This window comes from Schistocerca serialis, chromosome 2 (assembly GCF_023864345.2).
Source record: "Schistocerca serialis cubense isolate TAMUIC-IGC-003099 chromosome 2, iqSchSeri2.2, whole genome shotgun sequence".
Taxonomy (NCBI): Eukaryota; Metazoa; Arthropoda; class Insecta; order Orthoptera; family Acrididae; genus Schistocerca; species Schistocerca serialis.
The window spans coordinates 694,870,292-695,014,470 of record NC_064639.1 but is presented as its reverse complement, the minus strand read 5'-3'; the positions used below and the strand labels follow the sequence as shown (position 1 = coordinate 695,014,470).

The window sequence follows — 144,179 nt, the reverse complement described above, 5'->3', positions numbered from 1 at the left end:
AGAAATATCGTAGATCCCAGATATTGACAAGAGAAAGAATGTTCTTTGAATTATTAATTTACAAAAAAATTGAATAAATAACTAAAATTTTGCATAAACAAGACTTAGAAACTGAAATGAAGTTCATATGACTTGGACAATGCCTACAGTGTGTGGGTAGAATGCACAACTGTGGTATCAGTTATACTGGATGACTCGGACACAGTAGGCTTATATGTTATACCATACCACTCTCCCACATTATCCCCTCCTGGGCTCAATATTGTTTCTGCGGGGGTAAATAGCATGAATATGTAAAATGTGAGCTCTAGACATAGTTGAATGTTAAGGTTACATAGGACCATAGAGTGATAGTAATGTGTGAACACAGACGGCTACCATCAGTGTGAACAGAGGTATTGGCAAGTAGACAGAAATATTGGAGCGTAGAGGGGAGACTAGGGAGAGGGTAGGAGAACACTAATAAAATACTGTGCAGAACTCATAGTGGAAAAAGGATAAAGGGCAAAGGGATGTTCAAACTAAAGCTTAAAATATAAATACAGTAAATGATTTAGATAACTATGGCACTATAATGGAGACAGAGGAAAATTGTATGGTAGAAAGGGCAGAATTGAGGGTCTGAGAATAGGGCACAGATAGAGTGAGATATGGACTAGTCAAATCAAGAGCAGGATGGCCGGTGGGATAAATTGGATGTTGAAGAATATCTTTCTTGAGTGAAATTCAGGGAGCATCTGGACATCTTACTTTGTGAAGAGATTGTTGGAGTTTAACACTTCATGCTGAGTAATATTGCTCTACCACTAGTTAATTAAGATTTTCATTTTCTACAGACTGACAGTGTCTGTTAAAATAAATGAGCACATGGTGTCTTGTCATGTCCAAATATAAGAGGTAACAGGAAAGTTGGTGCACAAGGTGACTGCTTGAGATGGTGTACTCAACTTCAATGGAACTGCATTTTCCAGTGAGAAAAAAAAATAATGTTCTAATAGATCTTGTACCTGGGCATGTCAAATGCAAATAGCTCAATGAGCATATAAATGAGAACAGACAAAGATATTTGTAACTTGGAGGGGAAGTGGAATAATAACAGAGCTATTCTATTTTGATTTCAAGGCATAGTATTCAATAGTCTGGAACAGGGTATGATCAACTGCTCAAGTGCAGGGTAGTACTGTGTAATAGAGGATAATCAGGGGATTTGGCATTGGATACTCAGTAAAGATATAACTGCGCTTTTTTTTTCTTTAGGTTCCTCATAATCTTGATTGAGAATATACCTGTGTATGACAAAAAATCAATGTCCTATCTCTTTTTTGGATTGGTATTTCACTTCTCATTGTTGTTCATGCACGTTTAATGTTGATTTTATAGTATCCATTTCTGCAAAATGTTTCTTTCAGATTGCACTGCTCAGCCAAATGGTTGTCATGTATGGACTGAGATCAGTGAAGGAACACAGCAATGTGGCATTGCACTATGATAAATGATTTCATCTCAATATGTATAAGTATTTGTGTTATCCATCTGTTTTCTGTGTGGAATACTGTGTGACATGTCATTGTAAAAGAGGGCACCAGAATCTGTGTCAATCAGATTAATGAACTGTGATGGGAGCCAGTTTTTAAGTTTTGCATGGATCTGGTAACGAAAGTAATGTGTTGTGAGTGTACTGCATAGGGAGAAACTCTGTGTACATTATGACCTTATGGGTCATTCCACAAAGGACTCTGTATCCATCAACTAGTGCTGTGACTAGAGGCATCGTTTGGGCAGAGGAGTAAGTTTTCTCCAAGATTTAAAAGTAATGGAATTATGTCAAATTCAGCAGAAGTTGTGTACAGTGACTTAGATTTATAGCAACATTATGATACTCTGCTTGATTTATTAGAAATATTCAGTATTTTTATCTTCATTAATGAGACAGACGTATTACTAACTTCTCTCATCCTATCTAATTCATTGCACTTCCTGCTACATGAGAAGATACCATAAGAGTTAACAATGGACTTACAGAAATCAGTTAATGTTGTAATTGTAATTTTATTTATCCTGTAGATCATACATTGTGTGCAGAGAAGCACATGATGATATAGGACAAGTCAAAAATGAAGACGAGATGATACATGGTTAAAATGATTATGATAGTGATCTTATAGTGATACAAATGTTCATATAATACATCTGTAATGCCAATAAACAGAGAAGTGTATAGGTGCATATCTTGAAAAAACACTATTTCTAAATAAGTTCTAATTATTAAGGGAAAGAAACATATAAGAAAATAACATGAAAATTAAAAAGTACCATACACATTTAAAAAGCTATTACTAAAGTAAAACAGTAAAGGTGAGACATTTCTGTATTAAGGTGTTTGGGTTTACATACAAAGTACAGAACATGGACAGAACTAATTTTTATGTTTCAAGATATTCATCTATACTATAACAACACTTTTGCAATATATATTTATGAACAGCAGTTTTAAATTTTGAAGTGTCTTTCATTGCTTTAATATTATTAGGTAGCTTATGGTAAGTCTGTTTCCTGTTTGTAGTGGTCCATTCTGTTTTAGCATTTTGTATGCATGTTGAACATGTATATCCTTCTTTCTCCTTGAGTTATACAGATGGATACTCTGGTTAGTTGATACAAGACTGTTGCTATTTTCTAAGATTTTCCTAACAACCATTATTAATTGTAAGATAGTAGACATGGTAGTGGAAGGATGTGAAGTTTCTTAAATAAGGGCTTGCATGAGCTTGACTCTTACAATTCTCTTTTGGCATATAAAACAACTTTTGCTGGCAGATTCATTTCCCCAAAAGATTATGCCATATTGCAGAAAGATTCTGCCTGGGCAAAGTATTCATTTTTTAGTCTCTCTTCCAATGTGCAACCAGCAAGAATTTTGATAGTATAAAAAATGATATTCAATTTATTTGCAATGTATTTTGCATGTTGGGTCCATCTTAGATCTTATTGGATCCATATTCCAAGAAAGTTTGTAGGGCTTACATTTCAAGGGTTCTGGTAAACAACTCTATGTCTGGTGTTAGTGGGCATTTATTTTGCACTGTGTGTAAGTGCACTGTAACTGTTTTTCTGTGTTAAATACTAAACTGTTTCCAGAAAACCAGTCTATAATGTGTGTCGTACACTTTTTAATCTCATGCACTAATTCTTCTCTGGTCCATCCTTCTATTATAACATTTGTGTCATCTGAAAATTTTATATAATTATGGTGTGGACTGATTGGTTCCAAGTTATTTACAAAGAGTAGAAACAGAATTTATCCTAGAATGGAGGGTTATGGTACACCATACTTAATGCTCTGCTTTTCTAAGCAGTAGGACCTTATCTTGTTCCCTTCTTGGATAGCAAGCTCAACTACTTGCCCTTTATTTTGTAGATATGATTTGATCCATTCATAGGCTGGGCCCCTAATACCTACAGATTCAAGTTTCTTAAGAAATATGTTGTGACTGATGACATCAAATGCTTTAGAGAGATCTAGAAATATGGCTGAGATATACGCTTTGTTGTCTATTGCATTTAAGGCTTCATTTAAAAATGAAAAAATAGCAGTCTCAGTTGATTTACATTTTCAGAATCCGTGTTGTGTATTTGAGAAGTAATTATTTTTTTCTATGAAACTGATTAGTCTTTTATAATAGAGTTTTTCAATTACTTTGGAAAAAACAAGATAGTAGTGAAACAGTCCTGTAGTTTGATACTTCTGTTTTTATCCCTTTCTTGAACAGAGGTTTTACTTTTGCTGTCTTCAATTTTTCTGGGAACACCCCTTCTGATACAGAACAGTTATAGATGTCAAAAAGAGGCCTCAGTTACAGATGTCGGAAGGTGGCCTGGCTATGAGGGAAGCACATTTCTTCAATATGTAGCCAAGGATATTGTCAGTACCAACAGAGAATTTGGACTTCAGTTCTTTGATTATAGCAAGTATTTCCTTTTTATTGGTGGAGTATAAAAAAAAAAGATTTTTATTTATATCTGGATTGATTGCTGGGAGTACACTGTAAATTTTTATTTATATCTTGTTCAGCTATCAGTGTAAAGTAGGAATTAAATTTATTTGCAATTTTTGTAGGTGCAATTATCATGGCGGACTTCTCCATTAGGCAGTTAATATTATGGAAATTGTCTGTTCTGCTGCAGTTTCCCTCCTTACAATATTCCATATGGCTTTTATTGGTGGATTTTTTGTGTATGTATGATTTGACATTATCTTTGCTTGTTTGACAACATTTTTGAAGATCTTTCTATAGGTTTTGTAATAAGTATCAAATTCTGGTGACGTGAACTGTTTGGACAATCTGTGTAGTAATCTTTTTTTGTTTGGGGATACCAGAATCCTGGAAGTAATCCATTTATTTTTTGTATATTTTCCTCTGTTTTGGAGGGAAGCACAACTCAAAATAATAGGAAAAATTACTGTAGGAATTATTGTATTTTCCATCTGTGTGTTTGTAGTTATAAATCTCTTTCCAGTTTTCTTTGCTCAAGTAATGGAGAAAGTAATTTATATTTTCATTACAGTATTTTCTACTAGTGGTAGGTAGGCAGTGTTTAAGCTTCAGCTCGGTTAGTGTACTCAAGAGTTTTTGAGCTGTGTGATCCCCAATACCCGTGCTTAATGTTTCTGTTTTATAGTTCAGTTCTAAATTTACAAATATCTGATCAATGGTGGTAGATGAAGTCTTCATGATACAAGTTGCTGTTTCTAAAGTAGATTTCATGTTAAATGTTTGCAAGACATTCAGTAATTCATTTTTTTCTTTGGTGTCCTTTTCAAAGTCAATATTTAAATTACCACATAGAATAACTCTTCTGTTTCTTTCTCTTAGCCTGTTAAGTGAATGTTCCAAAATTAGAAAAGTATTTGTGTCACCAGTTGGAGCTCTGTATAAACAAATAATGGCTAGTTTAGTGTCCACTATCTCAACTGCTGATAGTGCTACATCTTTTTCTTCATTATTTCAACAGGAAATTTTATATTTACAAAGTGTATGTCATTTCTACAAATACACAACTTCCACCACGTTTAAGAATTTTTCTACAGAAATAACCACCTATCACATAGTTTGGCAGGGACACAATATGTAACTTGTCATCAAGCCAATGTTCTGTGAGACACAATAATGAGGTAGTTTTTAATTCACTTTCTAAGAGGATTTGGATTTCATTATTTTACTAGTTATTGACTGCACATTTTGATGAAAAAGAACCAAGTTCATATTTTTCTGTTCTACCTGTGAGTTTAGAAATAAGATGTTACTGTGACTTATCTGTGAGTTGGCAGGCAGATTTTTCGCATTTTAATTTTTTTCCTGGCTTGAAACTATAAAAAACTGTCATTGAGTGAGACAGATATATTTTGACTTTGGCTTCTCCTTAAGCTGTGCTGCTCCAATTGTTGTTGGTTCTGCTGCTGCTACTATTGTTGTTGTTGTTGCTTCTGATGATGGTGTTGCTGGTGTTTCACTTATTGCTGGTGTTTGCTCTTCCACAACTACTGTGTTGTTCTGCCAAATTTGTTCATTCAGCATATACAATTTGGTACCTCATGATGAATCCTCTGACACTCAACATGAAGATGCATATTGAGAAAGATCACACTATAAACTACTTGCAAATGATTCATCTCATATTATTTGGTAATTATTTACTTCTATATACAGGGTGTCTCACCTAACTCTGCCACCTCAAATATCTCTGGAACAACAACAGATATTCAAAAACGGTTTTCACCAGTATGAACGTACGGCAGGGGCTTAGGAAACCAAATACCATATGAAATGTTAAAACGTAAATGAATACTATTTTCAACACAAACTTGTGTTTTAAATGGACACCCCCTATTATTTCATATGCAATCAATATCATGAAAAATCATAAAAATAATGGCATTGGTTGCATGGCAATACGTCAATTACATCCCAAGAAACTGCAAAGTGAAGTTGATGCTTGAAATAAATGAAGTGCACAGTTAGTGCAGGTCCTGAGTCTCAAGCGTGCACCTCACACTTCCTGTGTCAGGGGCTCACACAATGGGAAGGTATGCACAATCCACAGAAATAAACAAGTAACACATCCAACACAAAGTTACATTTTCCAAATTGTAAATGTATGTCTGTTCTAGCGAAATAACAACTAGGGATAACACACTTGAATTCACTTTGCTAAACACATTTACTAGTGCCCTGTCACCCACAAAAACTGTATTGTTGTGCATTACATCCAGCATAGAAAATACACCCACATCTTGACCAATGAAATTGTGTCACGTCAACATATGTTCGAAGTACCCTCCTTTTGCATGAGTACGTGTTTGCAGATGGGTAATAAGAGAGTGTTGCACAGATTGTAGAGTTTCTACAGACACTGCCGCACACGTCACAGTAATATGATGTTGAATATCCTCTACTGTCATTGGGGCTTGTTGATACACTTTGTCTCTCACTGTGCTCCAGAGAAAGAAGTCTAATGACGTCAGGTCGGAGGACTGTGCTGGCCATCGCACAATACCTCGCCGCCCCTCCACCTATTTGGAAATGTCGTATCTAGAACGTCTCTGGCAACTTTTGCATTCTGTGTGGAACATCCATCATGTTGAAACCACATTGATAGACGAGTTTCCAATCCTAGATCCTCCATGAGGAGCGCTAGTGTGTGTTGAAGAAATGATGCATATCGCTGTCCATTCAATGTTCCATGGTAAAAATAGGGATCTTCAATACAGTTTGCAATGATACCACACCGAACATTGACACTCCAGTGTCATTGATGAGCAACTTGGCGAATCCAGTGGGGATTTTGCATGGACTAGTAGTGAATATTCCGCAGATTCACATTACCATGATTTGTAAATGAAACCTCGTCTGTAAACAATGTGTTGCTTAGAAATACTGGATTACCTTGCAACTGCTGAAGTGCAAAATGACAGAATGCAATGCGGGATTCAAAGTCATTCCCGTGCAGGTCTTGTTGCAGTGAGGTATGGAACATATGAACCTGATGCTGATGCAAGATTCTGCACACACTACTGTGGCTTATTCCTACACCTCGTGCTATTTCTTGTACACCCACCTGAGGACTGTGTGCTACAGCAGCCAGATCAGCAATTTCGTTTCCATTGCCAGTCGCTGGCGCTGAACATTGACATTTTGTGTGAGCCCAGCTTCCTGTTTCCGTGGATGTCTTGCAGATGTTGCCAATGGTTTGATGTGACGGACACTGCCGATCTGAGTAGCGTTCAGCATAAAGTGTCACAGCTGTGGTTGCATTTCTGTGACATTTGCCATAAATTAAAATAATATCTAGTTTTTCTTCATTACCGAAGGCCCGCATATCAACTAGATGATGACAAATGTAACAAGCCACAAGAAAATGGGTTTTAATGTGGCAACATATGTGAATTTTGTTACAGTATGAGAGCAGTTCAGCAGACCAGATTAGGAGACTTGTATACTGAAGGTAGAGCGTGCCATGGTGATATTGGTATATTTACGGCAGGATACAGTTACCACTGCAGGCAATCCCTGCTCTGAGCACAGTACAACATACAATGCATTATGTCATAAACTGTGACGCCATTGCTATCCTTTACAAGCCACATATTGCAGAGCATATGAGGTTTAGAAACGTTAAACCAAATGTCTTACCACTAATTGTACCTCTAGTTGTCGTTTCACAACAATAAACATTATGTGCAGGACATCCATCATTCTGATACCACATTATTTGACACATTATAAGAGGTGGACCGGTTCAAGTAAGGTACAGCTCAAGAAGGGGCCAAACTATACCCCATTAGGAACAAAATATGGGCCTGTGATGTGTTGTCATACAATACCACACCATACATTAAATTCCACTGACACAGCACGTCAATCACATCACAATTACCGGCAGCGTGAGGTGCGTGCTTGAGTCTCAGGATGTGCACTAGCTGTGCGCTTCATTTATTTCAAGCGTCAACTTTGCTTCGCGATTTCTCAGGATGTAATTGACATATTGCAATGCAACCAACGCCATTAGTTTTGTGGCTTTTCATGATATTGATTGCATACGAAATAATAGGGGGTATCAGTTTAAAGATACACGAGTTTGTGTTGAAAATACTATTTGTTTAAGTTTTAAAATTTTGCTTAGTATTTGGTTTCCTAAGCCCCTGCCGTACATTCATGCTGGTGAAAACCATTTTTGAATATCTATTGTTGTTCCAGAGATATTTGAGGTGGCAAAGTTAGGTGAGACACCCTATATATGAAGTTTATATAGTAGTACACTGCACCACTGGAATTTATACCTGTAGGCTACCGTCTGGGACCCATGATATGAGAAAATGTATCAATATCTACAGTCAACAAAATAATAATACAAGAACAAAATTACTGGATGTACTACATCTGGAGTATGTGAGTAATAATTGTAATAAAAACCGAAATGACCTGAGTGATAAACTTAAATATCTTTTTCCAAAGTTAACTGTGCATGAAGCAGCTGGTGAGGGCATGGTGAAATTTATCCTGTTTTGCAATCAGGATCCAAATACTTCATAGTTTAGTTCAGTCAAAAACTAAACAAAACATACACCAAAGATAAATGTGTACTTACTGTGCTAATGATCTTTTAGTAACATAGAAAAAAAACTGTGGTTAAACTAAGTTGTACACTTTTTTGCATTGTCTTATTAGCTAATTTTTTGGAATTATCAGTTGAAAAAGGAAATATCTCAGTCATGTTAGTCTAAATTCTAAATAGTCTGGTAAAGTAGAGCATACCACCATTTTGAAGCTTACTGACCTATTTTGATGCCTCATAATCCTCACAGATTGTCTTTTACTGCTGGCATTGTGACGGTTATTATGTGCTCTAAACACTTGTTAAATGATTCAAAACAACACAGTCTTGTTTACTTTTAATTTCATTCACCTTTATTGACATCAAACATAATTACAATGCTCAGCTTGCAGGTAATGACTCTGACAGATATTACAACACAATCAGCAGCTCACAAATGCCCTAATTAGCCTACCAAAATAAGATGTATTCATCATAATAAACAAGTGACTGAATAACATACTTCTGATAGTAATGGTCACTGTAACTAAAGAAATTGACTAGAGAGCTTGAACTATGGTAACTGACATAATAATGAATATTTCAATACTGCAGCTCAACTGAGGCTGACAGAGATGTACCCCATGTAATGAATGATGGGTGACAACTGTCTGAACCTTTATTTGCAAGACCTATTTAACGAGACGCATAAGACTGTTTTTACAATATGGTAAAATACACAGTAATTACATACCTATTCAGTTATAACACAAAACAGTGGAACACTCATATCACCATACACAAATCTGCATAAGACATGGAAAACAATTCTAAGGTACCAGGAACTGACCCATGCTGAAATACCCATATCAGTACACAATGTACCCTCCACAGGTGGCAACACAGATGTTGACTCTGGCATCCAGACAACTATACAGATGGCATATACAGTTGTTATGCTGCACCTGCTGGACCTGTTCATGCAGTTCTATAAGATTTGCTGGTTGATGTGTCACACGAGTCATTTCTCATCCCATGATATCCCATATTGGAGACTGGCCAGTGAAGTTCATGCACATCTTGCAGGGCATGTTGAGTTTCATGAGCAGTGTGTGGGCAAACATCATCATGTTGGAACAACACATCACCTTCCTGTTGCAAGAACAGCAAAAGATAGGTCTAACAACATTCTTCATGTACCAAGCACTGGTTAGCATCCCCTCCAGAAACACCAAAAGTGAGTGAGAGTTATTGCTTATTGCACCCCAGACAATAAGGCTGCAGTTGGGCCAGGCGTCTTCAACAAATGCACTCTGCAAGATAGAGCTCACCAGGTCTATGTTGTACTTGCAAATAACCATCACATGTGTACATGCAGAATGTGCTTTCACCACTGAAGATCATGGTGCACCATTTCATCTTCCAAGTGATTCTCTGATGGCACAATGCGAACCATGTGAGTGAAAGATGGGCTAGAGTTGTGTGGGCCCATAGTCCCACTGGTTTGCAACAGTTTGTGTTGACATGTATGGGCTCACAAGTCCTCTTATCTGTGCTGTGATAGCTATACAATCTGCCATTGTTGCCCTTATAATACAATGGTCCTGGTGGGTGGGTGTGCTGCATGGATAGCCAGAATGTCATCTAAAAGTGTGAGAATGTTCACATGACCACTGACACCAGCATCATTGCACTACTGATAGAGCATGTCCAACCTGCGTGTCAATTCTCTGGAAGTACCATGCTGCCACTCAGAAGGCCACAATTTGACCCCTTTCAGACTCGCTTAGTTGGCTGTAGGAAGTACAAGTGCATCTCTGTGGCATGGTTACCTGCTTGCTTCACACATTTCCCTCACAATGAGCTTTATGGCTACGAGTATTCCCTATTAAAGAGTAGACACAGATGATGCTCTGGCAGCTACATGTTGGTGGACAATGTTGAAAGCATTATTAGTACGCCTACTATCACCCTGGTGCCATATTCCATTATTGGATCAAACGGACGACACCTTTCCAGGTGAACTATTTATTTTTTATTTTTTATTTTTTTTTTGCAGTAGTGTATTACTTAAATGAGCTATATATTAGTGTCATTCAATTCAGCAACACTGTAAAATGAAAACCACTGAAACAATGGTGATGGCATTGCCTATGGCAGAAGTTGTGGTCTCTATAAGGGTGCTGACACGCTGTTAGAAGAACACAGGTGCACATGCACATCATGACAGAGAGAGCTCATCTATGCATCGAGCATCCACCGTGCTCAGTAGTGCTGAAAACGGAGAACGGAAGCTTCAAAAGAAGAGCAAATGGGTGTAGTGGGTTTCTTTACAGTAGAAGGAGTGTGCAGAATGGAAAATTGTCAAAGGGTGGGAGAGGGTATGAATTGCACTGCATGTTTGTTGCAACGGTCAAGGTGTGACATAGGCGATTCAAGGAAGGCCATAGGCAATGCCATCACCATTGTTTCAGTGGTTTTCATTTTACAGTGTTGCACGATCTGGAATGCCACATTGCATTGCTGATATCATTGTTCGGCAGGTGGATGCCCTCATTGTTGAAGAATGATGAGTTACAGTGGCCACCACTGCCCCAGAAATCAGACTGGGCATCAGAATTGTAACGGATATTCAGTTCTCCATTACACTTTTGACATTGTACAATAAACTTCAATTACCCACACTCCATCCACTGGCAAAAAACGCACTACAGCCTTTAGTCTTCTTTTGAAGCTACTGTTTCTCTATTCTCATTACCACTAAGTGCTGTGGATGGGCAAAGTGTTCACAATCTCATGCTGTCATCATGTAGGTGTACACCTATGTCTCTCCAGCAGTGAGTTTTGGGCCTCAGTGCTCTTATAGTGCTGTTTCCGTAAGAAATGGCATTACAATCCCATCAGCTGTTTTCACTTTACACCCATAAGTCTGTTTCTTTTCCAGTAACTCTAACAGACAAAACTATACAGATAAGGGTACTGCACATGCAGCCAAAACAAGGGAGTATCTGTAAAGAGGCCAGACTAATTTGTGGCTCCTGAAGAGGGTAGCAACCTTTTGAGGAGTTTCAGGGGTAACTCTAAATGATTGACTGATCTGGCCTTGTAACATTAGCCACAGTGGCCTTACTGTCTGGCACTGCAAATGGCTAAAGTAAGGGGAAAGTGCAACAATGATTTTTTTCCGAAGGTATGCTGCTGTTCTGTATGGTTAAATGGTGATGGTATCCTCTCAAGTAAAACAGTCATGAGATAAAATAGCACCCCTTTCTGATCTCTAGATGGGGACTACTCTCCATCTACATCTATACATCTACTCTGCAAATCACACTTTTGCTTGGCAGAGTGTCATCCAATGACTTTTAAGGTATTTTACTACCATTCCACTCTCAAACAGTGTGTGGGCAAAATAAACACTTAAATTTTCCGATGCAAGCTCTGATTTATTTTATTACAATAATCATTTCTCCAAATGTACATTGGTGCCAACAAAATATTTTCGCATTTGGAGGAGAAAGTTGCTGTTTGAAATTTCATGAAAAGAAAAATGGCTTTTTATTAACAATTGCCACCCCAACTCACGTAACATGTCTGTAAAACTCTCTCCCGTGTTTCACGATAATAGAGAACGATCACTCTTCTTTGTACTTTGTAGATGTCCAATGTCAAACCTGTCTGATGCGGATCCCATACCATGCAGCAGTACGCTACACAAGTGTAGTGTCAGCAGTTTCACTAGTAGACCTGTTGCACCTTGTGTTCTGCCATCGCCTGGAGCATGTTATGTTCAGCAGAAACAAAACTGGCATTCTACAGATCAGAGCATAGGATGTTACATCTCTTAATTGGATTCCCAGATTGGGAGAACTTAGAAAGGGAAATGGGTAGTTTGAAGTTACATTTAATAATAAGATTAGAATAAATAATGAGGGATTGGTACAAGGCTAACCCAAAGAACATCCAAACTGGAAGGCCCAAAGACAACATAAGTTTAAACTAGCTAGGATTTGCATGTGACCTTGCTCTCTTGTCAAATAGTAGGCTATTTAGGAAACCAAACAATAAGTTATCTCACTACAGGAAATAGCACAGAAAATTGTAATATCCTTTGAAAAAAACAGTCCTCATGTTAACTGACCCACCACTTATAAACAAAATTGCATAGGAAACCAAGAAATCAAAATTGTGGATAAATTTAAATTTCTGGGAGAAATCATAACATATAACCTCAATGAAAAGCCAACATGGGCCACACAATAAACAAACTGACTGGAGCACAATATATCACCCAGAACACCTACAACAAAAAGAGCCTGTCAAAAGCAATAAAATTAAAATAGCAAAAAACAGTCACTCAACCAGGAATAACATATGCAAGGGAAATTATCTTTAAAACAACTAACACTGCACAAATAGACAAAATACTCAAAATAGAGAGAAGAATCATAAGAAACTGCATCAACAAGTCATACCAGAAAGACAGACACTGGAGAGTAGCTACAAACGAAACAGTCTACAAGGAAATAGAACCGGTATCGGGAATAAACGCATTTCATTTTTCAGACGTATAATCAGAACATCAGAGAACAGGATCATCAGGAGAATAATAGATGCTTCAAATAGCTCTAAGCCTTACAGGACTTAACATCTGAGGTCATCAGTCCCCTAGACTTAGAACCTAAGTAATCTAAGGACATCACACACATATCCATGCCCCAGACCGGATTCAAACCTGCGACCGTTCCAGACTGAAGCGCCTAGAACCGCTCGGCCACAGCGGCCAACAGAATAATAGAAAATTTTGGAATAGTAAGCACAACATTAAGTGGATTACAGAAATCAAGGAAGATATGGATGAGCTTCAGATTACATTGGAAGACCTAAGAAACAAAACTGAAAAAACTCAGGAAACTCGCAGACAAACAAATCAGACTGCAAATGGGAATCAACAAACAGTCAATAGGAAGGGTGATTTCTGATGACGAAAGGATGAGATCCAAGACAATGAAGAAATACTGGGCTGACAGGAAACTGAAAAGTTCTTTGTATAAAACTGGCTAGAGTGGTCCAATGAAGGCCATAAAATGTAAATAATAATAATAAGGTTCAATGTTTTTCACGCATATTGACAACAGTTTGAAAGATTCCTACCTCATTCTGGAATCAAAGAGAGGGTCAAGAAATCTAGCCTGGTATTTTATTCGGATTTTATGAGCGGATGATTTTACATTGCTCAAACAGCCTGGTGTAATTCGTTTTGTTGACAGAACAATATCATCTGCATATGCATAGTTAGGAGATTTTTATGGGAGAAGTGATAATTGTCTCCAGCTCGTTAGTACACAGTGCAAAGAGTATGGGATTGAACATAAATCCATGTGGGAGATTTGTTGTAAGAAGACGTGGTCTACAAACTTTATTCCAGAATCGAATCCATATGCACCTTCTGAAGCCATACAGGTACGTGAACATTATCATACACTTCAAGAACATGAAGAAAGACAGCAGAAAATTCTCTGTTCTTGCGCCTGCGTCGTAGATGAGAGGTCAAGGTAAGGGAAGGGTGGGACTAGAGACCAGGGCGAGCATACTTGCCACTGGCTGTATTTCACCTTAGATTGCTGTCACCAAGCGGCAAACTCCTCAACTTCTCCACTATCCATTAGTGCTATGTTGAAGTTAGAAGGTATTCTGGTTCATTGTCTGGAAGTTATCCTGCTGATGTGAGGTAAGCGCACTATATTAACTGTTACAACTAAATATAAACTTCTAGTAAATACGATTGGTAGTCACTGCCGAAATCTACGTAATTTAAGCTTTAACAGCATTTTTCAAAGTAAGATCTAGTGTTAATTGTCAGATCTGTAGAACTGCATGGCGTCAAAGTGGGCAAGGAGGCCATGACTGGCTACTTTGCTTCACACTAAACTCGCTGTACTTTTTATGCAAATTATTTTCATGAGACTAAGACCAAGCTCATTTTGTCCATTTACATACTTTTACAATTATAAAAACTTGATATTAAGGCCTATCTTACCATAGTTACCTAGTTTCATCTTTGCTGAACGAAGATAGCATTTCTCTTTGAACTGCTTACATTTCACGTTTGTTCCGACGCAGTTATGGTGTCCAAATAACCAGAAGAAGAGCCTGGGACTCCAAGGTGAACCAACGAGCTATTAATGCTGTAAAAGAAAAGAGATGGTATGCGGTGGAAAGCAGCTGCTAAAACCTTTAACGTACCCAGGAACATCCTAAAAACGTCGTGTTCTTAAAAAATCAACACGCTACTAAAAACAAAAAATGTCTAGGACACTACCGTGCTGTTTTTTTATGAAGAACAAGAACAGCAGCTTGTACAACGTCTTTTGGATATAAATGTTCGTTTTTATAGAATTACAGTAGCTGACCTGCATAATCTCGCTTACGAACAGAATGGAATAATTTCTTTAATAACTTCAACCATGACTTCAGAAAGCAAGATTCGGAAATTGTTTTGAGAAAGCCAGAGGCGACTTCTACAGCGAAAGACCAAGAATTCAGCAAAATAATTGTTACTAAATTCTTTAATATTTTAGAGGATTCCCGGAAAAGTCACTTATTTTTTGCACTAAAAGGTAGACTGCCAGTTGCTTCGGCAGGTGGAACTTTTATTCCTCCTTTCGACATATTTCCCACACAGCGCTTGAAAGTAAAGCTCCAAGATGGTTCTCCACCTGAGACAGCTTTTGCTTGTCACCCGTTAGGGTTGATGCAAAGTGAGATATTTACACCGTTATTTGATCATTTTTTTTAAGTATGCTAAACCAACAAAAGACGACCCTAATACTTGATTGACGTGCTATGTGCACCAGGAACCTTGATTTCATTGAAAAGGTTAGGAATAACTAAACAATTTTAATACGCATCCCCTCACATTGCAGCCACAAGCTACAGCTGGTGGATGTATCTTTAATGGCGCCTTTCAACACTTTTTATATTCAAGCTATCAAGAGATTCTTGCGAAATAACTCTGGTAGGCAAGTGATTCAGTGTCAGGTGTCTCATCACTTGGGGAGGCTTTTGTAAGTGCAGCAGCTCCTGTTGCCGTAAATGGATTTCGAAGATGTGGCAGTCAAAAAGGACTTCTTTACTGAAGCAGGCTTAGCTGCAGCTACAACCACAGACGTTCACAATCCATCTGCCTCTGCTACATGCCTACCAGCTGAATACAGTCAGGACTCAAAGATCCTAGGACTAGAAAAACTCGTCCTGCTGAGACATAACAGGTCTGCAGATCCTCAACCCAACACTGCACGTCTTGCACTTCGTCGAGAGAGCAGTGCACCATTTACTGTAAGTTCTGGAGACGCCAATACTGGATTTGTTCTCATCTTTCGATACTCATCACATCCTGGCACCTCATCTGCAGTTAATCCACCCATGAAGACCAGTACTTCTGCTGCAAGCCCACTGTCCACGTCCAGTAAGCCAACTTCATTTGCTGTAAGCCCTCATGCTATTGTTCCAGTCCCAATAGTAAAAATTAACCAACGACAAAATAAGCGAGAAAAGGTTCAGAAGTAGTTTTAACTTCAACGCCTTACAAGGCTTTTCTTGTAACAGCAAAGGCAGAAAACGAAGAAAGAGAAAGACTGAAGCAAATTTAAATACAATCTGAAAAGGAAGAGAAGGTTAAAAATAAAAAGTTAATAAAGAAGAAAGAACTTAAAGGAAAAAAGAAATCGAAAGTGGCAAAACGAGCTTAGTTTCAAGATTCTGATAGAGGCATCAGAGACGTTGACTGTCTGTTTTGTGAGGACTTATTTTCAAAATATAGAGAAAATGAGGCGTATATCACTAGGGGTAAGATAGATACTGCCTACAGGAAAATTAAAGAGACCTTTGGAGAAAAGGGAACCACTTGTATGAATATCAAGAGCTCAGATGGAAACCCACTTCTAAGCAAAGCAGGGAAAGCAGAAAGGTGGAAAGAGTATATAGAGGGTCTATACAAGGGTGATGTTATTGAGGACAATATTATGGAAATGGAAGCAGACGTAGATGAAGATGAAATGAGAGATATGATAGTGCGTGAAGAGTTTGAGATAGCACTGAAAGATCTAAGTCGAAACAAGGCCACGGGAGTAGACAACATTCCATTAGAACTACTGACAGCCTTGGGAGAGCCAGCCCTGACAAAACTCTAGCATCTGGTGAGCAAGATGTTTCAGACAGGCGAAATACCCTCAGACTTCAAAAACAATATCATAATTCCAATCCCAAAGAAAGCAGGTGTTGACAGGTGTCAAAAATTAGCAAACTATCAGTTTAATAAGATATGGCTGCAAAATACTAACACAACAAACAGACAAATGGAAAAACTGGTAGAAGCCGACATAAGGGAAGATCAGTTTGAATTCTGTAAAAATGTTGGAACATGCGAGGCAATACTGACCTTACGACTTATCTTAGAAGATAGTTTAAGGAAAGGCAAACCTACGTTTCTAGCATTTGTAGACTTGGAGAAAGCTTTTGACAATGTTGATTGGAATACTCTCTTTCAAATTCTGAAGGTGGAAGGGGTAAAATACAGGGAGCGAAAAGCTATTTACAATTTGTACAGAAACCAGATGGCAATTATAAGAGTCGTGGGGCATGAAAGGGAAGCAGTGGTTGGGAAGGGAGTGAGACAGGGTTGCAGCCTATCCCCGATGTTATTCAATCTGTATATTGATCAAGGAGTAAAGGAAACAAACGAAAAATTCGGAGTAGGTATTAAAATCGATGGAGAAGAAATAAAAACTTTGAGATTCGCCGGTGACATTGTAATTCTGTCAGAGACAGCAACGGACCTGGACGAGCAGCTGATCGGAATGGACAGAGTCTTGAAAGGAGGATATAAGATGAACATCAACAAAAACAAAACGAGGACAATGGAATGTAGTCGAATTAAATCGGTTGATGCAGAGGGAATTAGATTAGGAAATGAGACGCTTAAAGTAGTAAATGCGTTTTGCTATTTGGGGAGCAAAATAACTGATGATGGTCGAAGTATAGGATATAAAATGTAGACTGGCAATGGCAAGGAAAGTGTTTCTGAAGAAGAGAAATTTGTTAACGTCGAGTATAGATTTAAGTGTCAGGAAGTCTTTTGCTGAAAGTATGTGTATGGAGTGTAGTCATGTATGGAAGTGAAACATGGACGATAAATAGTTCAGATAAAAAGAGAATAGAAGCTTTCGAAATGTGGTGCTACAGAAGAATATTGAAGATTAGATGGGTAGATCACATAACTAATGAGGAGGTATTAACTAGAATTGGGGAGAAGAGAAATTTGTGGCACAACATGACTAGAAGAAGGGATCGGTTTGTAGGACATGTTCTGAGGCATCAAGGGATCACTAATTTAGTACTGGAGGGCAGTGCGGAGGGTAAAAATCGTAGAGAGAGACCAAGAGATGAACACACGGAAACAGATTCAGAAGGATGTAGGCTGCAGTAGGTACTGGGAGATGAAGGAGCTTGCACAAGACAGAGTAGCATGGAGAGCTGCATCATACCAGTCTCTGGATTGAAGATCACAACAACAAATAACAACAGAGAAAATGAAAATGTATCAGGTGTGCAGACTGCCTAAACTGCAGTGACGTAGCGTGGTTGTAAAGGTTGGGGAGACTCTGCAGTTGTGATAGGCGGACAAAATAGTACAAGAAACAATAATTTAAACAAATGAAACAAAATGCATCAAATAAAACAACAACTACTACCCTACTACTATTACCGCCACTAATAATAATAATAATAACTAACTTGTTCAAGAAACGATGACAAATTTGTAGAACTCCAGCAGCAAGAGAAGAAGCACTTATATTTCCTTGTACACAAGTGCAATGCACGTGACTTTTCTTTCCACGAATAAGTCTATAACTCGATCTACAAAGATCTGATCACCGCATAGCTCTCCAAGTAGTGTCTTTTCTATTGCTAAAGTGCTCAAACACGAGAGCCGGATGTTGGACATTGAATTCCTTAAATAGTTCTTCACTCGTTTAAGAGAACTCATGCTTCGTTCACTGCTTGCTGTTGTTGCGGGTAGGATCAAATCCAAACGCAGGAACTTCGTTGTTTCTTCATAAACGGAGGCTAAATGACTGACAATGTACTTTAAGAGGATTCTTGGAGGTAAGTGTTTTTTCTCATCAACGTATATGTTACACAGTTCATTTTCAAGTTGTTCTTGCTTGAAAAAAGGATACTGTTCTAATAATTGAAGCAGTTTCAACTTTGGAAATTCTTTTTGGTAGTTTGGGAAACACTTTTCGTTCAAAAGTTCAAGAAACTGAATTAGGGGAAAGTCTTGAAACCTTCTTTCCATCTGAAGAATTTGCAAATCCAGTATCTCGTAAGTTAGTGCCCTGAGAGATGTCTTTTGACTGTCACAAAATGATAAGTTGCCATTAAAACAGAAGGAGCATTTAATGCATTCGTCAACGAATGTTTCCTTTGTTAATTGTCGTAAGTTTCTCAAAACAGTTCTTATTTCATCGTGGCAAGCATTTATACTGACAGATATTGACTGAAGAACATTAAAGAGATGATCAACATAAACAAAGCACCCTCGGTAGAAGCAAAGCAAGTAGACAAACGTAGGATCATCCATCCGTCGTTTCATTCCCACAGCACAGCTCAAAGATTCTGGGCCCCACTGAGAGTCCGTATCATCAAATATATAATTAAACAACTATATAGCCCTAAGAAATGACTAGATGTTGTTGAAACTGTCCTGGAACGAAAGTTCCAGCGAGTGTTGCTAGCATGTGGCAGTTTAAATCCTTTCTCAGTTAGCAATACAGTTCGTTTTGATGATTTGCTGAAAAACGAATGGAATGCAGTACTCATTCGTACTTGTCGTATGATTTTGGAGGCTTGTAACAGTACCAAATTCAGTTGGGTGTGCGTAACAATGAATAATCAGCGCATAGGGACAGAACTGTTTCACCAATTGTTGTAGTCCTCTTTCTCTGCCCGCCATCATATGTTTGAATAACCACTTCTCCTACCACTTTCCATTCTTTCAATACTGCATGAATAATGTTTGACAAACCTTCAGCAGTTTTATTTCCAGAAACATCGTAAAATATTTCCTCAATTTTGTCTGCAATACAATACCTGAATGTTATACTCATCTGACTCTTGCATGACACGTCTAATGTTTCATCAGCCCGAAACGAAATGAAATTGCAGTTCTGAATTTCAGATTTTATTATCTTATTAACTTCCAGAGTTATCATTTCTATTATATCATTCAGTATATCTGGAGAAGTTCCTTTAAAGGTTGAAGATGATGACAGATGGTCTCGGATTAACTGCTCTCCTTGAGCTAGTAAATCCAACAATTCCAGATAGTTACCTTTGTTCCTGGAGAATTCGTCTTCTCGATGGCCGCGAAAGGCTAGTTCTTGTTTACAAAGAAATTCAATTGCCTGAATAAGACGAGCCAATACTCTCCTGCTGGATGCAACTTGTTTGTTGTATTTTATTGCGAGCTGCTTCAGAAAGGGCGTGCTCATTCTACTTTTGCCAATACCTGAAATCATTCTTTGTACTGCAGGTGACGTTTTGATATTTGATGCTTTTGTGCTTTCCTGTCAAAGTTTTTTATTGTACAAATGCCCTCATTGCATCATTCCTTTTCACCACCAAACAGAAGACATATATAACAATATAATTTGTTATTAACTGCATTCGCAGTCAGCCAAGCATACTTTTCGTATCAGGCTGTCTGAAAAGTGCGTTTTTGTTTGGCTTCACTTAAAACTACACTGAGTATAAGAGTAGGTCGATGTTCTTCAATTCGCACTTTTTCTCGTACGACAATGTAGAAAAAGGCGTTTTTAATAAGAATTCTATAAGGTGGCTCACTCATGTTGGCGACACAACGAAAATATGCACTAAAATCACACAAGAATGACTACGAACACAAACGGCGCGACTGTTCACTTCCGTGTTAAAAGCCAGCATAGAAGCGGCAGAGACTAGTCTCGATACCTGCTACTGTTAGCTAGTGCAGCGCACCGGCCTTCGTGGCGGAGGGGAAATGGAGGGGAGCCGAGAATGCCACTACAGCGCAGGCGCACACAGAGTCGTGTGAAGTTAGCACTCCTTTTTCAAGAAATATACATTTTTTTCACAGTTCTTGATAGATGTAGCATAGTTCTAGAGTTCTTTGTACAAAATTTCAATAGTTCTGCAGAATTTAGCGACGGAAACAACAATACTCGAAAAAATTTTCGTATCGAAAACGTTCTTTGGCAATTTCCGCAAAATGTAAATAAGTACAAGAGTTCTGAGCACAGTTCTGAACAGAGCTCCAAGAGTTCTTTCGAAAATCCAAGTAACATTTTTTTGTGCAGCTAATAGTTTACGAGACAATTGCATTTTAATGAGAAAATCTTTTCACTTACTGTGAAGTTGGCACCCTTTTTTTCCAGAAATATGTAATTTTTTCAGATTTCTTGATAGATATGGCATAGTTCTAGAGTTCTTTGTACAAAATTTCAATAGTTCTGCAGAATTTAGCGAAGAAAACAACAATATTCGAAAAAAATTTCGTGTCGAAAACATTTTTGTCAATTTTCGCAAAAATTAAACTTGTACAACAGTTTTGAGGACAGTTCTGAACAGAACCCCAAGAGCTCTATCGAAGATCCCAATAACATTTTTCTATGGCGATAATGGTTTGAGATAAATTGATTTAATATGGGACACACTTTCTCTACAGAAAATACAAATATATTCGTACAACAGTTCTGATGACAGTTCTGGACACCACGTCAAGAGTAATAGTTTAAGAGGTAATTGCAACTTAATTAAGAATTCCATAAGAGATCCTACTGTGAAGCTGGCACCCTTTTTTTCAGAAATATATTTTTTTTCAGAGTTATTGATAGATAAGTCATAGTTCTAGAGTTCTCTGTACAAAATTTCAATAGTTCTGCAGAATTTAGCGAAGAAAACAACAATACTCGAAAAATTTTCCTATCGAATACATTCTTTGTCAATTTTCGCAAAAAGAAATTCGTACAACAGTTCTGAACAGAACACCAAGAGCTCTATCGAAAATCCTAATAATATCTTTTTGTGGCGATGATAGTTTATACGGTAACTGCTTTGATGTTAGACCCACTTTCTCCACAGAAAAAGTAAATTCGTTCAACAGTTTTGATGAACAGTTCTGGTTAACACCTCAAGACTTCTATCGATAATCATAATAAAATTTTTTGTGGTTATAATAGTTTGTATGGTAATTGATTAATTGTGGGGCACACTTACTCAAAAAAAAAAATTATGTCTGTTCATATGCTCTGATGCCAGCTCTGGATAGCATTGTAAGAGTTCTATCGAAAATACTAGTAACATATTCTGTGCAGGTAATTGTTTACGTAGTACCTGCCTTTATTAAGGAATGCTTACGAGCATTTCCCGTGAAGTTTGAACCCCTTTTACGATAAACATAATTTTTTTTCATAGTTCTTGATATATATGCAATAGTTCTAGATTTCCCTGCTCAAAACACGAATAGTTCTGCAGAATTTCGGGAAGAAAACAATAAGTCGGCAAAATTTTGGTATGGTAAAAAATGATTTGTCAGTTTGGAAAAAATAAATTTGTATAACAGTTATGTTGGCAGTTCTGGATAGCACCGGAAGAGTTGCATTGAAAATGATAAGAACATTTTTGTGGCGATAATAGTTTATACAATAATTGTTTTAATCTGATACTCACTTTATCTAATATAACAAAATTCGTCGAATAGTTCTGATGACGGTTCTGAACATCACCCACAGAGTTCTACCAAAAACTATAATAACATTATTTGTGACGATGACATTATATGAGATAATTAATGTGGGACTCACTTTTGTCATGTAAAAGTAATAAATTCGTACAAAAGGTCTGATGGCATTTCTTAATACGACCCTAAGAGTTCTACCGACAACTGTAATAACATTTTTTGTGGGGATAACAGTTAATGAGATAATAGCATTTTCGAGAGACCCACTTGGTCTACATTATAATATATTGGCACAACCCTTTTGCTGACAGTTCTGGATAGCACCGAAAGAGTTCTTTTAAAAACCCCCATAGCATTTTTATGGTGCCAGTAGATTATGAAATAGATTGTGTGTTAACTCTGCAGTGGGTGTGCGCCGATGTGAAAATGGCAGATAAAAACTGTGTGCCGGACCGGGTCTCTAACCCCAGGCTGTGACGAAGGAATATCTTCACAATATCCTTTCGTCCAGGAGTGCTTCTTCTGCAATATTCGTAGGACAACGTCTACAAAATTGGGAACGCAGGAGATGAAGTACTGCTGGAAGTACAGCTATGAGGACGATCGTAAATTCTCACTTTTATTTTGGAAAACCGAAAATCGAAAACCCGGATGTATATTCTACTAAATGCAAAAAGTCTAAATGTTCAGCACTATACAAATGCCAGTACACCTTCTTAAGGCTGACTGTAGTAACTGTAGGTGGAAGCGTGGGATGTGCACGCTTAGATGATTCAAGGAGAGAAGGCTCCTCAGTGCAAAACAAACAGATGGCTGAGAGGGCAGATACATTCACACGCGCCACTAACCAGATGGTGTCACACCTGTCGAGAAGCGCACCAGAGGTACAATGAGCTGTGGTGGAGTGCTGTTGGCGTGGTTACTATGCAACTTACTTGATGGGCATCAATGCACCGTTATATTAATGTACAATACTTGAGAAACAATGTCATTCACACACTCCGAGTTCCTTATCACTCAGTACTAGACTAAGTTACCGGTCTAGTGATAAGTGGCCTATGTACCTCACCCACTACACATCTTCGTGTTATAAGAAAAAAAGAGAAAAATACCAAGGGACGCAAAATATGAATCCGGATAAACCGGAAATCCGGATTACTGAGGACCAAATAAACGAGGTTCTTATTTACAAATTTCGAACTTCTTATTAACTTTAATACTGTATCCCCTCAACATTATAACACCTCTATCAGTCATGTATTGAATTAGGATTTAAACATACTACTTAGTTCGTTTGTACGATATATTCAGTAAATATACTAACATTTCTACGCTCCTGGAAATTGAAATAAGAACACCGTGAATTCATTGTCCCAGGAAGGGGAAACTTTATTGACACATTCCTGGGGTCAGATACATCACATGATCACACTGACAGAACCACAGGCACATAGACACAGGCAACAGAGCATGCACAATGTCGGCACTAGTACAGTGTATATCCACCTTTCGCAGCAATGCAGGCTGCTATTCTCCCATGGAGACGATCGTAGAGATGCTGGATGTAGTCCTGTGGAACGGCTTGCCATGCCATTTCCACCTGGCGCCTCAGTTGGACCAGCGTTCATGCTGGACGTGCAGACCGCGTGAGACGACGCTTCATCCAGTCCCAAACATGCTCAATGGGGGACAGATCCGGAGATCTTGCTGGCCAGGGTAGTTGACTTACACCTTCTAGAGCACGTTGGGTGGCACGGGATACATGCGGACGTGCATTGTCCTGTTGGAACAGCAAGTTCCCTTGCCGGTCTAGGAATGGTAGAACGATGGGTTCGATGACGGTTTGGATGTACCGTGCACTATTCAGTGTCCCCTCGACGATCACCAGTGGTGTACGTCCAGTGTAGGAGATCGCTCCCCACACCATGATGCCGGGTGTTGGCCCTGTGTGCCTCGGTCGTATGCAGTCCTGATTGTGGCGCTCACCTGCATGGCGCCAAACACGCATACGACCATCATTGGCACCAAGGCAGAAGCGACTCTCATCGCTGAAGACGACACGTCTCCATTCGTCCCTCCATTCACGCCTGTCGCGACACCACTGGAGGCGGGCTGCACGATGTTGGGCGTGAGCGGAAGACGGCCTAACGGTGTGCGGGACTGTAGCCCAGCTTCATGGAGACGGTTGCGAATGGTCCTCGCAGATACCCCAGGAGCAACAGTGTCCCTAATTTGCTGGGAAGTGGCGGTGCGGTCCCCTACGGCACTGCGTAGGATCCTACGGTCTTGGCGTGCATCCATGCGTCGCTGCGGTCCGGTCCCAGGTCGACGGGCACGTGCACCTTCCGCCGACCACTGGCGACAACATCGATGTACTGTGGAGACCTCACGCCCCACGTGTTGAGCAATTCGGCGGTACGTCCACCCGGCCTCCCGCATGCCCACTATATGCCCTCGCTCAAAGTCCGTCAACTGCACATACGCTTCACGTCCACGCTGTCGCGGCATGCTACCAGTGTTAAAGACTGCGATGGAGCTCCGTATGCCACGGCAAACTGGCTGACACTGACGGCGGCGGTGCACAAATGCTGCGCAGCTAGCGCCATTCGACGGCCAACACCGCGGTTCCTGGTGTGTCCGCTGTGCCGTGCGTGTGATCATTGCTTGTACAGCCCTCTCGCAGTGTCCGGAGCAAGTATGGTGGGTCTGACACACCGGTGTCAATGTGTTCTTTTTTCCATTTCCAGGAGTGTATACATTGTAAAGACTTTTAACTCTCCCTGTAGTGTAACTCACCAAACTTCCACACTTCCTTTCTAACTAGAACAAATGTTTGCAACAATATTAACGACAGGAATTTCAAATTTATTCGTTACACACAGCACATGTTTTTATGTATCCTAGCGTCTGGCGATGTTGCCACATAATTTTCATCCATGAGGGTCCTGGGCATATTTTTAGCTGTTAGTGGGTCCTGGATGTCATGAGAGCTCAAAACAATTACTGTTTTACGTAATAAAATTCATCTGGTTCTTCCTGATTGTAAAAATATACACTTCATGTATGCCTTTCATTGTATGATTCAGTATCGACGCTAATGCTCTCTTGATGAGATATGAGCCGATTGCTCGTTTTTATCCACTGTGCCCTTTCGTATTTCATTTCAGCGATTAATTTATTTGTTTATCAACGTAGTAAGTAGTACAAAACTAATCCAGAATGTAAACTGCACTTAAATTCTGTTTGAACTGTTTAATCGTCAGTGTCCGCTGTCTGAATGTCAAATTTCAGATTAATACACTGCGCCTGGTTGCGTTATTTTATAGGAATTTTATTATTGTAAGTGGGTAGTACTAGATACTGTTGAAGAAATCCAAAGCATATTGTTCGAAGAGCATAATATTATTCGAAATTTACCTGTACCAACAGGTGCAGCCAAAGCAGCATTTGTGATGCAGTAACTACCTCATAGATAACGATATTTGTCTATTGTAGTTTTGTATTCCAATCAGAATTTTGAGAGCATCAAAGCCTCATTTCAGCGTGAGAGAGGGGTAAAATCAATAGATGATATTGAATTGAAAGCCTTCATCAGTCTCTTGTGTTTAATTGTTGTTAACAAAAGTAACAGATAAAGCCTGGAAGATCTGTGTGGAACTGATGGTGATGGCATTGAAAAATTTCACCTCGCAAATGAACATAAAACGTTTCAAATTTATTCTGGAGAGCCTTAGATTTTACAGTCGCGCTATTCGTGATGAAAGGAGACAATTAGACAAGCTAACAGCTATTCGGGAAATATTTACTGTGTTTGTATGCAACTACCACAAATCTTACACCCTTGGAGAAAATGTTACAGTAGACAAGAAGCTGGAAGGATTCTGTGGAAGGTACAGTTTTCGCCAATATGTATCAATCAAAACAAACGAGTATGGATTCTTAAGTGTGGATTCTTAAGTATTTTACCTGTACAATTTGGAAATATACGCTGTGTTGCAACCAGAAGAATTTACCAACTCAGCAATAAACATTTTGATGTTGTTCTGTGACTGTGTAAACCTATATATCAGTCAGGTCGAAATGTGAAAGCGGACAACTGGTTTTGTAGTACTGGAATGATAACAGAGCTATGAAGGGAGAATTTTTCTTTTGTTGGCATGATGAAGAAACACAAGCGTGGAGATTTCTCCAGAGTTTGCTATCAGTAAAAGAAGGGCTGCCCACATTTCCTCTTCTGGCTTCCACAAGACTGAACTCTAGTTTCCTCCGTAACTAAAAAGGGGAAGTGTGTGATCCAGGCATCACGTTTGCATGAAGATAATTCGATAGATGCTGACATTGTAGATAAACGGAAGCCATCCACCGTAAATTTTACAATAGCGTTAAGTGTGGTATTTTCACAGCGGATAAGCCGAATGCTTTGTACAACGCTGCAAGAAATGTGCGCCGCTGGTCAATGGTTGTATTTTTGTAATGATCAGTACAGTTGGAATCTATGCACAAGTGATATATTGTGGCAACAGTAAGAATTGTATCAGAAGGAAAGGGTTCCTGAAGCAGCTATGTTATACAATGTTGTTTTCTTCGCTAAATTCTGCAGAACTATTGAAATTTTGTACAGAGAACTCTAGAACTGACTTATCTATCAAGAACTCTGAAAAAAAAATATTTCTGAAAAAAAGGGCGCCAGTTTCACAGTAGGAGCTCTTATGGGGTTCTTAATTAAGTTGCAATTACCTCTTAAACTATTACCTGCACTAAAAAATTCTACTAGGAATTTCGATAGAACTCTTGACGTGGTGTCCAAAGCTGTCATCAGAACTGTTGTACGAATATATTTGTATTTTCCGTAGAGAAAGTTTGTCCCATATTAAATCAATTTATCTCAAACCATTATCGCCATAGAAAAATGTTATTAGGATTTTCGATAGAGCTCTTGAGGTTCTGTTCAGAACTGTCCTCAAAACTGTTGTACAAGTTTAATTTTTGCGAAAATTGAAAAAAATGTTTTCGATACAAAAATTTTTTCGAGTATTGTTGTTTTCTTCGCTAACTTCTGCAGAACTACTGAAATTTTTTACAAAGAACTCTAGAACTATGGAATATCTATCAAGAACTCTGAAAAAAGTATACATTTATGAAAAAAAGGGTGCCAACTTCACAGTAAGTGAAAAGACTTTCTCCTTAAATTGCAATTATCTCGTAAGCTATTAGCTGCACAAAAAAATGTTACTTGGGTTTTCGAAAGAACTCTTGGAGCTCTGTTCAGAACTGTGCTCAGATCTGTTGTACTTATTTACAGTTTGCGAAAATTGACGAAGAATGTTTTCAATACGAAAATTTTTTCGAATATTGTTATATTGTTGTTTTCGTCGCTAAATTCTGCAGAACTATTGCAATTTTGTACAAAGAACTCTAGAACTATGGTATATCTATCAAGAACTCTGAAAATAATATACATTTCTGAAAAAAAGGGTGCCAACTTCACAGTAAGTGAAAAGATTTTCTCCTTAAATTGCAATTATCTCGTAAACTATTAGCTGCAGAAAAAAATGTTACTGGGATTTTCGAAAGAACTCTTGGAGCTCTGTTCAGAACTGTGCTCAGAACTCTTGTACTTATTTACATTTCGCGGAAATTGTCAGAGAATGTTTTCGGTACGAAAATTTTTTCGAGTATTGTTGTTTTCTTCGTTACATTTTGCAGAACTATTGAAATTTTATGCAAAGAACTCTAGAACTATGGCACATCTAACAAGAACTGTGAAAAAAATGTATATTTCTCGAAAAAGAGGTGCTAACTTCACACGACTCGCACACAGCCAGGTAAGGGAAGGGAGGCAGAGACTGAGAGCAGTCGAGTCTCAAGCAGGCAGACACACCAGCACTCAGGGTGCGGCGGTGCGGTCTACAAAACTGATGTCTTCGCACATTTAATGCTCTTAGTAGAAAGTTGTTTATATTTTTGTTATGAATTACTATTGCATCTGTTTTAAGCACGAATACAGTGGAGACTAAGTCTCAAAGTCTCCCCTCACACTACGCCACTGCTAAACTGTGTACACAAGGCTTGTGCTGAGTATGAGGAAGAAGACAATCAGTTCATCTGTGAACTCTCCAGATAAACTGAAAAAGACAATAGCCAAAGACATGTTGAAGCGCCGTTTTTCATAAATTGTTTAATTTAACTTGAACGTAATTTTAAAACAAATTACAAACTGTAAACCTTTGTATAGAATGATGAAGTTCCTATTACTTGAGAAAAATACGCACTTCTCAAAATGCAGTTAAATTATTATTTTTTGTATCGGGCTTAGTGGCCACCCAGTGGCCATTTTACCCTACAAAGTGCCCATTTCAGAGATTAAGTTAAAAACTGTTTTTTTCACAAAAAGTAACCGAAATACAGTAAAACTGAAAATTTTCGCATAAACATAAATAATAAAACTAACTAATTCCTAATTTTTCTTTTTTTATATCAATTTTCATTTATATAAGATATTTATCTTAGTATGTCCACTATGCCCAGCTTTTCCGTAATTAAATTATCAGTTGCTGCCTGGTCATTTACAAGACAATACTGACCCGATGCCAGGCTATGATTTGATTCCAACCACTATTGCAAGTGATTTTTAATCAAGCACTCTTAAGTTTTGTTGATGCATGGTGAAAGAGAAGTACATCTATATGATGTGACCAGCTCTTCATCTTTATGTGGTTTCAGCTAAATGAGTACTTATGTTGTCCAATCATCTATTAGTGCGTCGTTCATCCATATTTAGTTAAATATCTGTAACAGTTTTCTGGGTGTTACGTCAGAGAGATTTTCTGTTACATTGTACCGGTAGTGTATGATGTCCTTACTGGGCAAGTAATTTATCGGTCTTTCATATCTTTCATCAGTTCTTTATACAAAAATTGTACAAGTGGATAACTGTAATCCCTTTATTATGGTGAACGAAATGGCTGGTCGGCTGTAGAAGCTAGTGATATTAAGTTCACAAAGTCTTCAGGCCATGTATCATATAGTGGCTGACGATTAGTTGGGTTCAGGTATTGAGCATTAATTTCCTCCGTGTAAGGTTATTAGTTAGGGATTCACAAAAAAAACACCAACTGTTTTCTTTACTACCGTAGCTATTTTCTGATATGCAACGAAGTTTGCTACATTCTGTTGTTTTCTGAAGTTACTGTACGCCAGTTTTCTTTGCGCTCTAGAGCACTCTTGTGTCCACCAAATAGGGGCCCATTGCTTCAAAACGATGACTTTCTTGGTTCTTAGAATGGAAGTTGATGCAGCTTCTTCAATAACTGAATAGCTGAATATTAATAATTTACTGTCTTAAGTTGTTCTTTCATTGATGATCTATTCTTGCAGTAAATGTCGCAAAGCAATCCGTGCCACAAGAAAGTGGTGGACACATTGTCAAGCAGCTTATTGTCGATTAGTAGTTGTTAAACGTTTGCTAAGTAGCTAATCCTGCGGTTGATTGGTGACAGGGACTGTCTGATGAAGCATTACTAGCGACTTCCCTCAGCACTCCAGCTGACTGGACAGTTCTTGTGAAATAAGACAGCAATTTAACGATGAGGAAGCTTCCTAAATTGGTTCATGGAAATAAGGAAGTGACGCTAGCAATATTAGTTCACCATAAGTCTTTTTCTAAAGCTGGTGCCAGTCCACCCCTCCCCCCCCCCCTCTCCCTCCCACGCTCCTCCAGCGATACAAGACTATAAGACCCTAAATACCTATTTTTACGTTTCCTGTCATAGGTCTCACAACTGGCACACCCGAAACTTCAGGATGTATGAGTGGAACAAACCCTGGTAACTCAGGCACCCCTTGTGGCTACTAAGGGATTCAGACCACTCGTTTCCAAGTGACCTAATTATCATATGAACCTATCACATCCAAGCCATCACTGTCTCACTACAACAAACATCAGTCTACTCAATTACCACCATTCCACATCGCGTAATGCCTTTATACTTAACGCTATATCCTGACACGCAATATTTAAGTGAATGCCAACTGCCAGAAGCCATTTGAAATTAATGAAGACGTGTGCACCTGGTGATGTGGGAACTTTGTGATGAATTTTTCGTTCCCGCACACATGCCACTATGTCGGACAGTGGACTGATGAAAGAAATCGACTGCTGCCAGGGACTGTGGAATCACTCTTACAGTGCCAGTTTAATTACAAACTGACTTGCATGGAGTTTTATAAATACGTAAAAGGAAAAAAAGACTTGCTGAAAAAGGTGAAATCATCCGAAAAATATGGTGTACCAGCTAATTCTGCCGCAACAAATTCCATATAATTGTGTTCTAAAAAAAATGTAATTATATTAAATAAACTTTTACTCCTTTTCTAACCCCCGAAGTATTCCGATGAGGTCCCACTTAGATATGGCAACCCTAATTGGAAGGCAATGTTTCTGAGAAGGAACTATCACTTTCTAAATGGAACAGCTTACCTATGTAGTAGTTTCGTTACTTAGTCGATCGTCAGCGTCATCTCATTTTATTATAGCTTAGGCTTATTAGTTAAATAGATTAGTTACATTATATAGATCAAGGAACGGCAAACCTACGTTTCTAGCATTTGTGGACTTAGAAAAATCTTTTAACAATGTTGACTGGAATACTGTCTTTCAAATTATGAAGGTGGCAGGGGTAAAATACAGGGAGCGAAAGGCTATTTACAAGTTGTACAGAAACCAGATGGCAGTTATAGGAGTAGAGGGGCGTGAAAGGTGACCAGTGGTTGAGAAGGGAGTGAGACAGGCTTGTAGCCTGTCCCTGATGTTATTCAATATGTACATTGCACAAGCAGTAAAGGGACCCAAAGAAAAATTTGTAGTAGGAATTAAAGTTCAGGGAAAAGAAATAAAAACTTCCAGGTTTGTCGATGACATCGTAATTCTGTCAGGCGGAGCAAAGAACTTGGAAGTGCAGCTTAACGGAATGGACAATGTCTTGAAAGGAAGATAGAAGATAAACATAAACAAAAGCAAAACGAAGATAAAGGACTGTAGTCGAATTAAATCTTGTGATGCTGAAGAATTAGATTAGGTTCACAAATGGTTGAAATGGCTCTGAGCACTATGGGACTTAACTTCTGAGGTAATCAGTCCCCTAGAACTTAAAACTACTTAAACCTAACTAACCTAAGGACATCACACACATCCATGCCCGAGGCACGATTCGAACCTGCGTCCGTAGCGGTCGCTTGGTTCCAGACTAAAGCGCCTAGAACCGCTCGGCCACCACATTACACTAGGAAATGAGACACACAAAGTAGAAGATGAATTTCGCTATTTGAGAAGCAATGAGTACACTAAGCAGATTTAGGAGGATGTAGGTTGCAGTAGTTACTCAGAGATGAAGAAGCTTGCACAGGACAGAGTAGCATGGAGACTGCAACAAACTGTTATTTGGACTGAAGACCACAACAACAAAAGACTTATTAGGAATACCTGGACTTTTATGATAGTAGATATCTGTTTCCTTATGATCTGCAAATTGTTCATAAGTACTAAAATACCATATATTCTGACTACAGAACTGTTTTCTGTCATATACATACTATGCTGTATTTAATTTTTCAAGAATAATGTCATTTTCAAGACTTTGCTTAGTTTTTCGCATGTAACATCCATTTATGACACAAGAATTCATTCTTTTAATATTGGCAAAACCTCTAAGAAAAATGCAACTATGTTGCTCAAGAATGTATTTGTACATGTTGACAATAAACTGATGGATCATAAGCTAATTATCATCGTCATGTCACATACTGTTATTAACCTGTTCCAGATATGGGCACTGAAAAAAATTGATGTTTTTTATCGATACTGTACTAAATGTAAAGCACATTTATGAAATGTCGATCCTCGTGTGTCGATTTTTTAATCTGGTTTTTGAAATTAATGGAAAATAGCGAACTGGATGCAGTCGGAAGTTCGTGATATGGCAACGTTCGTGAAAACCATATAATTTCCACAGACACTGCACTTGCAAAATTCAGCAATGACGCCCAATGATTGCAAAATTTTTATAGTTGATTTACTGTCACTCATTTTCTGAAGCAGAATTTTCGCAGTAAAAACAACTGACTCATCCATAACGAACATCGTGAGAAATCAAGACCTTATAAATCACTACTACTTATAAATCACGACTACTTTTATGAAAAAACAGATGCCGAAAACAAATTGCGAGATAAAAACAAAACAATCTGCATCGAATTTTTAATATACGCGCGTAACGAGGAAATCCAGAGAAACCATTTAACGTTCATCGACAGCAACCTGCGGCACAAACAAAATAACATTACACATTACGTCATTGGTCAAAGCCGACGGGTGGTATCGGACACTAGAATTGACCCTGTGATGTGAAAGGGATGCCTTCGTGAACCATTTAAATCCTCTTTGACTCTATTTGTGGCGATAGCTGAGGGAGCTATAACACCTAAAACAATGTGGGTTTGCGTACTGTACTGCTTCTTACTCGTTACAATTTCACGTTTCAAATCACACGTGATACGTGTTTAATCTTCATGTTTGCCAAAAACTTACTTACATTTTGTTTGTTAGCCCACAAATACGGGCAACGAGGAAAAAAGTAAGCAGGGCATGCTATCATAACTTGTGAATGTCAAAACAAAGTAAAAGATTTTTCAAATGTCAAAGAAAAAGAACAGCATGCAGATATATCTCTATGCAGAACTGTGTTATTTTTTTATTAGACTGTTGGTGCATAAGGGTCACTGTAGATTACACATCTTCTTACTTCGAAATCTTATCTATGAAGTGTCATTCAGTGTGTCGCCAATAAAAGCAAAACATGACAAATTCATATTTGAAAGCATGCTCCAACAATTTGCAATTCAGCAAATCTCACCAGTAGATAGTTCTGTTTGTATTAATGGGCATTTAAACTAATACCTCCCATATATGTTAATGCAAAGGCCCACATTGTTAATAAAGGCGTTGCCTCAGCAGCCTAGAGCCTGTAAAATAGATATTTTGCTTCAGCAATTATGTAACTAATTTTTTAGCAATGATAGCCTAGCCACTGTAACATATGAATGCTACTTAAACAGGAATTTCATGTATATTTTAATAAAGATTTTATTAATAGTATGTAGGTTCACTCTTGGTTGTCACAGTAAATTATTGTATCTTTTTAACAGTAGCCTGTTTGCTTCATTACACAGAATATTTCTTGCCAGAACCTCTCTGTCAGTTTTTTAGGGGTAGCCTGTGTGGTTTTACTTTTAAATTCTGTTTCAGGCTACCAAACTACTGGACATAAGCCTGCATCAAGCTTAGTTATAAATCAATAATAATACTAGGATAGTATACAACGACTGCTTTTATTTACTAATTTACCCATCATGCAGAAGATAATTTGGTTCAATGTATTTATCTGATACAACCATGAACGTAATTGTGCATATTAAAGGCACACGGGATTAACGACCAAGGGACATCAAAGTTTAAAATACATTTCATAGTACCATCTTACAGAGGAATGGAAGTACTATAATGTGGCACGGTTCGTTTTTTCTAAAAAGGATCAAGACACTCGAAAATCTGTGCTAAGGCCATAATGTTCTCGGGGAAACGATTAAGGTCCACTCGGTGCTAAGGAAAAACGACCAAGATCCATTTTCTACTCAGAGACTATTTTCTTTTCCCCTTATGTTTCATCCTACAATGTTGTAGCTTCATATCACTGGCTTTCCAACAATACTTGTCACTCACACTTTGTAAACGGAGTTCGAACTCTGACATTGTTTGGTAATAAAGCGAAGACCTATATAAAACAGTCACATTGAGCATCAAAAGTAGGCTGGAAAAGTTTTTCTCAGTAAGCTGCGCAGAAACACTCATTTATTACTGTTACCTAAACTGTACATAAAATAATGTCTTAAGTTAAATGAAAACATGAGAAATTACGGAGAATGAAGATGAATATTACAGTCTTCTATAGACTACAAGAACAAGGAAAAGAAAAGTGTTGGAGCATATTTCTAATTCTTCAGAAATCTTATGGGCCATGAGTAATGTTAGTGGTGATGAGTGTTACGTGCTTACGATTGAGACGTTTTCTGAATATTTTGTTTATAGAACAGAATAGATTAATGAAGGAATTCAATCAAATAGCTTCCTATGATATACAAAACTCATCTGACTGGACTTCTCAGGGTATATCCTATGCTGAGAAGAAGTCCACATGAAGCCTGTAAGTCATGATTTTTCCTATGTCTATGAATTGTTAGTTAATAGAGGTGGACGAATACAGGACGTTCGGTTTTGTCAACAATCCTTCTTGTGAGTGTATTGCGTCTACAACAGGCGTCTTATTATTCTTAAAAAGGCGATGGCCACAACAGGAAAAGCACATGTAGAGACCATTCGATAACGTAACACTAGACCAAACAAACTTAAAAGAGAAACCGTATCCAAAGTCCATCAACGTATATTGTCACTGAGAGGCCTCAAATCACATTATAGCATTCATGATAGCGTAGAACTGAATACTTTACAGTTATACCTGTTATATTCAGAAGAATCTTACACTTCGTCATTTTGTAGCCAGTGAAGCATATTATCACAGGCTGCTATCATTTTATTCATTCAGTATTCATGTTCTTTCTTCTGGGAAATCTGTTTTTTATGCGAGTGCCTATGACTAAACACTTTCCAAATAGCACCTGATAAAGCTGTAGTATTTGGGTTCGGAATTTGGCCAGACAGCGTGCGTGAACTCAGTGATTCCTGTTCTAGACAGAATAAAAACACCTGAAGCTAATGTTCTGGGGTAACTAAGATGGAAGTCGGCATTAAGTTTTACCTCCACGGCCGTTTTGCAACCTTCGTGTCGAAGATGAGCGACTGTAGGATGATACAATACGATTTAGACAAAATTTCTAGTTGGTGTGGTGAATGGCAGCTGGCTCGAAATGTACAAAAAATGTACAAAAATGTAAGTTAATGTAGATGGTAGGAAAACAAATACGTAATGTTTAGATACAGCATTCGTAGTTTCTTGCTTGACGCAGTCACGATGTATAGATATCTGGGCGTAACGTTGCAGAGAGATATGAAATGACCATATGAGGACTGTAGGAGGGAAGACGAATGGCAGACTTTGGTTCACTGTGAGAATTTTAGGAAAGAGTGGTTCATCTGTAAAGGAGTCCGCATGTAGGACGATGGTGTCATTTTTTCTTGAGTACTGCTCAAGGATCTGCACCAGGGCGGATTGAAGGAATATATCGAAGCAGTCCAGAGGCGGACTGCTAGATTTGTTACCGATAGGTTCGAAAAACAAACAAGAGTTATGCAGACGTTTCGGGACCTCAGGTGGGGACCTATGGACGAATGGCGACGTTCTTTTCGAGGAACACTATTGAGGAAAATTTAGAGAAATGGCGCCTGAAACTGACTGCGGAACGATCCTACTGCCGGCAACATACATTTCGCTTAAGAACCACGATACGAGAAATAGGCTTATGCTGAGGCATAAAGCGGTCGTTTTTCTGCCACTCTACCTGCGAGTGAACAGGAAAGGAAATGACTTAGTGGTACATGGTACCCTCTGCCAGGCACCGTACGGTGGCTTGCGGAGTACGGTATGTACGTAAATGTAGATGTAGATGTAAACTAATGACGTTACACAGGATATAATTGGTCAAAGCTGACGGGTGGAATGGAACACTACAATTGATCCTCTTGGTATTATTTGGCCCCTGATAGCATTTGTTTTGCAGTCTGAAACTTCGACTGCATACTTAGGTAACACAGGTGTAGGAGAGAGACTTAATTGCTCTGCTTCCTTGTGCGTTTTCTTCTGTAAACTGCACTTCTGCTGCAATGCATGGACGCTTTTAGCTTTGCTATCGTTGGGGGATTGCCAGTGAAAACTTCTTTGTGCATCTGTTGTTCTTATTGCTAACTGTAGCCGGCCAGGGTGGCCGAGCGCTTCTAGGCGCTACAGTCTGGAACCGCGCGACCGCTAAGGTCGCAGGTTCGAATCCTGCCTCGGGCATGGATGTGTGTGATGTCCTGGGGTTAGTTAGGTTTAAGTAGTTCTAGGGGACTGATGACCTCAGAAGTTATGTTCCATAGTGCTCAGAACAATTTGAACCCTTTATTTTGCTAACTGTAAGTGATTCAGTCTTCTCGCCAATCGATCTGGGCACTTGTGTGCTCTTTCTTTACCGCAAGGGATCCGAATTGGCGGTCATTTAGACCTAACACTCGCTTCATTTCCAGTCCATTGCTTGTTTCCGATCTCCCCTCACTGATGGATCCAGTTTACCATACCGAAACTGAAACTGTTTATCGCAGTGTTTACAATTAATTCCAGTTTCCACTGTTCACTGTTTTGGCAATTTCATACACAGTCCATCTTCTACAGTATCGGCAGTACTTTTACAAAATGCACTGGATACACTGCTGCTTTGCTTTATACACTTATTTTGCAATTTAAGTTCGCATTATGTTTTTTGCTATAGCATTGTCTCGTATTTATGTTTAAGTTCTGTAATCTCATTTAGTAGCAGACTGACGACCTCATTTGCGCAGTCTTTGTTGCCAAGTTTGAAACTTATTGTGTAGTCGTTACATTTACTGCACGCCCAGATTTTCCGCTTGATGTTTCCATTAACACATCTATAATGGTGTGCCTTACATTTTACGTACATGACACCTTTCTACGGGCTGTTTTCGCAGGAGCAAATGTCGGCGCTCATTCTTGCGAGCAGCCAAGTCGTAAGATGACGTGGTCGCAGCACTCGAGTCCTCACTTACATAATTTTCAGTTTTGCGTTTGTTACTTCCGCCACTTTTGTTATTGTTTTACACGAAATACACTCCGTTTCACTGTATTTAAGACACTTTTCTCCGAAATTATTAACTACATTTATGGACATACTAAGCTCCTAACCCAGCGCCATCTTGGACATACGGAGTTCTTATGGCAACGTTTTTCTAGTACTCTCATTGAATATCACTTTTTACTACATCTTATAAATACACTATCAATATTTTTATTCCATCTAAGGCTGTCTTGAAGCCAGACACCCAGAAATTTTGTACTGGCCACGTCTGTGTATGACACTTGAATTTTTATGTCCTCTTCAGTATTTGTTTTATGTAATCAAAATTTAGTGCTATTGTTTTATTTATTTATAATCAGCTTTTTATGACTGACCCAGTTTACAATACCGTACTACTTTGTGTCTCCGATAGTGTTTACTGAAGTATTTCTTCCGACTTACTACTGAGCGTGTTAACTGCAACTGAATTGTGTTTTGTGACGGTGTATACTCAACATCAGATGATATACATTAATCAAATGTAGAATGGACCCCAATACCGACCCTTGTAGCGCATCTTTATTATCATGATTTGTCGAAAATCATTGTAAAATACAATCAGATGACAAATAAAACTCCTGTAAGTACGGTTCTTACTGGTATATCTCCTCTTAGTATTATTATTCCAGAAATGTCTTGTGCTAGGAGGATGGTGACTCCAGCAGCTGTGCCTGATAGAAGAGCAAGGTGGACTGAGCAATGACGAAAATAGCAGGTGATACGGTCAGGTGACGCATTTGGCTTATCATCATGATAGTGACCTCTCGAGTTATACATGGCGCTGGCTTTAGTTGGCTACTGCCACTGCCCGATTGTGGAAGCAGTGGTTGGGAATACTACCTCACAGGAAATATAAAGTGCAGATTGTTTTGACGCGTTATGACACGTGACACAACCTTGCACGCTCGTTGAGTGCATTCAGACGCGTCCGACCTGAGACCTCAAGAAACTCTAGTTACTGTACTACACGCTATTGACTTTTTTGAGAAGGCTTTTTCTGCGTAATCTTTTCGACCGTGAGTTACAGAGAATGGTCCGACAAATGCGAATATATCTCGACAATCCTGTTGCGACGTATTACGGAGGCTACACCGTAACGGGAAGAGTAGTCGTCAGAATAGACGAAGAGGAAAAAATTCGCGGTAAGTAACAACAGTATTTTTTTGTGATATGCAATTCGTTTAGAATAAGGACTTGGTTATCTGTGACGTTCATTTCATATCATATATTAGCTAATCCGATGTAGGTAGTAGAAAATCATAATCGCACAGAAAACAAGGTCTTGAGGAGCAGTTGGAGCTATCATCTGTGTCTAATAAAGACAGATGACGGTGTTTCTCTAGGCTAATGAAAGAATTTTTGTAGGTTATCAATGATTGGAGATACAATAGACGATTTACTTTGACCGCCGAAATTATACTTTTCGTTGATGTTCTTGCCACGTCATTTAAGGCTTTAAACTTCTGCCATCCAGTTCCGACGTACGGCACCGGTATGATTTCCGTAGTACGGTACCGGTATCTGTAATGATCGTTGTGTAACAGTCTGGATTGTCTGAGGTGGGTTGAAAGATGACTCGTTGTTAACTGGCGAAGACAGGGAATGAAACAATGGAAAATCCAGGGTGGAGTAATCACAATATTATGAAAATGATAGATTGCTATTCATCATGTAGCGGAGATGTGTCGCAGATAGGCGCAACAAAAAACAAGTAAGCCTTCGGCCGAAAAGGCCTTCATCCGAATTAGACACACATGCAAGCACGCACGCTGGTCTAGGCAGACGAACTGTGAGGTGTGTGTGTGAGTTGCTTGTGCATGGCGTGTGTACGTTGTCCAATTAGCGCGCTGGTTTTGAGGGGTGGAATGACATAGGTTTACAGTACAGAGTTGCCTTCTTGCTTTCTAAAACACGGTTTCAAAGAAATATTTAGAACCATTCAAACCTAATAGTGCGGTCAAAAATCTAATAAATTCTACAAGACATCTTGTGAAACTAGAACACTGTTGAAGCAGCATTAATAAAGAGATCTGCCTTAGCCTTTGTTTGAGCTGTGGCGCTATTTGCAACATCCTTCCGCGTTTTTCTTTTCGTATCCAATTCAAACTGAAATTAGAAATACAATGAATACAATATACACATTCCTTGCTTATTCCGGATGTTGACGGTCTGTTGGTGTATGGGGCTGACGATGGAAATGAGCAAATATCAGTAATATTGCACTGACAGAGATGGATCTGAAGAGGTTTGAGCACAGCCTACAGTCCACTCACCACCCTCACGATTGGACACACACTTTCCTCTGCACCCATTGGCCACACGGGATGTATCCACCCACAGCCAGGTGGGAGGGGCACACCAATAGTATAAATACTGGGGCAGCTACAATATTTTGACAATTAGAGACAAGATGATGAGTATTACACATGTCAAAACATAGTGGTATATTAACACTGACACCTGACTCAAAACCCTGAGCTTTCTGTTACTCTAAAAGTATTGGCTGAGTTTTGTGCTGTTAATTGCAACCACTCTACGCTAGATACAAAAAGTAATGTTCTAGTATTATCATTAAATACAGCAAATTTTTGGGAATGCATATTGTAACAGTTCTGATACTAAATGTAACTGGGTTTTCTCTTTTGATGCTAGTCAATTGTCAGGATGAGCATCACTGCAATGGGAATTTAATTCTAAAGCATTATGTCAGGGTGAAAATACTAAATAAATTAATTTTTCTCTCTTAACAACATGTGGGCAGGGTGGGTTCTTCCTTGGCTCGGGTATGAGGTAGAATGAAACAGCATTTTTATATAAGATAACTTTTATTGAAAGTTTCGTACAAATGTATCTTACTGGATGTTCTGGTTCGGAGAACAGCAGCTGTGTCGTTTGCGTAACCTTCTGCTGCGGCAGCGGCGGCGTCTGATTACTCATGGCAGTGTGTATCTCGTGTCGCCGTCTCGCCCAGCTGACTGGAGACGCGCAGCGCGAGGTGGCCCGTTTAATTATTGCGAACGAAGTCGAGCATCGGATGATGATACCTTGGATGTGGCGTCCCAGTGTTGCTCTTCTCTAAGCGACCGCGTGTGTTGTGCGTCGGCCAGCGAACTGGCGTGGCGGGGGAAGGCCAGTGTCCTGGACTCGAACAATGGACTCCCGCTTGCCAGTCCTCGGCTGTCAGATCTTCATCCCAGCTCACAGGTGACTGCTGATGTGAGGCCGTCTTCTTCCCATCCTCACAAGTCACCCGGGTACATAAAAATCAGACTTCAAATACCTTTTATCTTCTGTCTTCTGGCACCAAGGCTGCTGCTTGCTATTCCATTACAGCGGCGGACTTGGTGTGTCTGTGCATGATGTAGTCTCTTCTTGCATGATGGTCTTCAGCACCGAAACTGACTGAAAGCTACTGCTACTCTTCTCTTCTTCCTTCGTTTTCTTCGTCTCTCGTCTGTTGGGCCCACTGCGTCTCGCGTATTTATTCACTTCAGTTTACTGGAGGTGAACGACTTCATGGTCATTGCCTCTTCTGTCACGTTGAGAATCTTCTTGAAGAATCTTCTTAACGTCGGTCATTGGCTCTTGGAATGTAGGCGAGGGCCTTTGCTCACATGTGACAACTGAGAAACACGTGAGCCGGTCGGGCGATCCCCTGACGGCTGAATCGACAGCGCCCACTTATGTGGAACTTGCTGAGTTCACGGTCATTGTCTCTTCTGCTCTGCTGTTCTGCCCGCTGTTTGCCAGTATGTAACTCTCTAAACTAAACCAAGTTTTTCATTTATATTCTAATTTCTACTTCACTTTGATTTCACTAATTTATTTACTTAAGTTGTGAGGGAAAGACTAAAGGAGGAACCAGTACAGGACAGGATAGAAAAATCAAGACTGCAGTGGTATGGACACATGAAGAGAATGGATGAGGGAAGAATTCCAAAGAGGATGTTTGATCCGCAACTGGAGGGGAAGAGGCCCAGGGGAAGACCAAGAGATAGATGGGTGAAGGGACGAGAAGAGGAGAGAACTGGACGAAGGTGGAAGAGGGGGAATGGTGGAAAGACAGAACACGATGGAGAGGCTTGTGTTCCCGACAGACCCAGCCAGTGGCTGGAAACTGTCCAAGATGATGTATGATGTATTTACTTAAGTACCACTGAACATTCCTCCACCCTTCGGAGAAATTCGCCCTCGAATTTACCACTCAACATTCCTCCACTCTTCACACAGCAAAAGCACTAACACAAGCAATGCAAACTCTCAACTTAGAAGATTACACACACTTCACATTAAGTATGTTGAAAATACTTTATCACTTTACTAAAGCACTGTACGCTCATGAATCACATAGATCACACATAAATGGTTATAATAAGTGTAACAAATCTTGATGACAATGAATAAACAAAAATAGATTATTCACTTAGAAAGTTACATAGCAACACATGTTTAATCTACCCTATATTAATGCAAGAATATCTATTCAACAGTATTGTTTACTTTAACATAAGACTGTTTAATAAAGATTGAAGTACGATAAACAAAATTAATACACTAATGCACAAAAGTAACCACTGAAGTACACTAGTTAAGAGTGTGGTATCCAGTTAACAGGGATTTGATGAAGTGTCATATTATGATTTGGCTTATTTTTTCGTCTTAAATAAAACAAAACTGCACAAAGCAGAAATACCAACACAAAGGTTCCAGATATACCCGTTCCTAGCATTATAATTTTAGTTTTGTGTTCACTTTTTAATTTTAAGACATGTTGCATCGTAACATTGGCATCAATTTTGCCTTGCTGTGAGTTTATGCACATATCTAATGACTTCAGAAGGGAACTGTCAAGGGAGTCATTGAGTTAGGATAGGTTTTGTGAAGGAAATGCTTGTATGGGGTTTTCTGAAAAAAGCAAACATGGTTATGGACCTACCAACCTAGTAAAAACGAAAACAAAGAAAAGAAGGAATATATTGTTAACTACAAGATCTACATGTTTCTATGTTCACTTTTTTTCTTAAAAAATAAACCATTATCATTTATTAATTATTTATATTTGTATACTATCCACAGTCTACTAAGATTCAACTAGGACATTCGCACCCTTGGTCGAAGATTGTATGGTGCCATGTCTGTATGTTGTGCTGGTGTGGCCACTCTTTTTCCTTTTGGGGAACTTCCTCCACCCTTCGGAAAAGCAGGCACTATTGTTGAAGGAATTACATCTGGAGTGCCCTTAAAAGGTTTTAAACGACTTGCATGCACAATGGTAGTTTGGGTAGGCAGTTGCAGTTTAACGTTGACTGGTGACGTGATCTCAATAATTTGATAAGGACCTCTGAAGTTTGTTACAAAATTCTTCGTTTTTCCTTTCGCAATGTATGGGGCTGACAGCATCACCCACTGACCGATTTTGTAATTTGGATAATTAGCTTGGGCATTACCTAATCTTTCCTATCGTTCCAAAGCCTTTGTATTAGATTTTTGAACCTTTTTCCATACATCCTTCATCACTCGACCGAAATCTTTTACTGTTTCTCCGACTTTTCCGTTTTTCTGCCTGATTACATCAAAAGGGGACGGCATTTTTCTCCCATAGACCACTTCATAAGGTGACATGCCAGTTGCTTCATGTGTTTTGGCGTTGTATACCGACACGATTATTGGTAAATACGTATCCCAATTAGAATGTTGTTCGTTAACCCTTTGTTGCCTGACGGTACTTAAAAGTACCACAAAGTTTTGACTTTCATTATTTTCTCCTGGTGCAGTTTCGTGATCTGAGAGCCTGTCGGTACGTAACAGTAACTCTGCTCTACTGTTTCATAGATGTTATTGTGCAATACATAGACCTCTCTGGCGGTCAGAGCTTGAAATTGTTTTTCGCGCGCTGCTGTGAAAGCAGAAGATTGTATGTGCTTGTTTCCATGGTGTTGCCTGAATTTGTGCGCAATTTATTGAAACTTCCGTTGAGTTTTCCATTGTACGTACTTACCTTCTTTGTTTTTTTATAATAGTTTGAAGAATTACGTTACATGTGAATGAGATAAAGTGGAAAATATAAGGCGGACTTATTAGTACCGTCAGGTTGTGTGAACACTTTATTGTAGCAACAATGCATTACCTCTCACTAGTTGTTCTGTCCACTTTTTCTCACACAGAAATCGGTAAATACATTTGCCTTTGGAACAATTAGAACAAACAGGAAAGGTTTGCCAGGGAATTTACCTAAAGAAAAATGTCTAAATCAAATCACAGAGAGTCATCTTTAGACCTAACAGTATTTCAATGGAAGGAAAATAAAGTAGTGTATTTTGCGTCAAACTTCCATGGCACTGAACAGAGCGTAGTGACAAAAAATCAGAAAGATGGAACTAAGATGACTATATCATGTCCATTTATTGTATGTGATTACAATAAAAACATGGGTGGTGTGGATCATACAAACAGATTACGTTCAACTTATGGTTTTGACAAGCGATGAAAGAAATGGTGGCACCATCTCTTCTGTGGAGCAATAGAAATTGCTTTTGTCAATGCTTACGTCATTTTCAGTGATCTACATGGGGCACTGCCACTGCTGAAATTCAGGCGTGCTGTGGCACTAGGGCTAATGAATGAACAGCAAGTGCCAAATCTCAAAAAGAGAAACTCTGGTAAAGATGAAATAACTCTCCCAAAGAGAACAAAGGATAACTTTTCTGTGTCCGAAGGACGTACGTCTTGGCAACCGAGGAAACCATTTTGTAGTGTTCAGTTGTAAAAGAGGATGATGCGAAATGTGTGCGAAAAATAAAATTCAGTCGAGACCACATTCACAATGTAGTACATGTAAAGTGTATTTGTGCTGCAATGAAAAAAGAACTGTTTCCTACAATTTCATGAGGTATCACTAAATATGTGATATGTATACACTGTCAAAAATGTATAGCTAAGTTACTATGCATTGTGAAGTTGCTCTAGAATAAATTTATGCGAAATTTCAAAAAAAATTCAGAAATATATTTCTGTTAATTAATTTACTAATGTAAAAATATTTAATATTTATGTGGAATAAAATACAAGTTATAAAAATTGGAGCATTTTTCTGCGCATGTTGTGATTCTGTCCATGGAGTCTGACGGTACTTCTGAGTACCAGGAGAGAAAAAAGTTGCGCAAAATAAAATAAAATTTTACAAAAAATCCTACCGTCATTTGAGGCCACAATAGCATAAATTCTGCAAAGAAAATGTTAAAAAGCAAATTTTTTCTTATGTCTGGAAACAAAGGGTTAATATAATAACTAAGCTTCTTGTCAATTATCCGATGAACTCTTTCTGTGCGCCTGTTGCACTGAGGGTGTAACGGAGTTGTGCGTAATTTACGTACTTTTAGTAAGTGGCAGAGCTGTTTCATTAATTCAGACATAAAATTAGATCCCTGATCTGTGATAATAGCTTCAGGTACGCCTAATTTAAGTATCCAGTTGTTAACTACAGCTTGGGCAACTGTATTTGCTTGCTGATCTGGGAGACTCACCATAGCTAGATACCGTGAAAAGTGATCTATAATTGTAAGAACATACTTATTACCAGCAGGTGTTTTATGAAATGGCCCGTAGAGATCCAGTCCACAGATTTGAAATGGACATGAAGCCTCGAGGAGCCTCTGTAAGGGTATTTTTGAACGAGAAAGTTCAGCTCGTTGTGCGCACGCAATGCAATTACGAACATACTGCGCAACATCCTGCTTTTTGGTTTGCCACCAAAATCGCTCTGCTACGCGTCTTTCGGTTGTCCGCTGTCCACCGTGTCCTGGAAGGATATGATCGTGGGCCTCTGCCATTATTTCTTGTCTAAGGTGTTGGGGAACAACAATTCGCAGTCCAAGTTTTGTTTTACAGCATAATACACCATCTTCAAAGCAAAATTGTTTTTGAGTTGCGTATTTTTTGCATTCTGTATTCTCATCTTGTGCCTTTCTCCAGTCCTCAATATCTCGGCCTGTTGTTTCCAAAAGTGCTATTTTCCGACTTAGACAATCTGCATTCGTGTGTTTTTTGCCTGGTTTATGGATAACTTCGAAATCCATTTCGGAAAGAAATAGGGCCCAACGGGTGAGACGACTAGATGGATCCTTTAACCCAAGCAACCATTTTAAAGCTGCGTGGTCTGTAATAACCTTGAATTTCCTACCATACAAGTAGCATTTAAAGTATTTGATGCCATAAATAACACTTAGCAATTCTTTCTCCGTTGTGGAATAATTTATTTCTGCCGTTGTTAATTCTCTCGAATCGTAGGCTATGGGGTGTTCCGCTCCATTAATATTCTGACTCAAAACAACTCCTACTGAATGACCACTTGCGTCACAGGACAAAATAAATTCTTTATTATAATCTGGGTAGGCTAATACTGGACTGTGTGTTAACTTATCTTTAAGGGTTTGAAATGCTGATTCACCATCTTCAGACCAATGAAATTTTGCACCCTTTTTCAATAATTGGGTTAAGGGTCGGGCAACTTCAGCAAAATTTTGAACATATTTTCGGTAATACGATGCGAGACCAATGAAACTTTGTACTTCCTTAACGCGTTGTGATGTTGGGAAGTCCTTAACTGCCGAAATTAATCGAGGATCTGTTTTAATCCTTTTTCACTAATGACATGCCCTAGGTATGTAACCTCTGTCAATGCAAAAGTACATTTTTCCATATTTAATGTTAATTTAGCTTTTCTAAGTCTCTGAAAAACATTACGAAGACGCACAGCATGTTCATTAATGTCTTTGGAGAATACAATAATATCGTCTAGATATACACAACATTGCTGAGTTTTGAGTCCTCGCAATACTCCATCGAGTAGTCTTTGAAAAGTTGCTGGTGCATTTTTCAAACCGAAAGGCATTCTTTTAAAGTGCCAGTGGCCTCCAGGGGTAGAAAATGCTGTTTTATGCCTATCTTCAGGAGCAACGCCCAATTGATGATATCCGCTACGTAGATCGATTGTTGAAAAGTATTTACTGTTACCCAAACTGTCAATGATATCTGTAATGCTTGGAAGAGGATAAACATCTGAGATAGTTTGTTTGTTAAGGTGTCTGCAGTCACAACAAAATCTTTATTGTTTCGTACCGTCGGGAGACTTCTTTGGAATAATTATGATATTTGAATTATAAGGCGAATCAGAATATTCTATAATTCCATCTTTTAGATGCTGTTTTAAAAATTCATCCAGTAGTGGCTGTAAGTGATGCGGTACTCTGTAAGGGTTCCTATAAACTGGGGGGCTATTTCCTGTTGGGATTCTATGCTGTGTGATATCTGTTGCTGGCAGTGGACCTTCTGCATTAAATAAATCTTGGAACTCAACTAAAACTGCTTCTATCGTGTCTCTATCCTTTCCTTGCAAATGCTCAACCTGGCGTAATGCGGATTTATAGGCGTCTGGTTTCTGACCATCATTAATATCTGACCAAATGAAATCTTCTTCTTCAAAAGTACTGACTGTAGCTACTAATATTCCCTTATGCAACTCTTTGTCCTCCACTCCGAAATTGTCAATATGTACCGGTACTTTTCTTTCTCCCTCAACATCTTGAACCCGTACAACACTTCTACGTACAAAACAATGTGATACATCTAATTCCTCATTTTCCTCTAATGGCTCTATTAGACACACTGTATTTGTAGGAACCTCGGGGTCAACGGTCATCCAGAAAAGTTTTCCTGAGCCAGATGGTATCTGATCCTGCAAATCAACCTTCAAGGACGTTGCGCTCAGTGTAGTTGATTTCGCCTTCCGGTTGGGAAAATCTTGCAGCAGTAGGCCCTTTGCAGCGGTGTCACCTAGCTGAAACACTATTCCGCTAAGTTCTACAGTTTGCTGTCTGAGGTCGATTTTAGCGTGATGTTTATTCAGGAAATCCAGTCCTAGGATCGCGTCGTACCCGTCAGTTACCTTTGTTACCACTTCTACATCTTCTTGAAATTGTACACCGTGAATATAGAAAATCAGTGATGTACACCCTAATGACTTCACTGTACCTCCTCCTACCCCACTCAATCTATACCTTGGAGGGTCATATTTCTTTTCTCCAATGCATTCATTACTTACTATTGATACGTTTGCGCCTGTATCCACCAGCATCCTTGCCTCTTTATCCTGTATGGTAGCATTCTGCCTTCACATTCTCTTTAGTGGCATGAAATTTTATTGGGAACGCCTGGTGGTGGCTCCGACATTCCCGTTTGAGTTTAACTGATTTCTGTTTCCAAAAACTTTCTTAGACCTGCATTCCTTGCATGTGTGACCTATTCTTTGACAATTAGTGCATTTAGGTTGTCTGCAGTTTTTTGCTATATGTCCCTGTCGATTGCACCTAAAACATCGTACTCCTGCTGAAAATACATTTTGCTTCTCCTTGTATCTGGTGGCAATGTCTATTTCTTCGAAAGCTGTCGCCACAGATACAGCTTCTGCTAAATTTTTTAGGAAACTCTGCCCTGATACGACGGGACGTTTCAGGAGGTAAACCACGTAAAAATGTATCCAGAGCTCTATCTTCTGCCTCTTGTAAAATAACTTTATTTGCTTCATAACTAGTTGTCAACTGATAAGTATTAACTTTTCTAATCCTATCTATAAAGCTTTCTAACGACTCGTTTTGCCTCTGAGTGATAGTGTTTAATTTTTCCTTATAAAATCTACAGCTGTTCTGTTTTTGAAAACGTTTAAGCAATCCTTCCTTCAGTTCCTCAAATGTTGGAGCATTCCGTAATTCTTCATGGTATAATACATGTGCTTTAGCCTCTCCTAGCAATCTTAACTTTGTCATTTGTAAGAGCTGTTCATCTGACCATGATCCTAATTTTGCAGCTGCTACTAAATCATCAAAAAAGGCTGATATGTCTTCGCCAGGTTTACCTGAAAAAGGAGTTACTAAGGCTGCTGCTGAGGAATCTAGGGTGGGAGGGATTGAACTGGTTTGCCTAACCTCACTCAACTGTTTAAATAATGCATTATTATCACTTTTAAGCAGTTCTATCTGATTAACTAAGATCTGAATAGCTTCATCAGTAGAAACCGCTTGTGGTGCTGACTCTGACTTTGTACGATTTCGTGTCATCATTTTACAAACTGTTAGTTACACAATCTTACCACACTGAATGAAAAGGACGTTTAAATATTTTCGACAAACTCTTAAAATTATGAGAGAGAATACACTTCTAAATAAAGAAAATATTACAACTGCTATGCACACCTCTATCCTTTCACACATTAAATGATACTAACTGTGGACCTTTAGTGACTGTCATTCACACCTCATATTGAGCCAAGGGTTTTTTCTCTGACACCAAATGTAACATTTCTGTCACTAAATGTAACTGGGTTTTCTCTTTTGATGCTAGTCAATTGTCAGGATGAGCATCACTGCAATGGGCATTTAATTCTAAAGCATTATGTCAGGGTGAAAATACTAAATAAATTAATTTTTCTCTCTTAACGACATGTGGGCAGGGTGGGTTCTTCCTTGGCTCGGGTATGAGGTAGAATGAAACAGCATTTTTATATAAGATAACTTTTATTGAAAGTTTCGTACAAATGTATCTTACTGGATGTTCTGGTTCGGAGAACAGCAGCTGTGTCGTTTGCGTAACCTTCTGCTGCGGCAGCGGCGGCGTCTGATTACTCATGGCAGTGTGTATCTCGTGTCGCCGTCTCGCCCAGCTGACTGGAGACGCGCAGCGCGAGGTGGCCCGTTTAATTATTGCGAACGAAGTCGAGCATCGGATGATGATACCTTGGATGTGGCGTCCCAGTGTTGCTCTTCTCTAAGCGACCGCGTGTGTTGTGCGTCGGCCAGCGAACTGGCGTGGCGGGGGAAGGCCAGTGTCCTGGACTCGAACAATGGACTCCCGCTTGCCAGTCCTCGGCTGTCAGATCTTCATCCCAGCTCACAGGTGACTGCTGATGTGAGGCCGTCTTCTTCCCATCCTCACAAGTCACCCGGGTACATAAAAATCAGACTTCAAATACCTTTTATCTTCTGTCTTCTGGCACCAAGGCTGCTGCTTGCTATTCCATTACAGCGGCGGACTTGGTGTGTCTGTGCATGATGTAGTCTCTTCTTGCATGATGGTCTTCAGCACCGAAACTGACTGAAAGCTACTGCTACTCTTCTCTTCTTCCTTCGTTTTCTTCGTCTCTCGTCTGTTGGGCCCACTGCGTCTCGCGTATTTATTCACTTCAGTTTACTGGAGGTGAACGACTTCATGGTCATTGCCTCTTCTGTCACGTTGAGAATCTTCTTGAAGAATCTTCTTAACGTCGGTCATTGGCTCTTGGAATGTAGGCGAGGGCCTTTGCTCACATGTGACAACTGAGAAACACGTGAGCCGGTCGGGCGATCCCCTGACGGCTGAATCGACAGCGCCCACTTATGTGGAACTTGCTGAGTTCACGGTCATTGTCTCTTCTGCTCTGCTGTTCTGCCCGCTGTTTGCCAGTATGTAACTCTCTAAACTAAACCAAGTTTTTCATTTATATTCTAATTTCTACTTCACTTTGATTTCACTAATTTATTTACTTAAGTTGTGAGGGAAAGACTAAAGGAGGAACCAGTACAGGACAGGATAGAAAAATCAAGACTGCAGTGGTATGGACACATGAAGAGAATGGATGAGGGAAGAATTCCAAAGAGGATGTTTGATCCGCAACTGGAGGGGAAGAGGCCCAGGGGAAGACCAAGAGATAGATGGGTGAAGGGACGAGAAGAGGAGAGAACTGGACGAAGGTGGAAGAGGGGGAATGGTGGAAAGACAGAACACGATGGAGAGGCTTGTGTTCCCGACAGACCCAGCCAGTGGCTGGAAACTGTCCAAGATGATGTATGATGTATTTACTTAAGTACCACTGAACATTCCTCCACCCTTCGGAGAAATTCGCCCTCGAATTTACCACTCAACATTCCTCCACTCTTCACACAGCAAAAGCACTAACACAAGCAATGCAAACTCTCAACTTAGAAGATTACACACACTTCACATTAAGTATGTTGAAAATACTTTATCACTTTACTAAAGCACTGTACGCTCATGAATCACATAGATCACACATAAATGGTTATAATAAGTGTAACAAATCTTGATGACAATGAATAAACAAAAATAGATTATTCACTTAGAAAGTTACATAGCAACACATGTTTAATCTACCCTATATTAATGCAAGAATATCTATTCAACAGTATTGTTTACTTTAACATAAGACTGTTTAATAAAGATTGAAGTACGATAAACAAAATTAATACACTAATGCACAAAAGTAACCACTGAAGTACACTAGTTAAGAGTGTGGTATCCAGTTAACAGGGATTTGATGAAGTGTCATATTATGATTTGGCTTATTTTTTCGTCTTAAATAAAACAAAACTGCACAAAGCAGAAATACCAACACAAAGGTTCCAGATATACCCGTTCCTAGCATTATAATTTTAGTTTTGTGTTCACTTTTTAATTTTAAGACATGTTGCATCGTAACATTGGCATCAATTTTGCCTTGCTGTGAGTTTATGCACATATCTAATGACTTCAGAAGGGAACTGTCAAGGGAGTCATTGAGTTAGGATAGGTTTTGTGAAGGAAATGCTTGTATGGGGTTTTCTGAAAAAAGCAAACATGGTTATGGACCTACCAACCTAGTAAAAACGAAAACAAAGAAAAGAAGGAATATATTGTTAACTACAAGATCTACATGTTTCTATGTTCACTTTTTTTCTTAAAAAATAAACCATTATCATTTATTAATTATTTATATTTGTATACTATCCACAGTCTACTAAGATTCAACTAGGACATTCGCACCCTTGGTCGAAGATTGTATGGTGCCATGTCTGTATGTTGTGCTGGTGTGGCCACTCTTTTTCCTTTTGGGGAACTTCCTCCACCCTTCGGAAAAGCAGGCACTATTGTTGAAGGAATTACATCTGGAGTGCCCTTAAAAGGTTTTAAACGACTTGCATGCACAATGGTAGTTTGGGTAGGCAGTTGCAGTTTAACGTTGACTGGTGACGTGATCTCAATAATTTGATAAGGACCTCTGAAGTTTGTTACAAAATTCTTCGTTTTTCCTTTCGCAATGTATGGGGCTGACAGCATCACCCACTGACCGATTTTGTAATTTGGATAATTAGCTTGGGCATTACCTAATCTTTCCTATCGTTCCAAAGCCTTTGTATTAGATTTTTGAACCTTTTTCCATACATCCTTCATCACTCGACCGAAATCTTTTACTGTTTCTCCGACTTTTCCGTTTTTCTGCCTGATTACATCAAAAGGGGACGGCATTTTTCTCCCATAGACCACTTCATAAGGTGACATGCCAGTTGCTTCATGTGTTTTGGCGTTGTATACCGACACGATTATTGGTAAATACGTATCCCAATTAGAATGTTGTTCGTTAACCCTTTGTTGCCTGACGGTACTTAAAAGTACCACAAAGTTTTGACTTTCATTATTTTCTCCTGGTGCAGTTTCGTGATCTGAGAGCCTGTCGGTACGTAACAGTAACTCTGCTCTACTGTTTCATAGATGTTATTGTGCAATACATAGACCTCTCTGGCGGTCAGAGCTTGAAATTGTTTTTCGCGCGCTGCTGTGAAAGCAGAAGATTGTATGTGCTTGTTTCCATGGTGTTGCCTGAATTTGTGCGCAATTTATTGAAACTTCCGTTGAGTTTTCCATTGTACGTACTTACCTTCTTTGTTTTTTTATAATAGTTTGAAGAATTACGTTACATGTGAATGAGATAAAGTGGAAAATATAAGGCGGACTTATTAGTACCGTCAGGTTGTGTGAACACTTTATTGTAGCAACAATGCATTACCTCTCACTAGTTGTTCTGTCCACTTTTTCTCACACAGAAATCGGTAAATACATTTGCCTTTGGAACAATTAGAACAAACAGGAAAGGTTTGCCAGGGAATTTACCTAAAGAAAAATGTCTAAATCAAATCACAGAGAGTCATCTTTAGACCTAACAGTATTTCAATGGAAGGAAAATAAAGTAGTGTATTTTGCGTCAAACTTCCATGGCACTGAACAGAGCGTAGTGACAAAAAATCAGAAAGATGGAACTAAGATGACTATATCATGTCCATTTATTGTATGTGATTACAATAAAAACATGGGTGGTGTGGATCATACAAACAGATTACGTTCAACTTATGGTTTTGACAAGCGATGAAAGAAATGGTGGCACCATCTCTTCTGTGGAGCAATAGAAATTGCTTTTGTCAATGCTTACGTCATTTTCAGTGATCTACATGGGGCACTGCCACTGCTGAAATTCAGGCGTGCTGTGGCACTAGGGCTAATGAATGAACAGCAAGTGCCAAATCTCAAAAAGAGAAACTCTGGTAAAGATGAAATAACTCTCCCAAAGAGAACAAAGGATAACTTTTCTGTGTCCGAAGGACGTACGTCTTGGCAACCGAGGAAACCATTTTGTAGTGTTCAGTTGTAAAAGAGGATGATGCGAAATGTGTGCGAAAAATAAAATTCAGTCGAGACCACATTCACAATGTAGTACATGTAAAGTGTATTTGTGCTGCAATGAAAAAAGAACTGTTTCCTACAATTTCATGAGGTATCACTAAATATGTGATATGTATACACTGTCAAAAATGTATAGCTAAGTTACTATGCATTGTGAAGTTGCTCTAGAATAAATTTATGCGAAATTTCAAAAAAAATTCAGAAATATATTTCTGTTAATTAATTTACTAATGTAAAAATATTTAATATTTATGTGGAATAAAATACAAGTTATAAAAATTGGAGCATTTTTCTGCGCATGTTGTGATTCTGTCCATGGAGTCTGACGGTACTTCTGAGTACCAGGAGAGAAAAAAGTTGCGCAAAATAAAATAAAATTTTACAAAAAATCCTACCGTCATTTGAGGCCACAATAGCATAAATTCTGCAAAGAAAATGTTAAAAAGCAAATTTTTTCTTATGTCTGGAAACAAAGGGTTAATATAATAACTAAGCTTCTTGTCAATTATCCGATGAACTCTTTCTGTGCGCCTGTTGCACTGAGGGTGTAACGGAGTTGTGCGTAATTTACGTACTTTTAGTAAGTGGCAGAGCTGTTTCATTAATTCAGACATAAAATTAGATCCCTGATCTGTGATAATAGCTTCAGGTACGCCTAATTTAAGTATCCAGTTGTTAACTACAGCTTGGGCAACTGTATTTGCTTGCTGATCTGGGAGACTCACCATAGCTAGATACCGTGAAAAGTGATCTATAATTGTAAGAACATACTTATTACCAGCAGGTGTTTTATGAAATGGCCCGTAGAGATCCAGTCCACAGATTTGAAATGGACATGAAGCCTCGAGGAGCCTCTGTAAGGGTATTTTTGAACGAGAAAGTTCAGCTCGTTGTGCGCACGCAATGCAATTACGAACATACTGCGCAACATCCTGCTTTTTGGTTTGCCACCAAAATCGCTCTGCTACGCGTCTTTCGGTTGTCCGCTGTCCACCGTGTCCTGGAAGGATATGATCGTGGGCCTCTGCCATTATTTCTTGTCTAAGGTGTTGGGGAACAACAATTCGCAGTCCAAGTTTTGTTTTACAGCATAATACACCATCTTCAAAGCAAAATTGTTTTTGAGTTGCGTATTTTTTGCATTCTGTATTCTCATCTTGTGCCTTTCTCCAGTCCTCAATATCTCGGCCTGTTGTTTCCAAAAGTGCTATTTTCCGACTTAGACAATCTGCATTCGTGTGTTTTTTGCCTGGTTTATGGATAACTTCGAAATCCATTTCGGAAAGAAATAGGGCCCAACGGGTGAGACGACTAGATGGATCCTTTAACCCAAGCAACCATTTTAAAGCTGCGTGGTCTGTAATAACCTTGAATTTCCTACCATACAAGTAGCATTTAAAGTATTTGATGCCATAAATAACACTTAGCAATTCTTTCTCCGTTGTGGAATAATTTATTTCTGCCGTTGTTAATTCTCTCGAATCGTAGGCTATGGGGTGTTCCGCTCCATTAATATTCTGACTCAAAACAACTCCTACTGAATGACCACTTGCGTCACAGGACAAAATAAATTCTTTATTATAATCTGGGTAGGCTAATACTGGACTGTGTGTTAACTTATCTTTAAGGGTTTGAAATGCTGATTCACCATCTTCAGACCAATGAAATTTTGCACCCTTTTTCAATAATTGGGTTAAGGGTCGGGCAACTTCAGCAAAATTTTGAACATATTTTCGGTAATACGATGCGAGACCAATGAAACTTTGTACTTCCTTAACGCGTTGTGATGTTGGGAAGTCCTTAACTGCCGAAATTAATCGAGGATCTGTTTTAATCCTTTTTCACTAATGACATGCCCTAGGTATGTAACCTCTGTCAATGCAAAAGTACATTTTTCCATATTTAATGTTAATTTAGCTTTTCTAAGTCTCTGAAAAACATTACGAAGACGCACAGCATGTTCATTAATGTCTTTGGAGAATACAATAATATCGTCTAGATATACACAACATTGCTGAGTTTTGAGTCCTCGCAATACTCCATCGAGTAGTCTTTGAAAAGTTGCTGGTGCATTTTTCAAACCGAAAGGCATTCTTTTAAAGTGCCAGTGGCCTCCAGGGGTAGAAAATGCTGTTTTATGCCTATCTTCAGGAGCAACGCCCAATTGATGATATCCGCTACGTAGATCGATTGTTGAAAAGTATTTACTGTTACCCAAACTGTCAATGATATCTGTAATGCTTGGAAGAGGATAAACATCTGAGATAGTTTGTTTGTTAAGGTGTCTGCAGTCACAACAAAATCTTTATTGTTTCGTACCGTCGGGAGACTTCTTTGGAATAATTATGATATTTGAATTATAAGGCGAATCAGAATATTCTATAATTCCATCTTTTAGATGCTGTTTTAAAAATTCATCCAGTAGTGGCTGTAAGTGATGCGGTACTCTGTAAGGGTTCCTATAAACTGGGGGGCTATTTCCTGTTGGGATTCTATGCTGTGTGATATCTGTTGCTGGCAGTGGACCTTCTGCATTAAATAAATCTTGGAACTCAACTAAAACTGCTTCTATCGTGTCTCTATCCTTTCCTTGCAAATGCTCAACCTGGCGTAATGCGGATTTATAGGCGTCTGGTTTCTGACCATCATTAATATCTGACCAAATGAAATCTTCTTCTTCAAAAGTACTGACTGTAGCTACTAATATTCCCTTATGCAACTCTTTGTCCTCCACTCCGAAATTGTCAATATGTACCGGTACTTTTCTTTCTCCCTCAACATCTTGAACCCGTACAACACTTCTACGTACAAAACAATGTGATACATCTAATTCCTCATTTTCCTCTAATGGCTCTATTAGACACACTGTATTTGTAGGAACCTCGGGGTCAACGGTCATCCAGAAAAGTTTTCCTGAGCCAGATGGTATCTGATCCTGCAAATCAACCTTCAAGGACGTTGCGCTCAGTGTAGTTGATTTCGCCTTCCGGTTGGGAAAATCTTGCAGCAGTAGGCCCTTTGCAGCGGTGTCACCTAGCTGAAACACTATTCCGCTAAGTTCTACAGTTTGCTGTCTGAGGTCGATTTTAGCGTGATGTTTATTCAGGAAATCCAGTCCTAGGATCGCGTCGTACCCGTCAGTTACCTTTGTTACCACTTCTACATCTTCTTGAAATTGTACACCGTGAATATAGAAAATCAGTGATGTACACCCTAATGACTTCACTGTACCTCCTCCTACCCCACTCAATCTATACCTTGGAGGGTCATATTTCTTTTCTCCAATGCATTCATTACTTACTATTGATACGTTTGCGCCTGTATCCACCAGCATCCTTGCCTCTTTATCCTGTATGGTAGCATTCTGCCTTCACATTCTCTTTAGTGGCATGAAATTTTATTGGGAACGCCTGGTGGTGGCTCCGACATTCCCGTTTGAGTTTAACTGATTTCTGTTTCCAAAAACTTTCTTAGACCTGCATTCCTTGCATGTGTGACCTATTCTTTGACAATTAGTGCATTTAGGTTGTCTGCAGTTTTTTGCTATATGTCCCTGTCGATTGCACCTAAAACATCGTACTCCTGCTGAAAATACATTTTGCTTCTCCTTGTATCTGGTGGCAATGTCTATTTCTTCGAAAGCTGTCGCCACAGATACAGCTTCTGCTAAATTTTTTAGGAAACTCTGCCCTGATACGACGGGACGTTTCAGGAGGTAAACCACGTAAAAATGTATCCAGAGCTCTATCTTCTGCCTCTTGTAAAATAACTTTATTTGCTTCATAACTAGTTGTCAACTGATAAGTATTAACTTTTCTAATCCTATCTATAAAGCTTTCTAACGACTCGTTTTGCCTCTGAGTGATAGTGTTTAATTTTTCCTTATAAAATCTACAGCTGTTCTGTTTTTGAAAACGTTTAAGCAATCCTTCCTTCAGTTCCTCAAATGTTGGAGCATTCCGTAATTCTTCATGGTATAATACATGTGCTTTAGCCTCTCCTAGCAATCTTAACTTTGTCATTTGTAAGAGCTGTTCATCTGACCATGATCCTAATTTTGCAGCTGCTACTAAATCATCAAAAAAGGCTGATATGTCTTCGCCAGGTTTACCTGAAAAAGGAGTTACTAAGGCTGCTGCTGAGGAATCTAGGGTGGGAGGGATTGAACTGGTTTGCCTAACCTCACTCAACTGTTTAAATAATGCATTATTATCACTTTTAAGCAGTTCTATCTGATTAACTAAGATCTGAATAGCTTCATCAGTAGAAACCGCTTGTGGTGCTGACTCTGACTTTGTACGATTTCGTGTCATCATTTTACAAACTGTTAGTTACACAATCTTACCACACTGAATGAAAAGGACGTTTAAATATTTTCGACAAACTCTTAAAATTATGAGAGAGAATACACTTCTAAATAAAGAAAATATTACAACTGCTATGCACACCTCTATCCTTTCACACATTAAATGATACTAACTGTGGACCTTTAGTGACTGTCATTCACACCTCATATTGAGCCAAGGGTTTTTTCTCTGACACCAAATGTAACATTTCTGTCACTAAATGTAACTGGGTTTTCTCTTTTGATGCTAGTCAATTGTCAGGATGAGCATCACTGCAATGGGCATTTAATTCTAAAGCATTATGTCAGGGTGAAAATACTAAATAAATTAATTTTTCTCTCTTAACGACATGTGGGCAGGGTGGGTTCTTCCTTGGCTCGGGTATGAGGTAGAATGAAACAGCATTTTTATATAAGATAACTTTTATTGAAAGTTTCGTACAACTGTATCTTACTGGATGTTGTGGTTCGGAGAACGGCAGCTGTGTCATTTGCGTAGCCTTCTGCTGCAGCAGCAGCGGCGTCTCTGATTACGCGTGGCAGTGTGTATCTCGTGTCGCCGTCTCGCCCAGCTGACTGGAGACACGCAGCGCGAGGTGACCCGTTAAATTATTGCGAGCGAAGTCGTGCATCGGATGGTGATACCTTGGATGTGGCGTCCCAGTGTTTCTCTTCTCTAAGCGACCGCGTGTGTTGTGCGTCGGCCAGCGAACTGGTGCGGCGGGGGAAGGCCAGTGTCCTGGACTCGAACAATGGACTCCCGCTTGCCAGTCCTCGGCTGTCAGATCTTCATCCCAGCTCACAGGTGACTGCTGATGTGAGACCGTCTTCTTCCCATCCTCACGAGTCACCCGGGTATGAAAAAATCAGACTTAAAATACCTTTTAACTTTTGTCTTCTGGCGCCGAGGCTGCTGCTTGCTATTCCATTACAGTGGCGGACTTGGTGTGTCTGTGCATGATGTAGTCTCTTCTTGCATGACGGTCTTCAGCACCGAAACTGACTGAAAACTACTGCTACTCTTCTCTTCTTCCTTCGTCTTCTTCATCTCTCGTCTGTCGGGCCCACTGTGTCTCTCATATTTATTCACTTCAGTTTACTGGAGGTGAAGGACTTCATGATCATTGCCTCTTCTGTCATGTTGAGAAGCTTCTTGAAGAATCTTCTTAATGTCGGTCATTGGCTCTTGGAATGTAGGCGAGGGCCTTTGATCACATGTGACAACTGAGAAACACGTGAGCTGGTCATTGCCTCTTCTGTCACGTTGAAAAGCTTCTCGAAGAATCTTCTTAACGACGGTCATTGGTTCTTGGAATGTAGGCGAGGGCCTTTGCTCACATGTGACAACTGAGAAACGCGTGAGCCGGTCGGGCGATGCCCTGGCGGCTGAATTGACAGCGCCCTCTTATGTGGAACTTGCTGACTTCATGGTCATTGTCTCTTCTGCTCTGCTGTTCTGCCCGCTGTTTGCCAGTATGTAACTCTCTAAACTAAACCAAGTTTTTCATTTATATTCTAATTTCTACTTCACTTTGATTTCACTAATTTATTTACTTAAGTACCACTCAACAATATATTCAAGGAAGTCATGCATGTAAATTGGGAAGAGTCATTGGCCCAAGATCGAACCCTTACAAAGTCCAAATATATTGGTAACTCACGTGAGAAAGAAATGCTATTTATGATCTCATTCAGAACTTCTGACTTGCATTGAAGTGGTGTTTTTTGTCAGTGGATTCTTATGTGTGAACACAAGGAACTGTGTGCTACACCTCATGTACCCCGTACTACTTTTAATTTTCAAGTAGGATTTTGTGGTCCAAGACAACAGACATTTGAAGGGTCTAGAAAAAACCTTCCAGTGATTTGTTGTTAGTCAGGAGATTTTAAAGCATGTTTCAAAGCCTGCTGTTTGGAGGACATAGACTTTCTGAAGCCATACTTTGGGAGGTGAATATTTATTTATAAAATTTATGTGTCTGTCATAGAAATGTTTTTTTAACACTTCTGAAAAATATTTAAGTGAGATATAGGACAGTAGCTGAAGACTGTGCCGGTAGAACCATTTTTCAAGAGTAGTGAGACTTTTTTGTTTTGAGAACTTCGAGAAAAATATCTGTTTGAAATGAGAAGTTGAAAATATTTGACAATCGTATTATTATGTGCTGAGAACATGCTTTTAATGCAGTGGTAACACCGGTTCCCCTTCCGGGGCCCGGTCGTATAGAGTTTAGTTTAGTAAAGTAGTAATGGAAGACATTTTGGAAACATGAACATACAAGGGGCATTCAGTAACGAAACAAACACATATATGGATTGCAACTCCTAGCACTGAGAATTTAAGCTTTTGTGCTAGTCTGGCAACCTTGCAAAGAATGGTAGTCATTTGTTTTTCTTTCTGCCCATTTCCTATACCAAGTGGCATCTTTCGCATCCAAATTTCCATCTCCTTTCCTCTTTCCAGTCCTCTTCTTCCTTGGCTTTGTTCTGCATCACACACCCTGTTCCATCAGCTAATTCCAGTAGCTAAGATCTTCTTCTTTCTCTGTGTCATGGAAGTCTCCTGTCTCCAGTAGGCCTACCATATATCACGCTAGCTGTTACCTGTGACTGCACTCGGATGTCATTAATTATCTTATGATGAGTAAAGGTGAGTAAGTAAGCTGCTGTACATGCAATAGCATCAGATGCCCTCACATGTCTGCCTGTTCAGATTGGTATAGCTTGTGACATGCACCACACTCTCCTCGTTCCCAAGCTGTCCCTACGTATGACAGTCGGTGTGCACAGCATCGCTGTCAAGTTGTGCATACAGAACGGCATGGCAGCAGTGTGCGTGAGGCATCGCGCTGTAGAAGTAGCTTTACATTATACAACACGTACATTATGCAACAAATAATATGGGAGTATGGGTTAAACACATTGGAACTTGTACAAGCATTGTATTTATTACTTTGAATTATATCACATAGAACATATTAACCAATAAAAGTGTTTTTACAAAATATGATAAAGACCAAAGTTAAAGAGTAAAATAGCTTTTCCAAAGAGTAAATATTTTCCCTAATTTGCTTAATATCCTACCAAATTTTGTCGAAATCAGTTCAGTGGGTTGCTCATGAAAATGTAACAGGCAGAGTTACTTTCACATTAATGATACTAGCATGGATGAAACTTTCAGTTACGATATCTTTTTTTGTGTGATCCTTTATGGTGCCTCAGGCTATGCTCAAGTTACCTGTAAAAACCCAATGAAAGAGACTAGTGTGTTCAAACAAACAGAAACTATGGTTTTTGGTAAAACTGTAAATCATGATATCTTATTTTCCATGATCAGATTTTTATGAAATGAAGCCTAGATGGTGCCTCAAGCTGTGCTTAAGTTACCTGTGAAAATCCCATGAAAATTTGTCTAGTATTTTTGGAGATTAGCATGTTCAAACAGAGAAACAGACAGGATACAACAGTTTTACATGAAACTTTAAATCATGATGTCTTTTTTTCTATACAATCCAGTTTTGATGAAGCAAATCCTGTACAGTATTCCAAGCTGTAGTCAAGTAAGCCGAAAAACTTCATGAAAATTCATCTAGTGGTTTTTTAGATTAGTATGCTCAAACAGACCAGACAGATTTAGTAAAACTTTAAATCATGATATCTTTTTTCCCGTGACTTCATTTTAATTAACTAAAGTCTGTAAGGTGCTCCAAGCTGTGCTCAAGTTACTTGCAAAAACCCCATGAAATTCATCTAGTAGTTTTATAGAAGTTTGTTGAAACAGAAAGACATCACAGTTTTACAGGTTTATTATCACCGTCTTCCGTCAGCCGTTCGTCTAAGATGTCCATATCAAGTTAAATGTTTGTTTTCAGTTGTGTCTACAATGAGAATAAAAAGCTACATGAAATACATGTAATCACACCATAGTTTAAAACGTCTGGACAAAAGTGCTCTTGTCAAACAGAAATGTCTTAGGAGTAAAATCTAAAATGTAAAAGTATAACATAATTGTCAACCAGATAAAATTCTCATTGGGCTGGGAGACTTCCCACAGTTCATCACCATACAGAGTAATACTTTCAAGTATAGTTTTGTATATCCTCCTTCTCAAATTTTTTGATGTATTTCTATTCCAAATAGTGGACTGTAGTTGCTTAATGGCAACTTTTCCCTTTCCTATTCTGTGCTTTATTTCCTCACTGCTTCTACTGTTGTCCAAAATGATTGTCTATAAATATTTATATGACTGACTACAATTTACTATAGATCATTACCCACAACAAGATCCCTCCTTATAACTCCAACAAAGTATTCAGTTAAGTGAATTTTTTTCATACTCCACTGTGAAAATTGCTCTGTAAATCTTCTTAACATTTCCCTGGTAAAAGTGATCTGATTTCTGATAAAATTCAGTGGTCATAGGACTTATGACACTGTGTAAAAACCATGTGTGTCTCCAAGTTATTGTTCGTACTCTTGTCAGTCATCTGTCTAATTCTGCAGATATTATCAATACATGATCTGTCTGCTTGGGTGCCACTCAGTTTCTCTCTAAATTATAGTTTTGAGGATCATAATATGGAAGAGAGAACTGTGATGCCTCAATTCAAGCAATAATCTTTTCTTTCCTTTTTAAATATATTTGTAATGTACCCTTCTTTAAACTTGACAGGGATTTCCTCTCCTCTAAGAGATAGACAGCTTCATGAGATGTTCAAATAATATGTTTGGCCTGGCCTTCAACAACTCTATACAAAGAGTTCTTGGAGCTTTGCTATTTTTTAATTGTTTAACTCCCTATGGTACCTCTGCTGTCGTTTTATCCCGAGTTTCTATGTCATGTTTGTTGCCAACAAAGAAGCATATATCTTGAAATTTGGATTGCTCTTCTTTAAAAACTTGTTCATAGTATGTCTTGCATCTATATAGGCTCATAAGCTGTAAGTTTATACTTCTTCTGTCATTTATTCATAACTGTGTTATCACCTCCCTTTCTTCTTTGGACTTCCTGAAATGTCCGAGGTCTTAGTTTCAGTGACATGTTCAACTTGTGACGTTCGCCAGCTTTATTTCTTCATTGATAGCCCTCAGTGTCGACATACTGCATTGTTATACTGATTCACTATTGGTAAATGTTAATAAGCTTCATTAATAGGTTGCAGGCAACATCAACATACTGCTACAATAGTTTGCTGTTGAACATCTATGAGCAGTAGAAACCTAAACACACAGTTCAGTTCTTGCAGAATAAAATGATACATGTGACACTATTTTTCAAATAAAATAAACAGACATTTTCGTTAATTGTTCAAACACACGGCCTATTTGTGTTACACTTATTCCACTTTTAAGTTGATGCATTGTTGTTAATCTAACCAATACATGTCTCTCATCTGAAAATTGGCCATGGACTGACTCGGGACCCAAAATCGGTCATTTATATATCCTCACAATAATAAGCACTGAAACTATACGTTGATTGATGTTTAAGTTACAGAAATTACAATTAAAGCATGACTCACTCAATTAACTGAATACATTGAAAAATTCCTTCTTTTTAACAGTTCCCTCTACCACAAAGGTTAGGCCAAATTATTTGTTTAAATAATGAAATTAACAGATATAATTATACAAACAATACTTTTGACAAACCTGGTAATTATTTTGGAATCAGTTAAAGGCTGGCTTTGCTAATATGTTTTCGAATTGAGCCAAATAAATGCTTTAAGAATCCTAGTAGTTCTTCTTCCAAATGTTTATAATTAGTACAGAATTTATATTTGTTTATAAATCAACAATAGAATCTAGAATGAGATTTTCACTCTGCAGCGGAGTGTGCGCTGATATGAAACTTCCTGGCAGATTAAAACTGTGTGCCCGACCGAGTTCGAGTCTCGGTCGGGCACACAGTTTTAATCTGCCAGGAAGTTTCAATAGAATCTAAGTCACAAAAACATTACTGATTTCACCGTATAATGGTCTGTAGCAAAAGATCTTAACTAGGAATGGTAAAAATAAATTAGGAAAATAATTACATACACAAAATTAAGCAAAAAATTAGACCTGGTGCTGTATACCTTAAGACTAAGGGCCAGCCTTTCTCTTTTATGGAAATGCAGGTTATACTCATGCATGTTAATGGTAATTAGGCAAAAACGAAAATAAAATGAATTTGAGGCAGATGGCGAAACAAGAGAGGAAGTAAATCGATCCCAGCTTGCTTCATCACATTTTTTACCTCCTCATTGGACTGACCTGACACACTATTTGTGATCAAAAGTATCCGGAGACCTGGCTGAAAATGACTTGCAAGTTCATGAGACCCTCTATTGTTAAGGCTGGAATTCAATATGGTGCTGGTCCACCCTTAGCCTTGCTCACAGCTTTCACTCTCACAGGCATATGTTCAATCAGGTGCTGGGGTTTCTTGGGGAATAGCAGTCCATTCTTCATGGAGAGCTGTGCTGAGAAGAGGTATCAATGTCAGTCGGTGAGGCCTGCCACAACGTCGGCGTTCCAAAACATCCCAGAGGTGTTCTGTAGGATTCAGGTTAGGACTCTGTGCAGGCCAGTCCATTACAGGGATGTTATTGTTGCGTAACCAGTCCTCCACAGGCCGTGCATTATAGACAGGTGCTCGATCATGTGAAAGATGCAATTGCCATCCCCGAATTGCTCTTCAACAGTGGGAAGCAAGAAGGTGCTAAAACATCAACGTAGGCGTGTGCTGTGATAGTGCCACACAAAACAACAAGGGCTGTAAGTCCCTTCCATTAAAAGCACAACCAAACCATAACACCACTGCCTCCAAATTATACTGTTGGCGCTACCCATGCTGGCAGATGACGATCACTGTGCATTCGCCATACCCACACCGCGCCATCAGATCGCCACATTGTGTACTATGATTTGTCATTCCACACAATGTTTTTCCACTGTTCAATCATCCATTGTTTATGCTCTGTACACCAAACAAGCTGCTCGACCATGAGATCCAAATTTTTTCACCTAGCACCTAACTGTCACAGTACTTGCAGTGGATCCTGATGCAGTTTGGAATTCCTGTGTGATGTTCTGGATATATGTCTGTCTATTACACATTATGACCCTCTTCAGTTGTCGACAGTCTATGTCGCCGGCCGAAGTGGCCGAGCGGTTAAAGGCGCTACAGTCTGGAACCGCACGACCGCTACGGTCGCAGGTTCGAATCCTGCCTCGGGCATGGATGTGTGTAATGTCCTTAGGTTAGTTAGGTTTAAGTAGTTCTAAGTTCTAGGGGACTTATTACCACAGCAGTTGAGTCCCATAGTGCTCAGAGCCATGTGAACCATTTTTTTTTGGACAGTCTATGTCAGTCAACAGACAAGGTCAGCCTGTATGCTTTTGTGCTGTACGTGACGCTTCATGTTTCCACTTCACTATTACATCAAAGACCGGGACCTAGGGATGTTTAGGAGTGTGAAAATCTCACATACAGTTGTATAACACAAGTGACACCCAATCACATGACCACGTTCGAAGTCCATGAGTTCCACGGAGTGCCCTATTCTGCTGTCTTATGATATCTAATGAGTACTGAGGTCACTGATATGGAATACCTGGTGGTAGGTGGCAGCACAGTGCACCTAATATGAAAAACATATGGTTTTGGTGTTGTCTTGATACTTTTGATGACACAGTGTAGATATTACAAATAGCTAACTGGGCAATTCAATGATCACAAGTGACCCCAGAAAGTGGGTTTAACATTCTACACACAAAAGAATATTCCATAAAGAATCTCCTTATCAAAAACTACAATATGTTAGTTTTTCAGATTTCTACATATATGAACTGCTCATATGAAAATCCCCATACAAAATATTTACACATAGTGTTTTGTACAATGGTACAAAATATCCACAAATTATATTTTTAATAAAAATAGGCATCTTCATCATAAGTGATGTCCTTTTTTGGATAAACAAAGATTACATTCTAAGGTACATATCACTTTATGCAAGTCCTGTCTTGCTGCTAAGAATAAATGATCATGGGTTGCAAAAAGTTAAATTGCACTGCCTTGCCGTTCATTTTCAGACAGAAAATTTCACTTTTTCAATGCTTAGTATTTTTCACAAGCACTTTCACTCTTTTAATGAGCTTTAACACATTTTCTCACCAAGTTGTCCACACCTTCAACAGGTCCAAGTGGCATTTAGTAAGGAAATGCACTGCTGTCAGTTCCCTTGGAAGTGGTTCTCCTCCCCCACAGTACATGAAAAAAATTAGACAAAATACACTACTTTAGAACACTCACTTTTACTTCAAAATAAGTATAATGAAAAAAATGTTTCACACTAATGGCAAATAGTAGTCATTAGTTCATTAATAAATACATTACACAGTTTTCAAAACATCACAATAATTAGTCCTAAAATTGACTATAGCGAAAAGGTAGGGACTAGTAAAAATGTAAAATCAAGTGCATATTATGCTACAAAACATTACTCTAGTTCATAAGTCTGTCTCAAACTGGTTAGACTTGAAAGATTTGTGTATCTTTTCCATTTCCTAAATCACTAAAATGCCAAGTCCTGGTTTGAAATTCACACCATTTATGCACTCATATCACCTAAATGTCCAAAATATGTACATTAGTTCTAGCAAAAATTCAAGATGTGCAGTAGCATAGATTTACTAATCATTACATTATGAAAAAAGAATAAAGTTGCCATCTTAATTACCACTCAAATTGAAATTAAAGAGATGGAAGTTGTACCGAATCATTGCCCTTCTTCTCCACTCAACTCTGAATACTACTCTCATTCAACCTGAAAATTAAATCCTCACAAAATGTTACCAAATAGTTGACCTGTCAGAATATTCACATTACTCTTGCACCGCAGATATCAGTTAATCAGCAAAATTACTTTTCTTCATTCCAGTATTCCCACTTTATACTCGTAATTCCTCAGAACACAAACAGAAGTTTTTAGATAACCTATAGATCTGATAATGCAGCATTACATGACTTGTATCTCACTAAAATATTGCTATTTCTGTTAATCTCTCATTCCCAGCTGTAGTGTCATGAATTGCACAATATACACTGTACCCAAAGTAGCCTAGTTCAAAAATAGATCATCAGTATAGTTATACCACACACATTTGTTTACAGTTAACTTTTTCATTACTCAATCATGTCTGTCAGCTCCATTATTTTACTTACCTTTTTTACCTCATTAGCTAGTGGAGTTCATTCTCAAAAAGTATCCCTACTGCAGAGACTGGCTCCCTAACCATTAAGATCCTAACATTATTCATTATTTTATTATTGCTTCATTATCTACTAAATAAACACCTGCCCAATGCAAAATTAATTCTACTGAAAAATACTCCACAGTAACAGATCCTTATGCTAAGGCAAACTTAACCCTCATTTCTGATCAAACAAAATTGTCTCTTAGAAAAACTATTATTTCACTGTATTCCATAAAATTGCTTGAGATTCTAGCCTGAAAAGCGATGTACATACAAATCTTTCTTATTCTTTCCACACGCATTACTCCAGACAACTATGTATAAAGATTTATTTCCTTAATAATAGAAGCATCTGTACCATGACACAATTCTACAGGTAGATAGTTATCTCCATAAGCTGATTGTGTTGAATACAAACACTTCTATTATACCACAATTAATATTAAGACCTAGTATTCAAGAGGGTTTTTACTGCATGGGCCTAATGCCTTTGCTGCTGCACCAAAGTATACTAATTTTAACACGTGATCTGATTGCATCAGATGTCAATTATAGTTTTCAGATAATTGGCACCTTCTCTTCCACATATGCTGACACCTTTCATTTTCTGTTTACCTTCCCTCTTTGCTTGACAGAAATTCTTTAACCATGATGCCAATTTACTTTCATTACTTTTTTTTCCTTTTCTTCCATCCTCTTATGATTCAATTACTTATCACTAACACAACATAGTATATATAGATAACACTGGAGGAACCTTTTCTAGAATATTCCTATACTAAAGTATCCTGCTGTGCAAAATCACATGAAAGTCAAAGATAGAATGTTTCTGATTCACTTATAAAGTACAGATAGAATAGGAGAAGAGTTTGACTGCCTCAGGGAAAAATGAGATATATGGCTGGGATAAGCATTTCCGCCACACAGTTGAATCCAGCACAGAGTGTGGAACTCCCTACTTGCTCTGGCTCTCCTCCACTCAGTCATTCCTTGAATTTCTACTAGAATTCTGTTCATCCTATTTACCTGAAACTCTCTCCCTGATTGATTATTATCATCAAAATTCCTCCTATGATCTTCCACTGTGGGCTTCACGCTCTCCACTTTATCAACATAATTCAAAAAATCACTAATATTATCCCTAGGGGAAGGTATAAGCAATTCTCTAACTTTATGAGGCAACTTAGTTTCTAATTATTGACTCACTACCTAGCTCTTTGCCCAGATATTTCAGTTGGCTTATCCAAAACCGACAGAAACCTTTCACAGTACCCTTCCTTGAGTCAAATCTCTCTCCTCCCCAAAATTCACTCAAAATTATCTGCTGCTTCTCTTTGGACCAATATTCATCTAAAATTGCTTTCTAAAGCTATGCCACAAAGTACAACTATCAGCTACCTGAGCTGCCCATCCATAAGCACCCCCTTTCGAAAAACCTCTCACAAATGGCATTTTCTCTTTGTCATTCCATGTTTCAGTCAAATCATTAAATTCCCTAATGAAATCCAGTGGCTGCACTTCCCCATATGGTTCAAAATTATTAAAGTTCTTACAACAGAAAATGCAGGCTGGAGTGTAACAATATTATGAGAAGGGAAGTTGTTACTCACCATAAAGCGGAGATGCTTGAGTCGCAGATAGGCACAACAAAAAGACTCTCACAATTAAAGCTTTCGGCCATTGGCCTTCATCAACAATAGACATTGCCTATTGTCTGTTGTTGATGAAGGCCAATGGCCAAAAGCTTTAATTGTGAGAGTCTATTTGTTGTGCCTGTCTACAACTCAGTATCCCACTATATGGCGATTAGCAACTTTCCTTCTCAAAATATTTTTAAATTTCTTACAACTAACAAATGAAGGACTGTTTGGCACACTACACATTCTATCCTTTAGCTTTTGTACCTATTCCACCTTTTTCTCCATTTCAGCCAGTTTTTACTCTACATTTTTATTTACTTTTACCAGTTTTTCCTCTACCATTACTGCAAACTTGGTTTCCACCTCTGTTTCTAAATCTTTTTTAATCTGATCGATTTGGTTCTCAAGTTTAACCCTATTTTCAGCACAAAATTTCCTGTCTGGTTTGACTTCATCTTTACACTGTTTCTCGGAAGCCTCCACCCTCCTACTATAGTCATCACAAAGTTTCTTTCTCTCTTCTGCACATTTACTACTCATTAATATTGACTTCTCATTAGTATTCTGTACTACTTTCTTTCTTTATCTTTTCATCACAGTCTTTCACTGCCTCCTCAACCTTCTAAAAGATTAGATGTGACTACCTTAATTTCCTTTTTAATTTCTTTCTTCAGTTCCTCCATGTCAGTTTTAATCCTATCAGTTTTATTTTCCACCCTCCTAATGTCTTCTTTCATACTCAAACTACTCATAATTTGCCTTAACATCACTTCCAATTTTCCACCTGCCATAAACTTTCGTCTCTGCTGACTTTCGCTACTAACTTCTTCCTCCTTAGCCTTAACGATTTCACCCACTTCAGTACTGTTTTTGTCCATTTTGCTCACATCACTACTCAATGTAGATGACTCCTTTATCTTCTCATCTACAGTATGACTTTCACCCCCATCATTCAAAGCTACATTCATGTCTGCTTTATAAGCACTATCATCTTCCAGATCAGTGCCCATTAAGTCTTTCTGTTCATTTAAAAACTAAACCTCTACAACTTTGTTATCAATCACATCACTCCTCTGTTGTCCATTCTCCCACATCACACTGTTCTGTTTGTGCTTCATCACAAATTGTTCAAAGAACAGTTTTCTGTTGTCCAATAGCTACTTTTGGAAATTGTAGAAACATCATAAATATTGTGACTCTTCAGGCTTTCCCGGCGGATATGTTGTAAATAGTCTTCACGGGTGTGCCGCCGGATGACGTTGTGGGATTTGCACAACATCACCCGTGAAGACTATTTACATCATAAATATTCTCTCAGATGAACAAACAATGCTGATGTAAGTACATGAACCTTTTAAGTTTTTGCATGTGGATGAAAAAGTTTAAAAGTGAGCAATAAAGCATAATCAATTAACACACTGCTGGGCATTCATTAGCAGTATTGGCTCCAGTGTTGCAAACCCCTTAATATCCTCTTATCCAAGAAGACTGACAACTTATAGTTGAACAAACTGCCAAAAAGTTGAGTAAGTGTTGTTACAACTCATTCCATCATTCAAGACAAACTGAACAACTGTATGACGTGTGCAATGTGGGATCCCAGAGAGCTTACTACTTGTCACAATAAGCAGAGATTTTGCATTAACACAAAGCTCAAAAAAGTTTTCAGTAATAAAAGTGATGCATTCTTTGACAGGATTTTAACATATGGTGAAACCTGGATAGGTTATTTTGAGATGGAGTCAAGGCATCATAGACCACAATGGAAATATGCTAAATCACCTCTCCACAATAAATACAAAACAGAACATTATTTTGTCCGTGATTTTTTGAGGGTGTTATCTGCTATCAACAGCCTATACTACTTAGACATGACTGAGAAAAAAGTATAACACATGCTAAAGAGGAAATGTCCAGAGTGGTGGATGGAAGAAGTGCTGCTTCTTCTTCAAGGTAACTCTCAGCCCCATATAACACAACTGACACTAAATTAATGGCAAAGTGGGTTGGGAGGTGTTACTTCATTCTCCCTACAGCCCTGACGTTGCCCCTTCAAATATTTTTCATGTTTGCTCTGATGAAAGAAGGTTTGTGTGGCATCAGGTTCAGCTGCAGTGAAAAGGTGAAGAAAAAAGCACAAATCCAGGTCAATGATCAAGGTACAGAATTCACAGAGAGAATAAGAAGGCTTGTGAGAAGAAGGGATAAGTGTATGAAAGTTGGTGGCGATTACATGCAAAAATAGACAAAAAATTGTATTGACTTAATAAACTATTGTTTCTGTGCTGCTGTTTGCATGTTTATTTATTTTTATTTATTTATATTTGAGTTCTATAGATCCTTGACAAGAGGGTATTGCTAGAATCTAGAACGTGTCAGATTATTTTAGTAATAACCATATGTAAATGGTCATGATGCTTACCATTTAAATCATATGTGAACACATACATGAAAAGTAAGGTCCAAGTATTCAAGCAACAACACGGATTATAGGAGTAAAATTATCACAAGAACAAATTATAAAGCTTACAGTAATGATAGGGTGTAGAATGTGTCAGATTATTGCAGTAATAACCATATAGCGATATGTATACGGTCATGAGGCTTACAGTTTAAATCATATGTAAACATATACATGAAAAGTTAAGTCCAAATATTCAAATAATAACGTGGATTATAGCAGTAATAATCGTCACATGAACAAATTATGAGGCTTGCACTCTAATTCATATAAGAAGCATTCTGTCAACAATTGATATACCAGTGCTGCATAAGTAGTTCTTATAGTAATGCTTAAAATTAAACACTAGTTATTACACATAGTCAGAAAATTCCTGTGAAGAAAGGAAAGAGCTGTGCAAAAATAAAATTTTAGTTTTTTTAATGCTTGGACAACATATTCCTTTCTGTACAATGCCGAGCCTTTTTATACAGGGCTATTACAAATGATTGAAGCGATTTCATAAATTCACTGTAGCTCCATTCATTGACATATGGTCACGACACACTACAGATACATAGAAAAACTCATAAAGTTTTGTTCAGCTGAAGCCGCACTTCAGGTTTCTGCCGCCAGAGCACTCGAGAGCGCAGTGAGACAAAATGGCGACAGGAGCCAAGAAAGCGTATGTCGTGTTTGAAATGCACTCACATCAGTCAGTCATAACAGTGCAACTACACTTCAGGACGAAGTTCAACAAAGATCCACCAAGTGCTAACTCCATTCGGCGATGTTATGCGCAGTTTAAAGCTTCTGGATGCCTCTGTAAGGGGAAATCAATGGGTTGGCCTGCAGTGAGCGAAGAAATGGTTGAACGCATGTGGACAAGTTTCACGCATAGCCCGTGGAAGTCAACGAATAAAGCAAGCAGGGAGCTAAACGTACCACAGCCGACGGTTTGGAAAATCTTACGGAAAAGGCTAAAGCAGAAGCCTTACTGTTTACAATTGCTACAAGCCCTGACACCCGATGACAAAGTCAAACGCTTTCAATTTTCGGCGCGGTTGCAACAGCTCATGGAAGAGGATGCGTTCAGTGCGAAACTTGTTTTCAGTGATGAAGCAACATTTTTTCTTAATGGTGAAGTGAACAGACACAATGTGCGAATCTGGGTGGTAGAGAATCCTCACGCATTCGTGCAGCAAATTCGCAATTCACCAAAAGTTAACGTGTTTTGTGCAATCTCACAGTTTAAAGTTTACAGCCCCTTTTTCTTCTGCGAAAAAAACGTTACAGGACACGTGTATCTGGACATGCTGGAAAATTGGCTCATGCCACAACTGGAGACCGACAGCGCCGACTTCATCTTTCAACAGGATGGTGCTCCACCGCACTTCCATCATGATATTCGGCATTTCTTAAACAAGAGATTGGAAAACCGATGGATCGGTCGTGGTGGAAATCATGATCAGCAATTCATGTCATGGCCCCCACGCTCTCCCAACTCAACCCCATGCGATTTCTTTCTGTGGGGTTATGTGAAAGATTAAGTGTTTAAACCTCCTCTACCAAGAAATGTGCCAGAACTGCGAGCTCGCATCAACGATGCTTTCGAACTCATTGATGGGGACATGCTGCGCCGAGTGTGGGAGGAACTTGATTATCGGCTTGATGTCTGCCGAATCACTAAAGGGGCACATATCGAACATTTGTGAATGCCTAAAAAAACTTTTTGAGTTTTTGTATGTGTGTGCATAGCATTGTGAAAGTATCTCAAATAATAAAGTTATTGTAGAGCTGTGAAATCGCTTCAATCACTTGTAATAACCCTGTATAATTGTGAAAGTCATGTTCATATCTTGTCTCATGATCATGATACTCACTTTTTCTTTTTTTTTTTTCTTTTTTGGAAATTATATATTATTGTTAACAAAGCACATCAGTGAGAAAATGTACTGGCGTGGTATGGTGAAGATCTCCAGCCATTTGAATAAATTTCTGCAAGTGCATGTAGGATGCCCTATGCCCTCCACTCATAATTCTGATGACTCTATTCTGTGCAATAAATACTTCATTTGGCCATTACTAGTTTCCCAAAAATATGATGCAATATCTCATAAGTGAATGGAAATATTGAGGATACACAAATTCAATTGCTTCCAAATCACTAACAGATGCAACTGAATGAATGGTAAATGCTGTTGAATACAGTCTTTTACATAGGTCGATGCAAATGGACCAATTTAGGTTGTTGTTAATATGTAATCCCAGGAATTTGGAAGACTGTTTCTCTTTTTGTATTCAACCCTGAGTATGTCATTCCTCACTTTTGTCTGCCTTCCTCTTCATTTCCACATATGTAGTACATCTGCTGTACTTCATTATTTGGTGCATATAATGACATCATTGGTTGTCTTTGTGATTCTTTTCATCAGTAGCTCCTGCTATTGTTTCAATGATATTATTGTGTCTCAAAATGTGCACTATGAGTTTGTCTCTTCTTATTTGGATGTGTCTCCACAGAGATCAGGTTCTTGTACTCTTCTCAGTACCTCTTCATTGGCAACTCTGTCTTTCCAGCTGATTTTCATCATCTTTCTGTAAAACCAAATTCCAGGGCTTCTAGCTGTCTTCTCTCTTGTTTTCCTTTTGTCCGAGTTTCACATCTGTATAGAGCCACACTCCAAACAAATACTCTCATGACCTGTTTCCTTGTATCCAGACTGATGTTCTTACTGGTGAGTAAGTTATTCTCAAATTAAATGAAAATTTAGAATGCTGTATTCTGCTTACAATTCATTTCTGACTTCTGCCACCCCCATACTCTTCTTCAGCACTGCACATTAATACTTTAGTTTTTCACTTGTTTATCTTCATACCATACTGACTGCAGAAAATCCTTTCCATTGTGATGAGGACCTTCTCTAGAGCTATTTCATGTCTGTGATAACAGCAATGTCATATGTGTAATGTAGCATGTCTATCTTCTTCCCATTAATTTTGATCCCCACCTCAGCAGTTTTATGAACTTGGTCTATAGCTTCCTGGGGATAAGCATTGAATATAAGAGGAGAAAGAGCACATCTTTGTCTCATGTCTGTCCTAATGTTTACTACCTGTCCATTCTTATAGAAGCTGTGTGTCACCTGCGCACCTTTATGTTTTAGACCTGCTTTCTTCAACACTCTGAACATCTTTTGCCAGATAACATTATGAGATGCCTGTTCCAGGCCTACAAAGACAATGTCACTTGGTTTAATTGCCTGTATTTGCTTTTCAACAAGAAGAGTCAGTGCCAGAATCACTTCTCTTGTTACTGATCCCCTACTAAATCCTAGCTGACCTTCAATCACCATATCCTTCACTTTCTCTTCAATTCTCCTCAAAATTATCTTTGTAAGAGTTTTTAATGCATGTTATATTAGGTGTAAGGTTTGATACTGTTCACATTTTGTAGCTCCACCTTCTTTGGTAGAGGAACCATGATATATTTCTGGAAGTTGGTTGACATCGCTCTTGTGTTATAGATGTACTTAATCATTTTCAGCAGCATCTTTTCCATATTGTCACTAACATTCTTGATTAGTTCTGCTGGAATGCCATCAGTACCCATGGCTTTGTTCTGTAGCTTTCTAAGGGCTTTATCAAAATGGTTCAAATGGCTCTGAGCACTATGGGACTCAACTGCTGTGGTCATCAGTCCCCTAGAACTTAGAACTAATTAAACCTAACTAACCTAAGGACATCACACACATCCATGCCTGAGGCAGGATTCGAACCTGCAACCGTAGCAGCAGCGCGGCTCCGGACTGGAGCGCCTAGAACCGCACGACCACCGCGACCGGCGGGCTTTATCAAATTCTTCCAGAATGTTGTCTCCTTTGTCATCTTTGTGTACATCCTCTTCCTTTCCTATTACATCACCCAGTGAAAGTGTTCCATCATACAAGTCCTCAATGTATTCTTTCCATCTCTCCACCAAATCTGCACCAAACAGCATTTTTCCCTCTTTGTCTGCTATGGCATCCAAGTTTGTTGTTTTGTGTTTGTTATAAAATTTATTTGTTGTTCTGTTGGCTATGTCAGCTCTTCCATTTTCCATATTTTCTTTAACTTCTCTGCACATTTCCTGAAGAAAACTTTCTTTTGCTTTCCTACCTTCTCTGTTTACCAAATTCCTTAATTTTCTGTATTCAGCTGCATTTTTGTGTAGTCTTCTGTTTTCAATAAGCTGAATAACATCTGCTGTAAGCTGTTTCCTCTTGTATTTGGATTTAGTTTTCCCAGCTATTTTTTTCTTCTGATTTGTATATGCCAGATTTAATTTGTTCCTAATTTTCTTTTACTTCAACATATTGGAAATTTTTAGCTAAGTTGTCATTTTATTGTGCACCATGCCTTGCCAGTCTCTCAGTTTCAGTTTTTCTGTTTTCCCATTCCTGTTGTACTGTCTTTTCTTCAAACACTTGAATTTGAATGATCTTTTTATCAAGACCATGTTGTGATCACTGTCTGTGTGTGCAGATGAATCACTCTTGCAGTCTTTTACTGAGAGTCAGTTCTCAGTATTTCTTCGTCACCATATTTTATTTCAACGTACTCCTGTTTTCTGTTCAAGTCCAAATGAACTCAGTCTTGTTATCTTTGAGGGACAGGCCATTTGAAGTGAACCAATCTAGGCTTCCCTAAATATACTGGCCACAATGTTCTCTAGACTGCAGTTGGGTACTTTGTCAGTCGTATTGGTTGTGTTACCTTCAGCTAGGATGAAGTGTGCTTTTTGTTCCCTACAGCACGGCAGGTCATTGATACAGGTTAGGAAAAGTAAGGACCAATCATCGAGCCCAGCAGTACTCCACATTTCACTGTGCACCAGCCAGAGCAGGCAGATGGCATTGCAGAATTATTCAGTACTACCTTCTGCATTGTGTCATCTAGATATGACTTAAGCCGCATCCCTTCTTTACCTTTTAAGCCATAGTTGTCAGTCTCCATAAGTAGAACTTCATGATCTACACTGCTGAATGCTTTAGAAAGTTCACAAAAGATTCCAACTGGAGACATTTAATTGTTTATAGATTTGGGGAGTTGGTTGAGAAATGAGAAAATGGTATGTTCATTTGAAGTACGCTTTTGGAATTCAAACTGATTTTTTAAAGGATGTTCTTGAAAATAAGTTTCTCTAGAACTTTAGAAAGATTTGGTAGCACTGAAATTGGCCAGTAGTTGAAACTTCAGCTTTATCATCTTTTTTGAACAGTGGTTTAACAATTGCATATTTGAGTCTATTATGGACAGTACCTTGATTTAAAGACTCATTATATACATGGCAGAGAACTTTAAGAATGAATTAGCAGTAGAGCTTCAGTCCTTTGATAGACATATAATCCACGCCAGTGGAATTTTTATTTTTCATTTGGCTTATACCTTTTTGAAATCATATTCGGTATGAATGAGGTTTAAATCCCTGACTGGCAGTTTTAATTTAGGTTTCCTGTGTTTCTCCAAAATAAAACATGACACTTTGCCACATATGTACTCATCAGCAATCTAAATAAGACAATTACAACTAAGAAACCTGAGATGAAAGTTGTGCAAATAGCATAAATTAAAAAGGCTTGCAGCAGGCCATGAAGCAAATGAGTAAATAAATAAGTAAGTGATTATTTGGATGGTTCTGTGATCACACCATGGCCATGCCTTCCTACATCCTACTCCAATCAATCTAAGGTCCAGTCTTTAATGACATAAATAACAGACTCTAATCAGACAGGCCTATCTGCGAATTGGCATCTCTGCTGTATGGTGAGTGGCAACTTTCTTTCTCATAATATTGTTAAATAACAGACACTATGAGACACTTCATACTAGTTTCGCTTGCTTCCATCACTAAATGAAGAAAGTATTCTCTACATGGTGTGACACCTTCCACTTGAGCAATACTGTGGGGCATCATCTGAAAACCATGTTTATAAACTCAAGGCTTTCTTCAACAACTTTTTTCATGACAGTTAAAGCTGAAGTCTGTGAACAGTCATTCCAAATATGTTTTTGTTGTCATTCTCCACTTCCTGTATTAAGTTAAATGAACACTTTGATAACATACAGTATACATTGATAAACCAAAACATTATAACCACTGCCCACCATGACACTGTATGCTGCCTGCTGGTATTTCAGGCACATGACTTGGTAACAAAAGTAACTGGAGCAGACACCTAAGAGGGATCACCCTAGTGGAGATATGGGCTGCAAATGGGGAAATCCATTGAGATAAGCAACTTTGACAAAGGGCAGATTATTATTACTCATAGTCTGTGAATGAGCATCTCAAAAACACTGAAGCTGGTCAAATGTTCACATGCTACTGTCATGAGAATCTACGGAAAGAGGTAGGACAGTGAAGCTAGCACTAGGCAATTAATGGTTGGACATCCATGACTCTTCACAGAACATGGATTTCAGAGGCTTGTGTGCTCAGTAATGTAGGATATATGGTGACCTGTGGCATCTCTGCCAATAGAGCACAATACTGGTGCACGCATAAGTGTTTTGGAGCATGCTGTTCATCATACCTCATTTAACATGGAGCTCCACATCAGACCGCCTCTACATGTTCATTGTTGACCCAGTGACATCATCAGTTACGATTGAAGTGAGTATGGGACCATCATGCTTCAACTGTTCATCTTCGTGAACATGTCAGCTCGTCAGGTGAATTACATCTTTGCTATACTAGGTCGATAGTTGTCTCCACAAACACCATCACCAATATGAACAGTAGCTCGAAACATGCAGCATGTCATGGATACAGGCTGGTGGGAGCAGTAGTATGTTATGGGTTCATTCTCCTGTGCTCGCATGGGACCTGTGCTAGTAATCAAAGACACACTGACAGCTGCAAACGACCTGCATCCCTTCATTCTTGATATCTTCTCCAAAGGCGATATCATATTTCAAGAGTATAATTGTCAGAAATGTGCTACAGTGGTTTGAGGAGCATTATAGTGAACTTACATTGTGTCTCAGCAAACAAATTTGCCTAATGTAAATCCTATGGAGCCCATCTGTGTCATTATTGGGCACCATCACTGTATACGTAAATGAATCACCTGTTATTTACATAAATTACATGACCTGTGCATTGATATCTAATGCCGCATACCTCTACAAACATACCAACAAACCGTTGGCCCCCTTATACATGCAATCAATGGAGTGCTTTATTCCAAAGACGGACAAACAGGCTATTAAAAAGGTGGTCATAATGTACAATTGAACCTGTATTAAGCTTAATTTTTGCATTTTAAATGAAAAAGACTGTTGTTTCTCATTGTTAAGTGTCCTTTTCTTCCCAAAGCTTCTGGCCGTAATGTTGTCCTTTTCTTCCCAAAGCTTCTGGCCGTAATGTTGTTGTTATAGTCTTCAGTCCAGAGACTGGTTTGATGCTCCTATCCATGCTAGTCTAGTGCATGATGAGTAAAGTTAGAGTTTTGGGGCAGGGACTGGGGTTGGGGTGGATGTGGGGCATAGAGCTAGCAAATATTGAGACCATAAGAATTATGGGAACAAAGAATGTGCTATAGGATTAAGGGAAATCACAGAAAATCTAATTTTGAATGACTGGATCAGACTGGAACTGATGTACCCCTGAACAGGAATCCAGTGTCTTATAGCTGCACCCCCTTGTTACAACCTTATAATGCCTCTGTGGAAATGAAAAGGTGACTTTTAGATAAATACAAAGTATGACAGATGTTTGCCTCCACATTAATGGAAATTTGTTCTACAGGTAAGAAGTGCATCATGTTTATAAACAGGAATGTATCCATCATTCTTTCATGCAGCTTCTTGAATTAAATTTTATGGATAGAGAAAATTCTTAGCATAAATTATCTATATGTAAATGTGCACCTTTGTACTCTCTTCTGAATATTCTAAAAATGTTACTTTGTGACAAATTGATCAGATGTAAATGATTCCGATTTACACACACACATCCACACACTTAACCTTTCTATACTTGTTATCTTTTATGCAGATATTTCTGCAAAATTCATAGGTGAAGCCAATGTGAAGTGGACTGAACAAGTGAGAAGAAATCGTGAAACCAAGAGTGTTACATTTTCAGCATATGAAAAGTACTTTGAAACAAAATATTACTTTGTTGGAGGTCCTTGTAAGTATACTCCATTTATTTATTCCTATTTATTTTGTATTACTTTTGGTCAAATTTCTTGATACCAGATAGTTTAATTTCTGTAGAGCTCTCTCATTTCAGAGACTCTCAGGTCACAAATAACATGTCATTAGTTGCTATGACATGAAAGATGATTATTATTAAAAGGGAAATCTGTTGCTATCCTCCTAGCAGATGAAACTGTAACATAAAATTTTGCATGGTACATGTCAAATAAGCTAATTAAATGGAATCTCCAGGTTTTTAATTTTGAATTCTGAGGTGCTGTTGTAAGGAAACATACATTTCTGTAACACATATTTCCATTGTATGTTTCTCCCATCTGTACATCACATGATCAGCAACCTGAGAATGTTTTATTATCCAGAATTTTATTCCACTCAGTTTAACAAACTTGCTATTCATTATATCATATTTTTAAGATGTTTTGTTAAAAATTTGTATCCCTTTGTTATCAGTCTGTATTTTAGAAAAAATGTGTCTGTTTTATCTCGCAAAAAATTGTTATTTGTACTAGCTTTCTATTAGAACTAATTAGATGTGACAGGTATCATAAATATATTTCACTTCTATGATTCAGGGTAGATGTTAATAAGAACACTATTCACAGCACAAGAGGAGTATCAAGTTTGTGAACTGTTATAACAGGTCATGACATAATCCTACATAATGGGGGAAGACATTCTTTAATTCTTCAATAATTTAAACACTTCATCCAGAATGCATTAATAGTTTTGTCCAAGGAATATTTAATTTGGATGCAAGAATACCGGTGTGAAAATTGCATTCCACTGTGCAAATTGCCAATATTCATATAATTTATTTAGAGACTGTATAAGTTACTAACCTCTTTCACATGTCTCTGTCTTGTTGAATTTCTCTTATTGGACCGTGCACAATAATACATAGTACCAATATGTTCCAAAAAGATGCACATGAAATTGCAATTTTCCAAGCAGTCATAACTCAGATTCTATTAATCACAGAGATAAGGAGTTAAGTGTTTTGGATAGCCCTTGGTTTGGCAACCTTTTGTATACCTATCACAAGCACAGGCATACTGTAGCTATCCCACAGTATGTCATTAAAATTTAAACATTAAACAATTCCTCCAGCCCAGGGAACTTGAGCAAATTGATTGGTTCTTTTGCATTAGGTGCAGTCTAGGCTGGGCCTTAGATGGCTTAGGGAAGCACTATTTGTTCATGGACAGTTCCTGAGAAACCCCAAAAAACGTTTTTTGTGTACCAAAAGTATCAGTTGTGGGGATGGTCACTTCTATAATTTCTATCCATGCCAAATCATCTAAATTTTAGCCAAATGTTCTGAAGTTGGAGTTCTCAGGGAGCTTAGAACTTTTTTTCAATTTTAATATCCTTTACCAAGGTCTACAGGTTTGGGGTTACTGTACTTAAGTAGAATAATGTGAGAAAATGGCTCATATCTAAGCTGTACACTCTTTAGACATTTATCTGGAAACACCATTTTTCCATTTTTGAAAATCTTTATCTGTTACCAAGATGCACCCAAAAAACCATGATTTTAGGATACTTCAAGTACCAATTGTGGGGGTGGCCACTTCTATAATTTCTATTCATGCCAGATTTACATATGTTCTTAAGATGATGTTCTCGAGTAATCACTTGATATCATTATCCATTACTGAAATGGAGAGGTTCAAAGTTACCATACTTCATACATGGAAAGGATTCTGGCATGATTGCAAGGGTTCTGAGGTCACCAAAATAGGGTTAAATCCTTAGAGACCATGGAAATTTAAAATAGAGTTGAGTGGAGGCTACACATAGGTTTCTCGAGGGTCTGAACCCCCCTCCCCCATAGTGGTGAACTTAAAAAGGAAAAATTCGCCTACTTTCCCACATCCCCTATTCCCATATGTTAAAAGTTTCCCTGTCTAAGGGCAAAATTCTGAGCAAACCATCTCCAAGGATGCGTATAGAGGAGACAGTGGTGGTTGAAGAGAAAGACAGCAGACTGTGAGTGAGAAAGAAAGGGACAGTAGCAATGGGAGAGAAAAATAATCACACAAAGGCAATAGCTGGGAGACAGAGATACAGTGAATGTGGTTAAGAAGGAGACAGTAGTAAGGAAGAGCAAAAGAAAGGGATGAAGACTGTGATAGATGGAGAGAAAGATAGGATAAAGTGCCAGTGGGAGAAAAGACAAAGGGAGAGAGATGTATGTATAGAATTTCCTGTGTTAGAAGAGCTTGAATATATTGGCATGGCAAAATTTTCGATGATGAAGGCAGAATGAGGACTGAGGCAGCTAGTTCCACATTTTTTGTCAGAATCTTTCAAAGAGGAGCTTATTTGCCTTTTTTATGCTCTGACAGTAGCATTTTTCAGCTGTTAATCTTCTTCTTGCAATTTTTGATGATGGTGTACTGTTATTGAATGATATGCACAACATTTTAGTGTTTTGTGTCCATTACTGTTTATTTTTATTAACACACACTGTAGTTTGATCATCAGTTTTATGACTTTTATATCTATTCAGACTTGGAGAATGTTCAACCATTTTACAAGTGGCACCGATTAATAAATTAACTTTACATGTTTTGAGACTCACTGCATGCTTTACCAACTGACACATTGCAACTACAAACTTAAACTACTGAGTAGTTAGTGACTGACATAGTGACTGTACTGACTGAATACCAACTGCAGATGATGGTGACTTTGTCTGAAAACCCTGTTTGTAGATGCATGTATTATAGAAATTACAAATTGATCAAATACTAAGCTATTCCATTTCAGATATTGACATAAAAGACAGGAAAATTAAAAGGGAGATAGATATGATAGGCAGAGCAATAAGTTTATTTAACTAAGAGGCGTATAATTAGAAAATTCCAAATTATCAGTACTATTTTATGGGAGAGCAATTTTAATGTGCACAGGGATTCCCGAAGTTCACAAAAAGGTTTCAAGAAAGTGAAATTTTCTAGTTGGAATAATTAACAAAGTAAAATATTCTTCTAATAACAGTATACATTTTTGGACACAGAAAAATTGTACCTACAAAATTATGGCCCTGAATTTGGAAAATATTATTGTTTTAATATTGGAAAATTCAGGAACATAAAATTTTTAGTATGAATATAAAGTTTTTGGTAGAAGTAAAAATTTGTTGAAAACTGAGGAATGAGGAATTTCAAATCAGCTAGTTCAAATTTAAAATGAACAGTTTGTAGCAGTATTTAATCCCGCATGGCTACATGATGTGTGGATGTGTAAGCCATACATTCACAGTCATGCACCACCTTGTACCTTGAACTAGAAGGTCTTCTACTATGTAATATGTGATATTTGTAAATGAACTCTGTTTCTTTAATGTCTTTAACAAGTTTCCCTGTGTTGAAAATGGAAATCTGTGTCAGTTGCCAATAGCTTCTGTTTCAGTATTGTTTTTAACTCCTAAACATGCTACTTCTTCTTCATTTGATTTCACTTGCTGGTTGTTGTTCTGTAGTAGAGTAATGATGTAACACTTAGACTATTAAAAACAGCATTGACAAGATTTTCTCAATTGCAGTACTTTCAAATTGGGATGGAATATTTGTTCCTAGGTATATGAGCGTGTTACACCTTGGAACGGTTTTTCACTTTTGGAAAAACGTTACTTCTCCTGAGTAATTTTTATAATTTCAGAAAAAGACCGCAGCACACATAATGTGAATACTATCTTTTCAAAATGGAATAAGAAAATACAGGGTGTACATAAAGTCTGGGAACATTTTCAATTATTTATTGCACAAGAACTAAATATTGTACAGATGTCATACATATTGCATTTTGAAGAGAAACTCTGAAAGTTTTTTTACAAACATTCAATATGTGACCCATGATGACCTGGCAGACGTCAATATGGTAACTGAATTCTTGCCATACCCGTCCCAGCATGGCATTGTCGACTGTGGCTGTCACTTCCCATATTCTCTCCCAGAGCTCTGCTACATCACGTGTTATAGGCAGTACATACACCGGATCTTTAATGTGTCCTCAGAAAAAAGTTGCACAGAGTGAGATCTGGTGACCCAACACACAGAAAGCTCACTTTGCACCTGAACTCGCCATATTTGCAACTAGTGCTGACCATCGACAAATTACCAAACTACACTGTGGTGGTATACATGAAAAAAAAACTTTCAGGGTTTCTCTTCAAAATGACATATGTACGATATATGTACAATGTTTTGTTCTTGTGCAATAAATAATTGAAAGTGTTCCCGGACTTTATGTGCACCCTGTATATGAAACTTCTATTATGAGACTGGCTAGAGGCAACTTCTTAATGTGTGCCAAGGTAAAATGTTCTACCCTACTTATCACCATTCAGATACAATCATTCCTAATTTCATTGTATATTTATGAGAATTTTTGGATGCTTGTGAGTGTGTGTACATTACACAATTTTAGCAGTATTCTCGTCATGAAACACAGCTTAATCAACCTAAATTACAGAACATATATATGTGAATAAACAAATATTTTTGAACATTTTCGGAAGTCACAAGTGTTGTACATGACATATTTCATAGTAAATTGGCATGTGTGAGTTACATTTACTGCAAATATTTTACAACTAACATACTGTGTTACATTTAGTTTTGTTTTTTAACAGGCATAAATATTGTCTGCAGTTTTGGTAAATTAAAGCTGTTTTCGAGTTTGTTAGTAACCATAACTTCAAAAATGTTTCAGGGAACAAGGAAATTTTATTCCAAATATTTCTCTTTCCATAATAGGCATCTCATTTTAGCTGTGTCATGTTAGTTGTAGACACAACTGTAGCATATCAGTACTGTAAACTAAAAGGGATCAACAAGCATAGCTTAAAGTTATTGTGTATTGTTCTATATAATATTACACTAACCACAGTGCAGCTCCTCTGTGTATACTGTTCTTGATCATGGGATGAGTTAATTGACATTTGTAAGCAAACTGTCAAGTGTTTGGAAGCTTCTGCAAATGGGTGTGTTGGGAGGGCTCCTGAGAGTCATGTATGAAAGGCACCAAATGTACCATAAATACTATCCTCTCCTGTGGATACTGTCTTCGCTACAGGAAGTACAGACACTGTTGCTGCCCATCCATTTGTCTGTGAGTGATGTGTCAATGATAAATCGAGTGGTGTGTCAATGATAAATCTAAGTTCCGTGTATGGGGGAAATGGAGATCAGGGAGAATCCTCAATTCTAACCAACATGTTCAAGGTGCTATTTCCCACTGACCTTGTTACTGAACCGGTGAGACTCACTTAACCTGTTGGGAAACATGCTGTATCATGTGTCATGGAAAAGCAGGAGCAAAAAGGTAAGGGCCTTTTGATTTTTGACCGTTCAAACTTGTCATGAATAAAGGGACTCCTTGAGGAAATGACAGCAAGGGTCAGGCAGGAATTCTAGGTGCACTCAGTGTACAACTGGGGCCTCATTCAACATGCTGAAGAGGCTGTACCAGCTACTATTGAGGTAACAGGGTGCAACCAACTACAGATAGTGGTGTGTGCTAGAAAAACAATGACTGTCATCTGGGATTTGAGATCATTCTTGGATCATTCCAGGAATAGGCAGAGAAGGTTGAGAAGATCACCCTTGCCCACAGAGTCTCAACAAATGTTACAATCTTTAGCGTTGTCCACAGAACTGATTGTGGCTTCCGTATTCTGAACTGAGACTTTGAAGGTTCTGTACCAAGTCAGGCTGTGACTTCCTAGACTTGCACCATAGTGTTGAGAACTATGGTGTCCCCCTTGATGGGTCAGGTGTGCACTGCACATAAGAGGCTGCTACCCAGCCCAGTGACCCCATTTTCACCTCAAACAGGAGCATACAATACACATAGACAATCAGAGTACTCAATATGTACAATTACTTGGAGTACTCAATAAACTTGGAAAATCAGATTACTTGGTACACAAAAATACTTCAGAAATCATATAAATTTTGGTTATCTTTGTTATGCCTAAATAAATTACAGAACATTATTTCATTTAAGTAGAAATATGCTAAAATGTAAAATAAAAACATATTTCAACATGTGGAAACTTGAGTTCACTTCAGTTTTAAAAGAAACTTTTGAAATAATTTAAATTTATTATTGTCATCATTTTAAAAATATTAGATTATAATTTGATGAATTTCTCAAGTATAAATGTCATATAATAATATTGACTGATAAATTTTATTTTTCAGTCCAAACAACCATTATGTAATTCTAATAACTTTGAGTTATAATCTAACATATACCCAATAAACCTGGAATCCCATAAAAAGTGTTACTAACAACTCCTTCTGTAAATTATCTGATTATTTATATTGATGGATTGAAAATTCCTGTTAGCTATATGGTAAAATGGCAATTAGTTGTGTTCATTTGAAAGTTGTTTAAGCTATTAGTGCTCTGTAAAGAGACATTTGTCATTGCAGATATTAGTAACTGTTTCCTTTTAAAAGTACTAACACGATCAAGCAGATATTAAACTACCAATAGAAGTTAATATGTTAGCCCAACAGATACCCTCACAAGTGTTTATTATGTGAGTAACTGGCTAGAAAACTTATACTGCAGTCATGCATAAATCCAGTTTGTGTCAAGTTTGTAATGGTGGGGAAGTATCAGGAATAATTTCTGAGCCGAGATTGTTGGGAGCAAACATGATACAGTCCAAACCACCAGTCTATACTAAGTCCAATTAACAGCAGGGTCATGGTGATTAACAATAATGACATCTGACAGTATAGCTTCATATATCGCAAACAGATGAGTCTATTCTGCACAATCAGTTATATACCCAGAAGCCAGCTGTTCATCCTACCTATTTCTACAGTCAAATCTATAAGTGCACCACAGGGTCATAAATGATTTGGCTGTGGTCTGGGCTAGTGTCACATGGTGGAAGAGAACTAGGATACCCGCCAGAGGGTCTGGTTTGAGATGGGGCATTTCTGCATGGACCCAGTAGTGACATTTCACCTGCATTGGGACCCATCTGCAGCTTCTAGCACCCTCTGCCTCTGTTTGATTGATTTGGGGGATGGGACCAAACAGTGAGGTCATTTGTCCCCTCATATTGGGAATGATGGGGAAGGAAGTCAGCTGTGCCCTTTTACAGGAACCATCCCAGCATTTGCCTGAAGCGATATTGGGAAATCATGGAAAACCTAAATTAGAATGGGCAGATGGGGGTTTGAAATGTTGTCCTTCCAAATGCAAGTCCAGTGTGCTAACTACTGCGCCACCTCACTCACTCATGCCATTGTAGTGGCAGCAAGTGATGGTTTCATGAGTCACAGTAATGCATTGGTATTGGCTGAGGGAGGATGTCATGAGAAAAAAGCATGAAATGTGTTTTGCAAGACCAATGATTTTCGAATCCATGCTGTTTAGAGTGAAGTAGTTTGTTCTGTTCAAAATACTTCATCACATGTGAGCTCAAAATACCTTTAAGATTCAACAGTGCATGAACTTATTGAGGAATCAAGGTTTCCATATGATCTTAATGTTGCTGATAAATGTCTGCATAGATAATAGTAATCTAAACAGGGAAATAGTCAACCACTCCTCATTTTATGGTGATTGTTTGTGAAGATCAATGAGGGAAGTGGATATCTTGAATCATGAATCCATATTGCAGGACTCTCCAGATGATCAACCAGAAATTATTTACATGAAATGGATTACAGCTGAACATTACCTTCTGTACAGTTCTTGTTTAGGTTACTGACCATTGATGATGTGCTTATATTGCCTACAACTATACCCACTTTGGTTTACAAAATTATGTGGAATACTGGCTGTTTCAGCTCAGGAGCTCACACTTCCGCCAGGAGAGCATGTGTATAATTTTTCTGTCAAACTCCCAGAAAATTTGCCATCGTCATTTGAAGGCACATATGGTCGTATTCGTTACACAATCAAAGCAAAAATGAACCGGCCATGGGCATTTGATGAAAAAGTCAAAGCTTTCTACACTGTGATATCACACCTAGATCTGAATAAGGATCCTTTGGTCAAGGTATGTTATTATGAAGTACTGCATTAATATGAGGACATGATATTATAATGAATTTTCTAACATTCTGTTATACTGTATATAAGAATGCTCCATTTTAGAATATTCCACTATGTTTACTGATGATGATGACTATAACTATAGTAATAATAATAATAATAATAATAATAATAATAACAAAGTACATAAGGTATAGACCACTTTCATTTGATTGTAATTGTTTCTCATCTACACAGCAACATGTCTTGTTTACAGACTATTTGTTGATGGGATGCTAAACCCTCATCCTCCTTTTTTGCATATTATTTAAGTTTTGTGTGTATTTGACACACACTACACCAGCTATTTATGAAATCTTTGGGCACAACTTAAAGTAATCATTTTGCAACCTTTTTTAACTGTCAAGTGTTATTCATGTTTTGCTTAACTTCAAAAAAGAAGTAAGAATGCACCAGTATTTAAAAGGATTCAAATATGGTAACACAACTGCCACCATAAAATCATTTTTCATCAACTTGTCATTTTAATTTTAGTGTGAGTGTAAAACTGAATGGTATAGGTACCAAGAGTTGTGATATAAAAAGATGCAAAACTTAAGTTACCCAAACTTGTCAGTGCACCCAGAGTCTTAAAGAATTATGTGCAGAGTTAACACCATTATTGGCTATAATCTACAAGAAATAGCCCCGGTAATGTATAGAAGTGTGGTTCACACATATAGGGTTGCCAGATATCAGTGAGGGAAAATAGGAACACATATATTGACACTGACATTTTTTTAAATAATCAGTTTTACTGCATATTTTCTTCATAATACACTCAACACAATGAAGAGGAGTACTTCTCAACTGAGCATGCAATCCTCAACATTTTTCGTTAGACAGTCCACTTTTCATATTGTCCTCAGTTTTGATGTCTACTCTGCTCTTGATTTTTGATCTGTTTCTTACTTCATCATTAAAAGATATAGTGGCATCCATCACACTAATCTGAAAAGGTGATGTGCCAATGAAAACAGTTTCTGGTTCAAAATGGTTCAAATGGCTCTGAGCACTATGGGACTTAACTTGTAAGGTCATCAGTCCCCTAGAACTTAGAACTACTTAAACCTAACTAACCTAAGGACAGCACACACATCCATGCCCGAGGCAGGATTCGAACCTGCAACCGTAACAGTCGCGCGGTTCCAGATTGTAGCGCCTTTAACCGCTTGGCCACTCCGGCCGGCAAACAGTTTCTGGCAAGTGTTCCCAAATGCAAGTGCTGAAGCTTTGATTTGAATTCTGCATTTTGCCATGTAAACATTTTTCCCAGAGCTTAGACTTTGAAAGATCTCTGTGTGTTAGCTTTCGTTCTGCCTCAACAGTTTCTGGCATGGGGTCTGCATGTGAATGTTTTGTCTGTTTGCTTTACATCTATAATACTTGCACCATGAGATATTTCATTTTGGGCTGACGTCATGATGTGGATGTTCATCAGTGGATATTCTGTGAAATAGAGTTAACCAGGTTGCTTTTTTCATTTCACTGACATTTTCACTGTTCCTCCTGATGATTAGAGCATAATATTCTATGAAATCTTCTATTTCTGATTTGGTGAGTCTGCCTTGTCCACCAATTGTTTTTCCATCAGATAATTTTTACTATTATGTTCTTGCAGAGTTTACTAAGTCTTGCCCCCATTCTCTTCTGCACTTATTGTATACATTCCATTCTTTTTAAATTTAGAGTTTCACCATATAGTTGAGCAGCCACAACACTATTGAAGCTTTTAGAGTCACCATCACCAAGGTAGTGAGTGTATTGCAGGTCTAGCAATTGACCTACTAAAATGGAGACTTCGCCTTGCTTTCCATACTGATGCTGAAACCTTCACAAATTTTGTCACATTTGTGTCCATTTACTTTATTGGCACAACTTCAGCAAGTGTTCTGTCAGACATTCAAAATTCAGTATCTTGCCTGTATCTACAGAGGTAGCTGTGACAACTCCATTCTGTAATGTATGGCCTCTGTTTTGCCAGGCACCATCAAATGCAGCAACAATATCAATAGATTAACAAATGTCTACAGTTTCCTTCACTGCCTACTGCACAGGTTCTTCACTGATTTCTGTTAAGGGATTGTGAAAATTTTTATAATACCTATCAAATTTGACAGGTGGTGGTGGGAAGTCCATCATTGCACGGAATGTCTGCTGCTTTTCTTCCCTTTCCAATACACCTCATGGCATATGTAAGGAAAATATTCCCTTTACTATAGCTTATGCATGTTATAGGAGATGTCATTGTACATTTCATTACTTTACATTCCACTTTTTCCCGAGGGCATGCAGCTTTACTGTATGATTACATGATGATGGCGTCCTCTTGGGTAAAATATTCCGGAGGTAAAATAGTCCCCCATTCGGATCTCCGGGCGGGGACTACTCAAGAGGATGTCGTTATCAGGAGAAAGAAAACTGGCGTTCTACGGATCGGAGCGTGGAATGTCAGATCCCTTAATCGGGCAGGTAGGTTAGAAAATTTAAAAAGGGAAATGGATAGGTTGAAGTTAGATATAGTGGGAATTAGTGAAGTTCGGTGGCAGGAGGAACAAGACTTCTGGTCAGGTGACTACAGGGTTATAAACACCAAATCAAATAGGGGTAATGCAGGAGTAGGTTTAATAATGAATAGGAAAATAGGAATGCGGGTAAGCTACTACAAACAGCATAGTGAACGCATTATTGTGGCTAAGATAGATATGAAGCCCACACCTACTACAGTAGTACAAGTTTATATGCCAACTAGCTCTGCAGATGACGAAGAAATTGAAGAAATGTATGATGAAATAAAAGAAATTATTCAGATTGTGAAGGGAGACGAAAATTTAATAGTCATGGGTGACTGGAATTCGAGTGTAGGAAAAGGGAGAGAAGGAAACATAGTAGGTGAATATGGATTGGGGGACAGAAATGAAAGAGGAAGCCGCCTGGTAGAATTTTGCACAGAGCACAACATAATCATAACTAACACTTGGTTTAAGAATCATGAAAGAAGGTTGTATACATGGAAGAACCCTGGAGATACTAAAAGGTATCAGATAGATTATATAATGGTAAGACAGAGATTTAGGAACCAGGTTTTAAATTGTAAGACATTTCCAAGGGCAGATGTGGACTCTGACCACAATCTATTGGTTATGACATGTAGATTAAAACTGAAGAAACTGCAAAAAGGTGGGAATTTAAGGAGATGGGACCTGGATAAACTAAAAGAACCAGAGGTTGTACAGAGATTCAGGGAGAGCATAAGGGAGCAGTTGACAGGAATGGGGGAAATAAATACAGTAGAAGAAGAATGGGTAACTTTGAGGGATGAAGTAGTGAAGGCAGCAGTGGATCAAGTAGGTAAAAAGACGAGGGCTAGTAGAAATCCTTGGGTAACAGAAGAAATATTGAATTTAATTGATGAAAGGAGAAAATATAAAAATGCAGTAAGTGAAACAGGCAAAAAGGAATACAAATGTCTCAAAAATGAGATCGACAGGAAGTGCAAAATGGCTAAGCAGGAATGGCTAGAGGACAAATGTAAGGATGTAGAGGCCTATCTCACTAGGGGTAAGATAGATACCGCCTACAGGAAAATTAAAGAGACCTTTGGAGATAAGAGAACGACTTGTATGAATATCAAGAGCTCAGATGGAAATCCAGTTCTAAGCAAAGAAGGGAAAGCAGAAAGGTGGAAGGAGTATATAGAGGGTCTATACAAGGGCGATGTACTTGAGGACAATATTATGGAAATGGAAGAGGATGTAGATGAAGATGAAATGGGAGATATGATACTGCGTGAAGAGTTTGACAGAGCACTGAAAGACCTGAGTCGAAACAAGGCCCCCGGAGTAGACAATATTCCATTGGAACTACTGACGGCCGTGGGAGAGCCAGTCCTGACAAAACTCTACCATCTGGTGAGCAAGATGTATGAAACAGGCGAAATACCCACAGACTTCAAGAAGAATATAATAATTCCAATCCCAAAGAAAGCAGGTGTTGACAGATGTGAAAATTACCGAACTATCAGCTTAATAAGTCACAGCTGCAAAATACTAACACGAATTCTTTACAGACGAATGGAAAAACTAGTAGAAGCCAACCTCGGGGAAGATCAGTTTGGATTCCGTAGAAACACGGGAACACGTGAGGCAATACTGACCTTACGACTTATCTTAGAAGAAAGATTAAGGAAAGGCAAACCTACGTTTCTAGCATTTGTAGACTTAGAGAAAGCTTTTGACAATGTTGACTGGAATACTCTCTTTCAAATTCTAAAGGTGGCAGGGGTAAAATACAGGGAGCGAAAGGCTATTTACAATTTGTACAGAAACCAGATGGCAGTTATAAGAGTCGAGGGACATGAAAGGGAAGCAGTGGTTGGGAAGGGAGTAAGACAGGGTTGTAGCCTCTCCCCGATGTTGTTCAATCTGTATATTGAACAAGCAGTAAAGGAAACAAAAGAAAAATTCGGAGTAGGTATTAAAATTCATGGAGTAGAAATAAAAACTTTGAGGTTCGCCGATGACATTGTAATTCTGTCAGAGACAGCAAAGGACTTGGAAGAGCAGTTGAATGGAATGGACAGTGTCTTGAAAGGAGGATATAAGATGAACATCAACAAAAGCAAAACAAGGATAATGGAATGTAGTCTAATTAAGTCAGGTGATGCTGAGGGAATTAGATTAGGAAATGAGGCACTTAAAGTAGTAAAGGAGTTTTGCTATTTGGGGAGCAAAATAACTGATGATGGTCGAAGCAGAGAGGATATAAAATGTAGGCTGGCAATGGCAAGGAAAGCGTTTCTGAAGAAGAGAAATTTGTTAACATCCAGTATTGATTTAAGTGTCAGGAAGTCATTTCTGAAAGTATTCGTATGGAGTGTAGCCATGTATGGAAGTGAAGCATGGACGATAAATAGTTTGGATAAGAAGAGAATAGAAGCTTTCGAAATGTGGTGCTACAGAAGAATGCTGAAGATTAGATGGGTAGATCACATAACTAATGAGGAGGTATTGAATAGGATTGGGGAGAAGAGAAGTTTGTGGCACAACTTGACCAGAAGAAGGGATCGGTTGGTAGGACATGTTCTGAGGCATCAAGGTATCACCAATTTAGTATTGGAGGGGAGCGTGGAGGGTAAAAATCGTAGAGGGAGACCAAGAGATGAATACACTAAGCAGATTCAGAAGGATGTAGGTTGCAGTAGGTACTGGGAGATGAAAAAGCTTGCACAGGATAGAGTAGCATGGAGAGCTGCATCAAACCAGTCTCAGGACTGAAGACCACAACAACAACACATTCCACTTCAGTTTTGCCTGATAGGCCTCTTCTCTTCCTTATGCCCATACTAAACATAAGAGATTTTTACTATTAAAGTATTTACTTTTAGCAACAGGCAAAAGCAGTTCTGAAGTCTTCCACTTACTAATTAAAATGTGATCATTTTTTCACTATTTACAGCATCAACACCTTGTTCATTTTAAGTACAATTTTTCATCTTGACTTTTAAAGCGCTATCTGGCAAACGTTTAAAGCTAGCCTCACTTCAGTTCCTTCATTTTTTATGATTTTCAACAACATGCTTGTGTTGATTAGTGTAAGATCTATGACTGCAATTAAACTTCTTCATTTTTGGAATTTTACTAGTAAAATGGTTGAAATACACAGGTGCAACAACAAGTTCAGAACATGAACGCATGTGAAAAACATAAGTAAAGTTGAGTTATCTACTTTACTGACAGAAAGATCGATTGCAATAAGTCCCTGCTCATAGTGCAGTCAATATGTTCACCAGGGATACTACGCAAATGAGTTGCTATGGAAATAGCAGCACCAAAATTAAATAATGAGACGTTGTTTTCAAGGTTTTGTATTTGGCAGTAGTGTGACCATTAGGCATTCAGAAGCTGCACCTCATTAGAAAGGCATTTTAACACAAAAATGATGAGGTACTATATATAAAGTACATATTTTTATGATCAGGAAGAACCACAGGATTTAATTAAATTAATTAATCATTTTTCAGACCCTCATTACGTCCATATCTCCTTAATATAGAATTGTTTATGCAGTTTTGTTTTTAACATGCATGCAAAATTTTGTATGATTCCAAAAAATTACTAAATACATCCCTATAATCTCATATAAATGATTTTCTTTGCATCTCCTGTAACCTATTAGCATCAGACACTGTCTCCTCAGTTAATTTCATGAAATCATCTTCTCTCATCTTTTTTTATTAGCTCTTATACTACAAGCCTTTTTGTTTGCACAAGATAAATTATTAATTTTGCCCACTGCATATACTTTATTGTCTGTGTTTCTTTAGCTCCTTGACCCATAATGTACAAAGATTTTTCTTTCCACTTCACAACCACATTTGCTTCTTGTAAATAGTCAATACCCAAAATGATATGTTCACTAAGATCAGGTATTAGAAGATATCCATTACTGACTACCTCACTAACATCAAATGTTAAACTTGCTTCTTGATTTTCTTGCTGTCTACCTGTAGGCCCCCTGACCTTCACTCCAACTACTGGCATCTCAATGTAATTTAATTGCCTTCTCAAGTTCTTTTCTGAGTACTTCTGACAGCCCAGAGATTTAACTCCCTTAGTCCATTAAGCTTCACTGGCCTTGCCACAGTGTTAACACATTCAGATCACTGAAGTTAAGCACTGTCAGATGTGATTAACACTTGGATGGGTGACCATCCAGGTCTGCTGAGCGCTGTTGACAAGTGGGCTCCACTCAGTCCTTGTGAGGCCAATTGAGGAGCTACTTGACTCAGAAGTAGGTGCTCCATTCATGAAGACTAACAGTGGTCTGGAGAACAGTGTTCTGATCATATGCCACTTATCTGCATTCAGTGATGCCTTAGGCTGAGAATGACATTGTGCTCAGTTAGTACTCTTGGGTCTTCAGAGGCCTGTTCGGACAGAGTTTATTTTAATTTAGAGCCCATTAAGTACCTTCCTTCCAATGCTCCACCTTTTATATTGATAAAACAGCTTCCCATTAACTTACAGGGTGTGGCTCCTCTGACAGGTCTCTCACAACGTCATCAAATTCATTATCTTCACTACTACTAACATCAGTTACTCTTTCAATTAATTTAATGCTCAGTTTGGAATTGTGAGCTTTCATCTTGTCATAATCATTTTCAACAGAGTTTTACATTTCAAGTAATTTAATTATAACTTAAGAATTGTAATCTTTTGCCTCATCACTTCCATTTACAAACAATCTCTACATTTGTTGAATTTCATCAGCACTACTTAACCTTTCTTTATTGCAGACGCTGATAATTTTTCCACTGCTCTGAGCACTTATTACTACCAGTTTTTACTAAAAGGAATTGTTACAAGAAAATTTTCTGAAACTAATCACAATTTTGTAAAGAAACTTATAACTTTTTAACATCTAGTTTGACATATTGTGAGTTTTATTTAGAATTTACATCATCTTCAGTCCAGTTACCATTAGAAACATGACCATAATTTGGCATCTGCAACACAAGTCTAAACCCACATTTTCTTCATAACAGCCCCTAGGCATCACTAAGCTCACTATATCTGAGACTTCACTCTCTTGCTATCATAACAATATTTCTTTAATTAAATTGACACAATAACCCATTTCTTCTCATCAATTTTTTTTATTTCACAACTTATCCGCATATTTATTTAATTTATCCTTCTGTTTCTGTACTTCTGTTCCCCCAGTGCCTTCATTCCTATTTCCTCCTGATTCATCCCACCCAAGTCCTGACTGATCAGTGCTAGTAAATACCATTTCTCCAAATGAAAATAACTACTGACTGATCTTTTAAAACACTGGATTTCTAAGTGTTTCTTGAAAATTCCCCTCCAAACTTCATTTTCAATGGTAGTTTTATTTATTCGAAATACTGTTATCATTTTCATCACAATTCTAAATTAAACACTCATCTTATCAGTGGCCCCAGCATAAAAACATCATAAGTTCTCAAATTGTGGACTGTGTGCATTTTTGAGCATTTTCAGAAGCTGTCATTGTCCTTGCATTCACAATCAATTTGTAGCAAATTGGTGTTTGTGATTTAGCTGCTGTTGCAGATTTTCTAAGTGACATATTGCAGTACATTTAGTTTTCCCTGAAAGAGTAGTAGCCCTCTATTTTATCTGCGTTAATGTAAAGTAACTCTGTTTCCAAGTTTGCAAATGACTATAATTAACATCAAAGTGTTTTAGGAAGTAGTTTTTATGACAGGTTTTTGGGTTGCATTAATAGCAATCCAGTTTTGTGTATTTGCTTCACTTCTTATTGGGAATTAGCAACTTTTTAGGTCAACAGATTAAAAGATAATCAGCTGCCTTAATTTAAAGTTATTTGTTCATTGCCTTATCATACATTGCACCAGCAGTCATGATGTTCATAAGCAGCTGGAAGTCACCATGACTACTGTGAAATGATTGGCCACAGTTGTGAATTGTTGTGTTTGAAGAGTTCCTGAGAATTGTGTACCTGTACCAGAGGTACCTCAAGTACTATCCTGTCCAGTGGATCTTGTCTCCTCTGCAGAAAGTACACAATCTGTCAATATCCATCCACTTTACTGTGAGTGGTGCATCAGTGTTAGATTTAGGTGTCCTGTGTGTGGTGGACAGTGGCCAGGGAGGACTCAGAGTGTTGTACTGATGCCCTTAACCAACAAACTGAAACTGAAACTGGCACACATTGGAAGAAATGATACCTGTGAATGAAGCTCACAATTTGCTGCATTGTTCCTAGAACTGATCATGGCTCTTTCGTTCTGAGTCAGGTGGAAGGACTGAAACAGAGACTTCAAAAGTTTTGTGCCAAGCTAAGCTCTGACTTCCTGGACTTGTGCCATAGGTTTGAGGACCGTAAGGTCCCCCTAAATGGTCAGGTGTGCACTACACATCAGAGGTTGCTATTCATGTAGCTGACTGTGTGTGGGATGCATACAAGGTTTTTTTGGATTGGGTGACTTCCCATGTAGTCCATATAATGATAGCTGTAGGAAGTATCAGTGTAAGATTGAAAAAAATGCCTCCCACAGGTAAGAGTATTAGAATCCTAATGGTAAAATGCCAAAGCATTTGCAACAAAGTTCCAGAGTTCGAAGTGCTCATTAGAAGCTGTGAATCTCACATGTACAGAAAGTGGGCTGAATCCTGAAATTGATGGCCATGAGATTTTTGGAGAAAATTTGACTGTGTATTGAATGGATGGAAAAATTGAAAATGGAGGTGATGTATTTGTCTCAGTAGACAAGAAACTGTTATCCACTGAGGTACAAATTGAAGCAGCATGAGAGATTGTTTGGGCAAGACTCAGTGTCAACAGTGGGTATAAGATGATGATTGGATCCTTCTATCACCCACCAGCCTCATCTCCTGATGTAATGGAAAACTTTTGAGAAAACCTCTGTTCACTTGTACTTAAATCCACCAATCATACTGTAATCATTGTTGGAGACTTTAATCATCCAACAATTAATTGGGAAAACTATAGTTTTGTTAGTAGTTGGTATGATAAGACATCCTGTGAAACTTTGCTAAATGCTTTCTCTGAAAGCTATATAGAGCAGATAGTTAAGAACCCCACTCATGATGGAATTATATTGGATCTAATGGCAGCAAATAGACTCTTTGAGAATGCCCACATCAAAACTGGTATCAGTGACCATGACACTGTTATGGCAAGAATGATTCCCAAAATACAAATCACAACTAAACGAATCAGAAAGATGTATGCTCAGTAAACTAGATAAAAAATCAGTTGCGTCATATCTCAATGAGGAAACAGAAACTTTCAGCACTCTGGCTCAAGTTTAAAAGAATAATTGACCATATATTGTACCCAGTAGAAAGGTTGATACTGGAAGAGAACCTCCATGGTATACAGTTGCTATAAATAAACTTCTATAGAAACAGGGATTACTGCATAATAGGTGTAAAACAAAGTGTAGGGCTACAGCTAGAGAGATGCTGACTGAAACACATTTGGCTGTCTAGAGAGCCATGACTGAGGCCTTCAATAATTATTGTAGCAGAGTAATATCAACTGGTCTTTCTCAGAACTCAAAGAAATTCTTGTCATATGTGAAGGTTGTTAATGGCACCAAAGTTGGTGTCCAGTCCCTAGTGACTGAGACAGGAACAGAAATTGAAGGTAGCAAAGTAAAAACTGAAATACTTTGTTTTCAAATGTTCCTTTACAAAGGAAACCTCAGGGGAATTTCCCAATTTGATCCTCAGATCACTGAAAAGAATCAAGAATTTTATTCACCATAGATCATTTTACAATGATATTGGCTTCATCATACAGGATGTACTAGTACATAAACAAGTGTCAGTACATTATGGAATACGTTTCAAGCATGGCAGTGTACCAATTACACCAGGATAGCTTCTAAAAGTTAATGCAGTAAGCTATACTATAATCTGATATAATCTAGTATTGTATTGTTTATTGTATACACTATGTAATTACACACAATTAACCACAGCACACAATAATATCTTTAACTGCAGACAACTTTTAAATGCTAATATCCTCCTCAGGCATCTCAAAGAATTCTTTAATGTCATAGAATGGATGATCTGACAGCCAGCTGTACCACTTAATTTAAAAAGAAAATTATACCCATAGACTGAACATGAATTGGCAGTTTATTGAACATTTTGAGTGGGTTTACTTTGTGGGAATTTCCTGTTCTTGCTAATCTGTGGCACGGTATATCTAAATTACCCTTAGCGCTGGTATTATGTTCATGTATTTCCCCTCTGGCAATAAATTCTGAAATATTATTTTTAATATAGAATACAGACACATAGATGTATAAATTTATAACTGTGTGTATTCTGAGTCTGGAAAAAAGAGGGCGACAGTGCTCCCTATGACCTCTTTTACATATTATGTGTAAGACTTTTTTTTGTAATTTCAAGATATTCTTGATGTGAGGGGAGTACCATATAACCAGACCATATGAAATATGTGACTGGAATAGCCTAAAATATGTCACCCTAAGGTACTCCAAGCTCACTACCTCCCTTAGTTTCAAGTTAAGGTATGCCACCTGAGATATTTTTTCACATACGTAATTGACATGTTCCTCCCAATAAAGTTTTGCACAGGAGCTTATTGGGTGCAAATCAGTCCAGGGCCTTATCAAGTGTTTCTTTTATTAGTTTATTCAGATCTGAAATGTTCTCATGCATGGTAAGTAGTGTTGTATTGTCAGCATAACACACAACAGGGTGGGCTACGTTTTTAGGTAAATCATTAATAGCTACAATGAAGAAGAAGGGTCCAAGGATAGACCCTTGTGGTACACCTGTGCTGATTTCCATTACTCAAGAATTTACATTTCTGACTGAAACGAATTGTTTCCGGATACTTAAATAAGAATTTATCATAGCTAAAGTGCTCCCTCTCACCCCATAAAACTCTAGTTTCTCCAGTAGTACGTCAACAGGAATGCAATTGAAAGCTTTGCCTAGGTCACAAAATACCAGTGATACCATGTTACTGTTTTCAAAAGCTGTTAAGGTTTGGTCAGTGATTTCCAAGATGGCTCCTGTTTTGTTTTTCTCTTTGCAAAAACCAAACTGATTGCTACATAGGATATTGTGTTTTCCAAAGAAGCTGCTTATTTGTGTGTGTATCAGTGCTTCAAATATCTTTGAGAATATTGGAACAATGCAGACTGTTCTGTAGCTTTGGGGAAGATGTTTGTCCCCTTTTTTAAAAACTGGGACAGCTTTTGATACCTTAAGTGCATCTGGAAAACTCCAAATTCTACATATGTATTAAAAATAAAAGCTAATGGTTTGGCAATTGAGTGTATTGTCTTTTTAATTACGTTATTGATAACCAATAACAGTCCATACTTTTAGAACCAGAAAATTTGGACACAGCTAAAACATCAGCAGGTGTAACAGCCCTCCATTGAAATACCAGGTTAACAGGCAGTGGTGTTCCAACAAGGTCCATTGCAGATGAATTTCTTGCTTTAATACTGTTACTTATTTGTTTAAATGAGTTTAAAAAGTACTGATTTAATTCCTAAGGTTCAAGCAGAGCTGTTTCTGTGCGTTTTGGTGTATTCTCTTGTTTTATTATTTTCCATGCTGCCTTGCATTTGTTGGGAACCCTTTCTATACAGTTTTCCACTGCTTGCTTTTTTTGCCAGAAGAAGTTTAGTTCTGTAGTATTTTTTGGATTTCAGATATGACCTACAAATGTTCACACTCTGTTCTGCTCCTTGGTTAGCGGCTTGCCTATGCATCTGGTACAGCATATGCATGTTTTCTGCTAGCTCTTCTGTAAACCAATTCTAACTTTTCTTTTTCATTTCACTTGGATATCTAATGTTTTTTTACTGAAGCGCAAGAATACCATAAATCTGTGTACTTTTTAAAGAAGTTATCAAAGGTAATTTCAGCTTTCCTTTCTCCAGATTGACAATTATATATAAAGTGCCAATCTGCACTTCGTAATCTATCAACAAACATGTTTTCTTCCTTTTGTCCTCATACCATTACTACTTTAGGTTCTTCAGTTTTAACTGGCTGCCTCTTACAGAGTGTAAGGAGTAGTGGCTCATGATGTGCAAGTCCACTTCCTGCAAGTCTGACTGTAAAATCTTCCCTATGGAAATTCACAACAATATTGTCTATGCAGGCATTCTTACATGTGGCACAGTTATTTGTACAGTAGAGGTCTAATGATCTTAGCATAAACAAAAATGTCCTAGCAACTGGTCTCTGTGAATTAAGTAAGTATTAGTGTCAGTGGTGTTGATAAACAGCCGAAATTTTTAAAACTGAACAAATCTCCAGTGCTTGATGGAATCTCTTTCAGATTCTATACTAAATTTATGGCTGTGCTAACCCCTCTTCTAACTATAATCTATCAGAGATCCCTTGAACAAAAAATCATGCCCAGTTGTTGGAAGAAGGTGCAGGTCAGCTGGCTAAAGGGTAGTAGAAATGATCCGCAAAACTACTGTCCAATATCCTTGACACTAATTTGTTGTAGGAATCTTAGAACATATTATAAAGGGGTATCTTGAACAGAATGACCTCCTCAATGCCAGCTGGGATGGATTCTGAAAACTGATCATGTGAAATCCAACTTGCACTTTTCTCACATGACATACTGAAATCTTGGGTCAAGGCAGACAGGTAGATGCTGTATTTCACAAGTTCTGAAAAGCATTTGACTTAGTACTACACCTATGCTTATTGTTAAAAGTATGATCATATGGGGCATCAAGCAAAGTTTGTGACTGGCTTGAGGACTTTTGGTAGAGAGGATGCAAGCTGTCTTGCATGGACAGTCATTGTCAGATGCAGAATTAACTCGGGGTGTGCCCCAGAGAAGTGCGTTTGGACCCTTGCTGTTCATATTTTGTATTAACGACATTGCAGACAATATTAGTAGTGAAACCAGGTTCATGCATATGATGCAGTTACCTGTAATGAATTACTGCTTGCAAGAAGCTGCATAAATATTCAGTCAGATCTTGATAAGATTGCAAAGTGGTACAGAGATTGGCAACTTGCTTTAAATTTTTAGAAATGTAAACTTTGCACTTCACAAAATGAGAAAAATACAGTATAGTTTCCTATGATTATAATATCAATGAGTCACTGTTGGAATCGACTGACTCACACAAACAGCTGTGTGTAACACTTTGTAGGGATATGAAATCGTGTGATCACATAGGTTCAGTCATGGGTAAAGCAGGTTGAAGAATTTGGTTTATTGGTAGAATACTGGAGAAGTGCAATCAAAAAAGGAGACTGCTTAAAAATCACTTGTGTGACTGGTTTTAGAATATTACTCAAGTGTGTGGAATCTTTACCAGAGAGGACTAACAGGGATGTTGAATACATACAGAGGAGCACAGCACAAATGGTCACAGGTTTGTTTAATCCATGGGAGAGTGTTGCCGAGATACTGAAAGAAATGAACTGGAAGACCCTTAAAGGTAGATGTAAACTATCCCAACAATGTCTGTTAACAATGTTTTAAGAACTGGCTTTAAATGATGACTCTAGGAATATACTACAAGCCCCTACGTATCGTTTGCCTAGGGATAGTGAAGATAAGATTAATATAATTACTACAAGCATAGAGACATTAAAGCCATCATTCTTCCTACACTCCATATGTGAATGGAACAGGAAGAAACCCTAATAACTGGTACAATGGAAGATACTCTCTGCCATGCATCTCATGGTGATTGGCACAGTACAGCTGTAGATGTATATGTAGACATAGCTGTAGAGTCATCAGGTCCATATATGGTCCCCCACTGCATTCTTTCTGGCAGCTTCCTCTTTAATTCTTTTATCTGTTTCAACTCATCAAACTGCTGGATGAAATAAAGTATCTTTCAAGTGAGCTTTGAAAAACTATTTCATGCCTCCGCCCTCTGTTTTCTGTGGTGTGGCCCATTTAAAAATTGACCCTTGATTCTAACCTCCTCTCATTTGGATCAAAACTTTTTGAAAGACTACTCAGACTCATTAAACATCAAATTCTGGCTGTTGAGTCATTCAACCGAGATAATGCTTCTCCATTAAAGAATCTTTTTACAAATTCAATTTTTAAATCATTTAGTTTTTCAGGAAGTAAATTATCTTTGCAGTATTGCATAAAATCCATGGGCTGGAACTTCTGATCCCTAGGGAAACTTCTCATGGGCATATTAGACTAGGTATTGTACCCAGCATTAAAGAATCTTTCTGAGCAATTACTGCACTTAGTTTTGAACATTAATAAATTTTTATTTAGTTTACACATTTTGAGCTGCAACTGGCAATCTGTGCTAATAGATTAGAGAAGATAAACTTCTTTACCAAGACTGCTAATAATAATCTTTGTTCTTGATAACCATTTTTGGCATTCAGTGTTACCATCTTCAGATCTCAGCAGACATCTTATTGGATATTTCTTAAAACAGCAGTAAGAGTACTCTTTCTCATGATTTGGTAGGTACCTAACATACTAAAAGACTGATACATCAACATGTCAGATTTGGTTAAATCAAACTGTACATATAGTTGTTTTAATCTTGATGCCAATGCATCAGTTTTCTAGTCTTTTATGCAATTACCAGTTCATGGGAAAGAGTACTTTTATTGCTGTTTTAAGAAATATGTAAAAACCTGTCTATCAATATCTGAAGCTGGTAATATTGTCTACCATAACCAATTATTGAAAGTTAATGTTATTATTAGCATTCTTCAAAAAGAAGCTTATCTTCTCTAATGTAACAACATTTTGCTTCAAAGTTGACTCTTCATTATCAGTTACAACTTTTTCCACTTTTACTGTTTTATCATTTAAAGTATTAAGATGAACAATAGTTTGGCTATTGACAGTTTCAATTTCACATTTTTGCTTAACGTGTGAGTCATCCTGTTGTCTACCTTATCCACTCTTTTGCTGAACTTTTCTACTTTCTCACATGTAGCCATTACTTGGCCACCTGGTTCACTTCTGACTTCATCAATCTGATTGCTCAGTTTCTTGACTGTTTCACGTGTCATTGTTAAAATTTATGTATTTGTTTCTGAAATTCTGTATTGTATTTGAGCACTTAGTTCCTTTTTTGTTTCTGAAACCTTGACATTGATATTACTAGGTTCACCTAAAATCCTCTTGTCTGACTCTACACTTCTTTCTCTAAATATGAAATCTTGTTTTCTATTTCCCACAGCTCTTTTGAATGTTTATTACCCACCTGGTTAGTTTCTTCAGAAATTCTGCTATTTGTTTCTGAAATCATGTTAATGTTTTTGAGCACTTGTTCTAATACATTTTGAAAATCTGGTAAAGTACTGCTTTCACTCTGATCCAGGCCTGCTTGTTCTAGACCAGTGTTTGTCAAACTTTCTGAGACCAAATATTAGCAACTACTAACACTCTCCCATCCATCATCAACATTAGTACCTAACTAAACTTTATGATGAAAAAGATTTTTCTTTGAACATTTTCATTTTTAAAATGAACAAGGATAAATGATGTTTAGTTTATGTAGGTGTTTATTATACCAATAACTAATGAGACAATTTGTACTGCTTGTTTCTAACAGCATTTTTTATTGTGTGATGAAGCAGTTCTCAATGTATCACAAGCACTATGTGCAGCTCCTTCACAGGAAAGGAAACCAACTACTCATACTGAGGATAAACACTTGCTACAAAACATGCTTTCTCTGCACTACTCCCATCTCTAGTGGCACTTGTTTCACTCGCACCCTGCAGCCCCATTTAAAATCAGCCAAGTTAAAATGTGTGCAATATACTTATGGTTTAAAAATCTCTTGATTTCTGGACTTCTTGCTTATGATCTAACAGAACTTGAAAGACTTCAGACTGCCAGTTCTTTGTGTCTGATCTCTGCCACTAACAATAAAGATAATAATAATAATAATACTGTGTATCCTACAGGAGTGTGGCAGCTGTTGTATAGTTACTGTGTTTTGTGCTGCTGATTACCATTACAACCTCTCTGAGTAATTGTTGTGATGTTGAATTAATTTAGTTATTCCATATAAATCAGTGTAGATTGCTACATGTGGTTTGAAATATGCACACAGGCATCAGTCGCAACCTACCGTGATGGTAATGTGACATAGCAGTTTAAATTCTGAATATTGTTTTTGGGAATGCCACATATATTTTGAGCATGAGTAAATGCATCTTCAATATATGTAGTGTACTTAATCTCAATATGCAGGCAAAAAGTTATTTATTATTAATGGAAATGTTACACTTTGTTTCAATGAATGACAATGTAATGTAACCAGCAACTAACCCAGCGATAATATAGAGCATTAAATGATTTCTTTTCCCAGCAAATTAATCTAATGTTACACAGAAAGAAAGAATGGTACAAACACCTGCGTATTATTAAGATAATTGCAAAGAATTTCTTTGCAATTATCTCTTTAAGCATCGAGTTAACTTTTAATCCTTTCAATTAACTGAAAATATCTTATAGCAGGGGTGAAGCATCATGTTAGACTTGCGGTGTTAAATATCTGAATAAGTTTCATAATAAAAAATATTAACTAACTTTAATATTGAAAACTGACTGTAAAAAATCATTAAAGCGCTTAGAATTATTTTCCTTTGCTAGTGATGCTCGCATACACTGAAATATTTTTAGTACACATAATAGTAGGCCCAGCGCCACCAAAACAATCGAAGCCAGATGGGTAACTGACAGCAATATTATTATTGTCTTTAAATAAATTTTACATGGAAGGAGAGGTATTTTTGAAAGGAAACATAAAATACCTTCAGAACAAACATGGCTCTTTTGTATATAGATTACACTTGAAGTTTCATGGTTTCATTGATTGATTGATTGATATGTTTATTCATCCATATAACAATACAAATTGTATGGACATCATCAATTGTATCTTATGAATTAAAACATACATAGGTTCTTACAATGTTTCCAATTCAATTCTTACAATTTTTCAGGTCATTTCTTACAATATTTATAATTATGCCATATGCTGTCACTCTATAGAGGCCTATGTTGTATTTGTGTGTACTAAATAGCTATCTACAATTATTCTAAATATTCATTTACCTTGTCACAACTTATGCTTAATAAATAAGTCTTTAGCTTTTGGCTAAAGATATGAAGTTCATTTATACCTAGTATTTACTGTGGCAGTCTGTTGTACAGTTTTAGGCCATTATATAGCATACTGTTCTGTGTTTTGGACTTGTTTCTCCTGTTTAGGTATAAGTAGTAGCTGGATCTAGTTTCCTGGTCATGTATTGAGTTGTTTATAGGATGTAGATGAATAGCTTTCCTTACTTACATTACAGTATGGAAAAATGATTCACATGGGACATTCAGAATTTCTAGTTTTTTGAATAAATCAATCTAATGGGCCATATTGTTGCTATTTGTCATTATCCGTACAGCTATTTTCTGTACCTTGAAGACAGACTGAATATTCCCATCACTTGTTCACCCAAACAAGATTCCATAACTGAGAATTGAGTGTATGTATCCAAAACATGTTATTTTGAGGCATGAAATATTGCACACTGGTGCAAGTATTTGTAGAACATAACATGCTGTGGATAGTCTCTTTGTTAAATCTTTTACACGTTCTATCCATTTTAACTGCCAATCTACCTTCAACCCCATAAATTTGGTATCCATTAAACATTCTATTACATCATCATTAATTGTTAATTTATCATCATTGTGTCTTTTATTCAACCAGAATTATACACAATTAGTTTTATTTACGTTTAAAGTTACTTTATTTTTCAGTGACCACTTGAGAACATCTTTGAGGGCTTCATTAGCCTTCTCTGTCAACTGTGTTGGAGTTTTGACTCTAAGCACTATGTTGCTGTCATCAGAAAATAGTATTTTTTCCCCACATCTGATACTCTGTGGAAAATCATTAATGTAAATAAGAAAAAGGATTGGAACTAATATACTACCTTGTGGGACACCTATATAAATATTTTTTGGATCTGATAAGTCTTACTAGAAATCCTTCTGAAGTATATGAAATCTTAAAATGCTGCACCCGGTTTCCTAGGTATGATTTAAGCCACTTCTTAAGAACACCTCCTATTCCTAGTAACTCTAATTTATGTAATAAAATTATGTGGTCCACTGTATCAAATGCCTTTGATAAGACCAAGAAAATTCCAGTGCCTCAAGAATGATCTTTGTAAGCTGTGCAATAGCTGATTTTGTACCTCTTTTGGGTCTGAAACCATGTTGTTCTTTGCAAAGAAGGTTAAACTGATTTAGATACTGTGTTAATCCATTTTTCATTACTTTTTCAATAATTTTGGAAACGGTGGACAGTAAGGAGGTTGGTCTGTAGTTTTCTACATTTTCTGCATCACCATTTTTAAGTATGGGTATTACTTTTGCTTGTTTTAGGTTCTTGGGAAAACAGCCAGATTTGAATGATTCTTTGGTATTTTTGTTAATGGAGCTTTTATGAAATTTGCACATTCTTGAAGGACTCAAGCTGGTATTTCACCTAGACCAGTTGATTTTGTATTTTTTAATTGATGTATAACTTGTGCAACCTTTTTCTCAGTTGCCGGTCAGAGTGCCATTGAGTTTGGTGGATGGTTCTTGTTGAGTAAGACATACATGTCAGGAAAGTTCTGTTGTAATTTCTTAGCAATGCTGTTGAAGTACACATTTACAAAGTTAACTATTTCTTTTGGGAGGTTCATTTGTCTATGTTTGTTCTAAATTTGTGAATTCAAAAGTTTTTGCCCTGTGTGCTGTTTCCCATTTGATAATATTCCAGGCTGCTTTGCTTTTGTTTTCTACCTGCAATAGTATTTTATGGTTTGTGAGTTTTTTAGCATCTACTAGTACCTTTCTATAGATTCTCTTGTAGTTTTTATAAAATTGCAAAAAGGCTGGGTCAGTCTGTCTATTTTTGATTGAAGCAAGATACCTATGAATTTAAGTGGATTTTTTGATACATCTGGTTATCCATATATTTTTCTCTGAAGTTGCAATGGTATGCAAAGTTTTGAGGAATGCTTCCTCAAATTTTAGCTTAAAAATGGACATGAAACACTTATACATTTTGTTCACATTCATTTCCACATGGACTTGCTCTCACCATTCATATTGTATCTGGGATGAAAATTCATGCAGGTTTGACTTTAAGAAGAGCCTTTTGTATACTTTTAATTTAGCGGGCTTTTCTACACAAAAATTTACTTTTAATGTCTGACACAAATGATCTAATAAGCCTAGATCTTGAACATGTATGTAGCGTTTTTTCCTGTCTATGTCTGTTGCTACACGGTCTATCAATGTAGAAGATTGTTTAGTTATTCTAGTGGGACAGCTTACAAATGAAGTCATGCCATAACTGTAGAAAACAATTAAATAGGCATGACTGACATCATCTGACTTCATTTCATTGATAGTGAGATCCCCACAGACGATTATGCTTGTTTTTGAGCAAGATACCTTAGTTAGTGTCTGATTTAGTTTTGAGAAAAAAATATCCACATCAGCACTCAGTGATTGGTACACACAAATTACCATTAATTTTTTGACATGTTGTGTTTTGTTACTTTAGTAGCTGAGAGTTCAAATTGTTTACCAACACTTAATGCGGTAAGGTCATTTCTTTGTTTAAATGAAATACCTTTATTCTCATAAATACACAAACCCCCACCTTTCATGGAGAGTCTACTGTAGAAACAAGCAACTTCATATGAGGCTAAGGCTAAATATGAGATTTCAATCCCTTTGCAGCAGTGTTCTGTAAGACACACAACTTAACTGTATAATGTTTGTAGATTTGCTTCTATTTGCTGAAGATTGCTTTTTATGGATTTATATTCTGGTGAAGTACTGTTAAACATTTAGTTGTACTTATCATGGTTGCCTCCTCCTCTTTGTGCTTGATGTTAAAAATCTTTGTGATGGTTGGAGGCAGTGTTTTCCTCCTGCTTGCTACACTGTGCATTTCACTTGCTGTTCTTTCCTTTTCTTCTGGTGGAGTTGCTGCTGAGTCATCTATTGCTGTTGTTGTTGGTTGTGTAGATGTTAATGTTGTGACCATTTCCTTTGCCTGTGTAGACATTGGTCCTAGGTCTTTTATTGCTACTGTTGCTGGTATTGTTAAAAAAATGCTTTCCTGTTGACACTTACTTCCATATCTGATCCTTCTCTATGTTAAGCACTACTACAGCTGGATTCATTATGCAGGCAGGGATCTCCATGTCATTGATAGCCTTGCTTGTGCAAGATACTTTGCAGTCCTCTTTTGCTGTTGGCAGTGCAATTCTCTCATATTTATCACTTATGGAGAAAACACTTGTCACAAACATTTTTATCCTCTGGCAGATTAAAGATTTGACCCACTTATTTAGATGCATTCTGTGTCTCATAAAGTGCTTTCTTTCCAGGTCATTTAGGGTGAGAAAAACAGCATTTAAAAGTGGATTGACACACCTTTTTATAGGCCCTGTTTGCTTTGAGGATCTCCTTGTTTACACACGACAATTCAGTAAGGTAATGCCTATATGGTGTGCCTAGCACAATTATTTTCTGATCCCCAAATGTACAGAGTGTCTCTCTTAGTACTCTTGTTGCTACTTTCAGTTTATTTCTATGTACATCATTTGCATTGCCTACTATTGTGGTACACTGGTTTTGCAACACACAATTACTGTTTTTATGGTCCTTCTGTATTTCCTGTAATCCTGCTCCAGGTTTCACCACACTTGTAGCATTGAGGTCTTGTGGGTAACAAAGAATTTCTGCTATTCCTCTGCCGTGGCTGTCAGAAAGCAACACTATACTAACAGTTTTTGGTAACCCTTTGTTTACATTGTTACCCTGCTTGTTTACCTTCATTTCATGACAGTTGGTTCCTGTAGCTGTACTTCGACATACTTGAAACTTATTGAAATACAGTATCTTTTAATGGAAAACATATACAATATTTGTCACAAGATATTATCAGAATTGACAAAATGACTTATAATATTACAGATATTACTTTCTTATTCTGCATTACCTTCATATCGGTTGAATAAATCATGTCATACATTAAACAGGCTTCCAGGTGATGCCACAGCTGTTAATAACAAAATAATTTTTCATCTACTGTGGGAACTACCTACAACTTGGACAAGGCATTTTCATGGGGTATTTCAGCATATGTGATGTATAAGTCACAGTTTTACTGTCTTAGAGGCATGGTAAAACTACAAAGTATGTGTGTAGTTTGTGGACTATTCCAGGAAGATGTTCATACATTCATTTCACAAGCTGTATCCTCCACCACATAATGTCACTGTTATCATTAGCATCTGATAAAGGAAATGTAATTATTGGTAACATATGTAATCAGTATTACAGTCTTATGAAAACGTAATAGTAGCAATAATCATTCAAAAATAATTCAGTTTTGTGACTTACACACAACTGAACCCTTCTGATTAAAAAGTTACAGTTTACCCCTTGGAGGTATTTCCCCCATGTTGGCAACCACTGTTCCAGAGCCACATGATCTAGCCCTGATTAGTCTAATGCTACCGTTTCTATGGTTGATTAAACTAATTCTGTCTTGCATACAGCCTCTGGTTTTTTTTTTTTTTTTTTTTTTTTTTTCAGTGGTCTATTAGTCATGTTGAAATATGTGACTAACATCATTAGCAGAAAAAGTGTGACATAAATGTATAAAGCTGTTAGCAGTATCTTCCACACTTTCACATAGCAAAACACAAAATTCAAATGTAAATGAACTGTAGGAATGTTCTTATCTAGTGCCACATATAAACAGAAGTCCAGAATTCAGGCTTCCACTTATGCAACCTGCTTTCAAAGTTACCGTCAGTTCTGATAACATTTAATATTGCTCTGGTTCACATGAAAACTACCTAAAATACTCTGCAATAGACAATTCAATGCATTATATAGGGCACAACTGAATCCTGCAGCATGGCACTGGTAAAAAGGGCTCTTGGAAATCTCATCTGGAATCAGTGTCACATCCGCATTACACTGGGTCAGCACCACAAACTCTGACTTTGTGAGAAAACTAAGTACTTCAAAATTACTTACCTTAGTTTATGATGTTTTTGCCAGGGCTGAAACTGCATAGTTGTCTGCTCGAGAATCATGTACTCTTGTGTGCAATTTTGTGATAATGGATTCAATGTTGTTATAAATAAAACACTGTCTGTATAATTCAGTTGAAGAGTTCCATTTAGTACACCAGTAGAGTCGGTCTAACTCAGTGTAATAAAACATCTTACAATAAGTGCCCTAACTGCATAATACCTGACATAGGTGAGCACTACAAAAGAACATCTGCTTTCTTTGACATACAGAAACCTTCTTGATGGATTTACTCAAAAATCAAATAAGCAATTACATTTTAACCTATTTATGTAGGCGATAATTATCAGACAATGTGTATGACAAAACTTAAACAAATATTGGTGATTTTAATGTACTAATTCTATATGTGTGTAGTCATCATTAATTGTGGAAATACAATTTATAGTTCTTGCATTTAGCAACACAGATAACAGTAACACAGTAATGTTTTGAAATTCTGTTACTTGCTACAATATAATTAGGACAATGATCTAGGCTGAAGCAATAAATTAAAATTTGCGCTAGCCCCAGGATTCAAACATGGGCTCCTGCTTACTAGGTGGATGAGCTAAGTGCTGCGTCACATTGCAGCTACCACAGCTGCATGGATTACCCTAGTACATCTCCCTCCCTGATACAAATTGCAGTTAATGCAATTTAATTATTTCACATTTTGAATAACGATTCTGCTCAGCAGGATTGGCAAGGTGTAAAGTGTATTTCAGGTAATGATTCTTGTAAGCTTCCTGATTAGTTATAATTTCTCGAGGTAATTACTTTTTGTAAATAAGCAAATTTTCAAGTTATCTGTTTTGCATGATTAAGTTTCATTAATATCCTATATCACTTCACACGGCCTTCCAGTCCTCTACAAATATAATAATTATGAAACAAAAATGAATGTTATTCATATTTAAACTGCTTCACAGTCTATTTGTTTTGAAAATTTGCATATTGCAAATATGGTTGTAATCATGACTCATTAACAATCTTTTCATTGCTAATTGCTAGAATATAAGCTGAATATTATGAAATTGTGTTGGTATAAGTCACACAGATAGTGTTGTCAAGTTTGTTATTCGAAATATGAGTTTTGTGTGCTGACAACAGAGTGTGGAAAATACTGGTGAAGAACCTGATCCACAGTAAGAGGTAATGCACTATTCAATACCTGACTGGGATCCTTACTGAAATGATCAGTTCTCCACCTAAAACATTATAGTCTATGGATCACAGTTTAAATTTTTGTGAAAGCAATCTGTGGCCTGCTCACATGGAGCAAAACTTTTCTTGCGTGCTTTTGTACACTGTTAAATTTTCTAGAACAATAGCTATTATACAAATCGATTAGCATATGTGATGTCTTTTATTTTTCTCACAATACTGCTATCTTTACCTTATTGTTACAGGAACCTGTATTGCAAGTCACCGAGAAAACTCTGTGCTGCTGCTGTTGCCGTTCTGGCCCTTTGACATTAGTTGCTAACATTCCAGCTAGAGGATTTGTCTCTGGTCAAGAGATACCTATTACCGTAGAGGTTGATAATGCAACTGAGGAAACAATAAGTGCTGTTACATGCTCCCTGAAGAAGGTATTGTACAGTAACAGTTCGTTTCCAATAAACTAATTTCAGTCTTGAAAAAAATTTAATGTGAGTGGAAGAATATTGCTCACAATTTTTTGTAAAATAATCAAAGAATGAAAGAAATCTAGCATATTGAAAATTATATGACAAGGGTGTCTATCATCAATAAATGTAAATTTGTTGTGTGTAGAAAGATCCTCTACATTTCCTCAGGATTTTTTTAGTACAAAATTTTTCCCTCAGAGTAAGTAAAGGAACATAGAAACTTACAATAACATTGAAAATATCCCATTACAATGATTTCTGTACTAATAAACAGGAACAACAGAAGCTGAAAATACATGGAAGTTGAGTGAAAAGTGCAACAAAATAATGTAGACAAATTTATATTTCAGAATTGGCAGTCTTTTTGCTGTAAATTTATGTAAATAGGAGCAGGAATGTGAATGTGTTAAGAATTGTGATGACTTCTGTTACTGCCATTTGATTTCAATATATACCTGTTGCTTCTAACTTGTTTCTCTAAACTCCAGATTCCAAATGAGTAGCTTGTCTATTCCATTATTTGCTGTTCCTCTTTCACGTGTATATCCTGTAAACATTGTTCATAATTTCTCGAAAATTGATATTTATTATCTTTTGGTTATTTTGATTATATATGTTTTATAGAAGATGGGCAACTGTCAGCCTCTTAGTCAACTTGATTTCATCTGTCATTTGTAAACCTTAAGGATTCATTATCATTGTCATTCCATTTCCATTTTACATACAAACCCTAAATGACTCACAATTTCAAAGAAAATACTCACTTTTGTTGCCTTAACAACACTACTTGCTGCTCTCTTTCTACTGTAGTAAGAGCCACTTGGCATCACAGTTCCAGTGGTCAAATGTGATCCCTAAAATGTTATATCTGAGAATGTCACATTGTTAAAAAGAAAATATATAGTAGTTTCTCTGCAAAGGAAATTAGAAGCAATAAAAAAATTGATAGTGGTATGAAACTGATTAGTATCTTCATACATACTATTTAGATCATTGTCAAGCGTAGCATGGGGTACTTCCTATTGTACAACATATTAGAGTTCCTTTTGATTCAGTTCACTTCCAGAATATGAGAAGAATGACGGCTTACATTTCTCTGTGTGCACTGTAATTAGTTGGATCTTGACTATGCAATCCCTATGGGAGTGATATACAAACAGGCTACACGATATTCCCAGATTCCTCAGTTAATACTGGTTCTTAAAACATGTCACGTACTAGGGTAGCTGACACCTATCTTCAAGCATCTGCCAACTGAGACTACTCAGCATTTCCGTGATGTTCTTTGATGAATCAAACAAACCTGAGATTATTGTTGCTGCCTTCTTTGTAAGCAAGCTGTATACCCCATTGGTCCTATTTCATATGGATCTCACATACTTGAGCAATATTCTAGGATGGGTCACACAATGGTTTTGTAAGTACTCTCTTTTGTAGACTGATTGCATTTTCCCAGAATTGTAACTATGAATCAAAGTCTACCACCTGCTTTACCCATTATCAAGTGTATTGACCAAGTAATATACAAAATCGATCCAAGTAACACAAACAAGACTTTATTCATAAACCTCTGAACAAAAACAGAAGTAAGCCTCTTGTGACTCCACATGTAACAAGACAAATGACATAAGTGATACACAGAACAACAGAGTGGGAGAAACTAAAAGAACATAGTGAGAGTGAATTACCATTGCTCCACATGTATTTAGCTGCAAGTCACCATGAGACACCATGGCAGACACTGTACCATGTGCACGCTTCCTACAGGTGGCCTCTAGTGGCTGGTCCATGCTGATACAGTTGGTGGTTGATCGAAGTACACCCTCACAGTGACACTACCCTCAGCGCACTCAATAGCAGAATACAGAACACCTGCCTTGGCAACAGAGGAGATACTGGTGGCCTGGTGAGAGAGGCATCCATCAGATCCAGAGTGGCAGCAGCTGCTGATGATGGTGGGGCTGGGACGACGTGCTGGTCAGCATCAGAACATAGGACCAGAACACATGGTTATGCACACACACCTGAGGGCAGTGGGCCCATTTGGCAACCGATAACAGTACCAGAGAGGAGGGTGCCATCACCATCTCTGTGTTGTCATCAGCAGACAGGTCCCAGTGCAGAGTAGATGGACCTGGACCCACTGGCAACAGTGACTGAGGCAGTGATGGTAAGGGGGCTGGTGGAGGCAGCCTGACCAGTACAGCAGGCTGTGGTAATGGATCTGAGGCCAGAGACGGACCAGCACTCAGTGCTAGGAAGCTGGAATCCCAGGGCACCACACATGGAGGAGGCAACCATGGGACAGGGGTGCCTTCACAGCAGGTGATGACAGGGTCGGGGTTGAGGGTGGTGGGGTGGGCAGTGGTGACAGGAGCCGCATCTGTGAATTGGTAGATTTCATCAGTGAGTTGGAGCGCAACTGATCAAAGTGGCATACCACCAACCCATTGGCCATATGGACATCACAAAGATGGTGCCCCAGCTTCAGGCAACAGGGGCCGGTATCCACTTGGGTTGGTGATCAAACCCTTGCACTCACACCAGCGATCCCAGCATGAAGTGGCTGGTGAGCCCAACTGTGGCACTTGTAGTACAGGGTGCAAGAGATGGAGGAGTGTGCGTGGCTGCCGACCCTGAAGTAACGTAACTGTCAGGCTCCATTCCTCCATAGGTGTGAAGCAATAGGTTCTCAGAAAAAGGAGGAGGGTGTTGTCTGGTGAAGAATCCACTACAAAGTTTTTTGTTTGGGGCTTGAATGTATGCAGTAGTCATTCTGCTTTACCATTTGATTGAGGTTCAAATGGCAGAGCTATAACATGACAAATGCTGTCAATTGGAAGATGTGAAATGTGAATTGGGACCTGTTATCAGAAACTAAAGTACAAGGCAACCCCTTGATAGAAAAAAACTCTAAAATGTGTATGAATTGTGACTTAAGCCAACATCAATGTACACTCAAGAATGTAAGGAAAAGGGGACAATACACCCACAACCAAGAGACAATAGGAATTCAAGAAGGGACCTGCAACATCTACATGAAAGCATTCCCATGGCTGGCATGGAGCAGGCAAGGGGACAGAGGTGCTCTGGGAGCTGCATGTTGTCAAGCACACAGCTCGCAAGCCATGACAAAATGTACAATTTCTCCATCAGTCTCTGGCCAAGAAACATGTCTCCTTGCTAATAGTTTAGTGTGCAAAACTCCCCAATGGCCCTGGTGGAGGAGTCGTAGAACCTCATGCGATAACGTGATGGGAATGACTACTCGGGGAGAGAGGTGTTCTGTGAACAACAGCAAAACACCGTCAAATACAGAGAGGTGATGCTGTAAGGAAAGTTGTTGTCAGGGGTCTGAAGCCTGTTCTGGCAGTTTATCTGGCGAGCCTTGTTGAACAAACTGAACCACCTGCTGGAGAATCGGATTGGTGAAATGGCAGCTGGTATGCATGAGTTTATAACTGGGACTCCCTTGACTGTATTCTACATTTCAATATCAAGTGTGAAGCAAAAGCAGTTCTTCATCATCAAACTTGGGATTAGGACCCACAGGAAGGTGGGACAAGGCGTTCACAAGGCATGTTTAGAATAGGTCAAAAATGGATTTGTAATTGTAGAAATACAAGAACAGTGCCCAGCATTGCAGGTGTTGTTCTGCTTTGTTAAGCAAGGAAGTGTGAGGGTTAAACAAGGAAACCAAGTGATTATGGTCAGTTATAAGGTGAAACTTGGAGCCATATGAAAAAACATGAAATTTCTAGAGTGCATTGAATATGGCAAGAGCCTTTTTTTTTTAGAGTAATGCTTCTGGGGCAGAGTGAGAGATTTAGAGGCAAAAGCAACAGGTTGCTCAAAGCTGTCAGCATGTTGGAGCATGTTGGTGTGCTAGGACCATGCAGAAACCATACTGTAGGTGCCAGTTGCCGAAACAATGTGCTGGAACATAGAGAAGTAGCTAAACAAGGAGTTTGGATTGCAGCAAAGCATGTTTGCAATCTGGGCTCCAGCAAAAAGGTACATTCTTGTGTAACAAGGTGTGCAACTGGTGGACCAATGTAGCTGCCCCAAGCAGGAATTTATGGTAGTAGGCTGTCTTCTCTAGGAAGGCCTGCGGCTCCTTCGTGGCATAAACGTAATAGAGGAGATTTGGTCTGGCAGAGGCCAAACCCAATCCCACAAGACCTTGAATCCCAAATAAACAATAGAAGGCTGAAACAACTGAGATTTCATCAGGTTATGCTGTAAGCCAGACTGTAAGACAGAAAACAAAGTGTACAAATTTTTCAAATGATTGGTCATGGTGGAGCCTGTGACAACATCATCAAGATAATTAACGCATAGTCAGTTGCTCTAAAAACCATTGGAAAATAGCAGGGGCCCTAGCCACACCAAAAGGAAGGCACAAATATTGATCGAGACCAAAAGGTGTACTCAAAACCAGAATTTACCAAGACTCTTCATTTATGGGAACCTGCAGATATGCATTAGACAAATCAGTTTTAGAAAAGTACTAGTCATCCAAAGTTTTTGCCAACAGTTCCTCTTGATGTGGGAGAGGATATGTATCCATAATCAACTGTACATAGACAGTAATACGAATGTCGCCACAGAGGAAAAGTTTCCCCAATAGTTTCTTAACTTCAGCCATTGGAGATAACCATTCACTAGCAGTAACACGTTGCACCCCCCTACAGATTGAAGTCTGTCTGTTTCTGCTTTCACTTGATCTTTCAGTGACAGGAATAGGACAATGTAATGAATCATCCTCCTCTAACATTAACTTTTTTGTTATAGTGATAAACAATACCGTGTATAATCTCGAATCTAGCGTAGGTTAAAATTATCTCAGCTGTTTCATTAAAAGGATTAATACAATTTTATATATGATGTATTATGTTTCAGGCTAAAATGTAAAAAAAGAAATTAATGTGTTACAGTCAATATGAACTTACAGTTAAAATCACACTTCTTTTAAAAATATTTGAAAGTACAAAGTTTGTGCCATATTTAAAATTCATATTATTAATTGCACAATCTAACACTAATTATTACATTCATTTCTGGATTAATTTATGAAAAAATGATCTCTAATAGCTATGATTCATTTTGTTTTGTATACTCTTTTGCTTTGTAATCTCTTTGAAATAATGTAAATATCGGAGAATGTAAGTAGTGGTGGGCACGCCTCTGATGGAAACACATGCATTTTGCTAAACTTGTTACCAACAATGTAATTATTAGTTTTTTAAAAGTGGAAACTATAAAGTCAGTGTGATTTAGAAGAATGGGATAAAATAAAAAGATATTCCTAGCAACAGGAAACTCTTCATCGGTTATTTTTGTCAGCAAGGACGTAACAAATCGAAATCGCAAGAATGTACTCCTAGACAAGACTTTGAGGTAATCAAGATAAGTAAAAAGCTCTTCTTTTGTAATCTTACTCCTGTCATATTTTTCAAAAATTTGTGGCAGGGAATGTGACTTTAATGGGAGAGTAAGATTACAACACACACGACAAAAATGAAGTGAGGCCGAGCTGTGGATTTCAAGGAAATCCGAAAACAACTCCAAAAACTCCTCACACAGTGCTTCCAGTTGAGAATACTGTACCTGATCAGACACAAGGTGAACTGCATTGGTGATAGAAAATCCAAATGCCTGAAATGGTGCATCCAACCCAAACAAGTTCCAACACCAATTTCAGCAACCATCAAAAATGTAATGGAATGAACCACTGACTTGTGAGAAGCAGATGACATAAATTTTCCCAACAGCACAATCCTCTGTTTGTTATAACTGACCAGTTTCTGTGTGACCAATGTCAAGTTTCTGTGTGACCAGTGTCAATGGCAGCAACCCTAAGCTCACACAGGTTTGAGAATTCGACAACATTACTGCAGCACCTGTGTCAACCTGTAGCCAGAGCAATTGGTGAAAAATACTTATCTCAATAAACAACTCGGGAGAAGTTATAAGTGTTGGAGTCACACAGTGTATGTTTATGTCCATGTCCTGTGCAGTGTTCACTGTATGACACATGGAGGTGATGTAGCCTTTCTTCTGGCAAGCATTACAAGTAACCCAGGGCTTAGGATATGCTGACTGTTCGTCCTGGACAAAACAGAAAGGACAAGAGAAAAACAGAGAATGCAGATGCTGGCATTGTGGTGGTTTTGGCTTCTTGGGCCAGTCTTGGTCTGCTCAGCATTAGGACCTTATTTTGATCGATGCCACTACTGCTTTCTCATGAAAGTTATCGGTTTTCCTAGTCAGCACATCTTGTGCCACTACTACCATGTCACCCCACGCTTTAGTTTGATCACCCACTGCCTGAGAAACTTCAGAAGATTGTGCAATTTGCAAAACTTTTACCAGTGGTGGTTTTTCACAGAGTAAAGCCTTCCTGTGCACTTCCTTGTCCAGAGCTGAACAGATAACTGCATCATGTAAAGTACATTCTGCATAAATCATTATGGGCATGAGTGATGAATTGAAGTTCAGCTGTCCAGGTCCTGTGTGACTGGTTTAAACCAGACCAGTCGTACATCAGTAGAATTCAACTTTTGATACGCTATGACGTGTATTCTTTTCTGATGGTAGTTGGACTAGAAGCTGCAGTAAGAGCTGCTGGTTCTCGTAAAGGGGCAAGCTGACATGTTAACTGCTACACCTTAGGTGGAATCCATGAGAGGAATAAGGCTTTGAACAAATTCATGTCTGTCACACCGAAAGCCAAAAAATGCTGTCTGAGTCTTTTTTCATGAATTTCCCAGTCCTCAGCTGAATCATCATAAGGAGGACAAGTGGGTGGACGGTCCAGTGGAAGTGGACAGACCAGTGGAACAATATGCTGTCATGTTAATGGAAGCCACCAAAGTCATCACTGCCAAAGCAAGCTGTTCAGTAAAAGGCTCATAGCACGGCATCCATAATGACTGATCTGATGAAACTGCACTTAAAGACTGCACACACGTAAAATATTCCAAACTCTTCACCAGTCTCGTGAAACTGATCCAAGTAACACAAATACGGCTTTATTCATAAACCTCTGAACAATAACAGAAATAAGCCTCTCATTAGTCCAACATAACAAGACAAAAGAATCATACAGAAGGTGCAACATAAGTGATACATAGAACAACTGGTGTGAGCAGACAAACTAAAAGAACATAGTGAGGAGTGAGTTAGCACTGCTCTGCATGTGTATTGCTATGAGTCGCCAGTAGATGGCACAGCGGAGACTGTGCTGTGTGCACACTTCCTACAGGCAGCATCTAGTGGCCGGTCCATGCTGACAGACAAGTACTCCCCCATGGTGACACTACACTCGGCAGACTCACACTAGCAGCAGGGTCTAGCATTGAGGCTATATGATCATTTCATTCTGTATTGCTATGAAGTGTTACACCCAGATATTTGTATGATTCAACTAGTTCCAGCTGTGACTCATTAGTATTGTACATGTGGGATACTATATTGTTGTGTTTTTGTGAAATGCAAAATTTTACACTTCTTAACATTTAAAGTAAATTGCCACTCTTTGCACCACTTTGAAATCTTATGATACTCTGACTGGACATTTGTGCAGCTTTTTTAAGATGGTACTTCGTTGTAGATAACTGCATTATCTACGAACAGTCTGAAGTTACTATTAATGTTGACTGCTAGATCATTAAGATATGACATGAACAGCAAGGATCCCAATACAGTTCCATGGGTTGTGGCTGAAGTTACTTCTATGTATTTTGATGACTCTAATCCTGTCATGAAATGCTCATTTAAGTCATTAATTTTGTCTGTCACCTTATAAGATTGTACTTTTGTTAGTAAGTGTAAGTATGATACTGAGCAGTAACTCTCGTATGTCTTAAGAGTTTACCTTGAAACGTGACTTTCAGGATGTCATGTGAGAAGAGAGTTAGGTAAGTTTTGAATGACTTGTGTTTTTGGAATCTGTGCTAGTTGTCATGCAAGAGGTCATTCTGTTTCCTATACCTAATTAGATTCGAGCTCAGAATACATGCTAAGATTCTGCAACAGATGAATGTCAATAATATTGGATGGTAGGTTTCTGGATCACTTGTGATGACCTTCTTTTATGCATGTTTGACCTGTGCTTTCTTTCAACTATTGTTGTTATTTGTTTAAAGGATCTTCTACATATTATGATTAAAAGAGATGGCCTACCTCAACTGCAGATGCTGTACAGAATCTGGCAAGAATACAGTCAAGCTCTGGAGACTTGTGAAATTTAGTAATTTCAGTTCTCAGTACCACTTGTGCTTCATCATCTTTGCAGTGGTATCAGAATTAAATTGGAACAGCACACATTCATTCATGCAAAGATCAGCACATTCCTCAAACTGGGGAACTATCAAGAATGGGGTTCCACAAGGGTCAGTCTTGGGTCCTTTGTTGTTCTTATTATATATTAATGACTTGCCATTCTATATTCATGAAGAGGCAAAGTTAGTTCTCTTTGCTGATGATACAAGTATAGTAATCACACCTGACAAACAAGAATTAACTGATGAAATTCTCAATACTGTCTTTCAGAAAATTACTAAGTGGTTCCTTGTAAACGGACTCTCACTGAATTTTGATAAGACACAGTACATACAGTTCCGTACAGGGAATGGTATGACGCCATTAATAAATATAGACCTTAATCAGAAGCATATAGCTAAGGTAGAATATTCCAAATTTTTAGGTGTGTCCATTGATGAGAGATTAAATTGGAAGAAACACATTGATGATCTGCTGAAATGTTTGAGTTCAGCTACTAATGCAATAAGGGTCATTGCAAATATTGGTGATAAACATCTTAGTAAATTAGCTTACTACGCCTATTTTCACTCATTGCTTTCATATGGCATCATATTTTGGGGGAATTCATCACTGAGGAATAAAGTATTTATTGCACAAAAGCGTGTAATCAGAATAATAGCTGGAGTCCACCCAAGATCATCCTGCAGACATTTATTTAAGGATCTAGGGATATTCACAGTAGCTTCTCAGTATATATACTCTCTTATGAAATTTGTTATTAACAACCAAACCCAATTCAAAAGTAATAGCAGTGTGCATAACTACAATACTAGGAGAAAGGATGATCTTCACTATTCAAGATTAAATCTAACTTTGGCACAGAAAGGGGTGAATTATACTGGCACTAAAGTCTTTGGTCACTTACCAAATAGTATCAAAAGTCTGACAGATAACCAACAAGTATTTAAGAAGAAATTAAAAGAATTTCTGAATGACAACTCCTTCTACTCTATAGAGGAATTTTTAGATATAAATTAAGAAAAAAAAGAAAAAAAATATTTAAAAAATAAAAAAATAAAAATAAAAAATAAAGAAAAACAAAAAACACAAAAAAATAAAGTTGTTATATTAACTTAAGTATGTTGTTAAATTAACCTAATTATGTCATGTATTAGAAAATTCGACTCGTTCCACATCATTACGAAATATCGTATTCATGATCCATGGAACTAGTATTAATCTAATCTAATCTCACACATCAAATTCCATAAATTTCATCATGAACGAGAGACTTCAGGGATGTGGAACGAGTCAAGTTAAATATTAACAAGCAGTAGTAACAACTGCTGGATACTTCTATAAAGTATATAAGCAACAATTTGTAACTAGTGGTAATGTATTCAAAGTGATGATTTTGGCAGTTTCTTCTAAACAACCATATCTATAGAATATATCTAAAAACAAAGATGATGTAACTTACCAAACGAAAGCGTTGGTATGTTGATAGACACATAAACAAACACAAACACACACACAAAATTCAAGCTTTTGCAACACACGGTCAGGAAAGAGGGAAGGAGAGGGAAAGACAAAAGGATGTGGGTTTTAAGGGAGAGGGTAAGGAGTCATTCCAATCCCGGGAGCGGAAAGACTTACTTTGGGAGGAAAAAAGGACAGGTTTACACTCGCACACACACACATATCATATGTCTGCTTGTGTCTGTATATGTGCGGATGGATATGTGCGTGTGGGTGCGAGTGTATACCTGTCCTTTTTTCCCCCTAAGGTAAGTCTTTCCGCTCCCGGGATTGGAATGACTCCTTACCCTCTCCCTTAAAAACCACATCCTTTCGTCTTTTCCTCTCCTTCCCTCTTTCCTGATGAAGCAACCGTGTGTTGCGAAAGCTTGAATTTTGTGTGTGTGTTTGTTTGTGTGTCTATCAACATACCAATGCTTTCGTTTGGTAAGTTACACCATCTTTGTTTTTAGATATATTTTTCCCACGTGGGATGTTCCCCTCTATTATATTCATATCTATAGAATGTTTGCCACGAGAAAAACAGTTACTTTGAAAAAAAAATCACCAGTCCTCCTCCTGTAACACTCAGCTATTGTTGTAGTTTAATACTTCAAATAAAATGTTTATGTGACTTTAAACAGGTTGGAGGGTCAATGTGGAGGCTGGCCGTGTGGCATCGCCCGCTCTGCCTGTGAGTGGACATGTGGCTGCTCCTTCAGCAAGGTCCGAGCAGGCACACGGGGGGAGGGGTTTATTAGTTATTGGGAGCTCCAACGTTACGTGGGTGATGGAGCCCCTTAGGGAAATAGCGGGAAGGTCGGGGAAGAAGGCCAGTGTTCACTCTGTCTGCTTGCCAGGGGGTCTCATCCGAGATGTGGAGGAGGCTCTGCCGGCGGCGATAGAGAGCACTGGGTGCACCCGACTGCAAATTGTTGCTCATGTCGGCACCAATGACTCCTGCCGTCTGGGTTCAGAGGTCATCCTCAGTTCGTACAGGCGATTGGCGGAATTGGTGAAGGCGGAAAGCCTCGCTCGCGTGGTGAAATCAGAGCTAACTATTTGTAGTATCGTTCCCAGAACCGTTCGCGGTCCTCTGGTTTGGAGCCGAGTGGAAGGCTTAAACCAGAGGCTCAGACGATTCTGCAGAGATCTGGGGTGCAAATTTCTCGACCTCCGCTATCGGGTGGAGAAATGTAGGGTCCCCCTGAATAGGTCAGGCGTGCACTACACGCCGGAAGCGGCTACAAGGGTAGCGGAGTACGTGTGGAGTGCACATGGGGGTTTTTTAGGTTAGAGAATCCCCTCCCTAGGCCTGACAAGACGCCTCCTGAGACGCAGCAAGGTAGGAGTAGGCAAAATGCAACAGGGAATAACAATATTAATGTGCTAATAGTAAACTGCAGGAGCGTCTACAGAAAGGTCCCAGAACTGCTCTCATTAATAAACGGTCACAACACCCATATAGTACTAGGGACAGAAAGTTGGCTGAAACCAGATGTAAATAGTAATGAAATCCTAAACTCAGATTGGAATGTATACCGCAGAGACAGGCTGGACAGTGAAGGGGGAGGCGTGTTTATAGCGATAAGAAGTGCAATAGTATCGAAGGAAATTGGCGGAGATCCGAAATGTGAAATGATTTGGGTGAAGGTCACGGTTAAAGCAGGCTCAGACATGGTAATTGGATGTCTCTATAGGCCCCCTGGCTCAGCAGCTGTTGTGGCTGAGCACCTGAAGGATAATTTGAAAAATATTTCGAGTAGATTTCCCCACCATGTTATAGTTCTGGGTGGAGATTTTAATTTGCCGGATATAGACTGGGAGACTCAGACGTTCATAACGGGTGGCAGGGACAAAGAATCCAGTGAAATTTTTTTAAGTGCTTTATCTGAAAACTACCTTGAGCAGTTAAACAGAGAACCGACTCGTGGCGATAATATATTAGACCTTCTGGTGACAAACAGACCCGAACTATTTGAAAAAGTTAACGCAGAACAGGGAATCAGCGATCATAAAGCGGTTACGGCATCGATGATTTCAGCCGTAAATAGGAATATTAAAAAGGGTAGGAAGATTTTTCTGTTTAGAAAATGTGACAAAAGGCAGATTTCAGAGTACCTGTTGGTTCAACACAAAAGTTTTGTCTCAAGTACAGATAGTGTTGAGGATCAGTGGACAAAGTTCAAAACCGTCGTACATAATGCGTTAGATGAGTATGTGCCAAGCAAGATCGTAAGAGATGGAAAAGAGCCACCGTGGTACAACAACCGAGTCAGAAAACTGCTGCGGAAGCAAAGGGAACTTCACAGCAAACATAAACATAGCCAAAGCCTTGCAGACAAACAAAAATTACGCGAAGCAAAATGTAGTGTGAGGAGGGCTATGTGAGAGGCGTTCAATGAATTCGAAAGTAAAGTTCTATGTACTGACTTGGCAGAAAATCCTAAGAAATTTTGGCCTTATGTCAAAGCGGTAGGTGGATCAAAACAAAATGTCCAGACACTCTGTGACCAAAATGGTACTGAAACAGAGGATGACAGACTAAAGGCCGAAATACTAAATGTCTTTTTCCAAAGTTGTTTCACAGAGGAAGATTGCACTGTAGTTCCTTCTCTAGATTGTCGCACAGATGACTAAATGGTAGATATCGAAATAGACGACAGAGGGATAGAGAAACAATTAAAATCGCTCAAAAGAGGAAAGGCCTCTGGACCTGATGGGATACCAGTTCAATTTTACACAGAGTACGTGAAGGAACTTGGCCCCCTTCTTGCAGCGGTGTACCGTAGGTCTCTAGAAGAGCGTAGCATTCCAAAGGATTGGAAAAGGGCACAGGTCATCCCCGTTTTCAAGAAGGGACGTCGAGCAGATGTGCAGAACTATAGACCTATATCTCTAACGTCGATCAGTTGTAGAATTTTGGAACACGTATTGTGTTCGAGTATAATGACTTTTCTGGAGACTAGAAATCTACTCTGTAGGAATCAGCATGGGTTTCGAAAAAGACGGTCATGTGAAACCCAGCTCGCGCTATTGGTCCACGAGACTCAGAGGGCCATAGATACGGGTTCACAGGTAGATGCCGTGTTTCTTGACTTCCGCAAGGCGTTCGATACAGTTCCTGACAGTCGTTTAATGAACAAAGTAAGAGCATATGGACTATCAGACCAATTGTGTGATTGGATTGAGGAGTTCCTAGATAACAGGACGCAGCATGTCATTCTCTATGGAGAGAAGTCTTCCGAAGTAAGAGTGATTTCAGGTGTGCCGCAGGGGAGTGTCATAGGACCGTTGCTATTCACAATATACATAAATGACCTTGCGGATGACATCGGAAGTTCACTGAGGCTTTTTGCGGATGATGCTGTGGTGTATCGAGAGGTTGTAACAATGGAAAATTGTACTGAAATGCAGGAGGATCTGCAGCGAATTGACGCATGGTGCAGGGAATGGCAATTGAATCTCAATGTAGACAAGTGTAATGTGCTGCGAATACACAGAAAGATAGATCCTTTATCATTTAGCTACAAAATAGCAGGTCAGCAACTGGAAGCAGTTAATACCATAAATTATCTGGGAGCACGCATTAGGAGTGATTTAAAATGGAATGATCATATAATGTTGATCGTCGGTAAAGCAGATGCCAGACTGAGATTCATTGGAAGAATCCTAAGGAAATTCAATCTGAAAACAAAGGAAGTAGGCTACAGTACGCTTGTTCGCCCACTGCTTGAATACTGCTCAGCAGTGTGGGATCCGTACCAGATAGAGTTGATAGAAGATATAGAGAAGATCCAACGGAGAGCAACGTGCTTCGTTACAGGATCATTTAGTAATCGCGAAAGTGTTACGGAGATGATAGATAAACTCCAGTGGAAGACTCTGCAGGAGAGACGCTCAGTAGCTCGGTACGGGCTTTTGTCAAAGTGTCGAGAACATACCTTCACCGAAGAGTCAAGCAGTATATTGCTCCCTCCTACGTGTATCTCGCGAAGAGACCATGAGGATAAAATCAGAGAGATTAGACCCCACACAGAGGCATACCGACAATCCTTCTTTCCACGAACAATACGAGAATGGAATAGAAGGGAGAACCGATAGAGGTACTCAAGGTACCCTCCGCCACACACCGTCAGGTGGCTTGCGGAGTATGGATGTAGATGTAGATGTAGATACTGTCAGCTGGCTATATACTGCCAAGGCCTTATTCTATCTAATATGAATATGAGGAATTTAAGTTATTGAGTCCAAGTATTGTGATAAATTGCAGTAGTGGCTAAAGAGGTGTTCTTTTACATTGTTACTGAAGATTGGGTTGTTAAATCTCATGCCTGATGCCCACCAGCAACCAGCTATAGACTTTTGCACCAGAATATAAAAATCCATTCTCAATCTAGAGAGGGATGCAATGTCAGTATGGAAAGTATTTCTATTTCTTTGCTATTATTTCCAAAGCTTGATGAGCAGAAGAGCCTGGTTGAGAGGACACATCCTGAGGAATCGGTGAATCCTGTGTTGGATAATGGAGGGAAGTGTGTGGATAAAGACTGTGAAGGGAAACCAAAGCTTGACTGCATTAGTAGGTTCCAATGGAGGTAAGCTGCAGTATTTATGCAGAATGAAGAAGCTTGGTACACTAGTATGGGTACGTACATCAAACCAGTCTTTGTATTTAAGGCTACAACAACAACACCTCCAAATTCTCGATTAGTGCTTGGATCCACAGAACTCCATCAGTTCCATAGCTTACCAATTATACCCAGAACAGTATATCCCATTCAGCATATTGTGTCCTTTTACTTAACCTTTTGGTATGCTATGCAGTGCATCCCAGGAGGAATGGTGAACATTCATGGATCTCAGAGGAATGGGTCACTCATGTGAAGCAAAAAACTTCATATGGACATGTACCCTCTTGTAAATGATGACCAAGATAGAACATATTTAATGTACATTTTTTGTGGGCTAGTGGCATGCACATCCATGTCTTCCACCCTCCTCCTTGATGTTTTATTCTAACCAGACATACCTCATTGCTTTCAATCTCTGCTTGTCTTTCAGCCATTAAACTAGCCTATTGAACACGCAGTTGTCCATGGTGTGTTGTGAGTGAATTAGTGCGAGGGAATGAGAGCATGTCAGACAGAAGCATTGATTAACTGTATTTGTACAAGTGTTGGCTAAAATGCCATATATCTACATTAATGCATATATGATCTATGTTTATGGCTTCTGCATTAGTAGTGGTCCAGCTGCTGCTGAAGAATACAACATGCACTTTTCTACATATTGAATTCCTGATCATAGAGCGTTTATCAATGCTTTTCCAACTGGTACTTTGTAAAACATATTTTGTAATATTTATTAACTGTCCTATATGTGTACATGTGTAAACCTGACAATGTATTGAATAATACAGAAAATAAATAACAATGTACATTAATTGTGTTCTGTCTCTTAAACCATTCACAATAGGGCATGTGTCCACATGAAGTTTTTTGCGTCAGATAACCCCTATATAACACCACCTCCAAATTCTCGATTAGTGCTCGGATCCACAGAACTTCAGTAGTTTCATAGCTTACCAATTATACCCAGAGCAGTATATCCCATTCAGCATATTATGTCCTTTTACTTATCCTTTCGGCTTGCTATGCAGTGTGTCCCAGCAGGAATGGTTCAGTTTACAGTTCATTTCCCATTGATTCTGTCTGTTTATTCATTCATTTATTCTTCAAGTTCCATTGTGAAGTAGAGCCTTCGGGGATGCAGAATGGGTTGTGATATCCGTTAAGAAACTGAAATAAGTATTAGAAACTGCATTAATAATTATCATTAAACTGCTTTAAACTATGGTGCTTATTCGTAAACATACTGAAATTACTGAGAGATCTGTTTTGAAAATGAGCTGCTGCATCCTCTTCAATATTAAACTGTTGCTGTATATTCCCTCATGCTAGATGAATATTACACAACCATATTCATATTTATCATTACAAGAAGTTAATTTTGTGTTGTAAAAATAGTCCTTTTTATGATGCTTGTGACACTGCCGACAGAGGTCTTAATTTGTGAATTTAGAAAATTTCTAGGTGTAATTACAAGGTATGTTTTCAATTTTCTTTTAGTTTATAGGAATTCAGCATTTCATGACATATGTACCATGGGACTCGTTTAAAACATTGGCACCAGAATGTCGACCCACATCAAGAGCTCCAGTTTAATATCTTAATATATTATTGTTCATTTAGATGTTTGTGTTGTCCTCCAATGATCTTATTACTTTTCCCCATGCTCTTGCAGAATAATTGAGTTTTTCTAGTTGCCTGATATATGACACTGTCAACTTACTTCATTTAATTTGTGCATTTTCAAACCTTGGTCAATAGAAATTCTGTGATATTGGATTTATATGAAATTGGTTTTATGATGTGGATTATTTCTTTTAAAATTTGTGCATGCTTATTGAAATTTAAAATCATTCTAGCCACAGATAATATTCTTGAAACATCATACTGACACTGGTAATTTTAGTTTTCCTTTATTATAATGCATTTCAAGATGAGATATTTCATTTTTTTAAATGCCACATGTTCTATAAATTTTTCTGCACTTTGATTTGTTAAATAGCCACAAAAATCCTTGAACATTTGCCAAATAGCAGTAAAAGTCTGACAGATAGCCTACCAACATTTAAAAACAAATTAAAACAATTTCTGAATGTCAACTTCTTCTACTCAATAGATGAATTTTTAGATATGAACTAGTAACTGTAAAAAAAAGTAATGAAAACTAATGTTAAATTGACAAGTTCTACATCATTATGAAATGTCATATTCACACATCTGTGGAACAAGTATTAATGTAATGTAATTATACATGGTTATTTACACACTTACACCGACATTACACAGTCAGACATCAGTGATAGCGCATTAGGCCAAGCAGTGGTGTTGCAATGTGGTCTATTGACTTCAAAGCTGTAATGGAACTGCAGATATTCATGAGTGTAAATGACTTTAATGGATTAAGCACGGTAATACACTGATGATATCTTTGCCATGTGGACTCATGGTGAGACTGACCTGTTAAAATTCCTGGAATCTCTAAATATGTTCTCCCATTTAAATTTCACATGGCCCTATTCCGAATCCCACACCACTTTTCTTGATGTTGCTCTCATTGCTACCAAAGGCAAGCTACACACATCTGTCAACATTAAACCTACTAAGAAGGAACAGTACTTGCATTTTGACAGCTGCCATTCTTTCCATGTCAAACGTTCCAAAAATCATGCCCTGAAATGAGATCCATTCTGTCTGAAATTTTGACCACCACACCTAGCTTTCCATCGCCCTCCCAATCCCCACAATATTCTTGTCAGACCCTATGCACCCATCTCACTACCCTATGGATCCTACCCCTGTGACTGTCCCCACTGCAAGACTTGCCCTAAGCATCCTACTCGCCCTCGCAATCCCCACAATATTCTTGTCAGACCCTATGCTCCTTCTGCACCCATCTCACTACCCTATGGATCCTACTCCTGTGACTGTCCCCACTGCAAGACTTGCCCTAAGCGTCCTACTATACCAGTTCTGTAAGTGGCAAAAAGTATACTATGAAAGGGAGAGCCACCTGTGGATTGACACATTATATACCAGCTGTTATATAAACATTGTTCAGCCTTTTACATTGGCATGTCGACCGCAAAGTTATCAATTAAGACAAATGGGCATAATATCCTGTTGCAGAGCGTGCTCTAATACACGAGTCATGACCTTGGTGCCTGTTTCACGACATGCACCATCTGGATTCTTTCCCAGACACCTGGTTCTCAGAATCTGCATGTGGGAACTAGCACTATAACGTGTCTTTGGTTCTCGCCACCCACCTGGCCTTTGTTTATGTAAATTCCTTCTGTCTCACCATTTCTTTACAGTAACTACTCCTTTCTTTGCTCCATTTTAGTTTTCTATATCTTTCATTTTTTGACCTGTCTATTTCTTGCCATGCCCCTCCCACATCCGTTGCATACAATTCACTTAGCTTTTCACTCTTATTGACTCATGCACAATGTCTTAGCAATAATATTTGTCTTGCATATTACCTGTTGTCCACCTTTAAGCTTACAGGGTTTCAAACCTCATCCAGTGCAGCCCCCAACAACCAGTCTTTCCTTCTCATCCCATCCAGTAAGTCTCCCCTAACTTGGGGTTCTGGGTGACTTCGTTGAAATCTACTCCTTCTCCTGAACCTTTCCAGTTGCTTTCCCTTCACACCTCTTCCTTCCTCTCTAACTCTTCTGCTGGAAGAAGAACCCACTGGCTCCAAAAGCTTGCATAAGTAAAACTTTTTTATGTTTGTGTTCTCCTGCTGCTGCTGCTTGGTAAGGAGATTTTTTTATCTATCCAATTACATTATGAACTCAGTAATTGTTATTTCATAAATCTGTTTTAACCATTAAGGTTACAACAGTGAACAGGAGCACAGCCACCAAATTCATTCTTGCTTTTTGTTCTTTCTGAGCATTTCTCCATTCCTGACTTCTCCTTCAAAAACCTTGCTATACCTATGACTGCTTGTAGGTGTTAACATTTCACCATCTGTAGAATATATGGAGAGATCCTATCATTTTCACCCATCACTTGAGAACCTCCTAGATGAATTCTAATAAATAGTGTAGTGTTCAACATTATATCCAGGCTACAGAATACTGTTCATGAAGTGTAGTACTGTAAATGCAGAGACAATTTTTTTTGTTCAGAATCAGCCTTTCACTCTCCAGTGGACTGTTTATCATTTTGAAACTTCCTGGCAGATTAAAACTTTGTGCCAGACTGGGACTCAGAGACAGAACCTCCCCTTCTGTGGACACTGCCCAGAAAGACCATGATCCAGGTGACAGTCTAAGTCTGTTGCACTGTGTTAATGTGCCAGGAAGTTTCAATTACATGCATACCTAACTTATTGTGAAGAATTCAAGAGGCAACAAAATTAATACACTGCAGTTAATTTTGTGGACAGTGAATTTATTCAACATCACATACATTATTTAATAATTAATATAAAAAGGTAGACCTACTCTTTTTGACGGGTTTTATTTTAGCCTTTTCATGTGATAGTGTTTTTAAGTACTCATTTATAGTCTTACAACATATCACATACAAGGAAACAAGTCCACATCAGTTAAAGAACAGCTGAAACAAAGTAGAACCATTAACTAAAACTTGGCATCATTAGTAATGAAAACAAATGAGTTTCCTCAAATTCAATCTCCAATACCTGAACAGAAATTTCACAGAAAGTAGTATGAATAAATCAGGCATGTTAGTTTTCATTTTTAAAGATGTAAAACTCATCTCATAGATTTTTTGAGGTTCTTCTCTTATTTATTTTTTAGTTTGTAGTAGTAACTGCTACTGCAGGGATGCTCTTCATAGATGTACCTGGGATAAGAAATTATCATCACCAGTAGTTGGCTAGTGTGACAGTAAGTGCAGAGGCATATATATCCTGCTTGCCCGACAGTGTCAGTGTCTCGACTAGATCCTAAATAAGGCCACACCATCTGATAGAGTCTGGGTCTGTGACACTTGTGATGATAATCAAGAATCAAGAATTTTATTCACCATTGATCATTTTACAATGATTTTGGCTTCGTCATACAGGATGTAGTTGTACATACGTAATAATAAAATAAACTATCAGTACATTATAGCACACATTTTAAGCATGTCAGTGTACCAGATTACACCAGGATAGTTTCTAAAAGTTATGGAATAAGCTGTACTGTAATATAATGTAATATACCCAAAAAAGAATGTAAATGTAAATGTCATGTGACTAGGGCCTCCGTTGGGTAGACCATTCACCGGGTGCAAGTCTTTCGATTAGACGCCACTTCGGCAACTTGCGCATCAATGGGTATCAAATGATGATGATTAAGACAACACAACACCCAGTCCCTGAGCAGAGAAAATCCCCAACCCAGCCGGAATTGAACCCGGGTCCTTGGGATTGACAATACAGAAAACTGTTAAATGCGATTATCCTCCTCAGACATCTCAAAGAATTCTCTAATGTCATAAAATGGATGATCTGACAGCCAGCTGTAGCACTTAATTTTAAACAATTTTATATCCATTGACTGAACATGAATTAGTAGTTTATTGAACATTTTGAGTTGGTTTACTTTGTGGAAATTTCCTGTTCTTGCTAATTGGTGGCACGTCTAACTTACCCTCAGCTCTGTTGTTGTGTTCAAGTATTTCCTCTCTGGCAACAAATTCTCAAATATTATTTTTAATATAGAGTACAGACACATAAATGTATAAATTTATAATTGTGAGTGTTCTGAGTCTGGAAAAAAGTGGACGACAGTGCTCCCTATGACCTCTTTTACATATTATGCGTACAACTTTTTTTTGTAATTTCAAAATGTTCTTGATGTGAGGGGAGTGCCCCCATATAATCAGACTATATGAAATATGTGACTGGAATAGCTCAATGTATGTCACCCTAAGGTACTCCAGGCTGGCTCACTGCCTCCCAACTGTTTCAAGATAAGGTATGCCATTGGGATATTTTTTCACACACGTGATTGACATGTTCCTCCCAATAGAATTTTGAGTCAATGTAAATACCCAAGAGTTTTATTGACTTACTGCCTACTTCATTTGATATTCCCATTAAAAGTTGTTGGGTTTTATCAGGATTTCACAGGAGCTTATTGGCTGCAAACCAGCCCAGGGCCTTATTAAGTGTTTCTTTTGTTATGCTATTCAGATCTGAAGTGTTCTGATGTGTGATAAATAGTGTTGCATCGTCAGCATCACATACACAAGGTGGGCTATGTTATTAGGTAAATCGTTGAGAGGTACAATAAAGAAGAAGGGTGCAAAGATAGACCCTTGTGGTACAATTGTGCTGATTTCCATTATGGAAGAACATTTTGACAGAGACAAATTGTTTTCTGTTACTTAAATAAGAACTTATCACAGCGGAAGTGCTCCCTCTCACTGCATAAAACTCTAGTTTCCTCAGTAGAATGTAAACAGGAATGCAACTGAAAGTTTTGCTTAGGTCACATAATAACACTGATACCATGTTATTGTTTTCAAAAGCTGTTGAGGTTTGGTCAATGGTTTCCAAGATGTCCCCTGTTGTGTTTCTCCCTTTGTGAAAACCAAACTGATTGTTACATAGGATATTATGTTTTTCAAAGAAGCTGCTTATTTGTGTGTGTATCAGTGCCTCAAATATTGTTGAGAATACTGGGACAATGAAGACTGGTCTGTAGCTTTTTGGAAGATGTTTGTCTGTTAGGCAGAAATGTTAAACTCAACAGTCTCTTCAGTGCTGTTGAACAAACATACATTATTCAGTGACATCATGTGTCAAACTCCCTCTCCCTTTTCGTTTCATTATCATCCATTATAACACAGTCACAACGCAATGATGGTCAGATAATCATAACAGACATCCTTGTGATGGACACATCTCACATTAAACTGGGGAAAGAAAAAGCACTGCTTAATTACATCAGTATGTCCCACAAACAAACATGAAAGATTGTATTTCAGTCTGAAAAAATGAATGAGTGCATTTACTATTATGTGGGCATAAAAGAAGCCTTAATATGGTACCCTAGATATGTTTTTGCAAAGGATAATAAGTTCTAATATATGTCACTAAAATGCAAAGAGCTGAATTCTTGACTTACTGTTTATTTTTGTATAGATAGCTAGGGAATAATGTGAGAAAGAAAATGTTGTTTGTAAGAATGTAATTTATTGTAAATTTTTAGGAGATAAATTTAAAAGAAAAATATACTGAAAAGTAGAGCATGTATGACACTCACCATTTTTTTTCCAAATAATGTTTTTATAATAAATTTTGTTTCCTCATCAAGTTTATGCTTCGTATTTCATTATCAGTTACACTCCTGTTACGGGCTGAATAACTAATCTGGTTTATTCCTATTGGGTGTGTATATTTACTTTAATGTTATGGTTAATTTGAAGCTTTTGCCTTGTTTTAATTTTTTTTGGTTTTCATAAATATTGTTACAAATAATAATAAATAAATTGTGTGTTTTTCAGAATGTATGTTTCACATCCCATACACCTCGTAAGAAAACAAAGATAGTAAGAGACAAAATTGAGACCATCACATATGAACCTGTAGGCCCAAATACATCTAAAACTTGGACTAAAAATTTGAAAATTCCAAGTTTGCCTCCATCCAATTTGAATAACTGCAATATCATTGATCTTGATTACTTTTTACATGTAAGCATTCTCCGTTAGACTCCATAAAGAAGAATTACTTTTATAGAGTTCTCTATTATTAGTGATACATTTTTAAGACAATAGAGATAGGTGTGTGTTTGCAGATATATGTTATATTAAATTGTTAGCAGAATTGTGTATTGTTTTTTATTCATTACTAATGGATTATGAAATGTCATATTTTTAATGGTATTTGTGCCATATGTTGTTAGAAACTAATGATCTGAATATTATACATGATATTTATTCTCATTTTTCCTGTTACCAGGTCAAAGCAGTTATCAATGGGCCCCACACAAACTTACATGTAAACATCCCAATAAAATTAGGAACAATTCCACTGTTAAGCTACATACCACCTGAATTATCCAAACAGCTATTGGACTCCACCATTCATACTCCTCAGCTTCCTCCTTTGAAAGATGCTCCTGAAAAATTTCCACATCCATCCATAACATTGGCACCATATCCACAACCGCATACACAGTACCCTACTGCACCATATTCCTCAAATATTGCAGATATCATGGCGCCCAGCACAAGTCAGCAGGATATTACAAATGGACTGCCAAATCAGTTGAACATAATTCCATCTGCACCACCCCTTCCATACCCAGAAGTTCGTAAGTATTCTCATATTGTCTTGCTTCTGCCCATATTTAATCTGTATGATTGTGGGGGTACAGATGATAAAACAAGTTACTAGAAGATAGTTTTCCGCTTTTGATATGTACACTAGCAATTTGCTTAATATGCTCTTTCCAAAACAACACTACAACAAATATAGAAAAGTATACAGCTGAATATTTGGTGTTCACTGGGCAAGTTACAGAGATAGAAAACTCACTTATATAGTTATGTTGTTTGTACATGCAATTAAATACTTTTGAAAAATCTATTTTCAGTTAATTATCATTTAGACATGTGTAAGAACAACTCATTCATTGTCATACATTCTGTTCTAATTTCAGCTTTAATCACCAATTCAATATCTGTACTTTTGTAAAATTTGAAATTAAAAAGATAACTTTCCGGTTGGATTCTAATCATATGTTTGAGAAACATACATAAGCTCATTGAAAAGTTTGGAAATTAGTTTGGATCAACATTACACTAACAATGTTATCAGTTGTAAATATTGATTTCTCATGGAAATTGTAGCAACACTAGACCATTTTCTATACACTCCTACCACACCAAATACTTTTGGTTACACAAAATAACAATTCTGACTTCTACTGGTGGGAATGGGCTTGAGTTTATGCTACATGAAAGCAAAGAAGATGTGTGACAATTTCCAAATAGCTCAAAATAATAGTTTTATAAGTATTTCTTCTAATTTCTGTGGCCCACTGAGGAGAATAAAAATAACAAAAAACGAACTATGTGGTTGTTCCAAAGCAATACTGTTGCATCAAAAACACAATCGAGTCCAAATCCAAAGGCAAGATCATCAGTGAAGTACAATATGCAGAACTGGAAGTGTATTTGTTGCTGACACCAGAGTACACTCAGAGCAGAACAGGCTCCTAGACAGAGAGTTCAACTATTTACAAAAATGGAATATTGCAGAATGGTGATACCTATACAGACATTGAATATTCCAGAATATACAAACATTACAAATGTCAACAATGTAGGAAAAGACTGTAAAGAAGACACATTAAGTTGCAGACAGGCACAATTGAAAGACACTTACATAAAGCTTTTGGCCACAGCCTTCATCAGCAAAAGAGAAACACACACCATTCACACACATAAGCAAGCACACCTCAAGCACTGTGTGTCATCCTAGCATGTTTGATTAGTGACAGAGATTGATGAAAAGATTAATACTCCTCTTTTTCGGTATTCTTTATTACCTGCTAATGTACGGGACCAACACTCATGGTGACTGTATCTTCTGTACTTGGTCTGAAATTTCTGGTTGCCATGAAGTGCCGTGTCTCTTCTCATACTATCTGGCATATGCAAGAGATGAGGTCCGGAAGGTCTTCCACAACTGTGATAGGGATCACATATGATAGTTGGTCATGCATCTTTCGTTCAACTCCGAAAACGTTCTGCCTTGTTTCCTGATGATGTTGGGCCCTGTTCTTCAATCATTTTTCTGTTATGTGGCATTTTTTCTGATTCTATCAAATTTTTTCTTCTGATCGGCCTGGAATTTGTCCCAGCTATTGAGCTTATTTTCATTATCCCAAAGCTTACTGGGCTGTGCCATCCTAGAAAAAGTAATCACTTACCAAACGCCTCATGTCATCCCACCTATTGCATTTGGCAACTCAGTCGAATTCTTTTAGCCATTTCATCAGGCCCTGACCAGCGTCTTCAGCAAAGACTGATGGATGCGTGATGTGCCGCTGGCTTACTGCTGTTTTGGAATCCATCTGCCTCCTAAATGTATGTGTATCCTAGGAACAATGAACTGCTTATATTCCGGTTCATATTTGTGCAGGTGACATATTTTGTGTTGCCTGATCGGAGTCAAAGTGCTGTAGATGTTTTGAAATACATTGCATCCCCACCAAAAATCAGGACCACAATAAAGTCCAAATCGAAAGGCAGGGTCCTCAGTAAAGTACACCACTTAGAACTGAAAACACATTCATGACTATTCGTGCATCTTCCCACTTTATGTCGAATAACTGGAAGTATACTGTGTCGAATACTCCAGACTATACAGACATTACAAATGTAAAATATTTCAATAACCTTTCAGAAATGATAAATATCAAGTAACAAATAACTGCTGGTGGTCAGGTTTGAATTAGTGAGCCACAGCACACCAGCCAGTGATGCTAACTCCTATATTCTTATGCCATACTGGATGCACCACGGCTCACAGCAATCTTACTCAATATATTGGCTACTCATCCCTCTCTCTCCATCATAATCTCATACTCTGGTTTATTCAAGCTTTCTGAGATGTGTAAAGATCAAAAATTTGGTAATCTCATCTTTAGTGATTTGAAGTCCAACAAGTAACAGACACTTACTGACAAAAAAAGGGAAGCACCTAGAAGGGGAAGACTAATGGAAATGAAATTTCAAGGGTTGAGAGGATATGCGTGTTACTGCTGTGATTACAAAAGCAAGTCAAACTGACAAAAAACTTGGGAGCCTACTAATCAGTGTGATGCTGCACCCCCTCTGGCCTGGATGCATCCACTGATTCAGTTGGGAAGGTTGTTGTAACTGGTCCTTGATATCCTGGATACTATCACTGGGATGGAGTTGACATCCAAGCTGATCCCACACATGTTATATGAGGTCCAGATCTGGGAATCTTGCTGGCAATGTGAGTACCTTAACATCATGCAGACAGTCCATAGAGACATGTGACATGTGGACAAGTATTGTCCTGTTGAAAAATTGCACCACACCATTGTGGCATGAGAGGTGGCACTTGAGAATGCAGGATCTCCATAACATACCACTGTGCCATTAGAGTTCCCTTAATGACTACCAGTTATTACCTGAAATCATACCCTGTAACTCTGCACATCATGATGCAGAAGTAGAATGACACATCTCTTCAGATCATCACAATACTCACTGAGAATGGTCATGTGGAATAGTGCAGAACTGCAATTCATTACCAAACAACTGCATTTCATTGTCGAACACCATGCAATGCCATTCATCAGCAGTCCATGCTTTCCAGTGATTACTCCACTCTGACTGCTGCTGTATGTGTTGCAGTGTCAATTGCTACCTCTACATAGGATGTTAACTCCCTAGTCTGGCTGCTTCTAGTCTCTGAATGTTGCAGGGAGTCCATTACTTGTTCTCAGATGGCAGGTGGAGATGTCAAGGGGCTATGAAGTGCTTGTTGCACAATACAGCAATCTTCCCTTGTGGTGGTCAGACATGGTTGACTAGACCATTGTAACAAATATGCCTGCTGTCATTTCCATCCAGCCCATTGGTTCACTGTCACATGTGAATTCCCCACAAATGTTGATACTGCATGATTTAGGTGACTTTCCAAATGGAGATCCACAATGAGACCTTTTTCAAACTCTGTTAGGCACTGATAACACTGTCTTAGATCAATATGCAGCATCTACTTGTCCTTCGCAGTGGTCACTCAACATCTGACACTGTTCATACCCATTATACACCATAACAGTCCTGATAACACACCGAATGTGTGCAACACTAATGTGCTTTGGTTGCTGTTGTACATGCCACAGAGGATTTGCAACTCTGGTCATTTGTGCACCTGCTAATGTTATGTACATGTATGAAGTGACATTGACAATGACCATCTCTTCTCAGTGTTTCGTTTATACTGTCTGGCAGTCTATTTGTGACAACTTTTAAAATGATTTTTTTCCATGAGATATTCTCAGTATTGATTTCATTTCATTTGGATCCAATTAATTTCCATTAGCAGTTATTTTAAACTTCAAGATTGACAAAAAAATGTGGATATAACCTTCAGGAACATTTTAGTATTTTATACTGTTATTGTGATAATGAATCCAAAATTAAAAGTATGTAATGAAGATATAAGTATAAACATTACAGAAAACAGAAGGCAATGAAAAAAAAAGAAAAAAGCAGATGGCCAACTCACAGAATAAGGAAAGAAAAAATCTTCTTCTTCTCTCACAAAAAGTGATGACAGGAAAAGAGAGAGAGAAAATAATGAGAAAGTGTTCAAAAGAGGGTCACATGAAAATGAGTAGGTAGTTCAAAGTACCACTGTAATACAATGACAAGACTGAAACTGTGGTATAACCACAATGAGATTCAGGCATTTGTTAAATCATATGGAGAATCAGACTGTGTGCAAACATTCAGTGAAACTATTACCAGCGTCTGCTGTTAAGTTGCAGAGCATGTTGCGAAACAGAATCAATGTTAACATTAAACATTTGACACATGTCATTCCAGTTTCATGTGAACTATTAGTACTCATTTCACTTTGACTTAGCTGTTATTGTTTCCTTGTTAAATACTAGTATTAGGTCATGTATCTCAGATTCATACAAGTGTGGTAGTCATCATTTAACCAACATTTTGTCTTCTTTGATCACTCCATGAAATCTCAGCTGCTCTAGGGATTATTCCATGCAATTTCAAATGTAACAGAAACTAATTTCCTTGAAATCCTTCATTAGATGTTGTTAGTGTTTTGACAGCCCAATGTGCCTGCAGCTATCACATATGACAATCCTGGTTTGAAATAATTGTGAATAGCACTCACTTGCATATTCTGTTGTTGCATAGTAATTACATTGTTAGTTCCAGATAATTTACAGCATATTGTATAACTCTGTTCATCTATGGTTGGACTGAGTGTTTTTCTTTTCCGTCATCCCTATGTCTTTTCATTTTTTAATATTTATCCTTTGCTTTTCTCTTGATAAATACCGATAAATGTTTTTCAGTTCATATGTCTAAATATGTTTTTAATAAGCACACTTTAACTGTCACAAATATTGCAGTTATTTAATTCTTACTGTTATTTTGCATTAGCACACTGTCAGACTTTTTATTATAATGCACAACTGTACTGCATATGCTACTGCTCAGTGTGTGGTAGATATACTTCATGTACCACTATCAGTTCCTCTTTCATTTTCCATTCACAAAAGAACAAGTGTTCATAAACCCCTGTGTAAGCTCTATTTTTTCTGATTTTTCCAACCTGGTCATCACTCAATAAGTACCTGAGAGAAAGTAATATGTTGCTTGACTCTCCTTGAAATGTGTCTTCTCAGAATTTTAAGAGGAAACAGAGATGCACAGTACCTCATTTACAGTGTGTAACAATGGAGTTAAATGAGGATATCTGAGACACTCTCACACTTTCTTAACAAACCCATCATGAAATTAGCTGTTGTACTTTAAATTTTATCTTCCCTTATGAACCCTCCTTGTTCCATGTTAATGAGCAAAATACAGCAATTTGTCAAATGTTGGCTTTGAAGAATATTTTCTTTCATTTCATTGGAAGAACACTAGGAAATGTATCTCTGTTTGGCATTTGCCTTTTCTCCAACTAATTTTATGTGGTTGTTCCCCTCTTACATGTTTTGTAGTTGAAATGTTTCCAGTGACTCATTACCACCTGAGTTATCAAACAATAATGGAGCTCTCTTCCTGTTTACATGCAGTATTTTAAATTTGCTTATGCTTTTGTAAACTGCTAGACCTTTCACAAGGTGTTGCTCCTTTGCATATATTCCTGCAGTTTGGCACAATTTTGTAAAACTGTGACTTCTCTGTCTATAACAGCATCATAATCATATGGGAACAGCAAACAGCCCAGTGATACTTCCTTATCGTAAACTTGAAGCTGCTTTTACACTATATAATTTCATCTTATTAAGAATGTTGTAATGGATTCTGTCTTGTAAGAAATCTTGAATCCAGCCACAAAGCTAGTCCACTATTCTGTATGCTCATATTTTGAGCACCAGAAAGCAGTTCTGCACTGTGTTGAATATCTTCCAAAAATAAAGAAAAATGGTGGCCATATGAACACTACTATCTATTGTTTCCTGAACGTTATGCACAAACAAAGTCAGGCTGAGTTTCAAAATACCACTGTTTGTGGGATACATGCTGATTCCTCCAGAGATTTTTTTGATATCCAACTCTTCAATAGACTGGCATCAGTGATATATGCTTATAGTAATGTACATTAGTCTGACAACTATCCTTTGAAATGGATATAATCTGCAACTTTTGACATTCACTTGGAATGTTTCATTGCTCCAATAACATACTGTAAGTTTCTGCTTGAGTGACATAAAATCTTATAGATATCCAGTCATATCCAGTCACTTTTCCTCTGTTGAAGAAGTTTAGATGATATTCTATTTCACTGTCACTTATCTTTGTATCTGTCATTTTGGGATATGTGCAGTGACTGAAAGGAGGAACCATAGTAAGATGTTCCTAAGTGAAACACTTTTGGAAGACAGAATTCAGTACCTTGTCCTTCTCAGTGTCACCCTCCATTTGGATGCCATATGATAACAGAGAAACTGTATAAAGGACTTGTTTCCATTTGCTTTCCTTACATAAAAACAAAAGTCTTAGAATTTTTGGCACATTCGTAGGTACATATTTTGTAGTTCATTGAATATTTATTGCTTGTGAGAAGTGTTAAGTTAAGATGGGAGTAATATCTAACTGACCAGTGATGTGGAACAGGTGGACCTAGAGAAGTATGTAATACTGACTTCTGTCTTTCAAAATCATTTCATTGTGAAAGAGAGTAGTATGCTTCCTCCTTCCAAAGGCTGTATGATGCCAAAGAAATTGATATTGAAATAAGTGATAAATTGAATAGAAATCAAATAATTCATTTAATAAAGGAAAGAACCTTTATATAATGAGATACTGACATTGTTTTATATAGGTTATGCAAAATAAATTGCTTTCCGTCAAGCAAATATATAAATACACCACTACAATTGGCACCTAGCATGTCCTAGCTTGTTATAGCCAGCGCTCTGTTCTTAGCGGTACATGGACAATACTACTGTAACACACTGACTGCCATGATGAAATTTTGACCATGCATTGCTATGCCACATTTAAATCACAAATATTACCTCTGAAGCCAAGTTGATTTTTTGCATCAGATGTCGTCTTTTGAACATGTAGAATTAAGTTACTTGACAAAATGACATTTTATGACTGATCTGGACCGATAACAAGTGTGAGCCAAATATGGCTCACATGGCCCAACAACAACATTTTAACACAATTATGATCTTTAGCCACATGTGGCTCACATGATTTAAAACCACAATAGGTGTAAAAATAAATAAAAACACTTTTCAAGAAATGAATTCAAACACTTAGTTTATTTGATTATATTAGCTATACATAATATTATTTAGTTATATACAGGGTGGTCGATTGATAGTCACTGGGCCAAATATCTCACGAAACAAGCATCAAATGAAAAAAACTAGAAAGAACGAAACTCATCTAGCTTGAAGGGGGAAACCAGATGGCGCTATGGTTGGCCCGCTAGATGGCGCTGCCATAGGTCAAACGAATATCAACTGCAATTGTTAAATAGGAACCCCCCATATTTTATTATATATTTGTGTAGTATGTAAAGAAATACGAATGTTTTAGTTGGACCACTTTTTTCACTTTGTGATAGATGGTGCTGTAATAGTCACAAACGTATAAGTACATGGTATCACATAACATTACGCCAGTGCGGATGGTATTTGCTTCGTGATACATTACCCATGTTAAAATGGACTATTTACCACTTGCGGAAAAGGTCAATATCATGTTGATGTATGGCTATTGTGATCAAAATGCCCAATGGACGTGTGCTATGCATGGTGCTCGGTATCCTGGATGACATCATCCAAGTCCCTGGACCATTCGCCAGATAGTTACATTATTTAAGGAAACAGGAAGTGTACAGCCACATGTGAAACATCAAACACAGCCTGCAACAAATGATGATGCCCAAGTAGGTGTTTTAGCTGCTGTCACAGCTAATCTGCACATCAGTAGTAGGCAAATTGCTTGAGAATTGGGAATCTCAAAAACTTCGGTGTTGACAATGCTACATCAACATCGATAGCACACGTACCATATTTCTATGCACCAGAAATTGCATGGTGATGACTTTGAATGTCGTGTACAGTTCTGCCACTGGGCACAAGAGAAATTATGGGACAATGACAGATTTTTAACACGCGTTCTATTTAGCGACGAAGCGTCATTCACCAACAGCGGTAACGTAAACCGGCATAATATGCACTATTGGGCAACAGAAAATCCACGGTGGCTGCAATAAGTGGAACGTCAGCGACCTTGGTGGGTTAATGTATGGTACGGCATTATGGGAGGAATGATAATTGGCTCCCATTTTATCGATGGCAATCTAAATTGTGCAATGTATGCTGATTTCCTACGTAATGTTCTACTGATGTTATTAATAGATGTTTCACTGCATGACAGAATGGCGATGTAGTTCCAACATGATGGATGTCCGGCACATAGCTCGCGTGTGGTTGAAGCGGTATTGAATAGCATATTTCATGACAGGTGGATTGGTCGTCGAAGCACCATACCATGACCCACACGTTCACCAGATCTGATGTCCCTGGATTTCCCTCTGTTGGGAAAGCTGAAGTATATTTGCTATCGTGATCCAACGACAGCACCTGACAACATGTGTCAGTGCATTGTCAATGCACGTGCGAACATTACAGAAGGCGAACTACTCGCTGTTGAGAGGAACGTCGTTAAATGTATTGCCAAATGCGTTGAGGTTGATGGACATCATTTTGAGCATTTATTGCATTAATGTGGCATTTACAGGTAACCACGCTGTAACAGCATGCATTCTCAGAAATGATAAGTTTGCAAAGGTACATGTATCACATTGGAACAACCGAAATAAAGTGTTCAAATGTACCTATGTTCTGTATTTTAATTTAAAAAACCTACCTTTTACCAACTGTTCATCTAAAATTGTGAGCCATATGTTTGTGACTATTACAGCGCCATCTATCACAAAGCAAAAAAAGTGGTCCAACTAAAACACTCATATTTCTTTACGTACTACACAAATATGTAATAAAAAATGGGGGTTCATATTTTAAAAAATGCAGTTGATATCTGTTTGACCTATGACAGTGCCGTCTAGCAGGGCACCCATAGCGCCATCTGGCTTCCCCCTTCAAGCTAGACAAGTTTAGTTCTTTGTAGTTTTTTCATTTGACTCTTATTTCGTGAGATATTTGGCCTGGTCATGATCAATGGACCACCCTGTATAATATTATTTACAATTTTTTACTTGGTCTGACAATGTTCATGGATAAGATTTTAGAATATTCTGCTTCTTCAACACAGCATTGTGCATGTCACTAAAACACTCGTTGCACATAAAACTGTCACATTTATTGCATTTAGTGCACACCCGCTTCACTTTCTTAGGAGCATCCTTTCGTTCTTCTGTTCTTCACAGGTGCTTATAACTGCCTGAACATCTTCTTCGACTGCTCTGCTTTGGACCCTCTACTTTCTCAAGGCGATGGGTGTTATCTTCATGGAACGGTTGTAGTGTTGCTCATAGTTGTGGATCTATGGCATTGAATAGCAGTAGAGTCAAGGGCTCCATGAAAGGAATTATTTGTATGCGAGACTTGGATTCTTTGTTTGCCAAGTTGTACGGCACTTGACCATTTAGATCAGATGTTCCAAAAAGGATTTCAAAAACAATCTTTCTGTACCATTTATCTGTATGCTGAAATTAGGAATCAATTGCAAAAATGTTGAGTGCTATGAACATGTGTGTGTTCAGTGGAGTCACCACTTTTAAACCCATACTTGAAATGCATTATCTGTGAGCCCTATGAGGCTTACAAGCCCCCTAAATGCAACTCTGCCTGTGAGCCAATTACGGCTCACGTGTCCCACAGTACAATTTATATGTGATCCAAATATGGCTCTCGTGGCATCACAAACTGTGTAACTGTGAGCCATCATTGGCTCATGTGGCAGTCAGTGTGTTAATAAGTGAAATTCCAGGACATTGCTCTACATGCTCTAGCACTTAACTAAATACATTTTAACATTTTCTTTTCCTGCCTCTAATCTAGGTGATCTACTTATCTCTCTCAGTATGACGTGTAATGACCATTCTCTTCAAGATATTCGTTTTCCAACAGTCAGCATGTAATGATTCTTTCTCTGTCATTCTTGAGGTCTCTGGCCAAAAGCTCTATGTAGCATGTTATTAAGTATTTTGAAATACAGATGATGATGATTTAAGGTTGAAATTACATAAAATAATGAAAAGGCAACCATACGCCTATGGCAGACTGATGCATGGTGCACAGAAACACAAAACAGAATAGGGTATTCACACTAGCTTCCAAGCTCTTTCTCCAGTAAAAGTACACACAGTCACACACACAACCACACAGATTCCAAAATGCACACTCCCGGGGTCACTTCGAGACTAATTGTTATCAAATTATTATTAAATACTCAGCTTAGCCACAACTGCAGAAGCTAGTGTTTGGGTATTT

The 144,179-nt window shown here is 38.1% G+C and overlaps 1 protein-coding gene across 1 annotated transcript; it reads left to right on the top strand.

Annotated features, from left to right (window-relative positions):
• The first annotated feature begins 86,295 nt into the window (after positions 1-86,295).
• Positions 86,296-133,846, top strand: LOC126456338 (arrestin domain-containing protein 3-like). Its single transcript, XM_050092091.1, has 5 exons — positions 86,296-86,419; positions 86,507-86,718; positions 110,837-111,019; positions 132,952-133,140; positions 133,409-133,846. The coding sequence occupies exons 1-5, from the start codon at positions 86,296-86,298 to the stop codon at positions 133,844-133,846; spliced, it is 1,146 nt and encodes a 381-aa protein (XP_049948048.1).
• The last annotated feature ends 10,333 nt before the right edge of the window (positions 133,847-144,179 follow it).

Excerpts from the sequence above, each read along its gene's own strand:
- LOC126456338 (XM_050092091.1), top strand. The coding sequence starts at position 86,296 with ATGAGGGAAGTGGATATCTTGAATCATGAATCCATATTGCAGGACTCT. Across the intron at positions 86,420-86,506 it reads TCTGTACAGTTCTTGTTTAG|CTCAGGAGCTCACACTTCCG; the intron begins GTTACTGACCAT and ends TGGCTGTTTCAG. Across the intron at positions 86,719-110,836 it reads ATAAGGATCCTTTGGTCAAG|GAACCTGTATTGCAAGTCAC; the intron begins GTATGTTATTAT and ends TTATTGTTACAG.